At 39.9% G+C, this 114,070-nt stretch overlaps 2 protein-coding genes and 1 pseudogene across 3 annotated transcripts; 2 read left to right on the top strand and 1 right to left on the bottom strand.

Moving 5' to 3' along the window:
- Positions 1–10,498: 10,498 nt before the first annotated feature.
- On the top strand, positions 10,499–39,247 carry LOC148844129 (putative LRR receptor-like serine/threonine-protein kinase At4g37250; annotated as a pseudogene). The gene is made up of 7 exons (XR_016103701.1): positions 10,499–10,867; positions 17,958–19,251; positions 21,457–23,204; positions 23,333–23,429; positions 37,518–38,076; positions 38,168–38,301; positions 38,815–39,247. The product of XR_016103701.1 is annotated as a putative LRR receptor-like serine/threonine-protein kinase At4g37250 (transcript).
- Positions 39,248–47,772: 8,525 nt separating this feature from the next.
- Positions 47,773–79,060, top strand: LOC148844128 (UPF0481 protein At3g47200-like). Its single transcript, XM_088959505.1, has 3 exons — positions 47,773–47,844; positions 76,289–76,492; positions 77,478–79,060. The coding sequence occupies exons 1-3, from the start codon at positions 47,773–47,775 to the stop codon at positions 79,053–79,055; spliced, it is 1,854 nt and encodes a 617-aa protein (XP_088815631.1). The 3' UTR covers positions 79,056–79,060.
- A 6,908-nt stretch (positions 79,061–85,968) lies between these two features.
- On the bottom strand, positions 85,969–92,560 carry LOC148844127 (UPF0481 protein At3g47200-like). Its single transcript, XM_088959504.1, has 4 exons — positions 92,384–92,560; positions 91,866–92,053; positions 88,700–88,731; positions 85,969–86,783 (listed from the first exon to the last, which is right to left on the bottom strand). The coding sequence occupies exons 1-4, from the start codon at positions 92,558–92,560 to the stop codon at positions 85,969–85,971; spliced, it is 1,212 nt and encodes a 403-aa protein (XP_088815630.1).
- Positions 92,561–114,070: the final 21,510 nt, after the last annotated feature.

Genomic DNA, 114,070 nt, shown 5'->3' with positions numbered 1-114,070 from the left:
AAAGAAGGAAATGAATAAAGATTTGTGAAGTAGTTTAGATTTTCAAGGGAGAAACTAATATAGAATCCTTATTTAATATAAGAATTCAAAAGATGATAGAAATTCGCATATGCATTCTTTGTGTTGGGTTGATTTTTCATCTTGTCTTTCTTTTTTAAAGGAAACAAGAGGCTTTATTGAGGATAAAAAAGAGGGGGGCTTGAGACCCTCAAAGCAAAACTACAAGCCCAAGCCTAATACAAAAAGCCAAAAATAGACAAGAAAAAAGCTTTATAAGAATAATGGGGGTGGTAACCTTTGTTTCTCGTTATGTTATAATGCTTCTCATTATTTCCTTTTGCTTGCTCTTCCTATTCTTCTACACCACTGTCATTCTACTTAGACTGGACTTCTACAACATTAGAGTCATTCAAGGCATTCACTTGTATATCAACCTCTAATGTAGTATCAGACGAGGAGGAACAGAGAACCCTATTCCTATATCAAGGTTTACAATAGTTGTCTCTATTGTTATTTCCACCCGCTTACATTCTCAATAGTCTCTTGCATGAATTTTTTATAATTAATCTTCTTTCTGCATCATCAACCTTCATCAAGGAACCCTCACTTTTCTCCTTGCTTTTCTTTCACTCTATTGCAACATGGCTGATTGTAGCAAACTTCAAAATAAGGCAATAGGCTTTCATGGAGAACCTATTTCCAAAACCCTATGGGAGAAGGTTTCAAAAGATCTAGTTCAGCACATACCCATGCATCCTTAATTCTTGATAAGGTTATAGTGGCTTGATTAAACTTCAAAATTAATTCAACTAGAGCAATCAATCCAAGTAGACCTTCTACATATACAAAATTAATCGGTAGGTAAAAAAACTAACCCAGGCTGGAATAATGGAAGGTTTCCAGCTTGGTTCAAATTCAAGGACCCATTTAAATAATCTAACAATAAAGGTTTTACCTTTGGCTATGTTTGGTTTGAAGGAAAAAGTAGGGAAAGAAAGGGAAAGGTAAGTGATGTAGTGTGATCCGGTCACTCCTACCTGGCAGGGGCCTCGCTCCTACCTGGCAACAGAGCACCTGAGAAGAGATGGAGAAGATGAAGGATTCCTGGGGGGCTTGCCCGGTGGGAATACTCCGATGCTTAAGTTAGAACTGAGAGAGAGAGAGAGCTGAAAATAGAGAAGGAATTGCAGAGGAAGCTAAGACTGAAGGAGCGCTAAATTTGCAATTACCCTTGCCCCTTGGGGGTCGGGGCCCTTTTATGCTGAAATTCTATCAAATCACGCGTAACTACCTCTGCCTCTCTGCTGCAACCATTACTACCAGAGCTGAGGTGGTGGGCGCAGGTAGCCATTATAGAGTACGGCCCTACTAGGCGTGAGACATCTTTCAGAGTCGACAGGCACATCGCCGCCTGACGAGAGACATGGGTGCAGTCTGCAGATTTAGTGGGTACAGTTATCAGGCAGGAAATCCTTCCATGATTTGCTAAGTTACTCTTGTCCCGAGCTACTTTGCACCAAGCTACCCTTCACCGAGCTACCTCACACCAAGCTACTGGTATCATATCGAGGTTCCTCTGCCCGAGGTGGGACTCTTGAGCTCGGCTTAACTTTGGGGATGAACTTGTCAAGGGGTGTCCTTAGCTCGGCACGCCCCTGACTTAGGAGGACCTTAGTTCTGAGTGTTTGCTCTAGGAGAATTGGAGCTCGGAGCTCGGGGCACTCGGAGAAGTGTCTTGTAGCCAAGCTACCACACTGGACCTTAGCGAAGTTTTCATGCCGAGGTGTCACTTATGCCAAGTCATGTCCCCTTATAACGAGGTCGGGCCGAATGACCCTCCATCAATTGCCCCCACTCCCCATGCTAGGGCTCTTGACCCAATGCGGGGAGTTCATGGTGTGACGGGTGGATTTGGCCCGAGGTTCAGGTCGCCAAGTCAGACGGTTTGCCGGCTTAGACCAGTTCGTTGCCTAGCTCAATCAAAGACAACTCGGGTCGTGTATAGTTCACGTGTGGACTTCACATGATTTATAGACTACGAATTCCAAAAAACATGCTAAACTGATTTCACCTCGGGGGTCGCACAACCAGTTTTCTTGAGAGTCATTGGATCGTCTTGATCTTGACCGTTGATTTCTGAACATAGCGGCTATAAATAAGGGGGACCCCCATCATTTTCTCAGCCATAAGTTGACAAACTCTCGCCTGGAGGTCATGACAAAGCTCTTTAGCTTGGGTTCCCGGGTTTGCCAATCTCCCTAGCTTGGTCTTCTTTCCTTGGTGAGTCTCCTTAGCCTTTCCTTTAGTTCATTTCCAGTTCTTTTGCTTTTGTAGTTAGCCTCTAGTTCCCTTAGTCCGTTCAGTTCATAGCTATGTCAGACCATAGCTTCGACTCCTTGGACAAGCCCGATGTGGGTACCTCGACTTATGTAAGCATCCTAGAGGCGTACTCCACTTACGAGGTGCGAGAGGCCTTGGGAAACCCAGCGTCTGCCTCTACTCGAGTCAAAATGCCAGACCGGTTCGACCCTTCTACAATGACGGTAGACAAGCTTAGAGGCCTAATAGATCGGTATCACCTTCCCAAGGAATACTCCTACAACCTCCCTGCGGGCAACTTTCCCTGGGAACATGGTCGCGATGAGATCGTGATCTTCAGGGAGCAGGTCATAGTCGGGCTCTGTCTTCTTCTTCACCCCTTAATTGTTAAAGTATTGAACCTCTTCGACGTAACCATAGACCAACTCCACCCGAACTCCATTCGGAATGTGGTCGGGACCATCTCCCTCTGTTCCGACTATGCCCTCCCACTTGATCTTGATATTTTTTTTGCAATCTTGTCCATCAAGAAGAACGCATCTAGTGTTCTCCCCGAGCACAGGCAGACTTATTACCTATCCCCCCGCCCTAGGTACAAGCCACTACATAATCTCCCTGGCAAAATCCTGGCCTGGAAACGGGATTACTTCGTAGTTCGGAGCCCCGAGGGATAGCCCTTCCCTACTCATTGGAGGGTGGCCATTCAAGACTCTGGCATTACGCTGGACAAGGACACAAGGGAGATAGTCCAATCATGGGCGGAGCTCGGCTTCGACTACAAGGACTTCATTTCCGAGAAGAAGCTTATTGAGGCTGGTGTGAGTCCCGATAGGTCGCTTTGTCTTAGAGTTAGCATCTTTGGTAGTTGATACTTTCTTCTTAGTGACATTACTGATGCCGAGCTCTATTGCAGGTCCTATGGAGCATCTTAGCACCGAGAAGTTGTTCAGCAAGATGAAGAAGAGACAGAAGCGAGCTGCCAAGAGAGCTCGTATTGAATCCCCTCTGGCTCTTACCCTAGAGCCCGAGTAGCCCGCTCAAGCTCCTCCAGTGATTGTCTTGGAGGAGTTGGAGATCCTCCCCCACGAGATCCCAAAACCACCACGGAGCCTTCAACTGTGAAGCCTGCCACTGCGGAGCCCACTAGTACAGAGCTCGCTCTTGAGATGGTCGTCTCAACGTCGGGGAGCGGGGATGCAACCCGAAGTGTGTTGAACACCAAGAATAGCCTCCAAAAGAGCAAGGGGGCTACTTATGCTGAAGGTGTCTCTGAATGGGCCGATCTCACGCCTACTCAGCTTGAAGCTCGGGCGGCTACCCAATCTATGGTGGTGAGTCTCTTAAAAAAAATTTGCGATTTGTTGCCTTACCAGTGCTAACTGACATTCCTTTGGTAGGTGAACTCTGTCATTTGTGCCCTCACTCTTCAATCTGATAGGAACTTAAAGCGAGCTCTAGCCGCCAAAGACTCTGCTCGCGAAGCTCATGCCGATTTGAAGCTAGTTCACGGTCAGATCCATCATCTAGAGAGTGATACCATCGCTCAGAAAAATTATATTCAAGTGTTAATGTCGGAGAAGGAGGAGCTGCAGCACAAGGAGGAGGGGTTCCTTCGGGAGAAGGAAGAGCTACTGCTCAAAGTGAAGGAGCTCGAGTCAGGCAAGGTGACCCTGGAGCGCAAAGTGGAGAACCTAAAGGCCGACGTCAAGGAGCAGACTGAAATCCTTGTCGGTGCCTTAGACGAGGCAAAGGTGAAGGACGATCAGGATTATGTACAGTCAGAAGAGTTCGATGCTATGGTGGTGGAGGCCTACCGTAAAGGCTTCGAACTTAGTCGGTGGTTGATCAAGTGCGAATTCCTACAACTTGATGTGAGCGCGATCACCATCTTGCGGATTATGGGAGAAGTAGCCAAGCTAGCCACCAAGGACCCAAACTCCAATCCAGAGGGTGATGACGAGGCTACCACCACCGATCAACTCGGCACTTCGGAGGCTCCGAGCAAGGAGGATGCACCCCTTTAGTCTGTACTTTGAGCTTGCAAGCTCAATTTCTTTCTTTTTTTGTGATGAACACTTGAAATGAAAATATTGTAATGAACTTCAATAATGAAGCATTTTGCAATGGGAAATATTCTTTTTTGCTAAGTATTTATGCAATTTACCTTTGCTGAAGTGGTTGTCTTACTGCGAGCTATTAGGCTATCGAGTCAATTTCCCGAGGGGTGTTCCTTAACTGTCTCCCCGTACTTAGTAGGGGTGATTTTGTAAGGTACACCGAGGTGGGTGACATAGTAGGGTATACGCCCGACCTATCTCCATTTGGGTTATACCTGAGCTGCTTGCATTTGGGGCATTAAAAGTACTTAGCCTATGCCGTTGAGGCGACTAAGTCTTGTACGGTGCCGAGGTCCTTTGCTAGCTCGGCACTTTATCCCGTAGGCTAGGGGAGCGACTTATGGTCCACTCTTCCTAGAGTTCACCTATGCCAAGGAGGCGACTAGACCTTATGGTGTCGGGCTCCTTTTGTTATCTCGACATCTTGGCCCTTAGGCTGGGAGAGCGACTTGTAGTTCACTCCTGGAGTTCTCCCATGTTGAAGAGGCGACTAGGCCTTATAGTGTCGAGCTCCTTTTGTTAGCTTGGCATTTTTGGCCCTTTAGTTGAGGGAACAACTTGTTGTCCACTCCTAGATTTCTTCCATGCCGAAGAGGCGACTGGGCCTTATATTGCTGAGCTCCTTTTGTTAGCTCGGCATTTTTCACCCTTAGGCTGAGGGAGCGACTTGTTGTCCACTCCTAGATTTGGCCCATGCTGAAGAGGTGGTTGGGCCTTATAGTGTCGAGCTCCTTTTGTTAGCTCGGCGTTTTTGGCCCTTAGGCTGAGGGAGCGACTTGTTGTCCACTCCTAAATCGGCAATTATAGATAATATTGCCTTAGGTTGACAATGTTTCAAGGTCGAGGTACCTACTTCCCTTCTAGGGTTTCGAGCTCATATGCTCCTCCCTCGAGCACCCGTTTCACTCGGAAGGCCCTTCCCAATTTGGCCCGAGCTTACCAACACCGGGCTTAGGTACCATAACTTTATGAAGGACCAGGTCTCCAACATAGAGGTTCCGCTTTTTCACCTTGGCGTTATAGTACCGAGCTACTCTCTGTTGGTAGGTTGTGGTCCTAATATATGTGAGATCCCATACCTCATCAAGCAAGTTGAGGTTGGTGTACAGCTCATCTTTGTTTGCTTCGTCACCATATGCTTCCTGGCATAGGGTGGGTACCTCGATCTCGGCGGGAATTACTACTTCAGTGCCCTAAGCGTGGGTAGCTCGTCTGCCCAGAGTCCCTTAGCTCGGTCTAGGCGTTCCTTTAGTCCGTGAAGAATGGCTCTGTTCGTGACTTCTACTTGTCCATTCGCTTAAGGATGCACTACCGATGTAAAGTTTTGTTGTATATCCATATCTTTGCACCAGTTCTGGAATTTCATATCCTCGAACTGCTTGTCATTATCAGAGATGAGTACTCGGGGTAACCCGAAATGGCATACTATATTCTTCCAAAAGAAATTCTACACATTCCACATTTTGATCGTTACAAGGGGTTCAGCCTCTACCTACTTAGTGAAATAATCGACTGCTACTACCAAGAACTTCCTCTGTCTAGGTGTTGGTGGAATGCGAAGGTCCATGGGCTAGTGAGATATTTGAGGTCGGCAGCGGGGTGGTGGTGGATGTTGGCGTGCTTCTGGCACTTGTCACATCTTTTGACGAGCTCGATCGCATCTGTCTTCATCATTGGCCAATAATACCCTTGTCGTAATGCTTTCTGGGTGAGAGCCCTACCCCACAAGTGTCCACCGCACAGGCCCTCATGAATATCGTGGAGTACGAGTTCGGCCTCGGAGGGTCACAAGCATCGTAGATAGGGGAGCGTGTAAGATCTTCAGTACAGTCGTTCGTCTATTAAGACATATTTGGCTACTTGACGTTCTACCCTTCTAGCGGCATTACGATATGTAGGGAGCAATCCGTGCAACAGGAAGCTCATAAGTAGGTCAATCCAGATTGGCTCTGCCTGTGCCCCTCCCCCCCCCCCCCGGAGAATTCTAGGCTGAGGCAAGTTCTCTATATACACAATTCTCATGGTATTATCACCGGTGCTGGCTAACCGGGATAAGGCGTCAGCCTCAGTATTCTCTGACCTCTGGATTTTCTTGATGAAGTGAGACTGGAAGTTAAGCAGAGCTTCTCTTACTTTGGCTAAGTAGGCGATCATGGTTGGCTCGCGAGCTTCATATTCACCTGTAACTTGGTTGACTACGAGCTGAGAATCACTGTAGATGACGATGTATTTGGCTTTCACTTCGTTTGCTAGAGCTAGCTCGGCTATTAGTGCCTCTTACTCTACTTCATGGTTGGCTCACGAGCTTCATATTCACCTGTAACTTGGTTGACTATGAGTTGAGAATCACTGCAGATGACAATGTGTTTGGCTTTCACTTCGTTTGCTAGAGCCAGCCCGGCTATTAGTGCCTCTTACTCTGCTTTGCTATTGGATGTTGCGAACTCAAAGCGTAACGCATACTCCAGTTTCACACCGCTTGGCCCATACAGAACAATTCCGACTCCACTGCCCTAATGGTTTGACAAGCCATCCACGTGAAGGATCCATGGCTCCTCATCCCATCTCGGGTCCGACCTCACTAGGAGAGAAGCCACACTGGTTGCTTCCTCACGGTGCTTGAGCTCAACCGACCTAGAGACTTCGGTGTTGAAAGTGCATTCTACGACAAAGTCAGCTAAGGCTTGAGCTTTGATAGCAGTTCACGATTTATACTAGAGGTCATACTTGTTGAGTTCGATGGCCCACTTTGTCAACCTACAAGAGACCTCAGGCTTGAGCAAACTTGCCTAAAAGGCTTGTTGGTGAGGACGACAACGGTATGAGCTTGGAAGTATGGACGAAGCTTCTGAGCTGCAATGACTAGTGCATTAGACCCAATCTACTTCTCTTATTAGTATCGAGCTGACCACCTTGTCACTTGTAGAGAGGTATAGCTCCAAAACATCACCCTCCTCGGGTCGAGTTAAGACTAGGATACTAGCAAGGTACTTTTTAAGCTCATCGAACGCGAGCTGGCACTCTTCGGTCCATCCAAAGCCTTTGCTTTTAATTGCCTTAAAGAAGGGCAGGCAGCAATCTACCAATTTGGACATGAAGCAGCTCAGAGCGGCTATGCGGCCATTCAGCCTCTGAACCTCCAATTTTCGGGGTGGTCTCATATCTAAGATAGCCTTAATTTTGTCCAGGTTGGCCTCAATGCTTTGCCGGTTGACGATGTACCCTAGGAATTTACCCAAGGTGACACCGAAGGCACATTTGATTGGGTTTAATTTCATAATAAACTTATGTAAAATTTCAAAAACAGAATGCAAATCTTTTATTAAATCATTTGAAAACTAAGTCTTGACTACCATGTCGTCTACATAACATTCTATTTTCTTGTCGATCAACGGCTCAAACAACTTATTTACAAGTCTTTGGAAGGTAGCCCCAACATTTTTCAGTCCAAAGGGCATGACCTTGTGACAGTACAGGCCTAATTTAGTTATAAAGGCTATTTTTTCTTCATCGGTTGGGTCCATCCTTATCTGGTTGTAGCCCGAGTAGGCGTCCAAGAAACTCAACAACTCATGCCCTGAGGTCGTGTCCACCAGGCGGTCAATCTTGGGGAGTGGAAAGCAATCCTTTGGACAAGCTCGGTTCAAGTCAGTATAATCGACAAACATGCGTCATTTACCATTGGCCTTCTTTACTAGGACTGGGTTGGCTACCCAGCTCGGGTAGTGGACTTCCCTGATAAAGTTTGCTGTGAGGAGCTTCTCGACCTCCTCGTCAACTACTCTCTAGTGCTCCGGGGCTAAGTTGTGTTTCTTCTGTCTAACGGACCTAACTATAGGATCATTATCTAGCCTATGAGTTATGATGCTAGGGTCTATGCCAGGCATCTCTGCTGCAGACCATGCAAAAACATCTAGATTTTCAAGAGAAAAACTTACTAGTTGAGATCGCAGAGGCTCCTTAACTGAAGCGCCAATCTGAAGTGTCTGAGCTGGGTCCTTTGTTGAAGCTTGGACGGAGACAGTCTCTTCCATGGGCGTAACTCACTCTTCGCACTACTCCACAGGTCACTCCAGCTCGAGGTCGTCATCCACCTTGGCTTTCCCTTTGAGGGCGGTGACGTAGCACCTGTGAGACTCGAGCCGGTTGCCTCACGCTACTCCAACTCCAAAGTCCGTGGGGAACTTCATTGCCAAATAATAGGTGGAGACCACCGCATGTAGAGCATGGGTGATGGACCGACCTATTATGGCATTGTACAGGGACGGAGTCGCGACCACCAAGAAGTCATGGTTGAGCCTCACAATGCTGGGCCAGGCACCGACTTCCACAGGTACTATAATTCTCCCCAACGGCCTGACTTCTTCTCCGTTAAAGCCTTCCAAGGGAGTATTCGCGGGCTGAAGATCGCTCTCTTGGAGCTCAAGCTTGTCGAACGCTATTTTGAAAAGGATGTCAGCCAAGCTGCCAAAGTCAATGAGGACGCACTTGACTTCGAAGTCATTGATTCTTATCTTTACAACGAATGCATCATCATGGGGGTAGTGGACCCCGTGCGCGTCGTCCTCCGTGAAGAAGATTGGGTCTTCCGTTCTTGGCCACTTCGGGGGTTCTGCTTTTCTCTTTCGACCTCATGAGCTGATGTCTGAGCTATAGCCGAGGTGCAGCCCGCGACAATCGAGCCTCCAACGATTACATGTATGGTCCCCCGAACTGGTCTGTCCTCGGGAGGTTGCCTTTGCGGCTACTCGGCTTGCCTGCTACTGGACTCGGAAGCATCTTTACCTAGGTCCCCCTGCCGACCTGCTTTATTATTATTATTTTGTACAAAATTTCTCAAGTATCCACAATGGATGAGCTTTTCTATCTCATCGCGGAGGTTCTTATAATTTTCGGTACTATGACCGTACTCTTTATGGAAACTACAATACAAATTCTTATTTCTTACATTGGGGTCCCCTTTCTGCCGGGGTGGCCACTTCACATATGGGGTGTCCTTGATCGCCATAAGGATCTCGGCCCGCTTCGCATTCAGAGGTGTGTAGTCAATCCTTTCAGCTGGGAGAGCTCGAAAGGGCTGACCTAGTCTTGCCCCCCGAGCAAGGTCTTTTTTCTTCTTGTTGTCCCCTTGGATCACCTTGCCTTCCCTTTTCCTTTTCTCGTGCATACCTTCATTGTTCTGGCTGATTTCCTCCTTCGTCCCTATGAACCGGTCTGCGAGCTTAAGGAACTCGATGACAGTCTTCAGCTAGTTGACAACCACGTGCCACTTGAACTCCTTGTGCGTCATGCCTCTCTTGACCGCTGTAAGCCACACAATGGGGTCTATGTTAGGTATTTGTAAACAAGCATCATTGAACCACTTGATGTAACTCCAGATAGACTCCCCTTCCTTCTGGATTATGCTGAGGAGGCTCTCTTGGGTTCTTGGGCAACGTTTGCTAGTGACGAAATGTGAGGTGAAGACCTGCACGAACTGTGCCCAGCTTCTTATTGACCCGGGTGCGAGGTTCCTGTACTATGTGCGGGCTACCCCTTTGAAAGTGGTGGAGAAAGCCACGCACATGCATGACTCACTGGCCCTGGCTAAGTGCATTTGTGACTGGAAGGCATCAACATGGTCATTTGGATCGAACGATCCATCATACTTGTCCAAGGGAGGAAGCTTGAAGTCCTTAAGCATAGGGACGACAAGAAGCTCTAGGGATAGGGGGAGGGAACCGAGAGGAGAGGAGTGGCTTTTACTTCGTCCAAGCTTACCTCTTCCTTACCTTTGAGTTCGGGCAGATTGTGAGTGGCAGTTCGGCGAGCTCAACGGCGCCTCTGCTGTTTCTTTGTTGGCTCGGCATTAGTGTTGCTTGCTTCTGTGTTGCCAAGCTCAATGGGCCCAGGGAGGGGCTCAAAGGCCTCTGCCTATAGCTCACGGTCAGGACATCGAAGTGGTTCTCAGCAAGCTGAAGCTCAAACTGTAAATGTTGAGGCGACGCGGGTTTGACTGGCTGAGAGGCCCCCGACCTGACTATAGGCCGCGAGGCAAGGGTAGCTGGTCTCTCCTTCCTGTCATGGGACGAGATCTGACTCATGGGGAGGGTTCTGAGCCTGGGAGGTCTCTCCCCGGCGAGAAGGACGTTCATTCTGATGACGAGACCCAGCTTGCTGCATGGCTGGATGTCAAGGAGGAAGCGGTTGTCAGGTTTGAGGTAGCGGGGGAAACTGCTGCTAGTAGTGATACTGAGAAACTTGGTGCAGCACTTGCTGCTGATAGAGTTGGAACTGCTAGAACTGTTGTATTTGAGCCTGCATATCTCGCATGCACTGCACCAAGTCTTCAAGCTGGCTTTGGCTGGTTGCCAAAGGAACAATGGAGGGTTCGGCGAAGGTTGTTCCGACTAATAAAGGGAGTGGTGCATTCATGGGTGCCATTGTCTGAGGCATGTTCAAGGTGGTAACTCCGTCCACAAAGAGGGGGACGGTGAACTGTTCAATACACACCGCTAGGACCTGGAGCTACTCCTCGATGGCATTCATTTCTGTAGTGCATGCAACATTGTTGGAGGAAGCCATGAGAACTTGAGTCTACAAGTTTGGTGGAAGAAGGCCTTTTGAAGCGTTTCCACAGATAGCGCCAAATGATGTAGCGCGATCCAATCACTCCTAGCTAGTGGGGGCCTTGCTCCTAACTGGCAACAAGGCACCTGAGAAGAGATGGAGAAGATGAAGGATTCCCGAGAGGCTTGCCCGGCGAGAATACTCTGATGCTTAAGTTAGAACTGAGAGAGAGAGAGAGAGAGAGAGCTGAAAACAGAGAAGGAATTGCAGAGGAAGCTAAGAGTGAAGGAGTGTTAAATTCGCAATTACCCTTGTCCCTTGGGGGTCGGGGCCCTTTTATGTTGAAACTCTATCAAATCAGGCGTAACTGCCTCTGCCTTTCTGTCACAGCCATTACTACTAGAGCTGAGGTGGTGGGCGCAAGTAGCCGTTGCAGAGTATGGCCTTGCCAGGCATGAGACATATTTTAGAGTCGGTAGGCACGTCGCCGCCTAATGAGAGACGTGGGTGCAATCTGCAGATTCGACGGGTATGGTTGTTAGGCAGGAAATCCTTTCGTGATTCGCTAAGTTACTCTTGTCCTGAGCTACCCTTCACCGAGCTACTAGTATCATATCGAGGTTCCTCTACCCGAGGTGGGGCTCTTGAGTTCGACTTAACTTTGGGAATGAACTTGTCCCAAGGTGCCCTTAGCTCGGGATGCCCCTAACTTAGGAGGACCTCAGTTCGAAGTGTTTGCTCTAGGAGAATTGGAGCTCGAAGCTCGGGGTGCTCGGAGAAGTGTCTTGTAGTCGAGCTGCCACGCTGGACCTTAGCGAAGTTTTCGTACCAAGGTGTCACTTATGCCAGGTCATGTCCACATGTCCCCTTATCACGAGGTCGGGCCTTTGTAAAGGTTTCCTTACCTTTCCCTTCCTTTCCCTACCTTTTCCTTCAAACCAAACATAGCTTTAAGGCTTCTTGCAGAACATTTTCTAGAAAAACCAAACATTTCCTCCTTTGCAAAACAAATCAAAATCCAATGTTGTAACCTAGATTTCATTCTTTAGAAAAAATGATTTAAAAATAAACTCTTTTAGCTTTGGTAGAGAAGGTTGATCGTGCATACATGTCCTAAAATGGAATACTATTTCATAGTACCTAGGGGCTCACGAAAATATGGATCGTCACTCACTTATTAAAGAAGTTAACTTAAAATGGCTATGAACCCTATCTGATAGAGATCAAAGAGGAAATTCACAAGAGATGAGAGGATACTACATCCTTCACAAAATGGGTTATTCAACTAAAAAAATTAGCTGCATGCACTTGTATGGTTTCTCACTCTTAGACCATTATTGGGATAAATGGAAGTCTCATAGCTAGATGAACAAATGGGAGTAGAATGTAGATAAAAACCCATTCTAAATTTTGTCAAATGAAGTAATAAATGGTTTTTGATTGATATATTCTTTTGAACATTTATAGAAATAGCATTCACACCCTTTACTAATATGCTAGTTGACAACAAACTTAAGGGACTCAATTATGTTGACTAGAGGTGTAACCTAAACATTGTCCTAACATCTAAAAAGTTAGACAAGATTGCCAACTAGAAAGCTTTAGAAGCTCTCTATGAATGGAATTTTGAGGCAAGAAAGGAGTATCAAGAATGCTAGGAGAAAAACTCTCTTGTTCGTTATTATATCCTAGACTCCCTAGACAACTCTATCCAGAATAATATGACAATAAAGAAATTTGAATAGTTTAAAGTTTGTGCACATGGAGCATAATTGTTTTACCAACAAAAGGTTCTCAACTCATTGATGACCACCAAAATGATCGAAAGCCAACTATTCCATGACCATGTCATTAAGATGATTGATTTTATTAATGAATTGGAGGCTCTCCACATTTGGTTTGATGCCAACACCCCAATTATAGACAACACTCAAATTAATATATTTATTTAGAGATCAAGTTCTCTTCTTTCTCAGTTATAAACTTGAATCTACTCAAATTTTGGATACAAGTCCTATCGATTTTTCTAGTAATCGATGTTTTTGCAAAGGTGGTTTGTGACCAAAGCTATGTTTTAATAACTATCATAAATTATGGACAAGCATCTATTGCATCCCCTTATTGGCTTGAAGTTGAGATCTATTCATAGAATAGGGTGAAGCACTTAGAGGTTTTATGGGTGCTCATACAAACAAGCTAGAGTAGTCTAGATTAAATAGTTTGGCCATCTAAGTAAGGTCTTGCCATTTCAAACCTAATTCCAATAGAGGTGATGTTTGGTATCAATGAAATTTTTGTCTTGGATTTCAAGAGAGTAGTTAACTCTGCACAAAATCAATATATATATGATTGGATTCCAAGACAGCATATCTAAAATTAAGAGTTGGATCAGTTCAGACTTAAATTAAGCCTACCCAATTTGCATCCCTATGAAACATTGACCACAAATTAAATGTAAAAGAAATTTTCATTTCAAGTTAGTTTACTAATTTTATTATACTTCTACCATTAATAAAAATAACTCTTATTTATTACAATTATTTTTGTTTAATATGATGAATACATAATTTTCAAAATGCATCCAAGTGCTTTTATGAAATTTCTATGCTTTTATCTTTTTAAAAAATTGTGTTATTTAATTATGGCATGATGGGTTGATCAATTTGATCTAAAAGGTTGAAGCATTGACTCACCAATTGAATAGGATAATGATTTTGTTTCTAGGTTAGTTTTAAATTGTGTATTTTAGTTTCATCATTAATAAAAATACTTCTTGTTTATCATACTTATTATTGTTTAATGTGATAAATATATAATATTAGAGGCGTGCCTAAATTTTTTCACAAAATTTTATAATTTTTATAATATTAAAATTTTATTAATTTTTAAACTTTTATTATTTAACTGAGGCTATTGGTTGACCCATTTGATGTGGATGGTTGAAATACTTACCCACCACCCAAAAGAAATGGTGGTTTATTTTTCATTTTGGCTTTGAAAAATGGTTGTTTATAGGATTTAATAAGTAAGGAATGAGAGTTAATACCTTAAATATAAGATTTAATAAGATAGAATAAAATGAATTTAATAAAAATATATGCTTTTTGCCCTCATAATAAAGAGACTCAATTCAAAAATATGGTTATTTTAGTTAAAAAATTCTAGAATCTAGACATCATTCACACTTTTAATAGTAGTATAGATTAAATAAAAACAACAAATATGTCATTATCAATTACACACGTATATTGGTCTAAATGAAAATGATACAAAAGATGGTAGGCCCATTGTTTACACGAGCAAACTTAATATATATCTAGAAGTATTTTACCATCTAGATATTAGAGCTGATATTTACTAAACACGACTTTGATGTAAGTTGGGTTTGAATGCTAACTAGGGGCTTTCAAACATTAAAAAGGTTAAAAAAAAAAACTATTACTAAATAAGGATGGCAATTTCAACAGAATTTTTGGGTATCCAATCTGTCCCAACCCTAATAGGACTTGTTTATCAAAATCCTATAAGGTTTGGGATTTTAAACTAAAACCCTATAGCATATGGGACGGATTTGACACAGGTACCCATTCCTAATATATATATATATAATATGCGGTATGGTATAATATATAGTATAAAATAATTTATAATATATAAACGGATCTCCTCTTAAGGTAGAATGGAAGGTGAGAAACAATAGCTTGGCAAGAAGAAATATTTAGAGATAGGAGGACAGAAATCTTTGGGTCTTATATAACGACTAGAATCTAGATCTATAATTATATAGTGGAAAGAAGGAGGCAATGTCTTCTCACCTCGATGCTCACACAAACTTTCTTCTCCTCTCCAATTTCACGACTGTTCATTTACTTTATATTAAATTATTAAAAGTATAAAATGTCACAATATAAGCATCATCATAGGCTTAATTTTCTCTTCAATAGCCAATGTTTATAACATCTTCCCTCCTATTAAATGTCTCCTTTCCTCTTGAATATGCATGATAGTTGGATTGGATTAAGGGCAAACCCTAGACCAATGCTAAACATGGATCCAGGATGATGTGAAAAGCCAAATTAATTTGCCAAAACAAACCTAATTCAACTCCATGCATTGCATGCTAGTTCTATCTTAAAATGATAGAGGCTAATATTGCCAAGCATGATGCTTAATGGAAATTCAATTCTTGATACTGTTGTTTCTTTGGCTTATAGATGTGGATCAGGGAGTGTGTGTAATAAGAAAAAGGCAGAAGAAAAAACTTAAGGCATGGTAGAAAATCCTAATCTATATTATACGGCATACATTAACAAAGAGTTACCTTCTGTGTGGATTTAAATCCTTGATGACTAGTATTGTAGGAGAGAATTAATCTGTAAATCTATAATAAGAAAAGAATAAGGAAAACTAATTAACTTGCATGCTAATATCTAACACAAATCCGGGGGAAGAGAGAAACCTGCTATGAAGTAATGAGGATATTCGCTTGCAACAATCAGGAGAGCGGGGAGAGAGAGACCTGTTATGGGGTAAGGAAGACGTTCGCTTAAAACAATCAACAGAGCGGGAGAGTAACTGAAGCAAAAAGAGAGAGATGGGCATCCGTATTTAAAGAAGAAAAATTTTCAAATGCCAAAAGATGTACAGACTGGAGTGACAAATTCATTCACTAATGTATTATATGAGGCAGAGACGACGCATGTCCACCCATGTTCAAGAAGAAATATTTAAGTCCTTTTCTATGTAAAATCAAGACAAATGGCTGTAACCTATTGCTTTAATATTACTTTAGTTAAACCTAACACAAGTTTGGCTGTTGTGACATTTTAAAACTGCGAGCTCAAGTTTGGTTGTTGTGAAATTTTAAAACTGCCACCTTAGTTGAAAGCGAGGAGTCCGGATCACTTGGCAATAAAACATCTTCCAACCCTCTACTAACATAATCTCACACCGCATATCTCAATATGGTGGGTTTCACCTTGGTGGTGGATCCTTAGATCTCTTGTCCATTAGAATCTTATCTGCACCTACCCACAGTACATCGCAGCTGTACATTATAAAACAAATTCCCATTCCTTATCTTGGTCACAGTTGGAGATAAAAATTGTCTTTCATCCCCCAATTTCCAATAGAAATGGTTTTCCCATGGGGCGATCCCCAAAAATTTTAGTTAACAATATTTTTTAAAACATAAATTCATATATATATATATATATATATATATATATAATATTAGGGATGGGGCATGGCGGGGACTTCATTCCCCATCTCCGATTCGATTAGGCTGGGGAGGTTGGATACTCGGTCAAGATGGAGAAATTTGCCCTTCTTACCATGAATGATAAGATACAAATATATGAGATGTTCTTAATGTGAGGCTATAGTGATGTATGAATAGATCCGAACACTAAAACCTCCCCGCTTTTAAGTTACCAGTACAAGCGCATGTATGCAGGTGGTTCTGACGTTTTTAGGCCGGGTGGATCTGATAGAAACACCACCAGCTTAGATATAAATATAAGAAGGAACCATTCTGACAAGAGCCGCGCTGCCTTATATATTCAAACCAGTTGGCCAAAACTGCCACGACAGACTATAAATTATAAGAGACAAGGGCATAGGTCGATTATGTTAATATATATATATATTGCTAAATGTTCAACTTGACTTGGCTCAAATCCATCCGATCATTTACACCTGTGATTGCCCATACACACCACTCATAACCATTTGGAGCTTTAGTGGACAAAGTTCATCTCACTTACTACCATGATAGCTTACAATGACTCACCCCATCGTGTCAACACATGTCATCACTCAAATAGTATTATTCCTAACTAGTAACCATGATTAGGCGTAGGGGTTGTAACCAATAACATACCATTAGAGAGTTCTAAGGATAGCGGAATCTCAATTCCAAAAGATCTTCACTCGACATGTGGCAAAACCTCAATAAGGCTTATCCATTTCTCGTTATTGCTTTGGCGGCCTCCACATAAAAGGGAAAGACCCAAAGGCCTTCACACGAGATCAATCTCAAGAGCATTGAAAGAGTCCATATCTTCCAGCATTCTAGATCCCCCTCCTTTGTCATACCTCTATCTCCCTGGACGGTTGAACCTTTTGACTCGAAAACTGATTATATCTCCAGGTCCAGTTTTGAATATAAGTATATAACCGCCTTTTTAGCCCAAATTCATTGACCCAGCCAGTCAACCCAAGTAATAGTTCACGGTTTAATGAATTATTTAATTCTTTTAAAGAATCATTAACATAAAAAAAAAAAAGGTGATGTGGAGATGGGAAAGGAAGAGACGAGATCTTAGGTCTGAGATAAACTAGATTAGAGAGAGATATTGGCACCTTTCCGGATCATAACACACTTTCATTCTCAGATACCGAAAAAGCTAAAATGGGAAAAAATCTCAAGGGAGGATTATGGGATTGTCAATAATTTTCAAAGGGAAGTTTTAATATTTTACCCAAAATTTAATGCGGAATATTGACTTACCCATTTAAAATCACCCCATAATTGATTATTAAATAGGGAAAACTACAAAAAACTTCTCTTGAAGTTTCTGACAATCAATAAAATCTTCCTCTATAATTTCATTTTAGTAAAAATACCTATTTTACCCTTTCTCGAACATTGTTTATCTTCTCGGTTCTAACCCAAAAGCAAAGGCAGGCAGCACCCCTCTAAATTTCCGTTCTTCTTCTCCTTCTTTTCTTCCTCTTCTTCTTCTTCCTCTGCTTCTTCTTCTTCTTCTTCTGGCATTGTCCCCTTCCATCGCCCCTATTTTCTACCACCACCGCTACAACTCTCAGCAGTGGTGGTGCTTCATGCGAAACCTCTCCCTTTCCGCCATTATCTCCCTCTCAATCTCTCTTTCCTATTACCCCTCTCCCCCTCAACATAAATCAATTGAAAATGCACTATTCCTCCCCTTCTCCGTTTGAACCTAGAAGTAGAGCAGCGGCGGCGGCACCCCCTCTCAGCCACTCCCTTCCTCCCTCTCTCCCTTTCTCTCATTTGCTTCTTCTTCTTCTAGTCAGTTGGAAATACCCCCTGTTCTTTCCAACAACGTAATTTCAGGCGCATTACCGGAGACAATCGGAGGGCTGAAGAACCTTGAGTTTCTTAACCTTTCTGCTAATGCCTTGGTGGGAAAGATTCCTCAGAACCTCACTGCTCTTCAAAATCTTACTGTCGTTTCCTTGAGCAACAATTACTTCTCCGGTGGTGTTCCAAGTGTGTTCGAAGCCGCTCAAGTTTTAGATCTGTCTTCCAATCTGATTAACAGGTCGTTGCTGCCAGATTTTGGTGGAGTCAGCCTCCGTTATTTGAACCTCTCGTACATTAGGCTCGTCGGAAGGATTCCACCGGAATTTGGATAGCAAATCCCGGGGAATGTCACGCTTGACCTCTCGTTCAATAATTTCACAGGAGAAATCCTGGAGAACGTAGCTTTTCTCAATCAGAAAACATAACCGTTCGCTAGAAACCTGGATTTATGCGGGAAGCCACTGAAGAACCTGTGTGTCGTGACTTCCGTTCTTTCTTCTCCATCCAATGTCTCTGAAATTACTTCTCCTCCTGCATTTGCAGCTATTCCGAACACCATAGACTCGATACCTGTAACTGGGTCATCTGGAACGATGAATGAGACTCAACAGAAAAGGCAGAGAGGTCTCAGACCAGGAACAATTGCAGGCATCATCTTTGGGGATTTGGCTGGTATCCGAGTTCTAGCTACGATATTCTGTTATGTTTACCAAATAAGGAAGAGAAGGAAGAAGGTGGTCAGTAGTACAGGATGCGCAAAGAAGAAAGACGAAATGGACGGGAAAGATATCTGGCCTTTGTCATCAACGCAACCGAAAGGGCCGACGTACTGGTGCCTGGGAAAGAAAAATGACGACAGTGAAGAGATGTTCGAGACAACGAGCATTGATAGTGATGAAGACGAAGAGGAAAAGGTGGGTGATGAACAACAGAAAAAGAAGCAAGAACAGAAGGGAGGGTCTCTTGTAATTGTAGACGGAGAAACGGAGTTGGAGCTGGAGACTCTGCAGAAAGCATCGGCTTATATATTGGGAGCGACTAGTTCGAGCATAGTATACAAGGCCGTGCTGGAGGATGGGATGACGCTGGCGGTGCGAAGGATCGGTGAGAGTGGTATACGAGGGTTCTACTGGGGTTCCAAGGAGAAACTCGTCATCTACGATTACGTCCCTTGTGTCTGCCTCACCAACTTCAATTACAGTAAGTTCCTTCTCTTTCTCTCCTCGTTGTTTGATTGTCTCTCTCAATCTGTTTGGTGCATAGTAGCAAAAACTAGTAAGGTTGTACTAAAATGCACGGTAATGCTGGTTTCGCTGTGTAAAGGCGCAACCGTGGAACTGAGAAGTTATTCTCAATGCCCCAAAAGCCAACTGCCCATGGTAGGCCGTTGGCTAGGCTTTGCAAAGCCCTCTGCAGCTAATGATAGCGAAAAGTTTATGATTGTCAAAAAATGAAATGAAATGCAATGCCGCCTATTACAAGATAATCTGGGCTGATTGATAATATGTTCTGTTTTCATTGGAAATGCATTGCTCTTTCTCATGTCCTAGCCTGGACTGCCATACCGCTGTCACTAGTGCCACCGCTGCCTCTGATTTTGGGTTTGAATGGAGAAGATGAATAGTGTTCAAGAAAGGGTAAAATGGGTGTTTTAAAAAAATGATTATCTCTTTAACATTTTCTGTCTTGTTCATTGACGGAAGGGAGATATTTGTTAATCTTATAAAAAATAGAGGAGGTTTTTGTTAAAATGAAATTATAGGAGATGTTTTTATGATTGTTAGAAACTTCAGGGGATGTTTTTGTATTTTACCTATTAAATAATTTTATTATGGGAAAATTTATTATGTGGAAAAGACATCACATGGGAAAGGTGTTGACAAATCACAACCCCACGAATTTTGGTGAAGATCCACCTTATTCTTTCCTACTTTTATGATGCGGGTTACGTTGATTGGTTGAATGTTTTTCTACTATCATATTTATTATAAAATTGATTTTGAAAGGGTTTTTCACCAGCATTACCATCAAATTTGACAAAACAACTATCCAATATTCCGCAAACAAATAATTGCTAATTTAAAATTAAAAAAATAAAATATGGGAATTAAAATCAATATTTAAAAAACTGATCCAGATGTCAAATTGTTATTGCCTCCAGGTCATGGGTCACTCACTAGTTCGACCCACTAGGTCGAATGGTTCAGATAGTGCCACACCATCATATATATGTATTATAAATATTGGAGTGCAAAGTTATGGCCTCTTAAGGTTTGCATACATTGAGTATACAATTGTGACCCGATGATCGGATCGAATGGTTAAGCGGTCAAACCAATCGGATCAAGCGGTTCTTGACCAAGTCTACGGTTTTTTATCACCTGAGGAATCTTGACTTAACTAGACCTAGAATCCTGGTCGGGTAATGGTTGGACCAACTGGGTCAATGATGGGTTGAAAACACTACTTAAAACTTTTTAGATAGTAGTTATGACCACCTTCTTAGGTCAAAAAATTTGTAGGCAAAAGGTTATCACAGTGATTTGACAAGAGTCATCCTCGATTGTCATGGCACCAAAGGGTGTCAATGGATCGGTTTTGAATTGGACCCCATCCAGTCTAAAATCAATTTGGATGGATTGCACAGACCAACAAAACATATTGGATTGGACCAATCTGATCCAAAATTTATTAAATTGGATTGAACATGTTCCATCCGTAATAAATTTATATTAGATTGGGTAGGATTAAGCCAATATCCAGTCGATTGATATAAGATAAGAATATAGTTGTCAATGGAACGGGTTTAATTAGAAACCAATCTAAATACAAACGAATTTGCATAGGTTGGATGGTCCAGACATTGGATTAGACTGATCCAAAATATTCATTGAATTTGGACGTCATCCATTTAGACATCTAACTTGTGTCGGCCATCATATGGCCTGCCCGTAAAATGATGTTTAAATGGCGGTCGGTAAAAAGCCGACGTTCTTATAATTTTTTCAGTTGGTAGCAAAAGATTTTAAACGACAAATCAAAATGTCAGTAAATTAAAATTATGAGAAAATTTTTTGAATTATTACTGTCTGTCTAATTGAAAAATTATACCCTTACTATTTAATTAACTTTTGTTCTAAACCAACCCTACTGTTTTTGATAATTGTCATCACCATTAAATCGTAACAGAATGAATAAAATGCCCCTTTTACCCCGTTAAATTGTTCATCCCATTTTTTCTCTCCCCTCATTCTTTTATTGGGAAGTGTGGTTTTAGGAATGTAATTAGGAGGTCTCTTGCCGTAATTAGGAGGTCTCTAGATTTATTTGGCCTGGCCAGCGGTAATTTCCCACTACAACTACAACTGAATCTCTTATTGTATATATGTACGATGCAAACAACAGAAACGGGAGCGAGAGGTCTGTGTTCTAAGACCTCTGGAGATCAGTGGCGACAGCGACGTTGCTCGGCACCGGCAAAGGACAGACTTTGCACTCCAGATCCAGTTCGGCACTTCGTCTTCCGCAGAGTTCCGATATTCGCCTTCGTCCCAAGGCTGCAACGGCGGTTCCGTTCTGAGTTCCATTTTTCGCAGATCAGACAAGAACTCTGCAGAGTTCTTCGAACTTCTTCTTCTTCTACAGAGGTTCCATTCTGAGTTCCGTTCGTCTGAAACTGTTGATCGCCTTCTATTTTTGGACATCCAGCAGAGGCGGCGGCAACCATCCCATCTACCCTCCGTTTTTACCTCTTCAAGATTCCTGATTGGAAGCACCGAACACCATGTCAGTTTGAAGCAAGAAGATAAGAAACAACACCCCTGTTCCGGCGATCGAATTCAGGGAAAAATCCAACCGGATCAAACCAGCGTTTGCTCATCTTCCTTGTTGAGATGGCGGCTGCGATCAGAGGTTCCAAAATCGAGTGCAGCGGCGACCTCCGGGTGGTAACCATTGGCACGGCGATCGAACCCAACCCAGAAGGGCGGTGGTGAACGTCTTCCTGTTCCGGGCGGTAACCATTGGCACGGCCGTTCCCGTACTGCCCTCTCTCTGCTCATCTACTTCCTAGCCCACACACGGCCGCCTCTTCCTCCCTTGCCTCTCTCTGCTCTCACAGATTCGGCAGGTGGAAGAGGCTTCGAAGGGAACTTGATGAAGCCTGCTGCGCTTTCTGTTGAGGCTGCTTCTTCTCTGCTAGCGACGAAGCAGCAACCTTGGCGGTGACGGGTTCGCCATTGGCGGCAACAGGTTTGCTATCAGCAGTAACAGGATTGCTATAGGCGGCAACAGGTTCGCTATAGGCGGCAACAAGTTCGCTATCGGCGGCAACAGGTTTGCTATCAGCGGAAACAGGATTGCTATCGGCGGCAACGGGTTTGCTTTCCGTCTTTTGATTGCTACGGTGAACGACACTCGTCACCAAAATATGCTTGTCGGAAATTACAGGATTCGCTCGTGGATGCTGCCTTGCATTCTCTTTGCAGGCTTCGGGTGCCATCTCTGATTCATACACGTGGAGAAGTTGCTCTACGATGGGTGTGATAGGAGTCTCAATAGACCCTCTTGGACACCCATGGCTGTGTTTTCTATTTTTGTGTGACATGAGGTATATCTAGACCACGTGCTGCCACATCTGTTGTCGTCTGGATATTATTGCTGATAAGTCTTGTTGATCGATTACTATGGCTGCCAACAACGGAAGAAGGAACGGTGAGAGTTCAAGTCAGAATAGTGGGGAAACAGACCTCGCGATACATCGACCGGGTATGGAGCAAGTCGAGGAAAAGGGGGTGGACTCTCTGGCGGACGTGACCGAGGTTCTGCAAAAACTCATGCTGCTTAGTCATCGGCAGAGCGTGAGGTGGCTTCTAATGCAGTCGTAACTGACGGAGACAAGACCAGACTAAACGGGCTTAATGACGAGCAATGGAAGACTCTTGTAAGCATGCTTGATGCTTACAAAACCAGGACTAATGGAAAGCTCTCTAGTAAGAAAAACTCTACTGATTGGATAATTGATTCCAGGGCATCGCACCATATGACTAGAGAAATTGATTTATTGATGGATGTATGGAATATTACATCATGTCCAATGGGACTTTCCAATGGGAAGCAAACCACTACAGTGAAGGAAGGGACCTTACATTTGGGTGAAAATATCTATTTACATCATATGCTTTTTGTACCAAGAATGAACTGCACCCTTATTTCTGTAGCAAAATTATTGCAAGCGATAAATTGTACTATCACTTTTACTGACAAGCTATGTGTGATACAGGACCAAACCTCAAGGATTCTGATTGGAGTGGGTGAGCAGTCTGATGGGGTCTATCATTTTAGAGGAGCAGCATCGGTTCGGGCGAATAGAACAAGAGGTATGGATGAATGGGAGTTATGGCATCGTAGATTAGGGCATGTCAAAACATATATTATCTTTTCTTCCTAAAGTAGATAAATTAAATAGAACTAAAGGAGATAAGCCATGTGATGTTTGTTACAGAGCAAAACAAACACAGGAAATCTTTCCTAAAAGTAAACATAAAGCTGATGATTGTTTCTCTCTAATTCATTGTGATACATGGGGCGCCTATAAAGTACCTGCCTCTTGTGGTGCAGTTTACTTTCTAACCATTGTTGATGATTATTCTCGTGCTATGTGGGTTTACTTGTTACTGGAAAAAAGTGAAGTAGTACATATTATTGAGAAATTTTGTGCCATGGCAGAACGTTAGTTTGGCAAGCAAGTCAGGACTGTCCGAAGTGATAATGGAACAGAATTTAAAAGCTTGAAATCATACTTTGAGACTCATGGCATTCTACATCAAACTTCGTGTGTTGGGACATCGCAACAAAACGGTCAAGTGGAGAGAAAACACAGGCATATCTTGAATGTTGCGAGAGCATTGAGATTTCAAGTAGGCTTGCCCATTGGTTTTTGGGGGGAGTGTGCCTTAACCGTCGGAGAATTGATAAACAGGACACCTTCTTCTATACTTGGCGGGAATACTCCATATGAGGTACTATTCGGGATGCCACCTCAATACGAGCAAATGAGAGTATTTGGCTATCTCTGCTATGCTCATTGGAGTCCTCGAGACAAGGATAAGTTTGGCGAGAGGAGTAGGAAGTGTGTTTTTGTAGGTTATCCCTACGGAAAGAAAGGTTGGCGTGTATATGATGTTGAAAGAGGCGAGTATTTTGTCTCCCGTGATGTAGTCTTCCATGAGAATGTATTTCCATATGCCGCTAATCTAAAAGCAACTCTAGAAGACAACCCTGGCCCAACCATTGCACCAGCTGATACTATGGTTGATGATGATGTTTTTCACAGCCACAGAGGAAATAAAAACAGGGGGAGTGACATGCACTAACTTCTCTGCTAAGCATCAAGCCTTCTTAGCTGCAATCACTATAGGAGCCGAGCCCACCAGCTTTCCTGAGGCTATGAAAAGTGAGAAATGGAGAGAATCTATGAGGAAGGAAATCCAGGCTCTAGAGGATAATGGTACTTGGACATTGAAAACTCTACCTCCCGAGAAAAAGGCAATAGGGAGTAAATGGGTTTATAAGATCAAATATAATTCAAATGGGACGGTTGAAGGGCATAAGGCATGCCTAGTTATTCTCGGGAATAGATAGGTTGAGGGGTTAGATTACAATGAGACTTTCGCTCTTGTGGCCAAAATGACAACAGTCCGCACTTTCTTGGTTGTGACAGCCGCTAAGAACTAGAAATTGCATCAGATGGATGTACATAATGCATTCTTACATTGGGATTTGGATGAGGAGGTATACATGCAGTTGTTGCCAGGTTTCGCATCTAAGGATCGAACAAATGTGTGCAAACTGAAAAAATCTCTCTATGGATTATGTCAAGCTCCCAGATGTTGGTTCTCGAAATTAACAGCGGCCTTAATACAGTTTGGGCTTGTTCAATCATATTCTGACTACTCTTTGTTCACTTATTGCAAACATAATGTTCGTTTGCACGTGCTGATATATGTTGATGATTTGATTGTTGGGGGAAATGATACTATAGCCATTATGAAATTCAAAGAGAATCTCAGTCGATGCTTCCATATGAAAGATCTGGGTCCACTCAAATATTTTCTAGGTATTGAAGTAGCTCGTGGTCTTGAGGGAATATTTTTATCTCAACGGAAGTATACCCTGGACATTATCTCGAAATGTGGACTATTGGGAGCCAAACCAGCATCCATGCCCATTGAACAGAATCATCATCTTGCGCTGACCAAAGGCGCTCTAATGGACAATCCGAATCAGTATCGAAGACTAGTAGGATGGTTGGTATACTTAACCATCACACGACCTGAGCTGTGTTATTGTGTTCATATCCTGGTCCAGTTCATACAGAATCCACGGCAAGAACATTGGGAGGCAGCTCTACGTGTAGTGCGATATATGAAAGGATATCCTGGACAAGGTATATTATTGCGTTTCGATAGCGATCTGCGTTTGTATGCTTATTGCGACTCTGATTGGGCAAGCTGCCCGTTAACGCGACGTTCGTTGACTTGGTATTTTGTCCTATTGGGATAGTCACCGGTTTCTTGGAAAACGAAAAAACAACACATTATGTTGCGCTCCTTTGCAGAAGCAGAATATCGTTCGATGGCTGCGACAAGCTGTGAGTTGAAGTGGATAAAGAAACTTTTGTTGTCCTTGGGAGTGGCGCATAATGAACCTGCGCAATTGTATTGTGATAATCAGGCAGCTCTACATATAGCTACAAATCCAGTGTTTCACGAGAGAACGAAGCATATTGAAGTCGATTGTCATTTTGTTCAGGATGAGATACGGCATGGGAACATTGTTACTCACCATGTTCGGACCACAGAACAGTTGGCTGACGTCTTGACGAAGGCACTTGGAAAAGAGAAATTCGCATATTTCCTTGGCAAATTGGGCATTCGAAATCTTCATGCGCCGATTTGAGGGGGAGTATTGGAAAGCGTGGTTTTAGGAATGTATTTAGGAGTTCTCTTGCCGTAATTAGGAGGTCTCTAGATTTATTTGGCGTGGCCAGCGGTAATTTCCCACAACTGAATCTCCTATTGTATATACTATGTAATGCTGCATAATGCAAACAACAGAATTCTCCACAAAGATTTTCACATCTTTCTCTATCCCTTCTCTTGCATTATCACTGCCACACTAACTCTTTGCGGCAGCATCATCACCGCCGGCAGCCCTCTTTTGGTTATACCGCTGGGAAAGTGGTTCCCCAGAGATGAATTATAGGGTTCTGGAGTGGTTATACCTAGCTACAAGAATTCAGTAAAAGATGAATTACAGAGGTCAGCAAGACGTCTGTCCAATCTTTCCCGTTTCGACTCCGCCTTAATCTAATGAAAATCTGAATAATTTTTGATAGGGTCAGCAAGATGTCTCTTGTTGCGGTTACCATTTCAATTGTGTGGTTCATTATGCAGGGGATAGAAGATGATGTCACTTATCGGTGAGGGGGGCAGTGTAGTGTGAGATTTGAAGACTTTACTATACGTCAAAATTTGGATAGGGGAAACAAGATTGAATTAATTTTCAAATTCATATCGTTTGCGTTTGGACTTTAAAAGGATTTTCAAGTCTATAACAAAAGCATCTACTGATGGCTGATTAATGCATACGTTTTGAAAATGCAACCGTTGCAGGCGATGGTGATGATGCTCCTTGACTTCAGCGCTTTGTTCATTTGAATTAACCTGCGACGAGGTTGAATTGTAGCTGCTCTCTCTCTCTTTCTCACTCTCAATGGATGCCGGAGCGGATTATTGGTTTTAATAGCGATGGAATCCAGAGGCGACGAGGTTGAATCCCAGTTCTCTCTCTCTCGACGGATTTCGGAGCTGGTGGGGATCCATTTTGTAGCGTGAAACAGGGGAAGATATCCTCCAACGGCGACCTAAGTCTACAACTCTACAACTCAAACGAGAACCGGGTGTTAATATAAAAGCAACAAAAAAAAAAAAAGTATCTAAACCAGTACCCGGACGATAGATGGGTTGTTGAGGAAGCATCGGAACCACACTAGCCGCAGGTTGAGAGGAACCCAAAGAGATGGAGTAGCAGGAAGAGGGAAAGAGAGGGAGAGGAAGAAGAAAAAAAAAACAAAAACGGGGAGAAGGAGCTGCTGCCAAGGGATCAGTTCACCGTTTGGGGGTAGGGGAACAGCATGGTCTTCACCGTCTTCCGGCAACAAAACACATAGTTCACCGGATAAAGGGATTAAGCATAATCATCGGAACTATTCATTATTCATCAGATGGGTTTTATTTTAAAATTTGAGAAATAATGGAGAACAAATTTGATATTTCATTTCTTAGGGCAATGTCAATTTTTAGAAACAGCAAAGGTACTTAGAATATCTAAATACAGCTTGTGAATTTCATTAAGATAGTTTAAGAGATTTTTTTTTATAAAACCAAAAGGGGGCTATAGAACGAGGGGAAACTTGTCCCCAAAAATCACAACAGCAAATATCAAATAAATCCTTAGGAATAGAACTATTCCAGACTTCATTTGAATTCACATGATTAGCAAGCCAATATGCAGTCATATTCTCCTCTTTGAATAAATGCTAGTAGTCCACAATTTCTTGAACCCTCTCAAACAACAACCTGCAACCATCAATAATTGGCTTCACTCTCCACGGGGGGTTGATAGTACTTTTCAAATAGTCGGTCACAAGCTTAGAATCACCATCAATGATAATGGACCTGATAGAGAAATTAAGAACAACATTGTGGGCTTCCCATGCAGCCCATGCCTCTGCCGCATTGATAGTTGAAATACCTAATTTATAAGCCATGAAGTCCAATATTCTGCCCATATTGTCTCTGGCTATACAAGCTATCGAACAGTTTTCATTAATACAAGAGGCATCAAAGTTGACTTTAATGACGTCAAATCTAGGATTTGACCACCTAATAGGAATAATTTCTCTTCTCCTCTCATCCATCACATCCCTTTCCTCACTAATTTGGATCTCCTCCCAAGAATTTCTTGCTCTCTCAATAATACTAGGAGCCACGTTTCTGTTGTTAAAAACCCTATCATTACGATTTTCCCAAAGTTGCCCATAGACCTCAAACCCCCGGCCCAATATGGCATGGACCTTCATACCGAGCCTGGCATGGCCTGTGGGCCTTCGTGTCGTGCCAGACAGGGCCGGTCCAAAATCGTGTCGGGCGGCCCAGCCCGATTTACACCTATAGTAACCCCAACCCAATGACATCCCAAAATCCTTTTTTAAGGAAAATATTTACACAAGTAAGGACTGATGTGGACTACATGATTGAATATTTTGCTTGTGCAGTAGGTTTCTATCTGATGGATGGTATAGATCAGCCAAAGATGACAAAAGTTGGTTTGATCTTGTAGGAAGCTCTCTAGTTGACCCAATTTGGAAACATTTTTCCGCACAGAAACAAATATTTATATCCTTCCTTGTACATGGTTTTTTATAAATGTAAATATGTATATCCATCTATCCATCTAAAGAATGTTCTTGACTATAAACTTCTAATCAGGTTCACAATTTTTGACTATAAACTTCTAATCAGGTCTCATAAAATTGGGTCTAATATTGATGTAGTAATGAAGTGGCAAGGAGTTCACGAGTGAATCCCATGACACTAACTTGACGAAAAACAGATTAACATAAGTTAGGAAATTACCATTTTAGTCTTTGTTATATTCGAACATAACCCTCTGCCTATGGTTGGCTACGAGCCAAGTTTTCCATGAGTTATTTGAGTTTGTCTAGTGAAAAGTTAAATCAAGATTTGAGCCGAGCTCAAGTCTGATATATAAAATCGTTTGTTAATCAAGTCAAGTTTAAGCACAATAAAGCTGGTTCAGGAGTGATGGAGGCCCATCACAAGGCCCATCTCATCCCTAGGGGCGGCAGCTCTTAGGATAAGGATAAGTTAACTAAGATCCAAGAATTCAAGATAAGCAAGGGATCCAAGAATCCAGGATTAGCAAGACTCTTCCAAGATTATCAAGAAAGACTCCAAGAAGCATCAAGATTAGCAAGATAATCCAAGATCCATGCACCTAGGGAGATCGGACGGAGGAGATCAAACCAAGGAGAATTCAATCCCATCAAATTAGATGTTTAGATCTATCCTAGTTATTATTTCCTAGTTCTTTTACAATTTCCAAATGTATTATAAATACTGCTATTTTTCCAAAGTTATTCATCAATTCATACTTCAGATTTTCAGATTTTCTTGAGTTTTCGCCACCTTTTCTCTCTCCTAGAGAAATCGGTGTTATTCGCTAGGTGCTAGCGAGCGCCCGGTGCTTGCATAGCCAGCTCAGGTTCTCATTGCTTCCACACTGCGTCAAGTGGTATCAGAGCAGGGAGTTCGCTCAGTCAGATGGCCAACCAAGATGGTAGTAGTCGCAACCCACCCCGTGACGAAGATCAGGGGTTCCCAGCTGTTTGGAGAGCAATCGAAGAGCAGCGTACAGCCACACGTAACATCAAACGGCAATTGGCAGAGGTGACTGAATAACTGCAAACCTTGTTACAGGAAGTTGTCCCACGGAACCGGGAAAATCCACAGCAGATCGAAGGAGACGACCATGACAGACCACCCGTCGCTACTGCGTCTCGACGACCAGTTCTTGACGACGACAGTGATGATGATTTTGAATTTGGTGGTGCTCCAGTTCTTCCCAGCAACGACAGAAACGGTAGAAATTGGCACACTCAAGGTAATTTCAATCCTCGTAGGAATAATGATGAATTTAAACTCAACGTAGATATTCCTACTTTTAGTGGAGATCTTGGTATAGAGGGGCTTTTGGATTGGATCACAAAAGTCGATAGGTTCTTTGATTATATGGAAATACCAGAGGAATGAAGGGTAAAATTAGTAGCTTTCCGATTAAAGGGAGGCGCATCTGTTTGGTGGGAACGGATGAGAGAGACCCAGATGAGAGAAGGAAGGGGTCCTGTTCGAACCTGGAGGTGCATGAAACAATTAATCAAATGTAGATTTTTACCTCCTAACTATGAACAATATATGTTTGAATCTTATCAGAGGTGTGCGCAGGGTTCTTGTAGTGTTAACGAATATACATCTGAATTTTTGAGATTAGTTGAAAGAAACCAATTATCTGAAAGTGATAACCAGCAGGCAGCCCGTTATCTAAGTGGTTTGAGACCGTCCATGAGAGACAAAATTGGTGTACAAATGGTTCTTAGTGTGCAAGAAGCAATGAACCTAGCCTTGAAAGCAGAATTAATGTTCCAAGACAAGGCGTGCAGTGATAATTACCGCTGGTACAGCGGGAGCAACAACAGACCGACAACTGTCGACAGGAACAAATCAGTCCCAGCAGTACAACCTTCTCACCCGACCAGCACAAGTAACGCCGGTAAGGCTACTACAGGAGGACATAGTCGAGGTAATCCTTCCAACCCTCCTAAACCCAGTAACCCTTAAGCAAGACCTGCTCCTATTAAATGTTTTAAATGCAATGAGATGGGACATAGATCCAGTGACTGTCCTAGGAGAAAGGCAGTTAACATGATAGAAAGGGAGGAGGAAGAAGGTATTGAGGAAGAAGTATATTGTGGGCCTGATGGGGAGGATGAAGAGGGTCCATATGAACATGAGGAGTATACTTGTGTGGTAAGAAAATTAATGTTGTCCCAAAAAAATAAGGATACTTCTCAAAAGCACAGATTATTTCGTACCAGATGTACTGTCAAGGAAAAATTATTTAATTTAATTATTGATAGTGGTAGTCAGGAAAATATTATTTGCAGGGATGTCATCCAACAATTACAGCTGATTCCTGAAAAACATCCCAACCCATACACAATTGGGTGGATTAAGGAAGGAGGCAGCGTACGAGTGGAAGAACGCTGCAATGTACCTTTTTCAATTGGTAAGTACCATGATGAAGCATATTGTGATATTGTAGATATGGATGCTTGCCATATTTTGATAGGGAGGCCTTGGCAATTTGATACAGATGCAAGGCACATGGGTAGGAAGAATACCTACCAACTTGAAAAGGAAGGTACACGTTATACTTTGTTATCCATAGTAGAAAAAAGTATTACAAATATTCCAAAGGCACATGAAAAGAATTTCCTTACCATCACCCATCATCATGCTGAATTTGTTAAAGAATGTAAGGATACTCATGAGATACATTTGTTAGTAGTAAAAGGAGAAGATGTTAATGATGAAAATACAATTTCAGCTGAAATACAGGGACTACTGGATGAATTTAATGATGTAGTTCCAGAGGAGTTATCAAATGAATCCCCTCCCATGAGAGATATACAACACCATATTGATTTTGTTTCAGGTGCTAGTCTACCTAACCTCCCAAATTATAGGATGAGTCCTAAGGAGAATGAAATCTTACGGGAAAAGGTAGAAGAATTATTGAAAAAGTGACACATTCAAAACAGCATGAGTCCTTGTGCAATACCTGCCTTATTAACACCTAAGAAGGATGGCAGTTGGAGAATGTGTGTCGACAGTAAGGCCATTAACAAGATCACCATTGGGTACAAATTTCACATTCCTAGGCTAGACGACATGCTGGACCAATTAAGCAGAGATGTAGTTTTATCAAAAATAGATCTCAGGAGTGGATATCATCAAATCAGGATCCGTCTCGGAGATGAATGGAAGACAGCCTTCAAGACTAGAGATGCCTTGTTCGAGTGGTTAGTCATGCCCTTTGGACTAACCAACGCACCCAGCACTTTCATAAGGCTGATGAACCAAGTATTGCACCCCTTCATTGGTAAATTTGTGGTAGTCTATTTTGATGATATTTTGATATACAACAAATCTATCACTGAGCATATGGGACATATTAGGGAGGTCCTGAAAACATTGAGGGAAAATAAATTATATACTAATTTGAAGAATTGCATCTTTATGAATGATAATTTATTATTCCTGGGATTTATTATAAGCAATGATGGTGTGAAAGTAGATGAGGAAAGGGTGAAAGCCATTAGGGAGTGGCCGACCCCATCCACTGTCACAGATGTTAGGCGATTTAATGGGTTGGCAACTTTCTATAGGCGTTTTATTAAGAATTTTATTAGTATCATAGCTCCCATTACTGAATGCTTGAAAAAGGGGAAATTTCAATGGGGAGAAGAATAAGAGCAAAGTTTTGCTCTAATAAAAGAAAAGTTATGTACTGCTCTTGTTCTTGCTTTGCCAGATTTTAATAAGTTATTTGAAGTTGAATGTGACGCCAGTGGAGTTGGCATAGGGGTTGTATTGTCCCAAGAGAAAAGATCCATTGCTTTCTTTAGTGAAAAATTATGTGAAGCCAGGAGAAAGTGGTCTACTTACAACAAGGAGTTTTATGTTGTGGTTAGAGCCCTGAAAACATGGGAACACTATTTGATTGCAAAAGAATTTGTTCTTTACACTAACCATCAAGCCCTAAAATATCTTAGTGGGCAAAGGCAATTAAGAAGTGATTTACATGCCAGATGGTCTGCTTTCCTAGACAAGTTCCCATATAAAATTGTGTATAAGACAGGATAGCAAAATAAAGTGGCTGATGCACTTAGAAGGTGTGTAGCTCTCATCAAGACCCTCAGCGTTGAGATTGTGGGTTTTGAGTGCCTAAGGGACTTATATGCCCAGGATGGAGACTTCCAACAGGTATGGGAGAAATGTGTGACTAACCAGCCAGCAGATGACTTCTTTATTCATGATGGATTCCTTATGAAAGGGGAACAGTTGTGTATCCCTTGCACCTCCCTCCGCGAAAAGATCATCAGGGATTTGCATGGGGGTGGATTAGCAAGACACATGGGAAGGGATAAAACAGTGGAAGCCGTTAAGGGGCGATATTACTGGTCGAAATTAAGAAGGGATGTATCTACCATCGTAAGCAGGTGCTATGTTTGTCAGACAACTAAGGGATAAACCTAGAACATAGGTCTCTACATGCCCCTACCCGTTCCTACTGCTATATGGGAAGACTTGTCCATGGGTTTTGTGCTAGGCTTGCCAAAGACCCAGAGGAACATGGACTCCGTCTTCATGGTGGTTGATAGATTCTCAAAAATTGCTCACTTCCTCCCATGCAAGAAAACAGCAGATGCATCCGCAACAGGCAAATTATTTTTCAAGGAGATTGTTTGCTTACATGGGGTACCCAAGACCATCACTTCAGATCATGACACACGGTTCCTCAGTCACTTTTGGATGACCCTATGGAGGATGTTTGATTCATCACTTAATTTCAGCAGTACAGCCCATCCGCAGACAGATGGACAAACAGAAGTGGTAAACCGGACCTTAGGGAATTTAATCCGCAGCATATGCTGGGAAAGGCCAAAACAGTGGGACTTCGCCATTGCCTAGGCTGAGTTTGCCTATAACAATGCAGTGCACAGTTCTACAGGCAAATCCCCATTCTCCATCGTATACATGAAGGTCCCTAACCATGCACTGGACTTAGTGAAGCTACCCAGAGTACCCAGCGCAAATATCTCAATAGAACAGATGGCAGAACAAATCCAGTCCGTCCAAGAAGCCGTGAAACAGAAGCTAGAGCAATCCAACGCCAAGTACAAGATGGCCGCAGACAAGCACCGCCGACCTCAAGTGTTTGATGTAGGTGATGAGGTTATGGTCTTCTTAAGGAAGGAAAGGATTCCCATAGGTACTTACAACAAGTTGAAGCCTTGGAAGTATGGTCCATATAAGATCGTGAAGAAGATTAATGACAATGCCTATGTAGTAGATTTACCAGATCATATGGGTATGTTCAGGACCTTCAACGTTGCTGACCTTCATCTGTACCTGCCGGAAATAACACTCGCCTACCCTAGTCACGACTCAGGGTCGAGTTCTCTCCAAGTGGGGGAGAATGATGGAGGACCATCACAAGGCCCATCTCATCCCTAGGGGCGGTAGCTCCTAGGATAAGGATAAGTTAACTAAGATCCAAGAATTCAAGATAAGTAAGGGATCAAAGAATCCAGGATTAGCAAGACTCTTCCAAGATTAGCAAGATAATGCAAGACTCTTCCAAGATTATCAAGAAAGACTCCAAGAAGCATCAAGATTAGCAAGATAATCCAAGATCCATGCACCTAGGGAGATCGGACGGAGGAGATCAAACCAAGGAGAGTTCGATCCTATCAAATTAGATGTTTAGATCTATCCTATTTATTATTTCCTATTTCTTTTACAATTTCCAAATGTATTATAAATACTGCTATTTTCCCAAAGTTATTCATCAATTCATACTTTAGATTTTCAGATTTTCTTGAGTTCTCTTCTTTGAGTTTTCGCCACCTTTTCTCTCTCCTAGAGAAATCGGTGTTATTCGCTAGGTGCTAGCAAGCGCTCGATGCTTGCATAGCTAGCTCCGGTTCTCATTGCTTCCACGCTGCGTCAAGGAGGCTTGCAAGCCTAATATAATAAATAAATATTTTTTTTATTATATACATACATATATACATGCACACATACATATACATATAAATATATATAATAAATAATTTTTTATTTTATATAAAAATATTTTATATATAATATTTTTATTTTTTATATATAATAGTAAATACTTTTTATAATTCTTATTTTTTTGTATATAAAAAAAAAACATTTTTTATATGTATAATAATAAATAATTTTTATAATTCTTAACTTTTTTGTGTATAAAATAAAAAAATATTTTTATTTTTCAAAAAAAATTAACTTGTAGCGAGCTCAAACCAAGCCGAACTCGAACTCAAGTTTCTAGTTCGAATTGAACTCGAACTCTAGCTTATCAAGTATTCGACTCGGCTCGGCTCGAATCCACCCTGGGCTCTACCTCAACCTCTGCGCTTCCGCCTAGAGGTGTAAAGTGGGCCGACACGTCAAGGCCCGTGGGCATCCCTCACAAACGTGTTGGCCCGCGGGCCATCACAGGCTATGTCGCTCTCCCCGATGAAAAATTTGTGGGTCAGCCTGGCACGACCCACGGCTCAAGCCCATGTGGGCCTATGATGTGCCACAGGTCGGGCTGGCCCGTGGGTCGAGCCTTGGGCTAGGTCGAACCGTGTATCGGGCCAAAGCTATTTATTTAAAAAAATTAACAAAAAACTTAAAATTTTAATTTTATATGAATTTTGTGAATAAAATTGCTTATATATATTATAATTAAATAAATTAGTATAATAAAATTAAAAAAATATTTATATTATTAATATATTATATAATTATAATATATATAAAATATAAATTTATAGGCCATGCCGGGCAGTGCTGGGCCGTACCAGCCCGTGGGCTGCGGACTGTACGGCCCGCTCGGTCGTACCGTACCGGCCCGTTGACCTATAATTCCAGGCGGGCCTGGCACGGCCCGGGCCGATTTACACCTCTACCTCCGCCCTTCTCTTCTCTGTCAACGCCTCTCTGAAATCTCTCCTCTTATTTTGCTCGGCCTTTCACAAAACGAATTAGTAGGTAGAATTCCCAATGAGTTGGGTCATCTTAGGAACCTGGTCACTCTTCAGATCTCTGTTAACCAGCCTACTAATGAGATCCCTCATTCCATTTTCAACATCTCCTCTGAAGAATATCTTTGTAACACAGAATAGCCTTGTCGGGAAGCTACCATTCAACATGGGTGTTGGCCTTCCGAATCTAAGGCAACTCTAGATGGGGATGAACAAGCTTGAAGGACCAATACCCACTTCATTATCCTCCAATGCGGCCTAAGATACCCTACTCATAGATATTGGTTGCTACTAATTGTTTCGCTGAGGAGAATCTTATAGGGAAAGGAGGGAATGGCAGAAAGGAAACAGGTGAAGATGGAACCCCTACCCACTTGCACTCATATGGCATATAGTCTGGTAACTGTTGATTACCAGTTTCTTGGCAGAAACCACTTCGAAAACAAGGCTTAGCGCCCAGAACTGCCTATTTAGGCGGCAGAATTTTAGGATTAATGGAGTCAGAAATCAACATGTTTTAATATGAATCTATTGTTTGTGTGAATATTTCCCTTCATGTCAGCACATCTAATTTCTTTGGTAAAGATGGTTCTGTAAACAAATAAACCCGTCTAGTTTATAGAACCCAATCACTACTTCGAAATCTATGAAGTACAGGTGAATGGTTTACACACATGGCCTATCTGATACGGTTCCAAGCATCAAAGTGCAGACAAAAGAGGAAGACTGTAAGGAAATAGGATCACAAGAGAATGGAGTGTTCAGAGGAAGTACTACCATTTCATTCATTTCTCTGAGAATGATGACATCTGGGAGACAGAGCAGCAAGTTGGGTGACAATTGGGAGACGAACATTCTGTGTTTGAATATCGTGCAATTGTCACTCTTTCAATAAATATTATAATAATATTGTGAATCTGCCCCAGATGATCTAATCTAGGTTAACCGTGCTTTAGCCAGTATAATTTCGTTCAGAAACAGTGCTTTGTTAAATCTGCAGAAGGAATATTGGTACAAAACTTCAACTTCTGTCTGGGTTTCTTTCAGAAAGTCGTAGGTTCATTCCCATCCAGGTTGAGCTGCCCCTGCTCTGCTCTTCGTGCAAGGATAGAAAGCCGTAATGTATTCTCCAAATCTCGGAACTGTAGGTTTTGTTTAATCAACTTTTCTTGATTTCAGTTTTTTACAAGCTTTATCTGTAGATTTTATCATAAAATTACTGTAAAAAAGCTTCAAATTTCGTCAAATTCATGTTGGATGAGTCATACCGTTCTTTCTTCAGTTATTTAAAACTAATTTCATTTGCACTAATGCGAATGCAAATGAGAATGCAAATTTAGGTTGGTTCAACTTTGCTGTTGGTTTTACTTGGGTTATTTTACTTTCTGCAATGCAAATAAACAAATTAAGGTGAAAACTGAAATAAAAAGTAAATAAAAAATTTGCACTCAAAATCTTTTACACACCTGCAAATGAAACTGCATTGCCAATCTAGGCCTCCAAGATTTTGGGGCTTGGCAATTGGTTAATATGTTTACATTGTTGTCTTTAAGGCAAGCTCTGAATTAACAGTTTTCCTTGTAATGATATAGAGCTTTGGCTAACTTTACAGGCCAAGAGAAACCATAGTGGCTTGGGCTCCTCGCAGATTGACTGGTTTGTTAATTTGTTGGGCATTTAATTGTTCTTATCATGATATGGCTTATAATTTCCTAGTCTAAAGACCATGGCAGGTGGAATCTAGGAGATTGATTCTGGTGGTGCTTATAATAGGTTCAGCTTCTTTGGTGCTTCAGTTTCTATCCCTTTCCTATAGATATGTTTTGTTCTCTATACTACCAGCTATTAAGAGTCCATTACTTGGAAGAAGCAATTTTAAAACAGGGGATTCATCTTCTACACATGGCATAATTGGTAACTTGACCCCCTCAAATGATTCAAATTTCACTTACTCGTCTTTGTGTTTGGAGTGGTCAAGGGCTCAGTTATGCAGAAGGGAACTCAGAATACGAAAGAATCAGATGAGAATCCAGAGAATGATTATGCGCATGAGAAGAGGCTCTGGGCCAAGAATATAATTCAGAATTAGATGATGTTGATAACACATATGATGAGCCACCATTTGGAAAATCTGAACCCCTGATTATGAATTCCAAAATTTATAAAAATGGTTCAGGAAGTGTTTCTACATTAGAAAGAACGGGAGAACCTGAGGTTTTCATTTCACTGGAAGAAGGTAAGAAACCAATTGATTTGTTATCCAATGATACTTCAAAATCAGATACTGGTTCGGCATTGGAGAAATTTGGAAATCTGAATACTAGTGTGGGATCTCCCCTGCCTAATTTGTTACTACCATCACCTTCTTTCCATAACTTGGACCTTGTTAGAAACATGGATGCAGACTCAAACACTTCAAACAATAGTTCTACAATTACCAGTAACAACATAAAGAAGAGGAGGGGGGAGATGCCACCAATCTCAATCTCCCAAATGACCAATTATTATTAAATAGTCGTGTTTCCTCCAAGTCAATGGTATGGATTTGAATTTTGAGATCTTTTAAGATAGTTCAGTGTTTTTGAATTGAAAGTTGACTTCCTATCTTGATTTTCTTTCATTCTGTAGTTGAAGGAACAACAGCTTTCAGTCCGTGATAGGGAACTTCTATCTGCAAAATCACAGATTGAGAGGGCTCCAATTATAAGGAACAATCCACAACTTCATGCTTCTGTTTTTTGCAACCTCACTATGTTTAAAAGGTAATCTACGAGAGCGTTCTACAACATGAATGTTTTTGTTTTCATTTGTTTTTGGAATCACCACATCAGCAAAAAAACAAAAACATGTTCTTGAAGTCTGTTTTTGTTTTTGAAAGGAAAAACAAGTTGGTTTTATTTCAAAAAATAGTACATGTTTTTGGAACCAACAAAATGTTGATTTTTAAAACAAAAGCAAATTTTTTAGTATATAAATTATATGATTTAAGGAGCATAAAGTTGAATAATCAGATAAAAACATGTTTTTGGTTTCAGTTTCCAAAACAGAAAACACAACCAAGAACATGTTTTTTGTGTTTTTGTTCTGAGAAACAATCTATTTTCAGATTTGATGATTTTGATTTGTTTTTGGAACCGGCAACAAGAAAAACAATTCACGTTGTAGAACGCCCCCTACATGTCTGAGCGGTGGTATATGTATTTTGGAACTCTATTAGGCATTCTGGATATCAAGATTTTAAGATATTAATTTTTTTCCAATGCTCTTTTATGCAGGAGTTATGGATTAATGGAACGCATGCTCAATGTCTATGTTTACATGGACGGTGAAAAACCAATATTCCATCAGCCAAAACTGAAAGGAATTTATGCTTCTGAAGGTTGGTTTATGAAGTTGATGGAAGCAAGCAGACAATTTGTTGGGAAGGACCCCAGAAAAGCTCACTTGTTTTACTTACCCTTTAGTTCAAAAGGAGTACGAACAATGTTGCATAAACATGATAATTTCCATACTGGGAGGAACCTAGCTGAGTATTTGAACAAATATGTGGACATGATTGCAGCAAAATATATCCTCTCTGTGCTGTACCACTAGCACTCTCTCCTAAACAATTGAAGTCACTTATGAACACCTACACTTTATAACCTGAAGAACCAAAATCTTTGGGTTTCTTATTTTCTCAATTAATGTGATCCAAAAATTAAATTATATCAGCATTGCTGCTCCTGTGAGCCTTTATTAGTCTCTGGTAGTTCATGTTGTAGAGATGGTGACCAGGGAGGATCCTAAACTAATCTACTGGATATTCTTCCAACACCCACAATCATCTTCTAACAGCATCAGCAGTTCCCTGAATTAGAAAAGAAGTTTCAAATCCATAAATCATACAAAAACAATGAAACCGTAGGCTGAAGAAGACAAGATGAAAACCCAGTAAAATAGATAAAAAATAGGACTAAATTGAATGGAGAAAATTGTTTTCTCATTGTCATAGGTGCAAATTAACCCGAAACTAGTCTTTTTCTTCAGAGCTCTGATATGCAGCTATAACTTCAACAAACCCATCTTTCCACAGACCAACTCCAAATAAGCTCTGGAGAGGTGAGAATTAAGCGAGGTGGAGTTGAATTCCGTTAGAGCATATATCTTGGTTATATTGTTGTTTATTCAGTTGCTCATAACCACATCAATGAGCCTGTAATTTGCTGCTATGGGAATAGCCCCTTTGGATCTCCTCTTTGTCAATGGGTAGAGCCTTGATTCTGATACATCTCCAAACACAATGGCTGCAACACTCTGCGATATAAGTTAATACATTAACCAGCTGATTTGAGAAATACCCAGAACCAAATTCCTCTAAAACCAAGAAAAAATTAAACTAAAATGCTTAAAAGAAATAGCTTGTATTACATTCATTCTGTATGAATAATTCAATGTACCTGATTTAGTGAAGGGTACTATGTAGTGGAATATTCTGAGTCCTGTGAACTGGATACACACATACTGGAATGAGCAGTGCAAGGGAGATTCAATGGAGGCTTCCTGTGTCGATGAACCAATCCAAGAACAAGGACTTCTGTTGTATAACTTGCAGAAGTGGGAAGAGAAACCTGCCACATCACTTGAACAAGGAGAACAAGTACCAGAAAACAATTCTTTGACTGCTTGTTATAACCTCTCCCTTTTATCTCCTTCTGCATTTAGCGGTGCAACAAGGAAGCGAAAGGAATTATGGCAGAATATTGAGCTTTCTTCTTCCTTATGGTTACTGGTTTCTTTGCATGGATGAGAGAGGCTTGGCTTGATCCAACAACAAAAATTTTGGGCAAAAACCACATAATCCAACCAAAAGCATTAAGGATCCATTTGATTCATTTGCACATAACGCATCTCTATGGGACACTGAGCATGAGATATTTTAATTTGTAAACTGTGAATGGGTGTCCCCACACGTATTTGGATCAACAATATGGTAGATTTAGATGTCTTTAAAATAAATAACCATTTACACCAAAGAAATAAATTTGGTGTTGTTTATACACCAAATATATCTGATTCTCAAATATATTTGTCATAAACTTTGAATGTTGTTTTGCCAACCTGATATCCGGTGTTATTGTGCATGTTTGGATGTAGTAGAGAGGGCCAAAGGAATGGGTAAATATAGAACCAGTACTGTGTTGACCCAGACTTTCTTTCACCTTGATTAGAGTGAAATGATTATTTTCCTGAATCATACTGTGCTTTATTCTTTTTATGATTCAATGAAATTTTGTTGTGTTTTGTTTAGTTTTAAGATTCGAAAATGTTAACATTTTATATTTACCTACCTCCCAACCCCACCACTCTTCTTAACCTTGGCATTTTATATTTACCTCCCCCCAACCCCACCACATTGGATAGGAGATGGTGCGGGAGAGAACTAATAAGTAGTTGGGCCAAGGAGTTTGCAGTTCCGATAGAGAAATGGAAGTATACATATGCTAGGGCCTGGGTCCATTATCATTAATTAATTAATTAATTTTTATTTTCTTGTCTGTTATAAATCAAGTTTGCAATTGTAGAATTGCTTATTTGTCTTATGCATTATGTTTGGTTAATTGTTTACCTTAGTTGGATGAACTATTTTGTAACTGTCCAGATTAATGTTGATTGGTTTTAATTTGGATGGGGATTCCTTTCTAATTGTCAAAATTGCAGTGGGCCTTGGCTCAACGTTCTGGTTGCTCCATTGGGATCTGGGTGGTCAGTGTTTAAATCTTGGAAACAGACTCTTGATATGTGCACGGATAAGGATGTGTACATCTGTCCCTCCCCAGACCCCGTATTTGCGGGAGCCTCATGCACTGTGCTGCCCTCATCCCCTTACATACCTTAACAAATTACAGTGCAATTTTATCCATTGCATCGTACAACTATTGAAACTAGAGGTGGTGTGCCCAAACCTTGCTGTATCAGTTGTGTGTACTATAGGGGGCGAAATCTGATTTAAGGACAATGTGATTCTGCATAACTCAGAGGGTTGTTTCTATTTTCTTACCATTCATGTCTTTAGGAAATGTAAAATCTTTATTATTAACTGTCCCTTTTAGCTTCTCCATTATGTTGCATGTGGCAAGAAAATCAAGAATATCTTGTTTTCAAAACCTCTCTATTGGAAAATAAATGATTGGATTAGCCCTTATTAGACAATAAAGGCAATCTGTGAAGTGGGGGATTCAAATGGAATTCTTGGATTTATTTCTATCCATGTTTTATCTGAATCCTTGTAGTCTGCTAGCTTCAAAATTCATATATCCAAACTGATTTCCATTAATATTGTAAGTAAAAAGGTTATATAATATCATTGATAGAAAAAAAAGGTGATGTAATTTTTATTTATAGAGGTGTTTATGGATCAACCCACAATATAAATAAGTTTATTTGGTGTTTATATTGGGATTATCTTCTATCTAAATTTATCAATCATGTTTACCCCATCCGATTCCCCCTCTCCACCCTTCAAATGTTTTTTTTTTATTTATTTTTTATTTTATGGTAGAGGTGGGATGGGGGTAGTATTGGGGGGTTGGATGTTGTTTATTGCACTCAGTTCATATCAACTTTCCTTATCTGTGAATTATATGGGGTTGTGTATATGATTAACATATCCATTATTAAATTATGAACACAGTTATAGTTTGTACTTGTGTATTACTTATATGATTACCATTTTTGTTGTTTCAATCATTGTTTTCTTGTTAATTAGGAGGGAAATTTGAATTATAACTGTTCCTTGCAGCTCTGTTGTCAAAACTGTTCTAATGTATTTCTTTCTTAATGGGTTTTAGGAATAGATGTGAATCATGACCCTTTTCTTGGGTTCCTAATGTAAAATCTGTAGTCTTGATTCCATTTAACCCATTGGACAAGTATAGTCGTATTACTGTACTTTCTTAAAGTTACTATTTCTGTTGTATGTTTGCTCTATCTAAAATGCTTGATGATCATAATGTTGAAGGATTATGTTAGACAGTAAAATCCTATTCAAGGACCTCACCTAACAGCTTAAGCTTTTATGTTTAGTGGTTCTTTGAGATGGTATCAGAGCCTGAATGATCAAGTGAAAATTAACACCAAGAACTAACCTTTAAGCATATAACAAATAGCTTTCCAGAGCTCCGAAGTACCTGCAGATTTTGAAATCCTTCAGAAATATGGGTAATGGGTTCATCCTTTTGAGGAGGATTTCACTCTCTAATATCAATAATGTAGTGACTTAGCCTGTAGAGGGAATGGTTCAACGTCCAACCAATCATAATCTAGAAGTACAGTTTAAGGTCCTGAATGGGGGTTTTCTGTATTGTTAGCAGATGGAACTAAAAGTACTTTCGTGGAATGTAAGGGGTCTGAGGTCAGGTAGGAGAAGGTTGGTGATTTGCAATTTGCTAAGAAGGTTGGAGTCGGACGTACTGTTCTTTCAGGAAACAAAATTGGAGGCAGTAGATGCAGGTGTAATCAGAAGTGTTTGGGGTCAAGGCCAAGTGAGGTGGGTGACTAAATCAGCTAGAGGGACAACAGGGGGCTCTTAATCCTTTGGAATTCTTCAAAATGCAAACTGGTTTCTTCTCATGTTGGGGAGTTTTCAGTCTCAGTGGTTCTGGAGTTTGAGGGGGGCTTCCAGGGACAGCTCACAAATGTCTATGACCGAACTGTAAATTCAGAGAGAGAGAGAGATTGTGGGAGGATCTAGCTGAAGCCAGAGGTGGGGACCTCTTTACCTTGGGTGATTGGAGGAGATTTCAAGAGGAGCTGGTCCATCTGCTTAGGGTGAAATATTGCAACTCTGTTATCAATATCCCTCAAAACGGGCGTGAGATTTCCAATTAATTAGACCATATTGTGTCAGCCCATCAGTGCCTGAGGTAGTACAACAATGCATAAGGGGTGTTTAATTCTTTAAAATTGTGGCATGAAAAATGACATTTATTGAATTGATACTGCTGATAGTAGCTATCTAGGGTTCATCTATGGAGAAATCTTGTATGATATTAAAACACTTCGACACTATTTCCAGTAATTTCAGCTGAATTGTTACACCCCAAGATCAGCTATTGGACCATGAACCGGAAGCCAAATGGTTGTTGGCATTCCAAGATGTTAAAATTAAATGTTGACTCAGTTAAATTTATTGTAAATAGTACTACATGTTTTGGTATGCATGTATTATAACCAAGGTTCAAAGCAAGGTTTAAATTAAAGGTGATTTTAAAAGATAAATCAGTATATATCTATTACAGGTAGTAAAAAGCACATCCCTGATATTTGAAATAAAATCGCATTTGAGTTGGAAACTTGTTTTGGAAACTTGTTCCATTATTTCATGATAGAAAATTGAGGGTTGACACCATAGAAAAGGGTTTCCACCAAAATTCATCAATCGTCACATGGATGTTATCTTTTAATAGAAAAGAATTAATATTTCTCCCTTACTGTTTTCTTGTCCATATATATGCTACAGATATTCAACAAACTAAGAACATAAATGATCACAGTCAACTCCAAGTTAATTTTAAGGTGCCAAATGAATAATGAATCACTGAATGAATCCCCATGGCATTGGCATGCAGCAAAAGACATACACATTAAATTGTATTGGATGGATGGTGGATCATGAAGATTATTCTGACTGAATGCAGGGAAGAGGTACTGAATTAGAAGTGCATAGAAACATGATCAAACGGATTTAATTTGGGTTTGTATAGTAAAATACATATGAGGCTTATTAACCCCATTATCTTCAAATCAAACCTTGTAGTACAAAAGTATGCACACATTCACACAATAACCAGTAATAAGTAATAATAATACAACCTCTATCACTACTAGCTACAACCAATGCATTTCAAACTGTCTTAGACTGATCGATGCACTTCCTCCATGGTAGTGATTCAAGACCCAACACTCCTTATCTCTGATGTATATACAAAACGCACACTGCAGGGTAACAGTTAAAGAAATTAAAACACAACATAACATATTTATTATTCCAGAATCCTCACTGTACTGTACCACTAGCACCCTCTCCTAAACAATTGAAGTCACTTATGAACACCTACACTTTATAACCTGAAGAAATTAAAGAAAAATTAGAATAGGCAAGAAAAACCAATCGGATGGACTATTACACCAATTGACCATATCAACTATGATTATTGGCTCTCTCAAGAAACTATGATTATTGGCAACTGAAAATTTATTTTAGGGATAGAGACAAAACTTGTGTTAGGTGTCTAAACAATTATCATGTATTAAAGCAGTTGTAGGTGGGGATTTTTATGGAGTTAGGATCTCTTGCCAATAAAACTGGGATTGCCATATGTGAGACTTAACCATAAAACTGGGATTGCCATATGTGAGATGTGTAGAGTCAGATGTAGGGTGTTGGAAGTATTTTTTTGGCAGGAGATCTAGAATTAACTTACAAGTTTTATTTATACCCTTTTGAGACAGGAATCATGTAGTCGAGCCCATATAGTTGGATAAGGTTTCAACAGTTAAAATATATCTTATATAGCTTGTGTATTACTAAAACATCAATTGTTAATCACTAATTTTCTTACCGGAGAAGGAAATGATGTTTTTGAGCCTGACATCCATTGTACCGTAGCTGTCTCGTTCCATTAGAGGTTTGTGATCAAGTCTCGCTTCCATCAGGGGTTATGTGTATGGGATGGCTTACCCCATTGTATATGCCAATGAACCCCAAAAATAAGAAAAAAAAAAGAAATCAAAAGAAATTAAAAAAAGAAAATGTCAAGATTGTCCCAATGTTTTATTTCTAAAATGTTCATACGAGAATTGGATCTTAGGGCTATTTTTGGAATAAAAAGCTTTGATTCCATTCCCTTTCACATTTTCCACTCATTTGTAGAAATCACAGGATCCATTATATTGGACTGGATTTGGTCCAATCCGATCCAGTCCAATGTGAGTCCATTATAAATGGACCAGGTCCAATTCAATCCAATGAATGTTTTGGACCGGTCCAATTCAATGTCTAGACCGTTCAATCTGTTCAAATTCATTTTGATTTAGATTGGTTTCAACTCAAACCCAATTCATTGACACATATTTTCTTATCTTGTATCAATGAACCAGATATTATTGGCCTAATCCAACTCAATCCAATATAATTTTTTTACGAACAGACAAGGTCCAATCTAATAAATATTTTGGACTGGATTGATCCAATCCAATGTATTATTGGTCCGTCCAAATTGATTTTAGATTAAACGGGGTCCAATCCAAAACCGGTCCATTTACACCCTTAATTGGACTCAAGCCGATGGTTTGACCAAAGTTGAGTCTGTCACAAATGCTCCTGCTTCAAAATTTGCTTAACAAATCCCTTGCATTAGTTAATGACATGAGTACTGGCATGTTCAGTTCTTTTATTTTGAATTCCTTTCTTTGTCATGCATGCTCTATAAAAGTCTTCGTGCCACATGGATCCACATCTGAGTTGACGCACTAACTAGTGCATATAAATTAAAGCAACAGGTGAGATTTCCCTCTCTTAATTAGTGTTTAGAGAAAAGATATATTTCTTAGTGCACACAGTTAAATGAAGTTGATTTGTTTTTTTTTTTTTCTTCATTTTTTGTAATTAAATGAAGTTGACCAGTTTAGCAAATCATCTCTTCGCCTTAAGCTATACACATAACATAGTTTTTAGAAATAGAATCGTTGAGAAAAAAATTGTTACTCCAACCTATGCATCTTTTTGTTTGCAATTTTGTTTCCTCTTTAAATATGGAAACTGATAGACCTTTGATTCACTTTCTTATATGAAAGCAGAATAAATGATCGTGAGCTCTTTTTGCCTTACTCTACTCTTATTGCAAGCAAACATCTTCCCCATTGCAGGTCTCTCTCTCCACCCTCTTGAAATGTGTTTAGATATAAACAGGTCTATTTTTTTTTTCTCCTTTTCTGTTCTTGTACTTATTATAGATGTACAGACTCTCTTTTAGCAATAGAGTTCAGATCTGCTGCCCACTAAAACTCTGTCCACGTTTACCCACAAAACATTGCAATCACACATGGAAAAAATCTCACTACAAGAAATATGGTCTTTAGCTACAGATAAAACCGTGGCTAAAGGTCAACAAAACTGTAGCTATAGACCTATAGCTACGGTTTAGCTACGGACAGAAAACCGTAGCCTATGTTCGAGTGGCTATAGCCTATGGCTACGGTTCAATTAATCCATGGCTATAACCTATCTATAGCTACGGTATTTGTCCGTAGCTAAAGGGCAAAAGCATACCATATGAACCTTTAGCCACGGGCTGAACCGTAGCTAAAAGATGTATATAACTACAATTTTTATATTGTCAGTAGTTATATATCCAAATCTATAACCACAGATTTTTACAAAACCGTAACTATAATTCTTCTATTTATAGCTACGGTTTGCTATAAAACCGTAGCTAAATGCACTAACTTATAGCCACGATTTTTTTTGCTAAAATTGTAGTTAAATAATCTAACCTATAGCTACGGTTTTTTGACAAACCGTGGCTAAAAGATGCAATATATGCCCAAAATTTCTTAGAAAACTATAGCTAATTGTTTCAATCTATGGAAAAACTATGGCTATATTCCAAATAAAATAGTAAAATAATGACAATTAAGAATGCCACCATAATGCAACACCTATTTTATTCATACATCACATGAAAAATTATATAATAATTTCTAACATTTATGGTATCATACTTATATGTACTTATATGTACTCATAACTAAAATTTGTGGTTATAGTTATAAATAGTTTTTAGCCACAGACAACTGCTATTTAGCCACGAATAAGATTGTTGTAGTTATCAATTTCATAGTTATAACCACTGATAACTAAAATCTGTGGTTATAGCTATAAATAACTTTTAGCCACGAACAAAAAACCATAGCAATAGCTCAGCTTAACTTATAGCCATGGACGCATAAAAACCGTGGTTATAGGTAGCTATTAGCCACGGACAATCTGCTTTTAACTACGGACTGAATGACCGTAGCTAAAGCTCAACTTTTCGCCACGGATAGGAAGATGCCCGTGGTTATAGCCTAACTTTTAGCTACGGTTTAGATGTTCATAGTTAAAGTACAGTAGCTATAGCCCCATTTTCCTGTACCGTCATCCTCACAAGGAAATGTTCCCAATACACGAGGGTAGTGTGTTGTGTGCAGACATGGATAGAGTTCTTGTGGGCAGAAAATCCGAAGTCCTTGCCAACAGTGATCAAGGATTTATATCCTTACAGGTATGCCTTTGTGTTATCACCTTGTTAGAGATTTATGGTATATTACAATATGATTTCTATAGTATGCCTTGATTTCTTTTCTTGTAAAGACCCTAATATTTGTGCCCTCCAATCTTCAACTATACTTTAATAAGCCATATATGAAACAAGCATATTAGAGAACTGATTTAAAGTATGAAAGCTTTCTTCCTTTAAAGAAGACTAATAGAAAAGTTTAAAGAGAAAATGAGCTAGAGATCTTCATATGGTGTCTATTGATCATCCTCCTTTTTTTTTTTTTTTTTTATAGGAATGGGCTACACAGCAGGGGTAGCCTCTCCCCCAAAACCCAAGACCCTTAACCCCAGTGAAAGCAGGATTCAATCCCAAGTCACTGCTACAACAGCTAGGGACCTTACCAGCAAGCCATGCAACTGGCATCTTGATCCAAAAAACGAATATGATAGAGTTTTCAGAAAGATAATTTAATGCATTTTGACAAAAAAATTTCCAATAAATATATAGACAATTAAAAATATGTATGAAAATGTAACAACCAATATTTGAAACACTTACAAAAAATACATCAAATTTAGAATTTTGATGGCATTTTATTAATTAACAGAACATACTATACGATCGTTGGACATTGCCAATTAGGTTATAGTTTTATAGTTATGGCACTAATACTAAATTTCTAGCATCATATAAACAAGTGAACAGGCTTATATCAATTTCGTGGTATCCAAGAGGTATCATACTTATTAAATGCATATGGGTAAATCCTTCCACCCTATGATATTAGCGTTATTATATTGAAGAAATGATCTTGATCTTGATGAGTAGAGCCCACGGAGGAGAGTACTTGATCTTCATCTCAACCTTCCTTTTTTAAAAGTTGTGTGACCTCACCAGATTTTGAGATTGTTAGATCTAGTCGATGGCGTTAGATTGGGGCCTCCTGTTTTTTAAAATCCTTTTTTAAATTTTTACTAGTGGGACTCGTGCATGCACGAACGTAAGTTAAATAACAAAAATGCATAATAGTAGACAATTGTTTTATATTTTAATTTTTAAATAATTAATAATTAATTATTAGATTTTAGTAAAATTTTTAAATAATTAATAATTATTTATTTTTTATATACTATTTTTAATATTTTTTTTTTGTATACAGAAAAGCAATACTTAATTCCAGCTAGAACTGTTCATCAAACCAATGAAACTTACCAAATTGACCCAACTCAACCCAAGTTGATCACTTTTTAATATTTCTGGTTGGCTTCGATTCAACAATTTCCTAACCCAGCCAAATCGGGTTAGTTTTGGTTTGACTATATATATTATATTTCAAATATATATTTTTTAATATAGGAATGTGGGAAAATTCTCATATTTCTTAGTCTAAAATATTTTATATTGTAAATTTAAACTTTTAAATTTATTCTTTTAATAATATTATTATAACATTTTAAATTTAATTTTTTAAATTTAAATCTTTTGAACTGACCAACCAAACTAAAAATTGACTCAAATCGATACCAATGTTTTCAACCCGCCATTGACCTGACTATTTGATCCTCTTGAATCATCACCTAACCTTGGTTATGGGTTTAGTGGGAACCCATGCATAGGGATACCAATGGGTTGGGTCTGACCTAATGGACCCTAGCCTATTGGGCTAGTTTTGGTTTAGGGAACTGGAACCGATGAGTCGGTTCTGGGTCCAAATATAAGGTCTTGAATACTATTGGCTCGGAACCAGTTCCACCTAGCCCCGAACCAATTCAGACTTGACCCGATACATTATATATATATATAATGTATAATATATATTAAACATAAATATTTATTTTTTATTTATTATAACCGGGTCTATTAGGTCAAACCTAATTGTGCTAAGAACCGATTGGTTCGGTTCCGAGTCCAAAAATTACAGACCCTACCCGGTCCGGTTCCGAGTCCGGGTCCTCAACATTTTATGTTGGGTCAGTTCCGATTCCAGCTAATAACCCTACTCGTTGATGCACGAACTTTGTTAAGCAAAAGTTAAATATATATACAATGATAATATGGAATGATTTGACCCATTCGACCTAGACGATTGGACAGGTGATTATGACCCAAATGCAAAAGTGGGTTGGTTTCTAAAACATTGACTAATATAACTCGAGTTGGTCAGTTTTCACTAATGGTTGGCATATTTCGAGTGACCAACTCCCCAACCCGACCAGATTTGTTTGGTTGGCCAATCAGTCTGCAACCGAATTGAATCGCTTAATGAACATTCCTAAATTTAGCGAAACTAATAGTCTATTTCTAACAAATAACAATAGTTTAATCTACAATAATTATTGAAAATTTATAGTGAAAATACACAATTACTGAAAATATATTTATAATGAATATATAATAAATAACTAATAAAAAGCTTCAATACCTCTAAGTTATTTAATCTACTTTCACTATTTAAATATTATTTAATTTTTTAATTATTTATATTTTACATTCTAATTATCAAATATTCTTAAATCTATTATAATTAATTTTGTATTTTTGATAATTGTTTGAAGTTATTACATACCTTTGTTATTTAATCTATTTTTTTAAATAATGTTTAAAATATGATTTAGTGAACACTCCTAATTTCAGCTAAATTAATACTTTAATCTCTAACAAATAGCAATAGTTTAATCTCCAACAAATATTGAAAATTTATAACAAAAAACACAATTACTTAAAATATATTTATAACAAAAATATAATAAATAACTAATAAAAAGCTTCAATACATCTATGTTTTTTAATCTACTTACACTATTTAAATAAAACTTAAAAGCTTTTTTTTTCAATTATATATAATTTATATTCTTATTACCAAATATTATTAAATCTATTATAATTAATTTTGTGTTTTTGATCATTTTTTTTAAAGTCATTACATAACTTTGTTATTTAATCTTTATTAAATAACGTTTAAAATACAATTTAGTATCAAAAGTTTTGATATTTAAAACATTTAAAAATTGGTTATTTATAATATTATTTAGTTACTTTCTTAATTAATTATATCTTATATTCTTATTGTCAAATATTTTTAAATCTATTATAATTATTTTTCTGCTTTTGATATTTTTTTAAAGTTATAACGTAATTTTATTATTTATCCTTTTTTTTTTGTTTTTGAAACAATATATAAGATATGATTTAGTTATTATTTTTTTTTATATTTAAAGTATTCAAAAATTAGTTATTGACAATAATATTTAAGTATTTAAATAATATCATTATTTAATTTCCTAAAATATTAATTATTTATCAAATATATTGATCTAGAAAATTATAATTTATACTATTATTACATAATTTTGTTATTAATTTTCTAAATATAAAATTATAATAATTGAAATATTATGACATAAGAAATTTTTTAAAGTTATTACATAATTTTGTTATTTTAACTATTTAAAATTTGGTTTTTTAAATATTTCATTATTTGAATATTTAAAGTATTTAAAATTTTTTGAATTTAGATTTTATTTCTTTTAAAGTTATTACGTAATGTTAAATATTTTAATATTGAATATATTTAGTTATTTAAATAATTAAATAATATTTTATGTTTTAAATTTAATTTTTATTATTTCAATAACTTTGTATAATTTTTTATTTATGTTCTTAAAATATTAATTAGTTATTAAATTTAGTAATCCATAAAATTATAATTTATATTTTAGTTACATAATTTCATTATGAATTTCATAAATATATAATTATTAATAATATAAAAATTATTAAATATTTTATAATTATTTTTTTTGTGTTTAATAAAATTTTTAAAGTCATTACATGATTTCATTATAATAATTAAATAAGTGTTAAATTTTTTAATTGAAACTTTATTTTGATAAATATAGATGAAAAGTAGGGGAGATAATAAATAGGAATTAGAGATAATTTAGAAAATAAATAGGAATTAGAGATAGTTAGAGATAATTTAGGAGTAAGTGGGTGATAATTAGTTTCTTGATAAGGAGTGGAAAAAGGGAGATAATCCATGCTATGTGGCAACTCCATAGGCATCACATTAATTTAGCATAGATATAGATTTTTATTATTTTTAATTCTAAAAAAATTGGTTTTTATAATTTTTTAATTTCTACTACTTTTGGCTATGTTCTTTTTTTGAAAATTTTATTAATTTCTGCAGTTTCTATTTTTTGGCTGAAATATGTTATTTATTTTTTTGAAATTTTTTTATCATTTTCTATCTTTTTACAATTAATTTTTGTTTTATTGCTGAAATGCATGGTTTCATTTAAATTGTTATTGTATTATTTCCTATATATCATTTGTTACTTATTTGCAATTTTTGTTTGACACTTTGTTTTCAAAATCAGACCGGACCAGACGGTCAGATTGGAAAAATCGGGAACTGGTCAGGTGACTGGTTCCGGTTTTCAGCAAACCATTGACCCGGGCAGTCAAACCGTTTGAATCATTCTACAATTTTGACTGTTTTTTTTTTTTTGTCAGAACGGTTGTCCGTTCAGTTCGAACAATCGGACCGTTCGACTTGAGAACCAGACCCCTGATCGGTTAGTTGTCTGGGTCGGTTTTAAAAACCTTGGTTTGACATGCATAGTTTTATTTTCTATGTTTCCCCTAATTTATATATATTTACCCACCATCTCTAGTCACCACCACCCATGGCTACAATTGATTTGGTTGTTTGTCTGGATGATGATAAGGAATGAGTGAAGGCATTTGCATCAGAGTGGCCATCTTTCGTTTCAGAGAGAGAGAGTGAAGAGATCTTAGCTCTTGAGCAAGTGCTTTGACTTGTTTTTATCTCAATGCCACCACTTATTCTTGTGTCTTGTTGGTTTCTTGTTCTATGATGTGAATCACTTGTCTCTTTTAAGAGACATAGTTCAAAGAAGGATCAAACTTGTGTTTTGAAATCAACTAAACAATTCACATTCAAAAAAGCTATAATGAAAAGAAATTAAGCCAACATAGGAAGAATGGAAATTCTTCATTGAATAATCGCAAGAAAATTCAAAGTCCATTGCTTTACTAACAATTGTCTACTCCTTATATATATATTACGATTACACCTTTATGCCTCCTACAAGAAAGTATCATAATCTAAGTTAAGGGTGTTCATGGTTTAATTCAGAGCAGTTTGGAGAAGATTCCAAACCACACCAATAAATTATGAATTAAGAAATTTATAGACCAAACCAAATTGTTTTGGCATGAAAACTAAACCATTTTATTACCGTTTGATACAGTTTGTAATATGGTTTAAGGACTTTGAGCCATTCTAAAATTGGTCATTGATGCCAATTTGATGAATGCATGTTAAGATGTGTTGGTGGCGTCATCCCTTCTTTTCTTGTGTCTTATAATGCTTTAAAATTTATTAGCTTCCTTTTGTATGCATCATGATCCGTATGAAAAACTTAGATCCACCATAAACCTAGATGTTTAGTCTGCTAATCTAGATTCCTTTAGGCTATGTTTGGTTTGAAGGAAAAGGTAGGGAAAGGAAGATAAAGATATCAAAATCTATATAAAGTTTGTAAAGGTTTGTAAAGGTTTCCTTGCCTTTCCTTTCCTTTCCCTACTTTTTCCTTGGGTCAAACAGGGGAGGGATGCCAGATGAATTTAGGATAAAGAAACATAAAATGTTGATTGCATAAAACTTGGGTCAAACAGGGGAGGGATGCCAGATGAATTTAGGATAGATGTGACCATATGATTTAGTAGGAAGGGCAGAGGTTAGTAGGAGATCGTAATGAACTTAACAAGTAGACCTGTTCATGGGCTGTGTTCGGGTTTAGCTTTGGTCAAAATTTAAATGGATTTAATTCGAAGTTTAAGTCTAAAATTAATGTTTTAAAAAATAATCCGGAATCGGAATCATTCTAACCACCGGTTTCTAAGTTGATAATTTGACTGTTCGATTCAAACAAAAGGTTTGTTTTAATAAAAAATAAAAAATTAAAAAAATTAAGATAAAAATGATCAAAAACCATTAATTAAATAGGTCAAATGGTTTGACCACTTGAATCAACAAATCATTGACTGATTCAATAATTTTTAGCCAAAAACTGGATTTGAATAAAATGGAACCGGTTTTTTAGACGATTCCCAGACTAAACAGTCCGACCATCCGTATCAACGGCTGCTCAAAAACCATGCTTAAAACAGTGTAAAACAAAGCCTAAAAACCCAGCCCTCAATTTGGCCTATTATTTTTTGATAAACATATTGACATTGGCAACTTTGACTCAGGAGAAATGTAGCTTTAAAGTTGTAGCTTTAAAGTCTCAGCATTTAACTAAAAACCCAGGGGTGTATAAGTAATTACATAAACAGCCTTACAGGTCTCAGCACATCTTCCACATCTTCTCTCCACCCATGAACCATTTGACCTTTCTAATATTGTTCTAAAATAAAGTGTACTTTAAAGTGTAGGGATTTTTATTTCCCTTTTCTTTGTCATGTTCTGTTAGCCTTTTAATGTCAGTTGTATGTTAGCTGTCACTTGTCACAATGATGCAAACTTGCTTTGGGTCAATCCGTTGAGCATGGAAGGTTTAGTTTAATTCCAAACAAAATGTGGAACCTATCCTGTAGGGATCGGTTTGAGAATTTTGAAACGGGAATCTACCCCATCAGCATCTGTTTCATGGTCAATTTTGGCTTTGATGATTTTAGGGTTTTTCTTTGAAATTTGTGCTTTTTTTACTCCTAAATAAAATGAAATTTGTTTTTTAAAAACTTGATTTTTATAATAATAATAATAATAATAACAATAATATGATTCAAAATTTATTATTATAATTTAAATTTTATAAATATTATCTTTTTTGGTGAATTAAATATTATCTATTACATTACTTATTATACCCAAATATTAAGTTAAAGAAAAATGATTAAATCAGCTAAGCGACTCAGTGGTTAAGTGAGAGCATGGTTTTTTGTAACCATGTGCTTGGGTTCAAATATATATTTACATTCTCAAAGAATTTTAGTATTTTTTGGAAGATAGGTTCAGTTTCAAGGCCAGTTCCACCAATGTCAGTTCAAGTAAGGCAAACCCTAGACCCTAGAAACCAGCTTAACTGAGGGATTGGTTCCAAGAATTTGGAATCTACCCACTGAATGATTGGATAGGATTAGCTCAAGGCCGTTTCCATTTGATTTCAGGTAGAACCTATTCATTTGCTCAACTATATATTATCCTGTAAAAATTAAAGCATGAGATAAAATTTCTTTTTTTTTATAATCTTTTTTTAGAAAGATAAATATTTCTTCATGCCCATGGTTTTTCAAAGAAAAAAGACAATTAAATGCTTAGTGATGGAGCGCGATCCGGCCGGTCTTAGCTGTCTGCGGCCTTGCTTCTGAACGGGGTAGCAGGGAACCTAAAACGGAGGAGATGGGGAAGCTCCGGGGGGAGCCCGGTGTAGAGGCTCCGAAGCTCAAGTTAGAATCCTTCAAAAGCAAGGTAATACCAGATAGCGCAAAGTTTGCATACCTTGTCTGTCGGGGGGGCAGGGGGCTCTTATAATCACTTCGTGCACTCGCCCCGAGGCCCTTGTCAGGTCGGGTATGATTACCCTTGTGCTTGTCAATTCGGCCGTCATCCTTTCTGCTGGGACAGAACCGTCACTGCCTAACCGTCTTTCTAACTGGAGATGGCGGTGTCAGTGGCGGTGGCAGGTGGCCGTTTAGAGTGCGGCCGTCAAACGTCAGATCCCAAGTCAGTCAGGCACGGCGCCCTTGGGCACAGACTTCCTTAGTGTCAAGCATGGTACGACTTGTTTGGTTTTAGTGCCTAGAAGGTGATGCGAAGTGCTGAGCGAGGCGAAGTCTTGAGCTCGGAGGTATTTATAGGGCAAGTCAGTTCGGCGAGGTGTATACCGAGCTGTTACAAAGTTGGCCAGTTCGACGAGGTATATACCAAGCTGTTACAAAGTGGGTCAGTTCGGCGAAGTGTATCCCGAGCTGTTACAAAGTGGGTCAGTTCGGCGAAGTGTATCCCGAGCTGTTACAAAGTGTATCCCGTCCTTCGAATCTTCACTGCGCGAGTTGCTTTTGCTAGGGTTCTTTCGGTTTCCGAGAAGGCTGGAAACGTGCTTACTCAAGAATGCTGATGGTTGTGACAGCGCGCGTTTTAAATTTCAAACCAATTCGCGCCGCTGGGACGTGACAGCGGGTCATTTCAAAAAGGCGTGCCACTGCTGTACGTGCACGGGCGACTGTCAGGGAGACGTGCGGCGCGTTAGTTTCGGAAAGACGCGTGTCGAAGCGATGTCGGTTTCAAAAAGACGTGCGCTGACGTTTCACTTTTTTCGGAAAGACGTGCGCCAATCACGTCTCGACCTTAAGGGTCGTGCGGTCAGTAAGAACGTGGACCGTCGGATCGTCTTCGATCTGCACGGTCGATTCTTGGTTACTGTAGCTATAAATAGTGGGGGACCCCAGCCGGTTTGTCACTTCTGCGGTTTGTCTACTGAGCTCACGTCCAACCCTTCAGCTCGCGTCCAAGTCTTTTCCAGCTCGCGTCAAGGCTGGTTATATAGCCTTCACGGTTCTTTGGCTTGTTTTTCAAACTTTCCGGTGAGTACTTTCCTGAATCCATCTTTTCCCCAATGTCTAGCTTTGATAGCTCAGACGATTCTTCGAGTAGGGCCGACGTAGGTTCCACCAACCGAGCCGTGTCCCCCGACTGCCTCAGTGATCCTGAGGTGGAGCTTGAGGACTATGAACCAATAGGCCGAGCCGCTTCGGGCAGTTTGGCATCTACCTCCCGCCGAGGTCGGATGTTAGACAGGTTCGGTCCTTCGACCATGACGCCTAAGGGGCTTCAATCCATACTTATGTCTTACAACCTTCCTGGGGGGTATACATATTTTATTCCTTCGAGTAGCTTTCCTTGGGAACACGGTCCTGACGAGATCGTGATTTTTCGAGAGCAGCTCGCTGCGGGGTTGCGACTTCCTTTCCATCCCCTTCTCGTCAAAGTCATAAACCACTTCGGTGTCACCATTGGCCAACTTCATCCGAACTCTATTCGGAACCTGGTGGGGACAGTTTCCCTTTTTTGAGAGCAGAACTTCCCCTTGGACTTAGAGATATTCTCCTCTATCTTGATGCTCAAGAGATAGGCGGGTTCTCTTCCTGGGGGGAGACGGGCATATTACCTTTCTCCTCGCCAGGGTTTTAAGCTTCTACACGATCTTCCTAATAAGGTCCCGGCATGGAAGCGGGACTACTTCGGAGTGCGAAGTGCACAGGGATGGCCCTTTCAGACCGGGTGGGGTGAGGTCGCTCCTGATTTAGGCGTGACTCTCGATAAAGAGACGGTGAAGGGCCTCCGGCAATGGGCACGGCAAGGTTTAAAGTGCCACCACTACTTAACGGAGGCCAAGCTTATTGCAGCTGGCCTGAGTTCGGGTAGGTTTCTAGCTATGCGGTTTTCTTGCTTGCTGTGTTCTTTTTGTTTTTTCTTATGTCGAACTCGTTTCTGCAGGTGTGATGGACGCGGAGAGAACTCGTGGGGGGCGTTTATTCCAAGGTATGAAGAGGAGGAAGCGGGTCGCTAAGCGAACTCGTACCAAGCTGCCCCTGGATGAGGAGCCCCAAGTTCCAAACCATACACCGGAGGATCTGCTCAGGGAGCCCGAAGTGACTCCACCGATGCACGAAACTGCCGGGGCGCCTTACGCTGAGACCACTCATACGAGCGCTCCTGCATACTCAAGTGCTCCTGCTCACTCCGGGTCCGCTCATACGTGGGCTGGGCCCTCGGGCTTGGGAGCTCAAGGGGAGTTCAGGAGCGTGTTGACACTGAACTATGCTCTTCAGAAGAGAAGGGACGCTACTTTCCCAGAGGAGGTCACGGCGTGGACTGATCTTCCCTTGAATCAGGTCGCTTGCCGCGCCGTAACACATGCCATGGTGGTAAGTTAGATTTCATCTTCCTTTTTCATTTTTCTGTTGCTTCTGCTGTTATTGCTCACTTGTTTCTTTTGGTAGGTGAATTCTTCAATTCATGCCTTGGCGGCCCAAGTGGAGAGGAGCTCGCGATAGGCGCGAGCTGCTGAGGCTGTCGCTCATGCTGCTGAAGAAGCTTTCCGTGCTGTAGAGGCAAATACCCGGGCTGCTGAGGCGGCTGCTTACGCTGCTGAAGAGGCTACTCGCGTCGCGATGGCCAGGCAGGCAAGGTCTCAGCGTGACACCGAAGCCATGGAGGTAGTTGTTAAGCATATGGCGGACTTGAAGTTGGATTTGCAGCATCAAGTCGAATATCTTCAGGAGGACATCAGGGAGAGAACACAGATTTTTTCCCAAGGCATTGAAGACGCCAAGAAGAAGGCAGTTGAGGACTACATTGCCTTTCCGCATTTTGACGATCTGATGGTGGATTCTTACAGAAGGGGGTTCAAGTTGAGCAGGTGGATGATCCAGAATACGTACCCCAACCTCAATGTAAGTGCCATATCCACTTTGCGTATAACTCAGGAGATGGCCAATGCTGCCGATGGCGAGCCGGACTCTGAAGGAGAGGCAGGGCCTTCGGGTGTTGTTGAAGTGCCTTCTGATGGCGAAGAAGTGGCTCCGGGCATGTAATATTTTTTTTTTTTGTAAGTCCTTTCTGATGGCCAATGTACTTCTGTTTCTTGCAATGGAATATATGTCTTTTTCCCCAAGTGTTCTTCTTCCCCGAACTGATTCTTTGTCGATGCCACTTTGTCCAGGTTATTATACTTCCGCAATCTGTTCTACCGCGAACTGGATTTTTGCCGAGCTGATAATATGCTCGACTTCTTTGCTTGTTTACGCCGAGGTTCCTCTTGGCTTGCATCGTGGCACATAGGACCTGATTTCATCCACTTCGCTTGGTGGTTTATAGGTAGTATCGCCTTAAGTTCACGATGTTCCACGCTTGAGGTATTTGTTTGCCTTCCAAGGTTTTGAGTTTGTATGCCCCCCCGAGCGCTCTTTTTACTTTATAGGGCCCTTCCCAGTTAGGTACAAGCTTGCCCACGCCGGGTTCGGGCACCATAATCTTACGAAGGACCAGGTCGCCGACTCGGAAGCTTCGTTGCTTTACTCTGCTATTGTAGTAGCGAGCTACTTGCTGCTAGTATGCCACTGTTCGGATGTGTGCGAGGTCCCTTACCTCGTCCAATAGGTCAAGGTTGGTATGTAACTCGTCTCCGTTCGTCCGATCGTCGTATGTTTCTAATCGCAATGTTGGTACTTTGATTTCCGCCGGGATCACTACTTCAGTGCCGTAGGTGAGGTTGAAGGGGGTTTCTCCCGTGGCGGTTTTTTCAGTAGTTCGGTGAGCCCATAAGACACTTGATAGCTCTTTGGCCCACAATCCCTTAGCTCGATCCAGACATGCTTTCAGTCCGCGCAGGATGGCTCTGTTCATTACTTCCGTCTGACCGTTTGCCTGCGGGTGCGCGACTGACGTGAAGTTTTGCCGAATCCCCATGTTCTAGCACCACTCTTGGAACTTGATATCCTCGAACTGCTTGCCGTTGTCGGAGATTAGTACCCAAGGTAACCCGAAGCGACATACTATGTTCTTCCAAAAGAAGTTCTGTATGTTTCAAGCCGTAACAGTTGCCAGAGGTTCGACTTCTATCCACTTCGTAAAGTAATCTACTGCAACAACTAGGAATTTTCTTCCACCTGTTGCTGGTGGGAATGGCCCCAGGAGGTCGATGCCCCATTGTGCAAAGGGTCACGGGCTGGCGAGGTATCTGAGGTCGGAGGCAGGTTGATGGTGGATATTGGCGTGCTTCTGACACTTGTCGCATTTTCTGACGAGGTCGACAGCTTCTGCCTTCATCGTTGGCCAGTAGTATCCTTATCGAAGTGCTTTTTGGGCGAGTGCTCTACCCCCCAAGTGTCCGCCGCATAGGCCTTCATGAGTGTCGCAGAGTACGAACTTGGCTTTGGCAGATCGCAGGCAACGCAAGTAGGGGAGTGTGTAGGACCGTCGGTATAACCGTCGTCTATTATGACATATTTGGCTGCCTGGTGCTGCACCCTCTTGGCTGCATTGCGTTCTGCAAGGAGGATTCCATCTATCAAGAAGCTCGCAAGCGGGTCGATCCAGCTCGGCTCTGCCTCCAAGATGGGAGCGACCTCCTCTGTCCCTCCGAGAATACTAGGCCGAGGTAAGTCCTCTATGTAAACAGTTCTCATGTTGTTGTGACTTGTACTGGCTAACCGGGACAGGGCGTCAGCCTCAGTGTTCTCTGACCTCGGGATTTGCCGGATGAAGTGTGACTGGAAGTTGAGCAGGGCTTCTTTTACTTTGACCAAATATGCGATCATGGAGAGCTCGCGTGCTTCGTACTCGCCTGTAACTTGGTTGACCACGAGCTGAGAATCGCTGCAGATGACCAAGTGTTTTGCCTTTACCTTTCGCGCTAGGTCCGCCCGGGCCGCACAAGACTATTCCAGCTCCGCTGCCTTGCCAGTTCGAGGAACCATCCACGTGAAGGATCCAGGGCTCCTCATCCCAATTCGCGCTTCGCCTGACCAGGAGAGATGCCACACTGGCTGCTACTTCATGGGGTTCGGACTCTATGGGCTCGGGATCTCTGGGTTCGTCCGAACTGGGGACCTCGGGCTCGACCTGTGGGGCTTCATGGCTGAAAGTGCACTCGGCGATAAAATCTGCCAAAGCTTGGGCCTTAATAGCGGTTCTTGGTTTGTACTGGAGGTCGTACTCGCTGAGTTCGATGGCCCTTTTCGTTAGTCGACCGGAAACCTCGGGTTTGAGTAAAACTTGTCTCAGAGGTTTGTCAGTCAGGACGATGACGGTGTGAGCCTGGAAGTATGGGCGGAGTTTCCGAGCTGTTGTCACTAGGGCGTATGCTAGTTTTTCTATCTGCGGGTACCTTGCCTCTACTCCTTGCAAAATTTTACTAACATAATAGATGGGTCACTAGACCCGGTCTATTTCTTTTATTAGTACCGAACTGACCACCTCGTCGCTTGCCGAGAGGTACAGTTCTAAGACCTCGCCCACCTCGGGCTGGGCTAAGGTTGGCACACTACCGAGGTAACCTTTTAGCTCGTCGAACGCGAGCTGGCAGTCCTAGGTCCACTCGAACCCTTTGCCTTTGATTGCCTTGAAGAAGGGTAGGCAGCGGTCTGCTGATTTGGACATGAAGCGGCTTAGAGCGGCTATGCGGCCGTTTAGCCTCTGAACCTCTTTTACTTTCCGAGGTGGTCTCATATCTAGAATGGCTTTTATTTTGTCCGGTTGGCCTCAATACCGCGCCGATTGACAATGTACCCTAGGAACTTACCCGAGGTGACGCCGAAGACACATTTGTTGGGGTTCAATTTCATGCTAAACTAACGCAGGATTTGGAAGACAGAACCTAAGTCTTGTATTAATTCTTGTGAAAACTGAGTCTTGACGACCATGTCGTCTACATAGCACTCTATCTTTGTGCCAATCAGGGGCCGAAATGGCCTATTTACAAGTCTTTGGAAAGTCGCCCCGACATTTTTTAGTCCGAAGGGCATGACCTTGTACCAATAGAGGCCAAACTCGGTTATGAAGCTGGTTTCTTCCTCATCGGATGGGTCCATCCTAACTTGGTTGTAGCCCGAGTAGGCGTCTAGGAAGCTTAGCAACTCGTTTCCCGAGGTCGTGTCCACTAGGCGATCAATTCTGGGGAGGGGGAAGCAATCTTTCGGGCAAGCTCGGTTCAGGTCGGTGTAGTCGACGCACATGCGCCACTTGCCGTTTGCCTTTTTCACCAACACCGGGTTGGCCACCCAGCTCGGGTAATGGACTTCCCTTATGAAGTTTGCTACGATGAGCTTCTCGACCTCCTTGTCGATCGCCCTCCAGCATTCTGGGGCTAAGTTGCGTTTCTTCTGTCTAACGGGTCTGACTACAGGGTCAGTATTAAGTTTGTGAGTTATCAATCTAGGGCTAATGCCGGGCATGTCGACCGCGGACCAGGCAAAAATATCTAAATTTTGAAGTAAAAAACTCACCAGTTCAGTTCGTAGGGGATCCTCGATGGAAGCTTCGATCTGAAGTGTGCGAGCTGGGTCCGTAGCCGAAGTCGGGATTGCGACCATTTCCTCCGTGGGCGAAGCTCGTTCCTCACCTTGCTCCGCAGGCCGCTCCAGTTCGAGGTCGTCGACCGCCTTGGTTTTTCCCTTCAAGGCGGCAACATAACACTTGCAGGACTCGAGCTGGTCGCCCCGCGCTACCCCTACACTGAAGTCCGTAGGGAACTTCATGGCCAAATAGTAGGTGGAGACCGCCGCCCGTAGGATATGCGTGATCGGCCGCCCTATTATGGCATTGTATGGGGAGGGGGTCGCGACTACCAGGAAATCATGGTTGAGTCTGACTGCACAAGGCCATGTGCCGACTTCCACAGGGACGGTTATTTTTCCGAGGGGCCTGACTTCCTCTCCGCCGAAACCCACTAGGGGAGTGTTCGCGGGCTTCAGCTCGCTCCTCTGTAACTGCAGCTGGTCAAATGCTGATTTAAAGAGGATGTCCGCTGAGCTGCCCGAATCTACGAGTACGCGTCTGACCTCGAAGTCGCTGATCCTTAGTTTAATGACAAGCGCATCATCATGGGGGTAGTGGACCCCTCGCGCGTCGTCCTCCGTGAAGAAGATTGGTTCTTTGGTCTTTGGTCTCTTTGGGGGGTTTCGTTCTTCGAGGGCCGCTTCATGAACTGAAGTCCAGGCTGCTACTAAGGTACGCCCCGCTACCACCAAATCTCCCATGATTACATGGATGGTTCCCCGAACTGGCCTCTCTTCCGGAGGCTGCCGCTGCAACGGTTCGGCAGGTCTGTTGCTAGACTCGGGGGCATCCTTTTCGTGCTTCCCTTGCCGACCTGCCTTATTGTTATTATTGTTGTGCTGCACAAAGTTTCTCAAGTATCTGCGACGGATGAGCCCCTCTATCTCGTCCTGGAAGTTATTACACTGCTCGGTACTATGACCATGGTCTCTATGGAAACTACAATACAAATTCTTATTTCTCTCGTTCGGATTTCCCTTTAGGCGAGGTGGCCACTTCACGTACGGGGCATCTTTGATCGTCATTAAGATCTCTGTCCGCCTCTTGTTTAACGGCGTGTAGTCCGTCTGAACTACTAGGGGAGCCCGGAACGACTGGTTCGGCTTCAGCTCCCGGGTTGGGTTTTTTCTGTCCACCGGGTTGGAGAGCTCGCCTTCTCTCTTTCTTTTCTCGTTCCCGCCTTCGGTTCATTGGTTGATTTCTTCCTCTGTCCTCATGAACTTATCCGCGAGCTTAAGGAATTCGGCCATGGTTGCGGGCTGGTTAGCTACCATGTGCCATTTGAATTCTTTGTGCGTCACCCCTCTTTGGCCACCGCGAGCTGCACTACGGGGTCCAACCGCGGTATCTGCAAGCATGCTTCGTTGAATCGCTTGATGTAGCCCCGGATGGATTCTCCTTCTCTTTGGACTACTCCGAAGATGCTTTCCTCTGTTTTGGGGCACCGTTGGCTGGTGACGAAGTGTGCGGTGAAGACCTGCACGAACTAGGCCCAACACTTTATCGACCCGAGGGCCAGGGTCCTATACCAAGTGCGGGCTACCCCCTGAAGGTGGTGGTAAAGGCCACGCACATGCACGATTCGCTGGCCCTGGCAAGGTGCATTTGGGACTGAAAGGCGTCAACGTGGTCGTTGGGGTCGAAGGAGCCGTCGTACTTGTCCAGAGGTGGGAGCTTGAAATCTCTGGGTAAGGGGACCGCCAGGAGTTCTGATGCAAGGGGGGAAGGAACCGAGAGAATCGGGGCAGCCCCTACCTCGTCCAAGCTCGTGTCTTTGCCTTTGAGTTCCGACAAGGCACGGGTGGCGGTTCGGCGACTTCGCCGGCGCCTTCGTTGCTGAGCGGGCCTTGTACTGGTGCTGCTGGCCTCCGTGTTACCGAGCTCGATGGGCCCGGAATGATGGTAGTCTGCCGCCAGGGCGCCGAATCGGTTTTCGGTGAGCGAGAACTCGGGCTTGGAGCACCGGGGTGCCGACCTCGCGGGCGAGGTTCCTGACCCGCCTACGGGTTGCGAGGCGGGGATGACATTTTTCTCTCTTCGGCCTGGGGACGAGGCCTGGCTGTTAGGGGGTTCTGGGGCTGGGAGGCCTTCGCCTGGTGGGGGCGTCCATCCTGCGGGGAGGCCTTGACCGGCCTCGGAGCGGGGTGGCGAGGTGGAAGTAGCGGTTGGTTCAGTGGCAATTGGGGGAACTGTTGTTGGTAGTGATACTGGGAGATGTTGTGCAGTACTTGGTGCTGGTGAAGCTGGTGCTGCTGGAACTGTTGCATTTGGGCTTGCATTGCCCGCATGCACTGCATCAGGTCGTCCAACCAGTTTTGGCTGGCTGCTAGGGGGACGGCAGTCGGTTCAGTGAAGGTTGTCTCAATGGCGAGAGGAAAGGGGATGCTTGTGGTAGGAGGGTTTACGGGTGCCACTGCTTGTGGCGCGTTCAAGCTGGGGATCCCATCCACAGAAAGGGGGATGGTGAACTGTCCAACGCACACCACGGGGACTTGAAGTTGTTCTCCGGTGGCGTTTGTCTCCGTGCCACGTCCGATGTTGCTGGAGGAGGCCATGAGTGTTGGGTTTTTTGAAGAAAAGGGGGTATGGAAGTTTGGAGGGAGGCTTTTTGAAGCGTTCCCACAGACGGCGCCAATTGATGGAGCGCGATCCGGCCAGTCTTAGCTGTCCGCGGCCTTACTTCTGAACGGGGTAGTAGGGAACCTGAAACGGAGGAGATGGGGAAGCTCCGGGGGGAGCCCGGTGTAGAGGCTCCGAAGCTCAAGTTAGAATCCTTCAAAAGCAAGGTAATACCAGATAGCGCAAAGTTTGCATACCTTGTTTATCGGGGGGCAGGGGGCTCTTATAATCACTTCGTGCACTCGCCCCGAGGCCCTTGTCAGGTCGGGTATGATTACCCTTGTGCTTGTCAATTCGGCCGTCATCCTTTCTGCTGGGACAGAACCGTCACTGCCTAACCGTCTTTCTAACTGGAGATGGCGGTGTTAGTGGCGGTGGCAGGTGGCCGTTTAGAGTGCGGCCGCCAAACGTCAGATCCCAAGTCAGTCAGGCGCGGTGCCCTCGGGCACGGACTTCCTTAGTGTCAGGCATGGTACGACTTGTTTGGTTTTAGTGCCCAGAAGGTGATGCGAAGTGCTGAGCGACGTGAAGTCTTGAGCTCGGAGGTATTTATAGGGCAGGTCAGTTCGGCGAGGTGTATACCGAGTTGTTACAAAGTTAGCCAGTTCGGCGAGGTATATACCGAGCTGTTACAAAGTGGGTCAGTTCGGCGAAGTGTATCCCGAGCTGTTACAAAGTGGGTCAGTTCGGCGAAGTGTATCCCGAGCTGTTACAAAGTTGGCCAGTTCAGCGAGGTATATCCCGAACTGTTACAAAGGGTGAATTCGGGCCCCCGATAGGGAATTCGGTCCGCTGATGTCCCCTTATTCCTGCCTAGGCTTGGCCCCTTTTGCCGAGCTATTGTTTCTACCACATGTCACATAATGGTGAGGTCGGACCAAATCTTCATTCATCACTTATTATTTTTTTTTCACATGACATGTATGGGAATATATAGTGGCATGCTTCGCACTTTATAACCTCATCTCTTCATCAGAAGCTGATGTGTAATCGTTTCAACTATGAAAAATAAAAAAGCTAGAATGAAGTTAACTTGTTTATAATTAAATGAAGTTGACTTTTTTATTTGGTATTATTATAATTAAATGAAGTAGCGCTTTTATTCACATTCTTATTCGAATGTTGCAAGCGATTATCTATCCTACTCCTGAATCCTGATTGTTGCAAGCGATTATCTTTTCTACTCCTCAGCAGTTCTCTCTCTCCTCCCCAACTCTATAAACTGTTTGCTCATGTCTAACTTTTTTTTTTCTTTTTTTTTTCTTATTATTATAGATATACAGATCGATTCTCTCCCACATTAATTGTTAAAGGATTTGTATCCTCCGAGTCTGAGGTATGTATTTGTTTTATTGCCTCTTTAATTTGTAATGTATGGTTATATAATGGTAGGATATCTACCATGCCTTGATTTTTTTTTTCTTCCTTTTCTATTGTACACTGATCTCCAAAATCCTACTATAAGCCACAACAGTACACTCAATAGAGATTTCAAGAATTAAGTTCCCATTAAACTAGACACTTGGCAACATTAGATTCTCATTTAGTATAGAATTTTAGCATTATATAAGACCATAAGATTTTTGCCTTCTTCATGAGACACAGTATAAAGCACGTATATTAGAGAATCTATTATGTCAGGAGATCTACAATGAAAGCCATCTTTTTTTTTGAGATGATTAATAGAAGAGTTTAGAAAGAGAGGAAGGGATTGTTTGGAATTTTTCAAGTTGCATTAATTCGTTTTTAACTTAACTCTTACTTTTGGTTGGATTATGATCAATTTTTGAAAGCATAGGTTAATTCGTTTTTACATGCTTATATTAAATATGATTTCTGTACTAATTTCTCCCTTCAAACTGTAAATCGCTTTATACTATCTATGTTCCATTCCCTCTTAAAAATCTTATTGAAAATGATAATATTTAAACTTAATAAAGAGGATTTAATTATTTATTTATTTGGTTATACATATTAGATATTATAGGGAAATATGGGTGGGCCAAAGTAGAGTATATGCGAGGATCACTAGCTATACCATGGAGAGCCTGCGCCTCCTATTTGGAGGGGTGTCAACAAGGTCATAAGTTAAACTTAGGTTGTGTTTGTTTTCACTCGAAGCATTTTGGGTTGATCAATTCAAATTTGCATATACAACTACTATATGAGGCTGTTTATGGTTAAAACATGAATAGTCAATAATGCATGTGTGTAAAGTTGTTAGTAGGAATGACAAATTGGTGTGTTGTTCTAAGGGATGAAGTCTAATCATTCCATTATAGCTGAAGTGACGAATATGTGATTGATATGTGATTTGACAACACATCTCTGACCAATTTGTATAAGGGTACCAAACACAACCAAGACTTAATTGATGATTCTTTTGTTAATTAAATTAGTTCTAACATTTACTTTTAGGTAAATTAAAAATGTATTAATATGATACCAAATTGATTTCATGCATGGTTTTAAAAAATGACACAGAAATGGAACTATTTTGGCCACCAGTTTTTGGGTCGACCGTTCGACCATCTAGTTCGAACGAATGGTTCATTCTGACAATAAAAATTTAAAAAATAAAATATATATATATCAAAAACCATTGAATGGGTTAATGGTTCAACTGCCTGAGTCAATGGGTCATTGACTAATTCAACGGTTTTTGGCTAGGGACCAGGTTTGGGGTAAAACGGAACCAATTGCCTGGATGATTCCTGGGCCAAACGTTATGACCGTCTAGGTCTTTGGTGATTTGAAAACCATAATTTCATGTGAGTTTTGAGAGGTACACCCTACATGTGAGCACCTATTAAAACTCTCCCATGTGTTTTGATAAAAACCATAGCTAATTGATTATTACTTTATTGTCAATAAGTTATTCGGGAATCATAGGAAAGCTAGTGTATATATATATATATATATATATATATATATATATTGCCTAGATGATTCCTAGGCCAAACGTTATGACCGTCCAGGTCAATGGTGATTTGAAAACCATGATTTCAGGTGAGTTTTGAGAGGTACACCCTACATGTGAGCACCTATTAAAACTCTCACGTGAGTTTTGATAAAAAACATGGCTAATAGATTATTACTTTATTGTCAATAAGTTATTCGGGAATCATAGGCAAGCTAGTATATATATATATATGTATATGTGAAAAGCCAAATTTCTACTTATAAGCCCCTGATTATACAAAGAGAAAGAAGTAGATATCAAAAGGAGAAAGATACCTATCAAAAAAAGAAAAAAAAAAGGTGAAAGATAGGCTAAGCGGGTGATGGTTAGCTAAACATTATTAACACTATGTACAATGCTTTCCTCTATGCAGGATGAATTTGAATTGGGCGCCTCTAGATGCTAGCGAACCTGAATATAAAAGTGAAGATAGGTATGAGGATCCACTTACTTAAAAGAGAAAGAATTTTGATGTTGCATTCAACTCTATAAGGATGGTAAAAAATGGAGGTTGAGTTAGAAAACACTTATTGCCAAAACTATGATGTATACTATATATAAAAGTATGAATGCAATGTGAATTTTTTTGAACTCAAATGACCCTTTACTTCTTTGCTTGAAAAAGGGTATACAGGCCATTTTATTACAGCTTTAATTCCAATTTTTATGGTTACTAAAATGCCCATAATTATGTATTTAATCCATCTCTAATAGTAAGATTAGAAATGTAACTTCAATTATTACTTCCCATCTCAATTAATCCCTCTCATTAAATCTTATACTTAAACTATTTAGCCCATAATTGAGTAAATATTTTTAACAATATAAACCCATATATTTTAAAATTGACTCAAAAACAAAACCATTTTTAATTCAAGTGGTGGCTAAGCATTTCTAAAATAGAAGTAAATATAGAAACTTACAAAAAATGTGAAAAAAATTAGACACATTTATAATAATTTTATTAATCAGATTAAAAAAAAAGGTGTAATAAACACAAATTACTTTTATTGGTAATGGAAATGAAATACATAATTTAGAATTGACAAAAAATGAAATTATTTTACCATATGGAAAAGACCAATAGTTCAAATTTTGGGTCAAACATGTTAACCCTTAATGTCATAAATAAATAATAAAACTAAATAAAATATAAAAATACAAAAATGAAAAAGATACATAAATTTTGCAAACAAATACATTTAAGAAGATGTATAATGTCATATATTTATCATATTAAACAAAAAGTAAGCTTGACATATTAGAATTATTTTTACACACAAAATATAAAAAATTTACAGAAAAAATTGAACACATGTATAATTCTATATTTACACTACTATAAAAAATATGAATAAGATTGTGAAACTTTATTTTTAAAATACTCATTTTTTTAATTTAGTCCTTATTTAATTATGTGGTTTAAATTGTAAATTGATTTACTACTTTTCACCCCATTCAATTCCCTCTATTTAAAGCCTACATTTTTTCATAAATAAACAAAAAAAAGATACACCAAAAAGATTAAATATTACAAAAAGAATAATCTAGCCAAACAAGTAGGCATATCAATGATTCTTGAAATTGTGAAATTTGACCCGATTATCACATATTTGGATGAGGTGTTATGCAATCATATTTGAATTTTCAATCCGCATCCAATTAATAGTAAAAAACAAAAAAAAACATAAAACATATAGAAAAATTTGGATACATTATTACTATTAAAAGTGTGAATGAGGGTGTGGAATTTTTGTTTTACTATAATAATTTAATTTTTTAATTTGGTTGCTCTTTAATTATAAGGAAAAAAATGCAAAATGAATAATTGCTTTTCTCCTCATTCAAATCCCTATCATCAAGTCTTTAAGGTATTAACTCCTATTTACATTCATTGAATCCTATTCTTGACTAGAATACCCTTATTTTTTTAATTTGATCTGTCTATAATTGTGATGGCACAAAATGTAATTTAAACTATTGCATTTATTCTCATTCAATCCCCTTTCATTAAGTCTTACATTTAGGGTATTAACTTTTATTCTTTCATCGTCCTATTTAATTAACTATATTAAAGAAAAATATGTGTGATAAATAATAATCCCATTGTTTTTTATCGATGATAAAAATAAAATAAAAATTTAAAATCAATGCAAAAAATAGAGTTGTTTTCTTGGATTGTAAGTCAACAATTCAACATTTTGGGTCAAATGTGTAAAACCTTGATGTCATAATTAAATAATAATAATAATAATAATAATAATAATTAAACAAGATGAAAACACACAAAAGTATAAAAAATAAAAAAAAAAATGTAGACAAATTTTGGAAACATATTATTTTCTATCATCATCATCATCATAAAAATTTTCCATTTGCAAAGCACATGCACACTTACATAAATGATAGTTGGACCATTGTAATCTATCACTATATACTAATGTCACTAGACCTCTCCTTTTTCCCTTTCATTCTCCTTGAGTGGCCAATCCTTCCTTTCTTCCCCCTTCCAAGCTGTCTTTGGTTTTACATCAGCAACCCTCTTCTATACTAATTTTCTCCATTTTTTTCTCCAACTCTTCCACTTCTCTCTCTCTCTCCCCCTCCCTCCCTCCCTTCCCACCTTAGAGGTCCTCTTTTATCTCATTTACCCCCTAAAATTTTCTCCTTATTTTATTCTTCTTCTCATATATCCACTTTTTCTTCTTCTTTGTATTTTTCTCTAACAAATAACAACACAATTCCCATCTCTCTCTCTCTCTCTCCACCCCCCCAATTCCACATCACAGACAAACCTACTCTTCTAAAAACCAACCAAGAGGCTAGATTGTAACAGGTTAGATTGTAACACATCAGCATATTATATATATCAACTACACCATAAGAATAACCCAATTCTTTATAAAACCCAACTATTCGATATAGCATTAGCCACACCAATCACCTATAAGAGTAAGCCCACTGTTGAACACACCTTCAACTTCTTCAAATGAACTTTACAATACAACCCAAGAATCCCTAGTGGATTAGATTTGCAAATAGACCTCAACCTATTCTTAGACGAAAATACAAGAAATAAGGCTGAAGACTTATTTTCATATATCTTTTGATAATATGTTTCTTTGTAATTACATTCCTATCCATTTATCTTATTTGTATTTGGACACCTATCTAATAGGTGTGCAAATGGAGTAGATCATGATCCAATCTGATCCAAAGTCTAATCCTATTTTGTCGGATTCAGAAATCCTCATTTCAGATTTTCAGATCGGATTGGATAATAGGATCCAATTAAAAATCGAATCAAAATTGGATCACCCCCTACCCGATCCGAAAGGATCCAATTTGATAATATATATATATATATATATATATAATTGTATTTTTTGTTTTTCTTTATTTAAACTGTTATGTCTTATTTTTCTTTTAATAATTTATTATCTTTTTAAAAATTAAATCAACTCGAATCCAATTCAGATATTCAACATCCTGTTGGATTTGAATTCAAATCAATATTTATGAGATGCGATCAGATCTACAACATATCATATCAGATTTGGATTTACCCTACTTCTACTTTGATCAAATCCATTTTTATCCCTACTATCTAAGGACATACTTGTAATTTCATACACATAATATAAGTTCTAGTTTCTATGTGTGAATAGTAACTCACCCATTCATTTGAAAATTTCCTTTTCTATTCTTCTCCTCCTCTGCTCCTCTTCTATTGGGGATGGTAATTTCTACCCTACCTAGTGGTACTCACCCCAATGGGTTGGGCCAGGTTTTTTCTTTTTTTTTTTGTTGAAGGATAGATTTTGGGGCGGGATGGGTATATATTAGGCTAAACCAACCTTCATTGAGTCGCATATTGTTGGAAAGCATATGAAATTTATGTATTAGGTGCTGAATTTAATAATATTTAAATTTTTATGTGAAGGACAATCGATGGTTTATGTGCTATATATATATATATATATATATATATATATATATATATATATAACAAGAAATAATAGGAAATTAGATGCGTATTCTAAACCAAACCAATCCTGCCCTTGTATGCGGGGAGGATAGGGTCAAGGAGGGTTTTGCATTTTCATGTGCGAGAAGGGTTTGGATTCTCAAAATCAAACCAGCTATGGGTTTTGAGATAGGTACAAGTTGGGAGGTTGAGGGAAGCGAGTAGGGGCTATAATTTACAAAACCCTCCCTGAAACTGCCTCATTGCCACCCTTATCTTCCATTCTTTGCTCTTCTTTCTCCCTTCAATCTCAATATTCATTTCATAGTTTCACAAGTTGGTATTAGAGTGTGAAGGTTCAAAGACAACTTACTATTATTAGATAAATTTTGGAATGCAACTTGTGGGAATTTGAAGGCATTTGGATATTTTTCTACATTTTTAAAAACTAAAATAGGTGTAAAGTACAAATATGAATTTTTAGGCTTGTTTGGACGTCTATAGTCTCTTCAATCTGTGACACCTATGCCCTTTGGCTCATTTCACATTTCTATAATGATAGGAAGTGGCTTCACATTTTTTGAGCCCTAGAATTTTTTTGAGAATTTTTATTTCCCACTTTTTTGCCAACTTATGTTTAATCCCATATTTACTACTAATAAACTGAGAATATACTCTATTGTTTTTGGTTTATGATTGCCCAACTCATATTAGGTGCTTTGGATTGATGAGAAAGGGATATTGAAGTAGGGTTTATTCTTTCTAATAAGTTTTGAAATATAGGCATTACCAAGAATACTTAGGTTCCTTCTAGTGTTCTTCCTAGAATTGTTGATATCTGTAGTGGAATTATAACCATTGTAAAACTTCATGGGACTAACTTTCTAGGGTGGTCTCAATCCACTAAGCTTACTATTAGAGGAAGAGGTAAGTTGAGATTATCTTGGAGACCCAAAGTATTCCAAGTGGGAGCAAAACATTTTAATGGCAATGTCTTAGCTGGTATATGCTCTATGCAGCCACACACATAGCCCACAATTACATGTTCCTCTCCACTACTGAAGGCATTTATGATAGGGTAATAGCCATCTATTTCTAGGCCAAGAATACTACTAAAGTTTATCAACTCCAAAGAAAAGCTTGTAATATGTGTTAGGGGTAGGGGATTGTATTTATGCATTTCTCTTCTTTATAATCACTTTGGAAAGAAATCGACCACTTGGAGGCCCTGCAATGGAAGGATCCTAAGGATGGTGAGCAATAATGAAAATATATTGTCTTTGATTTCCTAGTGGGATTAAATGTAGAGATAGACTTCACCAAACAAAGCATCCTTTGTTGTTGAATACACTACCATTAGTTTGTCTAAATGGAGGTGGAGTATAGGCAAATATGTTGTCAATGAGAAGATCGATGAAGTGGTGTGTGAATATTGTAAAATGCCTAAACACTCCATGGAAAGATATTGGAAGCTAAACCCTTATTTGAGACCTAAAAGTTTTAAAACAAGGAAGAAGGATAATGCTGCTTTGGTTACTAGTGGTAATAGTCATCTCCTTGGTGTTCAGATTTCTCCACATGACACTTATGATGTGATGGACAAAACTCAAGAATCTTTTGATTCATTTGGAGAAAAGTGGGTGGGTCATCTACTTCTACTAGTTCTAGTAATCCTTCAAATGATTTTATTAAAATAGATGCTAGGGGTGTGTTGAGTGTTGGGTGGCTTGAGCTCAACTTGATTTGAGTCAATCATAAATAATTTTTTATAAAAAATTATAAATAAATTAATATCTAAAATATTATAAGGGAAAAATATATTAGAAAACTTGATTATATATTAAAAATCATAAATAAATCAATACTATGAAATATAAATAAAAAAATTATGAAACTCAATTATAAATTTATTTGTTTGTATAATAAATAAATTAATATAAAAAGTAATATTTATTTATATTGAAAATAAAAATATATTAAAAATTATTATTTTATTAGAAGCTTGATTAGGCTTGTGAGGTCCGAGCTATTCAAGTCAGGTATTACGAAGCTCGAACTTGGCTCGACTAACTACTCGACTCGAGTCAAGCTTGATTCAACTTGATAATCTTCGAACCAAGTTTGAGGATTTAGCAAGTCAAATGCGAGTAACTTGCATGTTATCTTAGCTCACTCACACCCTTAACAGGTACTGCACTTTCATTTCATCCTTCCACCAATAGCTCCTTGATTACTGATTGTGGAATTAGTACAAACATGACAATATGCCTTCATATTTCACCTCATATAAGTTAGCTTTAGGGAATGGTAAGATTACTATTGCTAGTGGATTTTGGAGTTTAATATCATGTTTAACTGAAGTCAAGCTTATCCATAATCTTTCCTTGATCTCTATTCTTTATGTACCTCAACTGCTTAGAAACCTTTTGTCTATTATCTCCCTTACAAAATCTCATTGTTGTTTTGTAGTCTTCTTTATTTCTCATTATGTTTCTTAAGAATTGAACATGGGGACAATGATTAATTAGAGGTGGACATAGAAGTTGATGGAGTTTTTTTTTTATTAGGCTTCCTAGTAAAAGGTTACTGTGCGAGATAAAATTTTGCCGAAATGAAAAATTGAGTCTTTTAAAGTTGTGGCATTACCGTCTTGGACTTGTGTCTTATAGTTCCATAAACTTTTTGTTTTCTAATTGTGTTATCCAGTGCCTAATTTAATTTCACAATGTTAAGTTTATCATCTATCAAAGCAATGTAAAAGTAAAACCACATATTTTGCTAGTAATAATAGAAGTAATATTACTTCCCATTTGATATATACTGATGTCTATGGCTCATATTCTATTTCTTGTATGGATGGATAGAAGTATTTTATTCTTTTCATTAATGACTACTCTCAATACACTTACTTATATATGATGAAGTGTAAGGATGATGTCCCTTTAATTGTTTTAGAACATTTTTAATATGGTGGAAACACAATTTGAGAAGATGACAAAGATAATAAGAGCTAACAATGCTAAAAAGTATTTTAAAAAGCATTTATGATATTTTCTCTAAGAGAATGGAGTAATTCATCAACGCTCATGTACTCATACTCCCCAATAGAATAGAGTTGCAAATAGAAAAAAAAAATAGACATGTGGTTGAACTTGCTAAAGGTTTATTATTCCAAATGTATGTTTTAATTCATCTCTAGGGAGATGTAGTTGAAACAATTGTATACCTTATTAACAGACTCCCTTCAAGAATTCTTCATCTTAAATGTTCTCACTAGATCCTTTCTCAAATGATCTAACCTTTTGTCTTCCTAGTCTTTGGTTGCATTTGCTTTGTTCATGGTATGAGTCCCTAGTAGCTTAAGTTTGATCCTAAGCTCATAAGGTGTATTTTTCTCAATTATTCCTCCATTTAATTAGAAAGGCTATAGATATTTTGACCTCCATTTTGGAAGGAAATATTTTTCAAGGGTGTTAGCTTTCATGATTTTATACCTTTCTTTTAATCATCCCATCCTTCCTTCAAGGGAGTGTTAGTGAAGATCAGACTCCTTTTAATTTTTCTATTCCAATCTCTATGGCTACTCCTGGGCCATCTTCTAACCTTTTTACATGTAGTAGAATTGTTCAATCTCCTCCTCTTCTTCTTGTACCTTTACCTCAATTTTAGCAGTAGTGTTTTATTAGGCAAAGTAAGAGAGCAGTTGCTCTTGAGAATGAATGTCCACCACAATCTAATATCTCACATTCAAGTAAACCTAATTAAACTTGAAAACTTTGTTGATTCTAAGCTCCTTATTACTTCTACTACTAAACCTAATATCTTGAACTCTAACCTTGACCTTCCTATTACTTTCTATAAAGGAAAAACAAAATGCAGCAACCGTCCCATTATTAACTATGCTTCTTATGATACTCTATATATCACCATATGCTTACATCTCTACAACTTCTTTTGTTTTTATCCTCACAATGTTACAAAGGCAGTGTAGTTCCCTTAATGGCTAATGCTATGAACCAAGAGATGGAGGCTCTCAAATAAGAACCAAACATTGGAGATTGTTCCTCTTCTTAAGGCTATATTTGGTTTATGGGATGATTTTGGTGGGATGGGATGGAATAAGAAAGGGAACATGAAGGGAAAATTTTCACATTCCATTGTTTTGTTTCAACAAGGAAAATAGTGGTAAAATCAACCCTAAAAACAATTATTAGGTAATTAGTAATATTTTGTTATTTTATATTTTACGATTAATAAAATTTTAATTATTAATTAATTTTATAATTAAGTATTTAATTAATTAATATTGATAATTATTTAATTAATTATTAGTTAAGAATTGATATTTTTGAAGGTCGGTGAGAAGGACTTAACAACTTCAAAGGCTCCTTGTACTATGGGGAAGGATGACAGTTTCAAGAAAGAAGCAAAACCTTGGCAACACAAGGAAGGTAGTGTGACGGCAAAGAAAATTTTTTAGAAGAACACAGTCTTGGAGCTTGAAAGGTTGAATGAGAAGAATGAAATTAGAAAGATGGGTAAGGGCCTTCCTAATGCAGTTAAAAAAATTTGGGCATAAAAAACACAACAGACCTATGCCAATTTTGAAAGGGGGTCTATTTGGGGTTGGTATCAATAAGAGGGTCAAGAAGGTAAAAAGAAGGGATAATAGCATATAAGGGTAACTTTTGGGCCCTAATATTAGTAAAAATAATATTTTTAAAAAAAATTTAAAAATAGGGTAACTTTTGAAAAATAATATCAATAAAGGGCAGAATCACTATTCATCTTCTTAATCTTGCAGTCTAATCACCAGCACCGCCGTTCACCGCCGCCCGCCGCCGCCTCCGGCAATGCCTCCGCCTATCTTTGCCCACCTCTGCCTCCACCTCCAGCAACGTTGCCGGAGGTGGGCGGAGACAGAGGTGGTGGCAGCAGCGCTGGTGGTTATTTCTCTGCCCAACGCCGCCACCTCCGCCCACCTCCGCCTCCGACTATGTTGCCAGAGGTGGGGTGGAGATAGAGGCGGCGGCGGCACTGGTGGGCGGAGGTGGCAGCGTTGGGCAGAGAAATAACCACCAGCACCGCCGCTGCCACCTCTGCCTCTGCCCACCTCCGGCAATGTTGCTGGAGGCGGTGGCGAGCGGCGGCACTGGTGAATAGACTGCAAGAGAAAGAAAATGAATAGTGATTCTGCCTTTTATTGATATTATTTTTCAAAAGTTATCTTATTTTTAATTTTTTTTTAAATATTACTTTTACTAATATTAGGGCCCAAAAGTTGCCCTTATATGCTATTATCCCTAAAAAGAATTGTAAAGGAAAAACAAGAGAATCCTAACACGGCTGTTGTTGGTTTTGGGTGATTGAGTTTTGTTCTTTTCTGGGTTGAAGATTAAGTCTGGGTGGTCTTAATGAAAACTATCACTTAAAAACCATTTTAGTGAGAATTCAAACTTAATCTAATCTCTGTTTGTGATAGGAAGAAGGCTAAACAAGTAGAGGAGATACCCAGAAGGCCCAAACATTACCTTTTAAGGCTTTATTCCAGTCCAATTAATATCCTGCACCAAAATATAGGTGATGTAAAACAATTAAAGTGCTAAAAGATAACACAAGCAGAATGAAGGAAATGAAAAAATACCTAAGCCAATGGTTGAGTCCGGGCAATGTTGTAAATCAAGTTGTAAATCAAGTTTACTACTCATGAGTCAAGACAAGCTATTTTACAAGCTCATCTCAGAAGCCCCCCACTCCATCCTTCCGTATTAAGCAAATGGACATTCAATGCTTAGCTCTCTTTTACTTTCTCAACAACTTAATTTCAAGTCATTTTTAATTCAAATGTTCTATATATGCTTAGAAAGCCTATTTTATTGCTATTTCGATCCGCTATTTTAATTAAATTTTAATGTTGTTAAAACTCCTAAACATCCTATTAAATAAGCCTAGAAAATGTTGATGCTCATTAACCACAAATTTGATCATCCCAGTTCATCCAAAGTGTAGATCTCATTCTATTATTCCATTGTAGAAATAGATGGCGTCGACATTTCATCAGGGTGGCGTCGATATTCCATCAGGGTTCTGAAAGTAATGATGATAACAGAAATTATGAAACCCCATTAGCTCTGATTGAAGAATACAGAAGAAACTCTGAGGATAAGCATCATGCTTCTGAAAGTAATGGTGATGCCAGCGAAAAAACCCCATTACTTCTGATGGAAAAACACAGAGAAAACTTCAAGGACGAGGACGGGAATCACCAGGAGTTGTTTGCTTCTATCAAACAGAAGCTATGTCTTACAAGTGTTGATAGTTCTATATATGCAGCCTCTGCTATCATTATCTACAGAATACCGAAGGTACTTCACGAAATCAATAAGAAGGTTTATGTCCCTCAGACAGTTGCAATTGGCCCCTTCCATTATAGCAGGTCAAGTCTCCAAGGTATGGAAGAATTTAAACAACTATATCTTAAAGCTCTTTTCCATCGTACTGCCAACTGGGAAATAGCGATGCATGAGTGCATCGTTCTCTTGAAGAAAGAAGAAGAAACTGCACGAAAGTGCTACTCCGAACCCATAAAGCTCCTTACAAATGAGTTTGTAACAATGATGTTAGTAGATGGTTGTTTCGTTCTCGAGTTGTTTTATAGGTACTATGAGAAGATGCAACAGCAGAAGCAACAACAACATCCCAGTACCACCACCAACGATGACGACCAGGATCCAATGTTCAAGCAAAATTGGATGCTCCCAAAAATATTATACGACATGCTATTACTTGAAAACCAACTTCCCTTCTTTATCCTCGAGTTATTGTTTCAGAAAACAATTGCCTGCATCTCAGAAGTTTCCCTCGAGAAACTTGTACACAACTTCTTTGAAAACATACTTCCAACAGGAACATGGATCCAGGACATTGATAGCTTTGAAGGCAAGCATATACTCCACCTATTACGCCAATTTATGTGTCGTCCATCGGGATTGAAAAACATAGAAACAACTCGAGAGCCCAAGTTAACATATTCTGTGACAGAACTCAGAGAAGCTGGAGTCAAGTTCAAGAAGAAGGAGAATGCCGATAGCTTCTTAGATATAACCTTCACAAATGGTATATTAGAAATCCCAAATTTAGTTGTTCAAGGCTACACCGAATGCCTATTTCGAAATTTGATCGCATTTGAGCAGTGTTACCATTTTTGTACTAGTCGTATCACATCTTATGCCTTCTTCATGGATAGCCTCATCAACATTCCTGAGGATGTTCAGTATCTCAACAAGAAAGGAATAATCACGAATGTCATGAGCAGCCATGAAGAAGTATCGGTTCTGTTCAACAATATTAGAAAAGGAGCTTTCATCCATAACTTCTACTATGCCGATCTTTGCAGGCAGGTTAATGAACATTTTGAAAATCGTTGGAATGTCTGGAGAGCAATTTTCCGACGCAAACATTTTCAAAATCCATTCACGGTTGTCTCACTTATTGCTGCAGCTTTACTTCTTCTTCTCACTTTTACAGGGACCTTGTTTGCTATGCTCTCTTACTTTATCCATAAATCTTGACCTGTGGCGTCTTTGATTGAATAGCACCAGCTGCGTGTGTGTTTCCATGAATATTTAAAAGTCGATGATCTTCCCTTTCAGCGGTGGAAAGGCAAATCCATTACTGTAGGTTGAAGATTGAAATTACTTTGTATCGTTTCATTTTGTCCTTTGTGTGATTTCATTTTGATTGTGTATTTTGTTTCTGTCCAAAGATACTCCAATAAAGTACTTTCGTATTTTCCTTGTCACCTCTAATTAATCTTGTGACCACCGTGTAATCACTAATCAGTGGAGCAACTTTGGCCAGATTGGGTCTGGTTGAGGTCAACCCAAGCCCAATTTGAGGCAAAGGTAGTATACTTCTACCTTAATCCAACCCTTAATCTGATGAGTATGGGTTGTGTTGGGTCAGGTTAGTCCTGTAAATTCACGACAAAAACTTCAACACAGTTTTTACGACAACATTTTTTTTGGGTCTAATTAAGAATAAAATAGCATAAACATTGACGCAGCATGGAAGCACTGGAAACCGGAGCTGGCTATGCAAGCATCGGGCGATCGCTAGCTTCTAGCAAAAAACACCGAATTCTCTAGGAGAGAGAAAAGGTGGCGAAAACTCAAAGAAAAGAACTAGAAGAAACTTAGAAAATCTGAAGTATGAATTGATAAATAATTTTGGGAAAATAGTAGTATTTATAATACATTTGGAAATTGTAAAAGAACTAGGAAATAATAACTAGGATAGATCTAAATATCTAATCTGATAGGATCGAACTCTCCTTGGTTTGATCTCCACCGTCCGATCTCCCTAGATGCATGGATCTTGGATTATCTTGCTAATCTTGATGCTTCTTGGAGTCTTTCTTGATAATCTTGGAAGAGTCTTGCATTATCTTGCTAATCTTGGAAGTGTCTTGCTAATCTTGGATTCTTGGATCCCTTGCTTATCTTGAATTCTTGGATCTTAGTTAACTTATCCTTATCCTAGGAATTGCCGCCCCTAGGGATGAGATGGGCCTTGTGATGGGCCTCCATCATTCTCCCCCACTTGGAGAGAACTCGACCCCGAGTCGTGACTAGGGTAGGCGAGTGTTATTTTCAGCAGGTACCGATGAAGGTCAGCAACGTTGAAGGTCCTGGACATACCCATATGATCTGGTAAATCTACTACATAGACATTGTCATTAATCTTCTTCACGATCTTATATGGACCATACTTCCGAGGCTTCAACTTGTTGTAAGTACCTACGAGAATCATTTCCTTCCTTAAGAAGACCATAACCTCATCACCTACATCAAACACTTGAGGTCGGCGGTGCTTGTCTGCGGCCATCTTGTACTTGGCGTTGGATTGCTCTAGCTTCTACTTCACTGCCTCTTGGACAGACTGGATTTGTTCTGTCATCTGTTCTGCTGAGATATTTGTGCTGGGTACTCTGGGTAGTTTCACTAAGTCTAGTGCATGGTTAGGGACCTTCATGTATACGATGGAGAATGGGGATCTGCCTGTAGAACTGTGTACTGCATTGTTGTAGCGAACTCAGCCTGGGCTATGGCAAAATCCCATTGTTTTGGCCTCTCTCGGCATATGTTGCGGATTAAATTCCCTACGGTCTGGTTTACCACTTCTGTTTGTCCATCTGTCTGCGGATGGGCTGTACTGCTGAAATTAAGTGATGAGTCAAACAACCTCCACAGGGTCATCCAAAAGTGATTGAGGAACCATGTGTCACGATCTGAAGTGATGGTCTTGGGTACCCCATGTAAGCGGACAATCTCCCTGAAAAATAATTTGGCTATTGAAGATGCATCTGTTGTTTTCTTGCATGGGAGGAAGTGAGCCATTTTTTAGAATCTATCAACCACCACGAAGACAGAGTCCATGTTCCTCTGAGTCTTTGGCAAGCCTAGCACAAAATCCATGGATAAGTCTTCCCATATAGCAGTAGGAACGAGTAGGGGCAGGTAGAGACCTGTGTTCCGGGTTTGTCCCTTAGTTGTCTAACAAACATAGCACCTGCTTACAATGGTAGACACGTCCCTTCTTAATTTCGGCCAGTAATATCGCCCCCTTACTGCTTCTATTGTTTTATCCCTTCTCAAGTGTCCTGCAAATCCACCCCCATGCAAATCCCTGATGACCTTTTCGCGGAGGGAGGCAAGGGATACACAGTTTTTCTCCTTTCATAAGGAACCCATCATAAATAAAGAAGCCCTCTGCTGGCTGCTTATTCACGCATTTCTCCCATACCTGTTGGAAGTCTTCATCCTGGGCATATAAGTCTTTCAGGCACTCAAAACCCACAATCTCAACACTGAGGGTCTTGATGAGAGCTACACGCCTGCTAAGTGCATCAGCCACTTTATTTTGTTGTCCTGCCTTGTACACAATTTTATATGGGAACTTGTCTAGGAAGGCAGACCATTTAGCATGCAAATCACTTCTTAATTGCTTTTGCCCACTAAGATATTTTAGGGCCTGGTGGTCAGTGTAGAGAACAAATTCTTTTGCAATTAAATAGTATTCCCAAGTCTTCAGGGCTCTAATCACAGCATAAAATTCTTTGTCATAGGTGGACTACTTTCTTCTAGCTTCACATAATTTTTCATTGAATAAAGCAATGGGCCTCTTTTCTTGGGACAATACAGCCCCTATGCCAACTCCACTAGCATCACATTCAACTTCAAATAGTTTATTAAAATCTGGCAAGGCAAGAACAGGAGCAAAACATAATTTTTCTTTTATGAGAGCAAAACTTTGCTCTTTTTCTTCTCCCCATTGAAATTTACCCTTTTTCAAACATTCAGTAATGGGAGCCATGATACTACTAAAATTCTTAATAAAGCGCCTATAGAAGGTTGCTAACCCATGAAATCGCCTGACATCTGTGACAGTGGATGGGGTCGGCCACTCCCTAATGGCTTTCACTTTTTCTTCATCTACTTTCACACCATCCTTACTTATGATAAATCCTAGGAATAATAAATTATCATTCATGAAGATGCATTTCTTCAAATTAGCATATAATTTATTTTTCCTCAATGTATTCAAGACCTCCCTAATATGTCCCACATGCTTAGTGATAGATTTGTTGTATATCAAAATATCATCAAAATAGACTACCACAAATTTACCAATGAAGGGGCGTAATACCTAGTTCATCAGCCTCATGAAAGTACTGGGTGCGTTGGTTAGTCCAAAGGGCATGACTAACCACTCGAACAAGCCATCTCTAGTCTTGAAGGTTGTCTTCCATTCATCTCCGGGGACGGATCCTAATCTAATGATAACCACTCCTGAGATCAATCTTTGAGAAAACTACAGCTCCATTAGGCTGGTCCAGCATGTCGTCCAGCCTGGGAATAGGAAATTTGTACCCAATGGTGATCTTGTTAATGGCTCTACTGTCGACACACATTCTCCAACTGCCATCCTTTTTAGGTGTTAATAAGGTAGGTACTGCGCAAGGACTCATGCTGATTTGAATGTGTCCCTTTTTTAATAATTCATCTACCTTTTCCCGTAAGATTTCATTCTCCTTAGGACTCATCCTGTAATGTGGGAGGTTAGGTAGACTGGCACCTGGAACAAAATCAATATGGTTTTGTATGTCTCTCGTGGGAGGGAGTTCATTTGGTAACTCCTTTGGAACTACATCATTAAATTCATCCAGTAGTCCCTGTACTTCTGCTGGGATTTTATTTTCATCATTAACATCTTCTCCTTTTACTACTAGCAAATGTATTTCATGAGTATCCTTACACTCTTTAACAAATTCAGCATGATGATGGGTGATAGTAAGGAAATTCTTCTCATGTGTTTTTGGAACATTTGTAATATTTTTTTCTGCTATGGGTAACAAAGTATAACGTGTACCTTCTTTTTCAAGTTGGTAGGTATTCTTCCTACCCATGTGCCTTGCATCTGTATCAAATTGCCAAGGCCTCCCTAACAAATTATGGCAAACATCCATATCTACAATATCACAATATGCTTCATCATGATACTTACCAATTGAAAAAGGTACCTTGCAGCGTTCTTCCACTCGTACGCCGCCTCCTTCCTTGATCCACCCAATCGTGTATGGGTTGGGATATTTTTCAGGAATCAGCTGTAATTGTTGGATGACATCCCTGGAAATAATATTTTCCTGACTACCACTGTCAATAATTAAATTAAATAATTTCCCTTGGCAGTATATCTGGTACGAAATAATTTGTGCCTTTTAGAAGTATCCTTATTTTTCTGGGACAACATTAATTTTCTTACCACACAAGTATACTCCTCATGTTCATATGGACCCTCTTCATCCTCCTCATCAGGTCCACAATATACTTCCTCCTCAATATCTTCTTCCTCCTCCCTTTCTACCATATTAACTGCCTTCCTCCTGGGACAGTCACTGGATCTATGTCCAACCTCATTACATTTAAAGCATTTAATAGGAGTAGGCTTTGCATAGGGATTACTGGGTTTAGGAGGGTTGGAAGGGTTATCTCGAGTATGTCCTCCTGTAACAACCTTACTGGCGTTAGTTGTACTTGTCGGGTGAGAAGACTGTACTGTCGAGACTGATTTGTTCCTGTCGACAGTTGTCGGTCTGTTGTCACTTCCGCTGTACCGGCGATAATTATCACTACGTGCCTTGTCTTGGAACATCAATTCTGCTTTCAAGGCTAGGTTCCTTGCTTCCTGCACACTGAGAACCATCTGTACACCAATTTTATCTCTGATGGACGGTCTCAAACCGCTTAGATAACGGGCTGCCTACTGGTTATCACTTTCAGATAATTAATTTCTCTCAACTAATCGCAAAAATTTAGATGTATATTCATTAACACTGCGAGAACCCTGCGCACACCTCTAATAAGATTCGAACATATATTGTTCGTAGTCAGGAGGTAAAAATCTACCTTGGATTAATTGCTTCATGCGCCTCCAGGTTCGAATAGGACCCCTTCCTTCTCTCATCCTGGTCTCTCTCATCCGTTCCCACCAAACAGATGTGCCTCCCTTTAATCGAAAAGCTACTAGTTTTACCCTTCGGTCCTCTGGTATTTCCATGTAATCAAAGAACCTATCGACTTCTATGATCCAATCCAGAAGTCCCTCTATACCAAGATCTCCACTAAAAGTAGGAATATCTACCTTGAGTTTAAATTCATCATTATTCCTACGATGATTGAAATTACCTTGATTGTGCCAATTTCTACCGTTTCTGTCGTTGCCGGGAAGAACTGAAGCACCACCAAATTCGAAATCATCATCACTGTCGTTGCCCTCAATCATATATCAATAAATGCATACATGCACGGGGAAAATTTGTCCTCTAAAAATTCCAGAAATATTCAGAGGACATTCATGCTTTTTTTAAGTAGTATAGATAATAATAATAATGTTCAATTTTTCCCACAACTTTTTATGTTTCTGTGCACAAAAATAATTCATTTTTATTACACTTATTTTTGTTTAATATGATGAATTTACAGTATTAGATATGTGCCCAAATGTTTTTTTTTTTTTTTGAAAAATGTACGTATCTTTTCATTTTTTGTGTTTTAATCTTTTTTTAATTTTTATTATTTAATAATGGCATCAAATGTTGACACATTTGACCCAGAAGTTGAATTGTTGACCCACCTCAAAATAGGAAAAACAATTCCATTTTTTAGTTGATTTTAAATTTTGTATTTCATTCCATTTTCAATAAAAACAATTGTCTCATTTATTTTTCTTTAATATGATTAAGACAAAATATTAGAGGCATGTCTAACTTTTTACAATTTTCTATTTTTTTTTATTCACTTCTATTTTTTTAAGTTTTATTAATAAACTATGACATCATGGCCTATTTGGGTGTAAGGCATGCAGGCTGGGTTGGTTAAACTTAAGGCCCAAATGCTGCTTGAAAAATAAAAAACTGAACTCGTAGGCCCAGATTCGTCCTAAGGACCGAAAATCCAAACCCAAACTGTATAAAATTGCAGCAGGTTGGGTCAGTTTGGGCTCAGGTTGGACCCGCCCAAGTTGCACCTATTGAAATGGATTTTATTAGTTGCTGAAACAATCTAGCTAGTAATTGCTTATGTTGATTATCTAAGATTGGCTATGTGGAAAAGGGTTGGGTACAGGCATGGTTTTTAACTTGTCATTGACCCAGGCAGTTGAACCGTTCAAACCGTCATCTGATTAAATTTCTGGATTCAGTTCTCATAAAACCTAGGCTTTGTTAAAAAACCATTGACTTGAACCATTGAACAACCCGGATGATTGAACCGTCAAACCGGCGACCCAGTAAGTGGGTCAACGACAAGTTAAACTGTCGACCTATACAGTTAGTCCATTTTTTAGGTTTAAGAATTTGAAAAGTTCCCCAAAAGTCCCAACTCGAGCCCCCCTTCTCTTTTTACATTTTTTTCAGTTTTTCTCATATTTTGTTTGCATTTTTTTGCATTTTCGGATATATATGTTTTCATAAATATTAGACATTTTTATAAGTTTTAAGATATTTCAGACATTTATTTAACTATTTATAATTTTATCATTTTCTAGATATTTGTATATATATATATATATATATATATATATATATATAACTTTTTGCTATTTTAATGATGATATCAATTCGGCCACCCGATCGAACAGGTGACCCATGACCCGTGACCCGTTGGGAAAACTGAGTCGGTTTTGAAAACAATGGGCATAGGTTATTTGTACTCATCAGGTTGAGTACTCGGTTGAGGTTCCCTTGTCTGAAGTTGGGCTTGGGTTGACCTCAACCCAGACTGTCATACCCAACCATGCCCGAATTGCGCCCTAATGGGCCTAATCACACATAGGTGACAAACAGAATCAAATTGAAATAAGGAGAACCTGAAGGTAGATCATTGACTTGTAATTATGCATGGATACACACGCACCCAGATAGAGCTATTCAACTAAAGTGAGAAAAAGTAGAACTGCAGCAATGAGTGAAACCACCGTGAACGGATTCTTAAAATGTTTTCGTTGGAGAATTGCTCTACAGACATTCCAACGATTCTCGAAATGCTCATTAACCTGTCTGTAGAAGTCAGCGTAGTAAAAGTGAGGAAGGAAAGCTCCTTTGCTAAGATTGTTGAACAGAACTGTTACCTCTTCATGTCTGTCCATCACATGCGTAACTATTCCTTTCTTGTTGAGATACTGGACATCCTCTAGAGTGTTGATGAGGTTATCCATAAGGAAAGCATAAGACATCCGACAAGTACAAAAATGGTAGCACTGCTCAAATGCTATCAAGTTTCGAAATAGGCATTCGGTGTAGCTCTGAACATGTAAATTCTGGATTTCTAGTACACCATCTGTGAAGCTTATATTTAAGAAGCCATCAGTGTTCTCCTTCTTCTTGAACTTGACTCCAGCTTCTCGGAGTTTTGTCACAGACTTGGGGTCTCGAATGTTCGTTGCTACGTTTTCCAAATTTGATAAACGACACATAAATTGGCGGAGTAGATGAAGTATATGCTTGCTGCCTTGGACGTTATCAATATCTTGGATCGGAATTATGTTTTGAAAGAACTCATTGACAAGTCTCTCGAGTGAGATTGGTTTAATGTCAGTAATGGTGGTGTTTTCAAATAATAAGATGAGGATAAAGAATGGAAGTTGATTTTCAAGTAATAACATGTCGTATAATATTTTTGGGAGAATCCAATTTTGATTGAATATTAGGTCTGGGTCATCGTCGATGTTGTCCTCACATACTGAGCAAATTTGTGGAAAATTCTGATGTTCCATTATGCAAGATACAACGTATATATATACAATTCCTACGTCTGAATTTAGGAGATTCAGTTGTAGTAGGAAACTACTCATTACAGCTGGCCAAAGAAATCTAGGAAACTGCTAATTATAACTAGTTAAAGACGTCTTAATTACAGCTAGCGAAAGAAAAGAAAGCTTCCTAAATACATGCAGCTTCCTAAAAATACATGCTAAAATATTTACATTCCTATATGAGAATAAATCTCCCAATACTTCCCTTCAAATTGGTGCATGAAGATTTCGAATGCCCCAATTTGCCAAGGAAATATGCGAATTTCTCTTTTCCAAATGCCTTCGTCAAGATGTCAGCCAACTGTTCTGTGGTTTGAACAAGGCAAGTAGCAATGTTCCCATGCCGTATCTCATCTCGAGCAAAATGACAGTCGACTTCAATATGCTTTGTTCTCTCGTGAAACACTAGATTTGTGGCTATATGCAGAGTTGCCTAATTATCACAATACAATCGCGCAGGTTCATCATGCACCACCCCCAAGGACAATAGAAGTTTCTTCATCCACTTCAACTCACATCTTGTCGCAACCATCGAACGATATTCTGCTTCTACAGAGGAGCGCAACACAGTATGTTGTTTTTTCGTTTTCCAAGAAACCGGTGACTGCCCCAACAGAACAAAATAGCCAGTCAACGAACGCCACGTTAACTGGCAGCTTGCCCAATCAAAGTCGCAATAAGTATACAGACGCATATCGCTATCAGAACGTAACAATATATCTTGTCCAGGATATCCTTTCATATATCGCACTACTCGCAGAGCTGCCTCCCAATGTTCTTACCGTGGACTTTGCATGAACTGAGCTAGGATATGAACACAATAACACAGTTTGGGTCGTGTGATGGTTAAGTATATCCACCGTCCCACTAATCGTCGATACTGATTCAGATTTTCTATTAGAGCGCCATCTGCCAATGCAAGATGATGATTCTGTTCAATGGGCACGGATGTTGGTTTGGCTCCCAATAGTCCACATTCCGAGATGATGTCTAGGGCATACTTCCGTTGAGACAAAAATATTCCCTCAGGGCCACGAGCTACTTCAATACCTAGGAAATATTTGAGTGAACCCAGATCTTTCATATGGAAGCATCAATTGAGATACTCTTTGAATTTCATAATGGCTACAGTATCATTTCCCCCAACAATCAAGTCATCAACATATATCAGCACGTGCAAACAAACATTGTGTTTGAAATAGGTGAACAAAGAGTAGTCAGGATACAATTGAACAAACATGAATTGTATCAAGGTCGTTGTTAACTTCGAGAACCAACATCTAGGAGCTTGACATAATCCATAGAGAGATTTCTTTAGTTTGCACACTCTTGTTCGATCCTTAGATGTAAAGCCTGGAGGCAACTGCATGTATACCTCCTCATTCAAATCCCCATGCAAGAATGCATTATGTACATCCATCTGATGCAACTCCAGTTCCTAGCAGATGCCACGGCTAAGAAGGTTCGAATTGTCGTCATTTTGGCCACAGGAGCAAAAGTCTCATTGTAATCAAACCCCTCAACCTGTCTATTCCCGAGAATAACTAGGCGTGCCTTATGCCGTTCAACCGTCCCATCCGAATTATATTTGATCTTATAAACCCATTTACTCCCCATTGCCTTTTTCCCGGGAGGTAGAGTCTCCAATGTCCAAGTACCATTATCCTCCAGAGCCTGGATTTCCTTCCTCATAGCTTCTCTCCATTTCTCATTTTTTATTACCTCAGAAAATATGGTGGGCTCGGCTCCTGTAGTAACTGCAGCTAAGAAAGCTTGACGTCTAGCAGAGAAGTTAGTACATGTCACATAATTCGCTATGGGATAGGGAGTCGTACCTAAGGACTTTGATTTAGAATTGGCTTGTGTGAATGGGGTCTTTCAAACATCGAGCAATGTAGGTCACGTAAGGCTTTAACAAAACAGACGGCATGCGATGTCGATGTCCCCTGCCAAGTTGCTCCTCTAGTGCTGTTTGTGGTGTTGGATCCACACTAATTTTGTCCTCATCACCATTAATTTCCACTTCCTACACACCCCTCCGTCTCCTTCCTCCTCCTCTTTTCCATCATCATTATTTTCAAGGCTCCCCCTATCATTCACACAAATATCGTCTTCGTCACTCTCCCTGTCTTTATTTCCTCTATGGTTGTAAAAATCATCATCATCAACCACGGCATCAACTGGTGCAATGGCTGGGCCAGGGTTGTTTTCCAAAGTTACTTCTAAATTACCGGCATATGGAAATACATTTTCATTAAAGACTATATCACGGGAGACAAAATATTCACCTCTTTCAACATCATATACGCGCCAACCTTTCTTTCCACAGGGATAACCTACAAAAACACACTTCCTACTCCTCTCTCCAAACTTATCATTGTCTCGAGGACTCCAATGAGCATAGCAAAGACAGCCAAATATTCTCATTTGCTCATATTGAGGTGGCGTCCCAAACAGTACCTCATATAGAGTCTTCCCGCCAAGTACAGAAGAAGGTGTCCTGTTTATTAAGTATCCGACGGTTAAGACACACTCCCCCCAAAAACAAATGGGCAAACCAGCTTGAAATTTCAATGCTCTCGCAACATTCAAGATATGCCTGTGTTTTCTCTCCACCCAACCATTTTGTTGAGGTGTCTCAACACACGAAGTTTGATGTAGAATGCCATGAGTCTCAAAGTATGATTTCAAGCTTTTAAATTTTGTTTCATTATCACTTCGAACAGTCCTAACTTGCTTGCCAAATTGACGTTCTGCCATGGCACAAAATTTCTCAATAATATGTGCTACTTCACTTTTTTCAAGTAACAAGTAAACCCACACAGCACGAGAATAATCATCAACAATGGTTAGAAAGTAAACGGCACCACAAGAGGCAGGTACTTTATAAGCACCCCATGTATCACAATGGATTAGAGAAAAACAATCATCAGCTTTATATTTACTTTTAGGAAAAATTTCCCTAGTTTGTTTTGCTCTGTAACAAACATCACATGGCTTATCTCCTTCAATTGTACTATTTAATTTATCTACTTTAGGAAGAAAAGATAATATCTGTTTAGACGGATGCCCTAATCTGTGATGCCATAACTCACATTCATTCATTCCATTTGTTCTATTCGCCCGAACCGGTGTTGCTCCTCTAAAATGATAGACCCCATCACACTGCTCACCCGCTCCAATCAGAATCCTCGAGGCTTGGTCTTGTATCACACACAGCATGTCAGTAAAAGTGACAGTATAATTCATCTCCTGCAATAATTTTGCTACAAAAATAAGGGTGTAGTTCATTCTTGGTACGAAAAGCACATGATGTAAATAAATATTTCCACCCAAATGTAAAGTCCCTTCCTTCACTGCAGTGGTTTGCTTCCCATTGGGAAGTCCCACCGGACACGGTGTAATATTCCGAACATCAAAAATTAATTTCTCCAGTCATATGGTGCGACGCCCCGGAATCAATTATCCAATCAATAGAATTTTTCTTACCATAAAGTCTTTCTATTCCACCAGATTTATGAGAATTCAGAATATTAAGAAGTGTTGTCCATTGATCTCCACTCAGCCCAGGAAATCCACTACGATCATGATCATTCGTGGTTCTAGCCTTCTGTCCTCCAGTCTCACTCGCCGCTGCTTGGCAGCGTTTGCTCTTGCATTGCTCCCTCATCCACGTCTGCCGGCACCCATGCTCGAACCACCTCGCCCACGACCTGCTCCTTTCCCGGTTGAGCGTGGTCTATCTCCCCATCATTCTGGATATCCGATGACCTAAAAGCAGTCCTTTGCTTCATGTCTAGATTTTCCACAGTGTGTACAACTCACGTTTTTATCCTCCGTACGTGCAGCAACTGCTTTCGCACCAGCACCCATATGTACCGCAAATCCCACGGCATCACTTCGTTCTTCTTTGTTCTTGGCTATATATTGATGCCTTTCCTCTTGAATGACAATTGCATAGACACGGTTCAAACTCGACAACGGCTCCATCCTCAAAATATTCGATCGCACAGTGCCATACTTTGTATCGTCAAGGCCCATTAAGAACTGATGTACCCTCTCTTCTTCTCACTTCTTTTCAAGTATGGTCGCAATACTGCATTTGCAACTGCCACAACGACATGCGGGTATTGGATCATAATCTACCAGTTCATCCCACATGACCTTCAGCTTCCCGTAGTAAGCCATCACTGCTTGTCCTTGTTGTTTACAAGCAGCCAAATCAGCCTTCAATTGATGGACCTGAGGTCCATTTCCAATAGAAAATCTCTGTCGCAGATCCTCCCACAAATCTTTCATGCTCTCCGTATATGATATAGTAGATCGCAAGGTTGGTTCGATAGTATTAAAAATCCATGCAACCAGCATTAAGTTCACCATCACCAATCTTCGATGTCAGTCGAGTCATCTGTTGGTTTACACAACGTTCCATCAACGAACCCAAGCTTTCTCTTTGCTCTGAGGGCATTTCTCATAGATCTCGCCCACTCCTCATAGTTCTCACCTTTCAATTGGACAGGTGAGATAATCATTCCAGGATTGTCAGACGGATGCAAGTAGTATGGCGAGAAGATGGCCATGTCCTTCCCTGCACCTTTTTTGCTATCTTCATCTCCACCGGACATGGTGGAAAATCTGTCGATACGCCTTCTGGCTCGCTAGTCGATGAGCTATAGTGGCTCTGATACCATGAGAAAATTTGTGGAAATTTTGTGTCTTCCATTATGCAAGATACAACGTGTATATATATATATATATAATTCCTACGTCTGAATTTAAGAGATTCAGTTGTAGTAGTAAACTACTCATTACAGCTGGCCAAAGAAATCTAGGAAACTGCTAATTACAACTAGCTAAAGACGTCTTAATTATACCTAGCGAAAGAAAAGAAAGCTTCCTAAATACATGCAGCTTCCTAAAAATACATGCTAGAATATTTACATTCCTATATGAGAATAGATCTCCCAATACATACATAACTTATGATATGTCCTTGTTGATTACACTGCTTCTCATAGTACCTGTAAAACAACTCGAGAATGAAGCAACTATCCACTAATATCATTGTTACAAACTCTTCACTGCTGAGTTCTATTGGTTTGGAATAGCACCTTCGAGCTTTTTCTTCGTTTTCCTTCAAGAGTTCGACGCACTTATCCAAGGTTGTTCCCCAGTTGGTAGTATACGACGCAGAATGCGTTTAAGATATAATTGTTTATATTCTTCCATACCTTGTAGGTTTGCACTACTACAATGAAAGAGGCCAATTGAAACTGTGTGAGCAAGGTTCAAAATATCAATGGGTATCGGACATTTTGATACTTGTTTTTTTATTCTTTTTTGTATTTCTTTTTTTTTCAAACTGGTTCAGGAAAGTCGGTCTAAGACCTCTCCATCCCCTGAATTGGTCAAACCTCTGATACACGCACTGTAGGGACATATCGGAAGGATCCCAAAATGATACATATCAACGGATACGAACCGATACATAACAATACTTTGAACCTTATGTCTTTGGGACATAAACCTTCTCATTGATTTCTCCAAGTGCCTTCAGTATTCTGTAGATACTGATGAGAGAGGCTACAAAGATATTATCATTTGTAAGACGCAACTTCTGTTTCATAGAAGCTAATAGCTCCTGACGCTCATCCTCATCCTTGGAGTTTCTTCCTTGTTCTTTGCTCGGAAGTAATGGGGCCATCTCTCTTCCATAATCATTACTTTCACTCAGCATATACAAGAGTGGGTTTTGAGTGAATCTTCTTCGGTGGTTTCAATCTAACTTTATCTTTTGTAATTATGTAATTATGCTTACTATCATGATTAACATTAACAAACAAACAATAAAAGGCCAGCCAGCACGTTTCAAACTCTTGCACCACTGAGTCTTAGTAATCATCTTTGGGCCCGTTTGGAAGGGTTTCAACTTTGAGTTAGCTGCTTTGAATTTACTAAGGTGATGTTTGGCATGGATGATGAATCCTTCTTGCTAATTATTCAAAAAAATTATTGTTTGGTATCATTTAGACCATGTAAGCTGATTTTTTTTTAATTTTCTCGGTACTGATTTTTAAGGGCCGATTATTTTTGTATTAGAGTTATTATTGAATGCTATGTTAGATGTCATATCATCCTCAAAAAATCAGAATCAACTAAAAATCAAGAAATCACTAAAAAAAGATGATCCCTAATAAAATGAGCTGATTTCAATAATTGATTTTTGATAAATTTCCTGAAAATCACCAAAATCGGCCAACTAAATAAAAATATCAACACTGATTCCTCTAACACTAACATGGCTCTCCGATACAACAGCATCATCAATGCCAAACATCACCTAAAACTAGCTTCACTGGACGAAAGCATGCTGGGGATTTCACATCCTTCTTACCCTTGATACAGAAATCAAATTAATAACAATCTATTATGATAACTATCACTTCGGTCAACCAAATCCTTGACCGGTCAGATAGCTATATCCATATCTGTTTTACTTGTATTTAAATTTGTATTTCAAATCTCGTGTATCCGTGTTATCACCACACCATTGTAAAGTTCAATATAAATATAAACACCTCATCTCACCTAAAAGCATCGGTGAGATAATTTTCAATTTGCTCAAACCCTTTGCACACCATTCTGTATCCTTCCCATTTTTTGTAAATGGTGCAGCAGATTACTATTAGTATGTATGGAAAAGGGGCGGTAAAGGATGTGGTTTTGGATTTCGGGTTTTTCACCAAACATAGCTTCTAGCATTTTCATGTCAAACCCATCTTAAAAAACCATGAATAGCTGTGTTAACTTTCTCTCAAATGGGTACTTTGTCTACTGAGTCAGTTGAAACTAGGAAGATGCTCAGGAAAAAAAAAATGAACTTAAAAGACATGAAGCTTGGACCGTAATTTAGATTTAACAAAGGATTAGCAAATATAGTATTAAGTTGATCATTTGTAATTGAAAAAAATAGGATGAACTGCAAAATATGTGACCTTTATGTTGCCACACTAAAACTTTTGTTGTCTCTCAAGTTGGATTCGGTCCAAGACTCTTGTTTTTTTTATTTTTAGGATTGGACCCCAGTCTAGCCCTTTATTAGCCCAAACCCGACTCGAGCCTGGTCCAACCTTATCCCAACCCAAGGTCGGCCCAACATTATAGAATGTACCCATGTATGTATATACGTATTTACTTCTTCTTTGGTACTCATATATATATTTACTTATATGCACACATATTTGTATACATCTATCTATATATATATATATAGCAAGACGGTCCACACCAACTAGATAAAAATATTCTTAGAATCTCTCTTCTAAGGTATGTCCTCTAAGCCATTGGGAAGGTAGCATGTTACCCCACTCTCCACTCAATTCCTAAAATCTCTCCCCCCAATCTATATCCGGTCTTTCTCATTTAAAATATTCATATTCAATGAATATTAAATACAGTTAATATTTAATCCAATTCATATTCAATGAGTATTAAATAGTGTTATTATCAAAGTTTAATAAATATAATTAGTAAATTACCAAAAATTAATAAATATTGTTATTAATTAACTCATCATGACTTTTTAAAGTATTTTGGGTAAATACTATTATATTCATGTAAATTAACAACATTTTATAGAAATTGAAAACACTTTAACTAATTTCTATAATAACCAAATGCAGATGGGGGAATAAAATATTATAATGTTGAAAAATGAAATTATTAATTAAGTTATACGGAAAAATAAAAGATAAATTAGTATAATTTTGTTAGTAAGCTACCTAATAAAAGTAACTATTTAATAACAATTTAAAATAATTTTCAATAAATCTCCATACTCACACAAATGTAATAAAATTTTCAAAGAATTTTCATAAAACTAAATTTTCGTAAAATAACATTTTGGAAATTAAAAGATATAAAATTTTTGAAAGTTTATTTAAAATGTATTAAATAGTTATTGAAAATTATTGGAATATTTTGGAAATTTTAGGAAAATTTGTTAAATTTACTATTGAAAAATAATGTAATTTTTATTGTAAATTATTGAAAAATATTAAAGATAAATGAGTATGGGAAAGAGAAAACTATAAGTAAACCATTTAAAAGGAAAATAAATTATTTAATAACAATTTAAAAATAAATTTGAATAATTCTTCAAAATTACACAAATGTAATAAATTTTCCAAAATTTTCATAAAATTACATTTTTAAAAATTGAAGACAATTTAATATACTTTTAGAAATTTACCATGTGGTTGATACTCAATATATCCTTTTGATCATTTTGTCATCAAATTGAATATTGGGTTGACGGGGAGTGGTGTCTTGCCTTGAACCCACCCGATAAAAAAATTCAAGGATTCCCCATCCTTGTTGATGAGTGGGTGCCTTGCCCTGAACTCGTCCAACATTGAGGAAAAGGTGGGGAAATTTGAGGATTTCCCATCCCTAACGAAGAGTTGGTGCCTTGCCCTTAACTCACCCAACATTGAATACGAGGAATGGGTGCCTTGCCCTAAACCTACTTGACACTAGGGACTGGGCGGAGGTGTGGTAGAGTGTCTTGACTATGGGGCAGGGACAGGGACAGGGATGGGGTGCCCCCACCCCGTTTCCATTCCTATATAATTGTTAGTTATTAGTAAAATTAATAAAAATGTTATCTTTTGTAATTATTTTTATTTATTTATAGTCAATCAATTTTTCATTTAAAATAATGAAAATAATAACAATTATTAAAATTACTACAAATGATTAATAAAATTAAAATTATTAAGAAATATTTTTTATATTAAATTAACGATAATTATTTTCTATAGATCAACATTAAATGAAAATACGACTATTAAAATTTTAAAAATTAACAATAACTTTGTATGCTTTTAGTTAATTAAAAGAAAATTATGATTATTAATTTATTAATTAATTAATAGTAAATAAAATTATTCAATCTTTTAGATTTTTTCATGCATCGCACGGGTCCCCACTAATATGTATATGTACATACATATATGCATACATATTTGCATAAATGCATGCATATGTATTCAAAGTATGGATACAACGCAGGTCAAGCTCAGGTTAAAAAGATCAGGCCTGATCTCAAGCAGAGTCCAGGCTTAGGCTTTAGGCCTAAATATTAGGGTTGCACCTGGATTAACTATAAACTGGGCCCAGTCACCTGATTTGTACCTGGATTACGATCACTTCAAATTTACATTTTCTACCACTGACAAATCAAATTCGAACTTGACATGAACAGGTTCAAAAATCACCCACTTGGGCATGAAAAACCTCAAAAAATCATGAAAATATTTGGATTGACTGGTTGAACCTTCAAAGATCCTTCGTAAAAGTGTAAAAGACTTACATTTGTGAGCCCTCTAGCATGTTCCAGCTTTGTTTGAAACCCTAGACACAATGAGTTCAGTTTAGGTCCATCCCTGCGTTCTCTATAAATAGGGTAGATTTTGAGCTTCAAGAGCGATTGAAAAAGAGATCCCTAACTTGAATCCCCAACCATTCCCATAAGAACTTGAGAAAAACTCAACATATCATATTAAAACTTGCCTAAAACCGCTTCATTTCTCCATACCTTTTTAAGTATTCACTCTCTCACGTTAAGGAGCAATCTCAAGTCTCTCTCTTGGTATCTGAAATCTCAAAAGCGTCATTCCCGAGCTCTAAAACAACTACTGTTTAGCTCAATCAATGCTAAATCAAAGAAATTGCTCAACCTGTGTTGTTAGCCTTTTGTTATTGATAGGTAGTTCATATATTAACTTCATCATGCATTCTGGGTATTCTGAATTCGAATTCATTGAGGCTGGAACTTTAAATCTGTGAAAGCTTATCCTCAATTAAGCTTCTTGTGATTTCAGAATTAAAGGGAGAGAGAGATGAGGGTTTTTCGGAACATTAGTACCTAATTCTCAGTATTATACCCTTAAAACTAAGATTAAGAGATGCTAAAAGATATTTTATTCACAAATTTTAATGAAAATTAGGTTAATATTAAAGATTAAAAAGTTTTACGAGATTTTAAGAGATGGAAAGAAGATTGGATTGGGAGAAATAGTTAAATCAATGGAACTCTTCAGCAATACCACTTCTTTGTTATTTCTTAAAAGAAGTAGAATGGGAGAGTTGTACAATTAATCAACAGAACTCTTCTAATAGTCCCAATTATTTATAAATCCAAGGTCTTCAAATGTTTGAAGAATTGTTGTTTACTCCATTATCGGCTGGGTTTTTGAGGATCAACTCTCAATGGGTGCCAAATCTCTTGACAATAATCTTAGGTACCAATCTCTTGACAGTAGTCTTTAATTTTTGTCCGGTTCACTGATTTGGTCATATTTTTCTAATCGTAATTGAATTTGCAAATTTACCAAACTTTTATCATTTATTTTGCAAAAATTCTATTAAATAATACATAAATAATTAATAAAATAATAAAACAAAAACAATAATAATTTCTAAAATTTACATCATTATCATCATCATCAAATTCTATTAATAATACATAGATAATTGCAAAACAAACTAATAAAATGATAACATTTTTCAAAAAGAAATTCAAACAAAAATCGGACATTGCAGCCACCGAATATTGAACCAAATTTTCAAAAAATATTTCAAAGCTAAAACAAAAATATTTTCGCAAATTGGTAGAACACTTAATGGATTTATATTAAAGATTCAAGTTGCAATAATTTACAAGAGACTGCAAATATTTTAAAACACAAAAAGTCGCTGAAATTTTTTATCATAGTCTTCGTTCTTTCAAATCTTGAAACCAGAGGTTTGAGTCGGCAAGAGAGGAAGAGTGGTGGTGCGACGGCGAACTTTAAAGGTAGATCTGAGCGACAGAGAGAAGGTGGTGGTTTGGCGACGAGCTTCAAGATCTGAATGCGATAGAAGGGTGGTGCGGCGTCGACCTACCGTAGATCTGAAAATGAAGTGAGAGAGGGGGGTGATATGGCGGCGAGCTTCTAGATCAGAATGCGATAAAAGGGTGGTGCAGCGTCCACCTACCGTAGATCTGAAAATGAAGTGAGAAAGGGGGAGTGGTGGTGTGGCGGCGACGTGAGAGAGACTCAGTCGGTGCTACCTTCTGTATATGTGCGGCTTTTGAGAGAAGAAAAAGAAAGAGAGACACTGCGGCGGCCATAAGAGATAGAGATAGCTAGTCGACGAAATGAGAGAGAGAGAGTTTCGGGAGAATAAAAACAACATAAGAGAGTCAAGGATAATGTCCACAAGCAACCCAAACAAATATGATATGTTTACGTTCAATAACTCCAACCGAAAATGAAAAAGAATAATATTCAAAATTTGTATTTTATAGATATTAATAAAATAAATAATCTTTCAAATTCATATTTATATCAAAAATTTTATTTTTTACTCTCAAAAAATGTATACAAATAAAAATAATAATAATAAAATAATTTTTTATTACTTGAAATTTATAGATAGCTGTCGGTTTGAAGGAGAGAAAATACAGTGATAAGCTTTAATGGTCTGTGAGACAGGAAACGGGACGATGGAGAATTGTTTGGGCTAATGGTGAGGTTGCAGATCTAATGTAGCGCTGAGTTGATCATTGGTCTACAGGAATGAAGTGGGATGTTCGGTGGTAGTAGGGAAACACAGCGTTGGGTGTTGGTAGGTGTAACAAAAGAAGAGAATAAGAGGAAGGGAGGAGTACGAGAAGAAGAGAAAGGAGAAGGGGGATGACTGGATCGTGTCCTGTTCGGTCCCTGCCTCTTGTTATTGTGATTTGCAGAGAAAAACCAAGGGAAGAGGAAAAGAGGAAAAGAAGAATAGAGAGAGAGCACTCAGAAACACATTATTATAACGCGAGGAGCAAGACAGGGTACCAACGGCGGTCCCAACATCCATCACAATTGTACATTGAGAAGATATCGCTATGAAGGAGAAGGGAGATGTTCCTAAGTCGAGCTACACTACTAACCAGCAACTGCTTTCTAATACGTCTCTTTTAAAAGGTTCTGCAAAAAGTAACGAAAGATGGATTCTATTTTTCAAAAAGTTGTGCAAAAGTAACGACTGAACGAGAGATGGATAAACCTTCCGACTTTTTGCAAGATAAAATGACTGAAGTTTCTCCCGGTGTTTAGAAAACCGGACCGGAGCGGCCGGTTGAACCGGTGGAACCGTGACCTGGGGCCATGACCGATTTGATCACATCCTAACAATCGGACTTGCTCAAAACTCATTCAAAACCGGTTGACCGACCAGTTGAACCAGAAAACTGGTAAATCAGTCCCAGTTGAACCTTTGACCCGTGAATCTCTCCCTTCTCCAATTCTATGCCCGGTCCAATTCTCTGAACATTACATTCTCCAATGACAAACTTGGTGACTAGGAAAATTCATCAATTTTTTTTGGACTAGAGGTGCAACTTCGGCTATTTAATTTTTAGAGTAGGACTCGAGCCTTGTCCTGGATTAGTAATTTAATACAAACCTAACCCAAGCCCAACCCCAAAATATGGATTAATCCTTGTTTTCAATCCACCGTTGATCTGGTTGGTTGAATGGCTCGAATCATCACCTAGTCAAGATTCCAGTTTTAGTAAAAGCAATGGACGGTCAAAACCAGATGGTTGGACCACTAACCCATTCAATTCAGTGACCGAGTCATAGGTTGCACACTAAATGTGTATCCAAATAGGGGTGTAAACGAATCGAATTCGAATCAGATTAGGTAATATCTGAATTTGATTTGATATTCGACGAATATTGAAAATTAATATTCGAATTGATTTGAATTCGACTAATTAATTATTTTAGGTAATTCATAAATATATAAAATAAATATTTTATTTATATAAAGTATATAAATATGTAAATTATTTATATAATTTAATTATTATATATAAATTATATAAAACATTTTAAAAATTTTATATATATTTATAAGAATTAAATAATTGATAGAATTCAGATATTTATTGAATCGAATCAGGTCATATCCGAATTCGAATCTGATTAGCTATTCAATATGAATAGGATATTCAAATTCGATCGGTTAGAAATTCAATTCAATTATGTCGAATCTTGAATTCGAAGTCGGATTTTCGAATACCGTTAACACCGCTATATGCAAACTTCGAGAGGCCATAACATTGCACTCTAGTATCCGATTGAGGTGATTTTTTTTATTTTAGGTAACTTTTCGAAACATGTGCATCCCAAGCAACATAAGCCCTTTTTCCCACTATTTTTGCCAAAAAAGACTTTTTTGGCCTTGAATTGCAATTTTTAATATTTTTATAAATGAAAAATTTTAAACAAAATTAAAAAAAAATAAATTAAATATAAAAATAATACATACATACATACATACATACATATATACATACATAAATACATACATATATATATTACACGTAGAACATAATTATATATTATTGATTGATAAAATACATATTTATTTGACCCAGATGGTCGAACTAGTGACCTGCAAGCCAAAGGCAAAAACGGTTTGGCCTTTGGGTCGGTTTTTAAAATATTAGAATTAATTAGTTAATTATTCCTAAAGTTGTCTTTTTGATACTCCTTGCATTTTCGATACTTTTAACCTTGAGCATGGTGTTTGCAAACTTAAAAAATGAAAAAAAAAAATGTAGTGAGTATCGTCTCAAGTGAGAATTCATCAAGAAGTTAAAAGCTTTTCACTTATTTGAAATAGGCCAAAAAATGTGAAATTCTATTCTAAGATAGAACTATTTTGGAGAAACGCCTCAACCAAATGACTTTCTCATCGAGAGAATTGCCATAATCGATTCTCCAAATAAGAATACCCAAATGGGACCTAAGTAACTCAATTGGATTGAATGAATAAATTCTTAGGAAGATAATGGTGTACTTGTCAATTCTTGGTTCTAATCTCATTAGGGCTAGTAATTAAGCACATGTGTTGCAAGTGAAAAAATTTTCTCCATATTAATTAATTGAATTTTAGATATCTCATAATTAAGATAGAAATTGAAAATCAAGAAAAGTAACAATATGATTAAAAATAAAACTTAAATGTTTGTAGCAAATAACAATTATTATTATATTATTATTATTATTATTATTATTATTATTATTATTATTATTATTATTAAATATTGTATTCCATTTCTATCATAAAATAAAAATAAATTTTATTTTAATAATTATTTTTATTTAATATGATAAATTTATAACATTACAAATGTTCTCAAATGTTTTCAACAAAATTTTGTACATTTTCATTTTTGGTGTTCTATCTTTTTTTAAATATTTATATTCAATTATGACATCATGGGTTTCTTTGAAAAGTTGGATCATTCACCCACCATCTAGATAAGAAAATAACTTTGCTTTTGGATTAGTTTTAAATTAAGGAAAATTATAGTCAGAGCCCGTTGTACATTTAAAATTAGGCTACAGGTTGGTCCAGAAACCAACAAAACTCTAACAATCGGATATACATTTCAAATTATAAAATCCCACCATGTCATCAGAGGCTTATGTGTGGTTGTTACCAACATGGGACTCTTAATCCTTGTAGGACACAACAAAAGACTTACACTGAAATTACCCTTTAATGTTGGGTGATTGGAAAATAAAAAAGGGTTTTTAGTCCCTCTCTCTCTCTCTCTCTCTCTCTCTCTCTCTCTCTCTCTCTCTCTCTCTCTCTCTCTCTCTCATTCTCACAATCGTCTCTCTTTGCTAAATGATTGTGTGATTTGAAAATAAATAAAAATGGTTTTTGGTTTCTAAATTTACTTTCTCTCAGTCAATTTCTCTCTCTACCTATCATTCTCCCTCAATCTTTCCTTCTCCCTTAATTTCTATCGTTCTCCCTCAGTTTCTCTCTCTTGTTCCCACTCTCATTTTTCTTTTATTATTTTCCTACACACTTATATGATATTAATTAGATTGTATAAAAGAACATGAGACCAACTTGGTATGTTCAAAAACATTAAATCAATTTGATAAAAGTTCACAAGAAATTCTTGACTATGAAATTTATACCAACTTGATAGAAAATTATAACTTGATTGTACAAGTAGTTGGTCCCTTTAGTTCTTTTATATGGTTTGATTAAGGATAAGGACATTCAATGGGGCATTGCGATGGAATTCATTTAACAACATATTTCATGCTGCTAAGGTTGAAGGATAAAAACATTCAATGGGGCATTGGTTGTTTCCTAGTGTTGGCACATGGTTTTAGAGGAGCTGAGCAAAGCTGTTAGAGAAGGATGCCAGAGAGTTTGCAAGGTTGTATTGGAGGCATGAAAATAACTTATAGATTCAGATGGAAAATGTTTAAACATACACACACACAAAGTGTGAAGAAATGGATGTTTTCTAAAACCAATCAAAGGGATGTTTTATTTCACTTGGTAAACATTCACATGGCTGCTAGCAGAGGCAAAAACTGAAAAAAAAAATGGATGTGAAGGAGATAGAACTAGGATTAGAATTAGAATATAATTCAGAATCATTTTTTTCTAATCAAATCTACTAATACAACTAACAATTCAATCACTTGTGACCATATTTGTTTAAGATGACTTGCCTCCGTAGGTGTCCAAATGCTCATTTAGTTGCCAAAATCATTATTTGAGGAGAATGGTATCTACTAGTTTACTTTTAGTTCACACACCTTATGGATCCAGTTAACCTGATGGCATTTAAACTAATCCTTCCACCCATTACATGAGAACATAGATTAAGAAATATGTAGAGAGGGATGCATGATACTATTACGCTACTCATCTAATGAGGGTGATCTTATCCTAATCCTTGAAAAATCACCTTGTCCTCCATGAAACTGGCCTTAAGATATTTACTTGCCCTCTTTATTCCTTTTCATTTTCTTGTTTTGGTATTGTCTTTCAATTTAATGTATATAATGCACAATTTGATTTTTATATTTGGTTTCAGGTTGACCAATACAATAGTGATAGAAGGCATGGTCGAAAATATTGGAGATCAATATTTTACATTTTTTGTAATTTATTATTATATGTAATAAGAATTTGACATTTTTTTATAGCATTAATGTATGGAAGTCAATGTACTTTTATCTTTAATTAATATAATAATTTTGTTTAAAACTTTAGTCTCAAATTTGGTGTAATATTAAAATTGAGTAGGTTTCATATGTAATTATGCTACACAGATTGGACACATTAGCGGTGGCTATATCCGCCATTATATGTTAAAATGTAGGCTTATAGCGAATATATCTAGTGGTGTAGATCTATTGCAGCAAATTTATTTGTCGCTATATGAAAAAATATATCTGCTGCTATTTGTCGCAAATTATTTATAGCGGCGGATTTATCTGTCGCTATATGCCAAGTTATAAAGTTATATACTTGTAGCGGAGAATGAGACAACCTTTTAGTGGCAGATGCAAATGTCGCAAAAATAAATTTATCCGCCACTATTGATTATTTATAGCGGCGGTTTCTATATCCGTCGCTATAACACGATTCAGCGGAGATCTGCCGCTATAGCTGTATAGCGGCGGATTTTTTGACTTATAGTGGCGAAATATCTGCCATTGAAAGCCTATTTTGTTATAATATATTTAAGAATCTAATAACTCTTATTTTCAATTCAGTTAAAAAATCCCATGCATCACACAGGTACCAACTATCATGTATGAAATGTTCATCTATGATATTGGAAAGACATGATATCCAAAAGATTTCTGACCAATATCATAAACATGTTAAGAAATCAAGTGGAATTTATCAAAATTCATGAGTAGGCTTTGGTTGCTCAAAACTCTTCTGGTACTGTCTTTCTAGTGTCAAAATTTCCCATATATAAAATATGTATTGATGTGGGTTAGCTTGGCCTAGCCCACATAGGGCTACAGGGCCCAGCCCACTAACACCTGCTAACGTTAGCTACAGTAGGCGAGAGCCCTGCTGCCCTCTTATGGAGCCAATCTCTTAACTATCCGGTGTATTGCCAGGGCCTACAGTCTGACCTCATACAGCTCTCATCCTAGAATAGAGTAACTCCGACATTTACTCACTCATTTACTTCCCACGCGCACATTACCTGCCAAGCCTTAATTCTAGGAGATCTAGTGCATCTGAGGACTTACTCCAAGAGCATTCTCGGATTCTCCCCAACTTCACACCTCGTACTAACTTGAGCATCAGAGCCTCCGCATCGGGCATCCACCTCAAGGCCTCTCACACTCTATCTTGTAGTGCCTCAGGTCACCAAGGATCTCACCTCAACCAGTAGTCCTCGGCTACCATAGTCCTCACCTCAGTTTACTGTCCTCGACTTTAGTCAACCTTTTTCGAAGCCTCGAGGTCCTCGCACAACGCTTAAAACTTGAAGAGTAAATTTACCCCGTTGCCCTCGACCAAACCGCGTAGCAACAATTGGCGTCGTCTATGGGAAGTCATTGTTAAGATGACCCCCACTTTAGGATAAACAATAATAACACTTTAAGATCCAAAATCCCCCAGGAACACCCCAAACCTGGTGACCTAACAATTTTAGGCCATTCTTGGTCGCTTGGACCGCCTCACCCAACGAATGGAAGAAGTCTGCCCCCGAGCAGGAGGTCCCTCTCAAGGCGACCGCCCCGCTAGGTTGTCAGAAGATCAAGGTCAACGCGAGGACATTGAGATACCGGCACTCGACCATGGTAGTCCGCTGGCCGAACCATCAGAATCGAGCAATAACCACCTCCTGGACTCACCTTGAAGGAATGTCTGTCCTCCAAGCCAAAGGGAGAATGCACTCACTTAGTCCAAAGATAGTCATCAATCTTCAGAGCAGCACCATCGTTGTCGTAAGGAGGCCCCCCTAGATGATGGCAGGCAGTTCGGCCGCCCTGGAGTTCACTCCCGAGAAGAGAGCCGACACCATCCCACTTCACCTCCCGTCTTAGACCTCAGGGACGTTCTGAATTATCGTCATGCCCGTAGAATAGTGCACGACTCTGCCTCGGAATATTCAGGAGTCCTAACTGACACCCATCGGGACTACGAAGACAAGAGTTGGCCCCACGCCCGTGCCGACCCAAGGATCATCGAGCTGCGAGCCGAGATTGAGGCTATCAAGGATGAGCTCTGCCAAGTTAAGGAAAGTCGAGCCGATGCCTTAACCAGTTACAACAGCTCCGTCGGTCGCATGGACGCATTCACCCAAGAAATCATCATGGAGCCTCTCCCCCCACACTTCAAGGCTCCCACACTGGAGACGTACGACGGAAGCACTGACCCCGATGGCCACCTAGAGAGTTTCAGAGCGCTCATGATACTGTACGGCTATTCCGACGCCTTGACATACCGGACCTTCCAGGCTACGTTCAAGGGAGCCACTCGTCGTTGGCTCTCCAGTCTTCCTCCTCGATCAATCAGCTCGTGGGAGCAATTTACAACCATGTTCCTCACCCGCTTCATTAGTAGCAAGCGATGCCAAAAGAGTGTAGTCTCTATCATGTCGCTCAAATAGGAGTCGAGCGAAAGCTTGCGGTCTTATATCAACCGCTTCAAGAAAGAAGAGCTCGAAGTTCGAGACCTTACCCTATGGTCTCCATGCACGTGGCCATCAACAAACTCTGCCCCGGCTCAGATCTCAAGTGCTTGGTTTCTAAGACCCTGCCGAAGACCAAACTCGAATTCCTCAAGAAGGCCCAGAAATACATTGCAGTCGAAGAGGCTTCGGCCGGGGACAACCAAGCAAGGGCAGCCGAGCACCACGATGGACCCCCGGAGAAGAAGAGGAAAAGTGGAGACCAACACCACCCGGGCAACAATGGCAGCAAAGACAACAAGAAGCCCTCCACCTTGGCCTACAAGGACTACACGCTCCTCAACCCAACCTGCACCCAAATTTTGATGCAGATAGGGGAAGAGAAGTTTGTGAAGTGGCCAACGAAGTTGAAGCAGAACCCCAAGAGGGGGAACCCTATGAAGTACTGCAAGTACCACTATGGCACTAGACACGATACCAAGGACTGCCACAATATAAAGAATGAAACAGAACCCCTCATTTGCCGAGGACACCTCAAGCAGTTTGTCGAAGGAGAGGCCAGCGCCTCGTCATCCCAACAACAGTGGTAGCACCAACACCAGAAAGTGGTAGGCATCATCGACGTCATCGCCGGGGGCATGACCTCGGGTGGAGCCTCAGCTTCGACTCAAAAAGCCTACGCCAAGCAGCCCAACATCCAAGAGCCTGCCCCGAAGAAGCAGAAATACCTAGACACTCCACAGAGGTTGAGATGTTCACATGCCCTCATCTTCACTAACGAGGACCTAGAGGTGGTTACTATCCCCCACGACGATGCCCTCGTGGTCATAGCCATCATCTCCAATTTCATGGTGAAGAAGATTTTAGTGGATAGTGGCTCGTCAGCTGACATCATTTTCTATGACACCTATGAGAGAATGAAGCTCGCGCCAGAGAGGCTCCAGCCAGTTGACGCTCCTCTCGTCGGCTTCTCCAATAGCATCACCAGGCTAGAAGGAAAGATTACCCTGCCCATCATGGTGGGGACAGCACCACACCAGGTGACTTGGATGCATGATTTCCTAGTGGTGAGGGTTGCCTCTCCCTATAACACAATAATAGGAAGACCCATCCTTCATGAACTAGGGGCAGCCATGTCTTCTTATCACCTAGCCCTTAAGTTTCCCACTGAGCACGGCGTCAGAGTCGTTCATGGGAACCAACAGATCGCCTGCCAATGCTATGTTGTGGAGCTAAAAGGAAAAAATAAGGAGGCCTTATCATTGGAGGGCCTCGACCCCCGGGAAGAACCAGCGAGCCGAGGACCACGTCTCGGTTCCCCTAGACGAGTCAGCCCCGGAGAGGACAGTCCGCGTCGGGTCCAACCTCCCCCCTGAACGCCTATTTGAACTGGTAAGTTTCCTCAGAACTAACGCCGACATCTTTGCTCGGTCCGCCGTTGATATGCTCGGAATTGACCCTTCAGTCATTACTCACAGGCTGAGCGTGGACCCGAGCTCTAAGCCAGTTTGGCAAAAGAAGAGGAACTTTGCACCGGAATGATGGAAGGCTATAAGAGGGGAAGTTGACAAGCTACTCGACACCGGCTTCATCCGTGAGGTACATTACCCTAACTGGCTATCTAATGTGGTTTTGGTAAGGAAACCTAATGGGAAATGGTGTATCTGTATTGACTTCATAGACCTTAACCAATCCTGCCCGAAAGACGGTTTTTCTTTGCCGATGATAGACCACCTCGTCGACGCCACAACAAGGTATGAACTATTCAGCTTCATGGATGCCTTCTCTAGGTATAATCAGATCCAGATGCACACCGATGACGAGGAGAAGACATTTTTCATCACTAAGCACGGCAATTATTGCTACAAAGTGATGTCGTTCAATCTAAAAAATGTAGGGTTCACTTACCAGTGCCTTGTCAACAAGATTTTCAAGAATTAGATGGGGAGGAATGTCGAAGCCTACGTGGACGACATGGTAGTTGATGAACCTACAATTTATCTATATTTTATGAGGTTTTTGCATGAAATTTTATGCTGGTTAATTAGATTTTGCCTTAATTTAGCTTGATTGCAAGAAAGATTTCAGGGGGAGCCAAATCAATAAAAAGAAGGCAAAAGCAAGGAAAAGAAAACCCAAAATTTATCAAGTTCAGCCCGGCCCAGCCATGAGAGCAAGAGAATTTCATTCGGCCCAAGAAGAGCAAGTGAAACTCTTTGGAAAATTCAAGGGAAGAAGCCTAGCAAGAAGGAAATTTCGGCCCAGCCCATTTTTAGCCCAAATAACAGCCTAGAGTGTAGCCCACATGAGCTCAAAAGCAAGCTAAGTTGTAGCCCAAATAGCAGCCCAAAGGGAGCTAGGGGCGGCAACTTCTAGGTGTTTCTTGAAGAGAAAGAGGGAGCACTCTAGAAGGTTCATGAGGGGTGTAATACACCCCATTCTAGAGGCTTCAAGAAGGGGCAAGAGCCCCCTTGAAAAACTATATAAGGAGGCCTCTAGGAGGGGAGAAAGTTGTTCAATTGCTTGAGAGGAAGGCTCTCCCACTCTTAGAGGTTCGGCCACCTTGAGAGAAGAGAAGAGAAGAAGGCTAGGTGCAAGGAAGAAGAAGAAGAAGGGCTGAAGGAAGTTCAAGACAAGCAAGTTAGAAGAAGAAGGTGAGTTCGAATTGAGGGTTTGTGATTCAAAGATCTTTTGTAATAAATCATTTGTAGTTTCATTCTCTTTTGATTTGAATTTAGTTTCTTAGTTATATGTTCTTTCTTCTTTCTCCTTGTTTCCATTCTTCCTTGATGTATTTCAGCTTGTAAAATTTCAGTTCAGCAATCTAATTCTTTTTTATTCATTCAAATGGTCATGCATTGTACTTGAAGTTTCTTGAATAAGGGTGTGATTGCAGATCAATTCGGCCAACTAACCTTCAAAACTCAGATCTGAGATTGCAAGATCTGAATTGCTTGAAAGAGAATTCAGATCTGCAAATTTCAGATTGGGCGAATTAATCTACAGCTTGGAATTCCTAGAATGCTTGAGAGAGACTCTAGGAATTCAGATCTACTATTCAAGAACTGAATTGAGTGCAAGGTTAGAGATAACTTGCACAATTCAGTTGGTGATCAATTCAGATTTGAATTGATGCCTTAGAAGTGTTTGAAGAAATGCATGCATAAGGATTAGATTCTTGCTAGAGATAGAAGAACCATCACTCATGCATAGGATGGACATGCGCTTGAGAGAAGCTGTTCATGACCTTGGGGTTTCACCAAACCAAGGCTCAATCATGATTCATTCGAATGATCCAAATTGATAGATTGTTGAATTCTGAGATTGACATTTACTGTTTACTCTTCTAACCTGAATTGAAGGCAATTGGACCAATGATTTAGATAGATTTTAATTTAGGATTTCTTAGCTTTCATTAGAGTTTTGATTTATTTGTTGATCAGATAAGAAGTGCTCAATTTAGTATTGGTAATTGTTTCCTAAATCCTCGTGGGAACGATACTTCACTCTCTACTTTATTACTTGAACGGCTAGTGCACTTGCTAGTGTCACAATGAGCAACACATCAGTAGTAAAGAGCCTAAAAGCTTAAGCTTATACCTCAGACTTAGCAGAGACCTTTGATACTCTGCATAAGTTCAACATGAAGCTCAATCCGAGCAAGTGCGCCTTCGGGGTTACCTCAGGGAAATTCTTACGTTTTGTCGTCACTCAAAGGGTCATTGAGGCCAACCCAAGCAAGGTACAAGCCATACTAGACATGGCACCTCCTTGGTCAGTGAAGGAGACTCAGAGGCTCACCAATAGAATAGCCGCCCTCAACCGCTTCATGTCAAAATTGGCAGATTGTTGCCTTTCCTTCTTCCGCACCATCAAGAAGCTGAAAGATTTTCAGTGGACGGAGGAATTTCAGCATGCCTTTGACGAGCTTAAATTGTACCTCACCTCACTTCCGCTCCTTGCCCGGCCGGTGTCATGAGAAACCCTATATTTGTACCTGTCAGCCGGGGATGAGGCCATCAGCTCAGTCCTGGTGAAAGATGATGGAGTTCAGAGGTCGGTATACCATGTCAGCAAGATCCTCAGCGGCGCTGAGACCCAGTACCCAAAAGTGGAAAAGCTAGCTTATGCCCTCGTCACCTCGGCTAGAAAGCTCAGGCCATATTTCCAAGCCCACTCCATAGTAGTCCTAACAAATTAGCCCCTTAGGCCCCTCGGCCGGCCTTGCGAAGAAGAGCCAGAAGAAGCACAATCAGCCGAGGAGGTCCCCCCCCATGTGGAGACTTATTGTCGGCCGCATTCTCCTCACCCCCGACAATGCTGTCAAAGGGTATGCATTGATATTCGAGTTCCCTGCATCCAACAATGAAGCCCTCTTGGCGGGGTTGCATCTCACCCAAGACCTCAGCTCTAAGCACGTAGAAGTCCTCAGCAACTCAGCTGGTGGTGAACCAAGTCAACGGTGAGTATGAGGCTAGAGAACAAAGCATGGCTAAGTACCTCGCCAAAGTTCAAGAGTTAGCATGCCACTTCCAACGCTTCTCTTTGCAGCAAGTCCCACAAGCCGAGAACTCTCGAGTCGATGCCCTCTCCAAGTTGGCAAACACCTCGAAGGCGGCCCTCAGCCGCACTGTTCGCATGGAAAGACTAGCTCGGCCCTCCATAGAAGAGATCAAAATCTTACCCGTGGAATTTGAACCATCTTGGATGGATCCTATCATCAACTTCCTACTAATAGAAAGGGTACCCAATGGCAGGAACGAAGCCCAAAAACTCCAACAACAAGCAGTGCACTACACTTTGCTAGAGGGAAAGTTGTATAGGAGGTCATTCACCTTGCCTTACCTCTGATGCCTCAGTAGGGAGGAGGGCGAGAATGTGGTTCGGGAAATTCATGAAGGCATCTACGGCAATCACCTCGGCAGCCAGACCCTAGCCCAGAAAACTTTAAGGCAAGGGTATTTCTAGCCAATGCTTCATAAGGATGCGACTGAGCTAGTGCAGAAATGTGATCAGTGTCAGAGACATGTCAACCTCTACCATCAACCAGCGACCACCCTCTTAGCCCTCAGCAACCCCTGGCCCTTCGCCAAGTGGTGGATGGATCTCCTCAGCCCCTTCCCCCAGACTACGAGAGGCTGGAAGTACCTCGTCATTGCTGTGGATTACTTAACTAAATGGGTGGAAGTTGAACCCCTAGCCACTATCACTATGCGGGCAATTCAAAGCTTCTTTTGGAAGAACATCATTTGCCACTTTGGCCTCCCCCACACGCTGGTCACAAACAATGGGAAGCAGTTCGACGATACTAAATTCCGAGAATGGTGCACCTCTCTCGGCATCAGACAATAGTACACCTCGGTGGGGTACACCAGACGAACGGCCTAGCCAAAGTCACAAATAGGACCATCTTGGACAGGCTAAAGACCAGGTTGGATAAAGCTAAAGGCCTATGGGCCGATGAACTACCCAACATCCTCTAGGTGTATCAAACCACACCTCGGACAGCGACGGGAGAAACTCCCTTCGGCCTAACCTATGGCACGGTAGCAGTGACCCCCATGGAGATTGGCCAACCAATGCTTCGGGTCCAAGGGTATACCAAGGACGGGAATGACAAAGCGCTCATATGGAAGAAGCCCAAGAGCAAGCACAAATAAGGATGACTGCCTATTAGCAATGAGTAGCCCGCTACTACAACACAAGAGTGAAAGAAAGACACTATAGAGAGCGAGACCTTGTCCTCAAGAAGGTCATGGTTCCCGAACCTGGAGTAGGGAAGTTAGGCCCCAACTAGGAAGGCCCCTACCGGATCAAACAGGCTCTTGGCCCCGGCACATTTTGACTAGAAAACTTAGATGGAAGACATGTCCCTCAGACGTGGAACTCAGAGAACCTTCAAATGTACCATAGATGAATGTAACTTCTTGATGAAAGTAATGAATGAATGAAGCAAAGTTCCTCTTCACTTCACCTCATCACCTCCTCACCCCTGAATGTGGTGACCCCCTCAGCCATCTTCACTTAGCATAAAGAAAAATGAGGCAGAGCCCTCAGTTTCGCCAATGGGACGCCTTGGCCTCCCTCGAGATATCACTTGGTGAACAAGTTAGAGGAGTTGCACCCCGACGGTGCGACTCCGCTATAGCTCTTCATCCACCTAAGTACCTCGGCAGCATACTTCGGCCCTGGACCTAGGCCAAAGTGCAAGGTCTCTTTGACCTCGCCTGAGATAGCACGAAGATTTGGAGGCCAAGGACTCCGCCTCGGCTTCCAATATCCAGACAAGCCAAGATGAGCATGCAAATAAACGAATGTTGCGGCTGAATCGTATGTGCCTTGTGTATCGTGGTTTCAACGTTTTAGAGGGGCAATGACCTCTCGTATAAAAAAAAGATGGAAGAAAAGAAAAAAGAGAAGAAGGAAATAAACAACATACACAAAACACAGTGTACACAAAAAATGGTTTCATTCACTTCATTTGCTATTCAATTTTGATCTTGTACAGCCTTTACAAATTTTTTTATTGCGCTCAAAAAAAACAAAAAGACAACGGAACTATTACAACAACAGAACAAAATAAGAAGGGAGAAGCCCCACCTGAGTACCAACCATCATTTAGGGGTCCTAGTGCAAGGCCTGGCCCATGAGGACCTCCCGGTGAGTTCGGTGACAAGGGGGGAAGTCTACACCTGCACCTCGTCATGGGCCGGAAGAGGAGGAATGGCGTCTTCAGAAGGAGCATCGAGGATCACCTACAATCCCTCAATGTCAAAATCCGGCAGCACCAGTAGGAGTGCCTTCTTAGTGTCCTCTATGCTATCGAGGTAAGATGATGAACCATAGACCACCAACGTGTCCATGTAATCGGAAGACTTCTTCTATGTCTCCACTGCCTTGGTCGCTGCCTTCTTTCACTTCTCCACCGAAGCTAGGGCTTCAACAACTTTTGCCTCTGCCTCGACAACACTCTTTAGGGATTTGGCATCCCTCTTCTCGACCTCGACAACCTGTCTCCCTGCCTCCGTGGCAATATTCTCCAGCCATACCTGTTCCATTTTCTCTTTGGAGCCCTTGTCGTGCCTCCTGCAGCTAAACTTCAAGGTGGTCCTGAAGCAATTGTTTGTCCATAAGCACCTTGCGGAACTTCTAGTGCTTCTCCTTAGCAGCAACGATTACCTTTTGAAGCTTCTTCTCCTTCTCGACCTTATCGACGCAGCCCATGGCCAACCTTGTTCGGTCCCCCAAGCTAACGAAGTGTAAATAGGCCTGCCACAAAACCGATCAGCAAAAACAAAAAACAAATAAAATGAACATACACACAGTGAAGCATTGAAGAATGTCTTACCTCGACCAAGTGGTACAGGCCCTCATCGTAGATAGCCTTGGGGTCGCTTTAAAGAAGGCGGTCGCAATCCCTTGGCAGAATGGACCCACTGACCAGCTCCTAGCTGACCCCCTTGTCGCGGATGGAGTCACCCTTCCAAAGCTGCCATTGGGGGCGGAAAGTTTTGCCATCCCCTTCGAGCCCCTCCACGAGCCTCTTCAGCACCTCTTCCCGAGTGGTGGGCTTCTTAGGCACTTCTCCCCCGGTGATTGGCTTCTTCGGCACCTCCACCGTCCTCTTCAGTGCCACCACCGTCTGTTTCCCCTTAGCAGGTACCTGCGAATCCCTCCCCCCTTTCTCGGGGCAAGGGCAACCTCATCACCAAGCCTCTTCGACGTATGTCCACTGGCCTGCTTTGCCAACAAGCACTCCTTGACGTCCATCGGCACCTCTGTGAAACAGCAAAAGAAAGTAGTTAGCACATTAGCAAAGAGAAAAAGAAAGGAACGTGGAAGACACACTAACTACGGAACCTCTCCTACCGAGGGAGGTTGGGCTAATCCCAGCAAAGACTAGGGGGACCTCCTCCTCCACCAAAGGCTAAGCCTGGAATGTCCCCGTCACAAGTAGATGAGCCACTGCTGCAGCCTCTTTGTCTCAGAGCGGTGGGGGACATCTCTCGACGACGACATGGGCCTCCCCCCAGTCGGACCTGAAGCGCCAGCCTTTGGGGTAGGAGACGTAGAAAAACTTGTCCTTCCACCCTTGAACGGAAGAGGGGTTGTGCACTGGCTTCCCTCTCCTCGGGTGGAAGTAGTACATGCTGGCCTTGGAAGCGTGCTTCCTCGGCACAAACATGGCACAGAATATTCTCAATGTCAGCTCCACTCCCCTTAGCCAAGCCCACACCATCATAGCCACGATGGTCGGGAGGGCATTAGGTACGAGCTAGCTAATAGTGATGTTGTACCACTCTAGCAATTCGGAGATTAAGGTCGGGAGGGGAAACCTAAGACTATACTCTAAATAATGCTGGTAGATGCAGATTTCCCCGTCCTCGGGGGTCCACGGCCTATCGCGCACGTCGGGGACCCTCAGGTTGTAAGACCGAGGTATATGGAACCTCTTCGCCAGTGATTTGACCTAGCACATGGCTAAAGAGCTATCAAACTCCAAACGTGGGACGCCAGCATCAGCCACCCTTCAGACAACACTCCCCTCCACTAGTTCGGCAACGAATTCCATGGCATCACCCTCAGAGAGAGGAGATCCCTCAGGCTCCCTTAGCAACGCCAAAGCGGAGCTTTCATGGGGAGAGCCATTTCCCCGGTGATTGCCTTCGGCCCCCCCCCAAGGAT

Source organism: Nelumbo lutea, chromosome 8 (assembly GCF_056320005.1).
Source record: "Nelumbo lutea isolate HS-2025 chromosome 8, American lotus-T2T, whole genome shotgun sequence".
Classification (NCBI taxonomy): Eukaryota; Viridiplantae; Streptophyta; class Magnoliopsida; order Proteales; family Nelumbonaceae; genus Nelumbo; species Nelumbo lutea.
This window is presented reverse-complemented; position numbering and strand designations above follow the sequence as displayed.

Excerpts from the sequence above, each read along its gene's own strand:
- LOC148844127 (XM_088959504.1), bottom strand. The coding sequence starts at position 92,560 with ATGGCCCCATTACTTCCGAGCAAAGAACAAGGAAGAAACTCCAAGGAT. Across the intron at positions 92,054-92,383 it reads TTGGAGAAATCAATGAGAAG|CATTCTGCGTCGTATACTAC; the intron begins GTTTATGTCCCA and ends ATATCTTAAACG. Across the intron at positions 86,784-88,699 it reads CAAGCCAATTCTAAATCAAA|TATGTGAGGACAACATCGAC; the intron begins GTCCTTAGGTAC and ends AAATTTGCTCAG.
- LOC148844128 (XM_088959505.1), top strand. The coding sequence starts at position 47,773 with ATGGATAGAGTTCTTGTGGGCAGAAAATCCGAAGTCCTTGCCAACAGT. Across the intron at positions 47,845-76,288 it reads AAGGATTTATATCCTTACAG|TCTAATCACCAGCACCGCCG; the intron begins GTATGCCTTTGT and ends TTAATCTTGCAG. Across the intron at positions 76,493-77,477 it reads CTCCGACTATGTTGCCAGAG|TTCATCCAAAGTGTAGATCT; the intron begins GTGGGGTGGAGA and ends TGATCATCCCAG.